Consider the following 144,179-nt stretch of genomic DNA (forward strand, 5'->3'; position numbering starts at 1 on the left):
AATCTAATGCATGCAAAAACTACATTGTCCAGTGATGACGAACACAAAATAGTGAAATCGTACTTTTTATGAAAATATTAGATACAATTCTATCCCCCATAAATCAGATGCCTTACCATGATTAGAATATCAAGAACCCTTGACTCCTTCATGGTATCTATTGCATTTCCAACAAGAGCCTGCAAAGTATTTTGCTTGACCTTTCAATAATGCAGGAAATAGAAATGAAAAGAAACAAACTGAATATATATATATATATATATATATATATATATATATTACTTTTTATTATGCCTTCACATTAAATGATTATTTGCTTAGATGCTTAAATTGATTCAAAAAATTGAAATTTCCAAATAAATGATAAATAATGGAATAACCATTCTAAAATTATCTACAGAGATGCACCCATCTCCGCTTGATTCCAACAGCCTGAACTGAGCTCTAAGATACAATAGCTTATCTTCTATTAAAGCTTTTGAGAGAGCCTGAGGTTACATTAACAAGACTTTTCCTAAGCTTTTGCAAAGGATTTCTTGATAGCAAAGATGAGACCAATTGCAACAAATTAAAAAAATTTCAAGATGAGCTTCTAATATGAGGTTATATTAACAACCAGGATCCACCTTTCATAACTTAATAGTGGTAAATATTAAGCAACTCTGTAAAGAAGAAGTCAAAGAGATCATTATGATTCGAGGGTTTAGATTATTAATGCATTATTGACTGATGCTCTTTAAAAAATGAAAGGTCATAGTTAGGCTAAAGAAATCAGTTCAATGTCCCCAAAAAACACGGTTGACTTGCTACCATCTCAAGCAAAATTCTCTAGCAAGCCTTAGTAAGTTGCTGCAGAAGTAGCTGTAACAACGTTAGAAGAAATTCTTCATTGTCCAATAATCTTGGCCTATAATATTGACAATTTATAACCAATGTACATGTCAACGAATATTGAATTGAAAAAAAATATATATAAATAAAAAATACAAAACAAAACAAAACAAAACAAGGCAAAGAACAGTGATTGCCATGAACATACAATTCTGAACTCCCTAGCTCTTTCAGAATTCCTAATCCAGACTCTGAGGACTGAATGAGCTGAAGGGTGGACTTTCAGTTCCTGGATAATAGAAAGTGGAATTGAGATGGTCACACAAACACAGGCAGATGCATAAGCCAGAGAAACAAAAATAAAAATAAAATGGAAATGAAAAAGAAAAAGAAAAAGAAATAAAAAAAATATCAAGAATATAGATGTAATACCCCTGCCAATTCCTCGACTAAGGTCACTCAGTTACCCTCTTGCTCAAAATGCTCAAAACCATGGATTGATCGAGAGTTGTTCCTCAAAATAGAACAACATTGAAGTAAATAATCAATATTCAAGCTTGATGAAGGCGATGAAATAAGTACTACTGGACAGGGGAGACAGAGAGCTAGTGAGGATGTTCTTAATTCCTAATGCAGAAGGACAAAGCCTCGTTACTGGTGGAGGTGGTGCGTCAGGTAAAGGACCTAAAGAAGCAGGCATCAGACGCGGTGCCGGTTGCAGTGGAGCACGATTGCGACGTCGATGGCGGCGACGGCGGCGAGGGATCTGAGACCTCTTGGTGCTTCCTGGTGATGTAGATGATGTTATGTTGAGTTACTGCAGCGAAGGCGGGGAGATGATAAAGGCGACAGTGTGCTGTGAGGACCGACCCAGTCTGAACGGGGACTTAGCACACGTGATCCAGTCGGTGGGGGGGAGGGTGGTGAGGATGGAGATGGCGAGGCTGGCGAGAAGGACGAAAAGCATGGTTGTGATGCAACGTGGCCGCAATAGAGATTGGGGAAAGAAGGGAAAGGAGGAGGATGAGAAGGAAAGGAGCGAGGGAGATTGGGGTAACACGCGGGTTTTAATTTCCATGTATGACTAGTAGTGACGGTTCTCCAAACCATCACTAATAAGGGATTAATAGTGACGAAAATTCAAATTCGTCACTAATACTCTAAAGTAATTTTTTTTTTTTAAATAAAAGAAGTATTAGTGATGGTTTCCAAATCCGTCACTAATAAGAGGTTAATAGTGATGAATTTCAAGATTCGTCACTAATACTCTAAAATAAATTTTTTAAATTTTTTTAAATAAAAGAAGTATTAGTGACGTTTCTCAAATCTATCACTAATAAGAGACTAATAGTGACGAATTTGAAATTCGTCACTAATACTCTAAAATAATTTATTTTTATTTTTTAAAATAAAAGAAGTATTAGTGACGGTTCCAAATCCGTCACTAATAAGGAGCTAATAGTGACGAATCTTAAAATTTGTCACTAATACTCTGAAATAAATTTTTTTATTTTTTTTAAATAAAAGAAGTATTAGTGACGGTTCCCAAATCCGTTACTAATAAGGGGATAGTAGTGACGAATCTTGAAATTCGCCACTACTACTCTAAAATAAATTTTTTTATTTTTTAAAATAAAATAAGTATTAGTGACGGCTCCCAAATTCGTCACTAATAAGGGGCTAATAGTGACGACTTTTAAAATTCGTCACTAATACTTTGAAATAATTTTTTTTTATTTTTTATTTAAATAAAAAGAGTATTAGTGACGGTTCCCAAATCCGTCACTAATAAGGGGATAATAGTGATGAATCTTGAAATTCGTCACTAATACTCTTAAATAATTTTTTTTCATTTTTTTTGAAAATAAAAGTCGTATTAGTGACGGTTACCAAATCCGTCACTAATAATGTACTAATAGTGACGAATCCTAAAATTCGTCACTAATACTCTAAAGTAATTTTTTTTTTTATTTTTAAAAGAAATATTAGTAACGATTCTCAAATCCGTCGCTAATAAAGGGCTACTAGTGACGAATCTTCAAATTCCTTACTAATACTTTGAAATAATTTTTTTTTATTTTTTTTTAAATTAAAAGAAGTACTAGTGACGGTTCCCAAATCCGTCACTAATAAGGGGATAATAGTGACAAATCTTGAAATTCGTCACTAATACTCTGAAATAAATTTTTTTCATTTTTTTTTAAATAAAAGACGTATTAGTGATGTTTCCAAATTCGTCACTAATAACAGGCTAATAGTCACGAATCCTGAAATTCTTCACTAATACTCTGAAGTAATTTTTGTTTTATTTTTTGTTTTAAAAGAAATATTAGTAACGGTTCTCAAATCCGTCACTTATAAGGGGCTAATAGTGACGAATCTTCAAATTCGTCACTAATACTCTGAAATAATTTTATTTTTATTTTTTTTAAATAATAGTAGTGACAGTTATTTAATCGTCACTAATAAGTGTCTTTTAGTAACGGATTAAATTCGTCACTAATACTACAAAAAGCGTCGCTAATATTTTCCCGGGATAATTTATGCACGAAAAATGTTTTCCTGCGATATTTTTCGGGTTTTAGTGACGAAACTATTAGTAACAGTTTCAAATCCATCACTAACAGTCTCATATTAGTGACGGTTTCAAATCCGTCACTAATAGTTTCGTCACTAAAAACTAATTTTTTTTTGTAGTGCCAGTAATATACCTTTCATAACTTCCTGATACTTGTTTCTACTCACTATCCCATTCATGCGCTTGGGCTTCAAGTTCTCACAAAACCTAAGACTTCCTTTCATTCTTAAATTTAATAGCCTATAACAATTCTTTATTACGTTCAGCATCGATTTGGAGTATTTTCCCTCTTTTCCTCAAAGCTATTATCTCCTTCTCAGCCTACAGGCACTTGTCTCCTTTTTGCTTTAGGTTTCTCAAACATTGGAGAATTATTCCATGTTCCCTCTACTTTGCCAAAATAGCAGTCACTTTAGCTTCCATGGCTCTCTCTTCAGCGGAATGAAGTTTATTTAGCCATTTTACACTTTTAACTTCTCTAGCTTCTTCTTTCATCAAGGATTGGGCAATCAATGAGGCTTCTGTTGGAGAGATAGGAACTCTTTGAGATCTTAATTTTTTAAATTCTACGAAATTAGGGTTAATCCTACTAGTGCACTATTTATCATAGTCTCCCTGGATTCTTATAACACAGCAGCCAAAATTTATCAAATGGATGACCTACCATATTGCCACAAGCTTCCCAACTTGCTTATGAACTCCTTCCTGCCCATAAGTGAATTATGAATCCGTCAATCCATGTTTTATAGGTATGAGCTAGCAAGACCCTACCTATCTCCTGAACATCAGAGGAGCATAGGTTTTTCCTCCCTATGGGCCTAGTAATGGAGGAAATTCTCCATATTTGTATATCATATCAGAGTGTCCCATCCATGGAGCCTGCCACACAAATCCATTTGTTACCCCATTCCGCATTCTTTCGCCCCATTCACGCTAGTTGGGTTGCTCTTCCCACTTGGCCTTATTAAAATTAGTTAGAGGAATTCGAAGAATTGAAAATATGGGATGAAAGTAACTCTCCTTGCATGGTAGATGACTCATGAACTAAACATAAAGCTTCAAGACACAACATCTCAATTTGCCTTTTCCTTTAATTCTACAATAGCTTAGAGTCAAAAATGTTGTTGCTAGGACACCAGGTATCGGGTTGATCCCATTCTTAACTTGAGCCACAAAAGATATCAACTCTTGCTCAATCACCCCCAATTCGTTAGGAGAGATCACCAACTCGTAGATAGTAAGGGCAAGTGTATTCATGTGGGTTTCTTATTTTTCTTCCCCTTTCATCAGAGTCTTCAAACTTTCCCAAGTGATTTTATTAGCCCCTTTTTCAATCTATCGATTTATTTTTTAACCTTTGACTCCTATCACCCTATATAATTCCCTCCTATGAGACACTTCAAGATTATGTCTATACATTCCATAGGGTGAACTAGACTTCATCAAGTGTAGTAGCGATGTGTACTCCTCGATAGTTGCAGCCATATCTACTCCTTCAAGACTAAATTAGTGGTAGGAGGGATTCCAGAATTCCACCAAAACACTCACCACTACTAGATTCACTACCACATGCAGCAAGAATCCAACATGATTGTATAACTGGGAAAATTTCAAGCGCGTTTTAGCTGTCTAACCAATCCAAATGTTCTTGAACTCTTTCAAAGAATTTGATCGAGTATCAACCCTAACCCAAGCTAGAAGTACCGTATTAGCCTCTTTTCTCAAACTATCCCCTTTGATGGCTCTGCTGTGTTTCAGAATACAACCAAACTGCGACTTTTTTCTCTTTATACACCACCACTAAGCTATCCATATGGTAATTTTGGGCTACTTTGGAATTGTGGCAAGGTAGTATGTATGCCTAATATTAATGCAGAAAGATGTTAGACAACATATAAAGGATTTAAATCATACACAATAAAGAGTAAACCCAGTCACGTGGAGAACGATGAAGGCCCTGTCCTAACCTAAAGGGGATTTATCACTTATGAGTTTTCACCAAGGCATTATCCTAAGGGGGAAAATTAGGGCTAAACATGTGTGGTTCAAGCTCTATTCCTTATCAGCAAAAGGTTCCCCGCATTTCCCTTATCCTTACCCAATGGGGTTGGACAAAAAATAAACTGAGTGTAGTGGTTCACGTGCACCCAAAGACCTTGTCTAATGAGAGCTAACGGTATTACACCCCTATCTAATCCTAAAAGGTAACACCCATATAGGAGACTCGTGAAAGTGTGTACTCACATATTTCGTCTACTCCCATAATCCCCACATATCATCAAGCTCCGCATATATTCATCAATCATATACAACATGCATATAAAAATTATATATATAGGAAAAATATTATAAGTATGCAACAATCATCCATATTTATAAACAAAGTATCATAGAGTAATAAAAAAAAAAAACATTAAACTCATATTTGGGATAATCCATAACTAATTTGAGATTAAAGGTGTACTTTCCAAGAGGGGGGTGAATTGGGTTTTCAAAATTTCTTTACAAACTCTTTAGTTAATTATAACCCTTTTCATTTTAGTATGACTATAATCACACAATTCCTTTTCAATTTAACTTGATTATTACCACAATACCAATAATATCACAGCCCAACTTCTAATATCAATTCTTCTACAAATAAACGATATGTAAGATCAGCTGCATATTTCAAAGAAAAATATAAAGATAGAATTTTAGAAGTTTGATCTTAAATACTCTATATTTTATCTTCAATTAGATAATTAAATACACAAAGTTTATCCGAGCTGTGTTCTAAAATTTCGAAATTCAGAATTTGTCCAATCAAACATCCAATAGAGGTTCTTGATTTCAAATATGAACAAAATTAGTATTTCAACAATACTTTCATTATGAAGAAAATTCTCAACAACTAAATAATCATACACGCAGATTATATGTTTGCAATAAAGTAAAGAGATTAACGGAAGAAGAGCTAAAGACCATATTTTTTACAAGGCTTCGCTAGCGGCCTACGTCCTTGCCCTAAGCAACATGCTGTGAAGATTTTCTTTTCCTAAATTTGTTACTAGGCGAAGTTACAACCTCTCTCCCTCAAAGGTGGAGTTCACCTTTCTAATGAGAATCCCCTCTCACTAGGAAATTATCCAACAATCTTAAATCCTCACACAAAATAGGAACCAAGAAACAACTTTGTTCGTACAAGAAGTACTTTTGTTAGTGCATATTTGTATAATTGAAATTCAGTATACTTCAATCAATAAACAATATGGAAGATGAAGCTCTGAAGAATATCACCAGGGTTCTAATTTAGATTTGAAAATCTCAGCAAAACAGATCAGAAATTTGTGGATTGTATCAACAATATCACAATAGTATTTCAGAAAGTATTTCAGCAGGATAACTTTGAGGTTTTTGATTTGTATGTGCGTTGATATTGTATATAATTTGAAAAAATATTAAGTATTTATAGATTAATAAAGTACCTTATCGTTTTCCCCAAGTTTGCTTTAAGTTTGGAGCCCAAGAAATCAATTTTGGAAACTTTCCAAATGCTGTTTAAAAGTTAAAACATGTACCTCAGTCGACTATGCCCCAAGGTCAGTCGCCCAAGTTTTTTAAGTTCAATGTATTTTGAAAACACAATGAAGTTTCAGTTGAGTGGGCTTTACAAGTCAATTGCTTGTCTCAGCTCTGTTTGCTCATAATTAATCAAAACAATATGTTAGTCGCTTGATGATAATTCATTAATCGCCTGTCCTGATTGCAACTTATATGATTTTCAAAAATTTGATTTCAAAACTTTAAATAGATCTTGGAAAGAGAAAGTGAGACTTTATGAAAACATTTTCCATGATTTAAAAAGCAGGTCTCCAAGTTAATAATACATCCTAAGAGCTTCTTGTATCAATATTGAATTTGTGAAGTACTTACATGAGACTTATATATGATAACTTTATTTTAAGAAATAAGTATTCATGCTTTGGCTTGTTCTTTATATCAAGCTTGAAATGCCATCTTCAATATGTTTCAACTTCATCATTCCTTGTGGCTTTTAACTCAAGCTTTATTCAAGTTCTTCCAATACTCAATCTTGATCACATGAAAGCATTTGAGCCTTGTATTATACTTAAAAAAAAATTTTAGGTATCCTTGATTTGTTATCATCAAAACAAGATTTAATTCTTGTAAGGCCAACAATCTCCCCCTTTTTTGATGATTACAAATAAGAAACAAAAATGAGTTAGCCTTAACAAGGCTCCCCTTTACAATAAGCGTAATCTTAACAAGATTTGTAAAGTAAATTATAATTCATACTTATATATCATGATATCATCATAAATGTAACTCTAAATTCCACTAAATGAAACATAGGTCATTTGCAATAAAATTTGAATTTCATTCATGAAGTAGAATTTAAGCCATGTATAGAATAAAGCTAATATCACTATATCATTTCATCAGTATAAGATTCAATGTGCATTTTCATAACCTTCATGTTCAGTTTTCATGCTCAGTGTGGAACAAACTTAAACTCAGTTTACTTAAAAAGATATCAAGAAAAGCATACAAAATGTAATGCAGTTAGCCATCATAAGCACAAAATAGATAGTTAGCATTCATCATGCATAAGAGGATAATCAATAAGTGATAAAATAGCATGTGAAAAATCATTAAAGCAAAAAAGAAAATATCATATTCAAATATTACAACCAAAGTTTGTTCAAGCTAAGAAAATAACTAGGCATCATCTACACCATTAGTATCATCTTCATCTTCACCTTCAGTATCACCAGAGCTAGTCTCCACGGGAGCCGCATCGCATAAAGAAGATGAACAGGCCATTTTTTGTTCAATCCGTTCAAGCCTTTGATTAAGAGAAGAGTAATGTGCTTGAAGTGATCTAAAACCTGTACGAACATCATCATGAAGAGTAGTGAATTGCTGTTGATAAGCAATGAACTAGGAAGGCATGTCATCTTCTGAAGGAGTAGGTTGTGGAGCTGGTTGTTGAATAGGTTGCTATGGTTCGAGAGCCTATTGTCTTCGTTGACCATATTTGGGAAAGCACCCTTGATTGTGTCGCTCATATCCCATTTGCTTAAGTGTAGTAGAAGAAAAAAGGTCATAATGGGTTCGGCTAATGAACAATGTGGATGGAGTGGCTACACCGAGATGTGCAATAACAAGGTTCATAACTCCTCCATACAAAAGAATTACTCTACAAGCTTCTTCTATATAAATCATCCATTTCAAAATTAAGCTTGGCAACTCAAGATTTTTTCCTTTAAGCATGCACCACATTACAAAAAAATCTAGGGAGGAAACATGGTCGTGTGATACTATCCTAGTTAAGATATTGTAAATGATAAGCTTTTGTAGGATTTGAGCCTGCATGTTAAGTTGATTGTAGAAAAAAGGATGGCTAAACAAAAAGGAGGTTCAATCATAACCAAAGGGAGAAACTCCTCAGGGGAGAAATCTTGAGGCATAATCCATGATTGACCAAGAAATGGACACTCAAACTCTCCTTGTTTGATGTTCAGAATGGTTGCTAAGGATTATGGAGTAATGACAAATAGTTTGTCCATGACTTGGGTAGACATCACAATGTTCCGTTTGATTATATTGGCATAAAAAAGCTTAAGCAAATTTGGAAACACTCCCTGTTGACCTGATTGGTCACACCCAGTGTTGATAATGACAAATACTCTTGCTACTGATGGTTGTACTAAGGTTTGCATACAAGTTCACCTTGCGCGCGTAGTTGGACTAAAAGACATACCATGATGGTGTGCGGTGTTCATGCCGACGAATGAAGAAGTTTTGTGTTGTATTGGCATTTTCTATTCATCTTCTTCATTCTGGTATGTTGTTAGAATTGGTGTATTCCCAAGAGGGGGGGGGTGATTTGGAATTTTAAAATATATCTCCTGGGTTAAATGAAATACCCATATAATCAACCTAGGGTCTTTCTAGGCAACTTCAAATGCGCCAATAATATAATGCATAGAAATTTAAATTAAGTGCATCATTCACAACATACATGTGCGGTGAATACAAAGTGCAAAAATATAAATGAGTCACACGATATGTTATCGGGGTTCGGCCAACTATGCCGACATCCCCACCTCTAGCTTGCAAGCTCGAGGATTCCATTAAAAGGCTCACTTAACGGGTGGAGCGGCACCGATTACAACCACGTCAATTAGCATAGGGCTGACCTCAACCTTTACAACTAGGTCAATTAGCGGGGCTGACCTCAACCTACACCTTAACAGGATGATGCACCTAGCTTTCCTATCCGAGTCTAAGCCAATCCGGGACTATTTCACAGGACTAGTCTCCCTCTTGAGGCTCATGCCTAGAAATACAATAGTATGAACACAATCAATGAAATGGTACAGTGATTATGCTTTCATGTAAAGCAGATGTGTACCAATTATGTGCAATCACATACACCACCAAATGATATAATATGTAAGCTCAATGTGGTGTAATATATCAACTCTCAAATATATATTTGTTGTCGATGTAATCAATGTGTGAGAGTGCAAACCAGTATGATCTTTGTATCACAATATGTATTCAATTTAAATGCTCAAACAAAGATGTCAATTTACTCTCAAATATTTCAATCAGCACAATATCTCAATCATATAAAGCTTAAGCAACATATAAATTTGGTTTGCAAAAAGAGATTCAATCTTTGTGTTCAACAGAAGATATAACTCAAAAAATATTGCAACAAAGATTTTCACCTCATAAACAAATATCTCTTCAAATATTTTTCAAGATAAAACACAATGGATATTTGAAAATGATTTAGAAAAGATTTTTCAACCAAAATGAAATACGAGCTTCTCAAGATGTTGCAACGAATATGCAATCACAGAAGATCAAATGAAAGTCTTCTTAGGAGAGACTTATTGGCAAAGTCCCCTAAGAACACTTAGGTTTGGCTCTCTAGAAAAATTATATCGAACAATCACCAACCAAGTGAGAGCAAATCCTTTTAGAGCAAACAATCACTCAAAGCAAACTTACGAAGGATTCAGACAATAGTAGGAGGTAAGTATGAGTGAATGGAGCTTAGATATGAGTATTATGGATTTTTGGAATTTCAGAGAATTTCCCCTAATCAAAATTTCTAGTCCCCTACTAATTATTCCAAATGAGGGGGTATTTATAGACTTCCCTCGAAATGTGATCGTTAAGGACATGGTTGGAATAATTAGAAAAGTTTTAACATTATTTAATTATTTTAAACCTATTTTACCGAGTTAACCACGCTAAAAAAATAAGTCCAACCCGAGAGCATAGGTTGACCAGGACAAGTTCAGTCAACCCAAGTTCTTGGAGTTCGGTCGACCGGGCTAAAAGTGAATTTCCCATTTGGTTGACCGAACATGTATGTCTGAGGCGATTTTTCAATATTTCCGAGGTTCAGTCGACCAAGGTCAATTTGAACTAGACTGGTTAGTCAACCAGACCGTTGGTTTCCAACATGTGGGAATTCGATCGACCAGGTTGGTGCAATACAAAAACCACTCGGTCGACTAGGAGGTCAATAAAGTTGACTTCATGGAGGTTTGGTCGACCAGGGTCAATTGAACTATAGAACTTCGATTGACCAGGCTGTGGTCAACTAGTTGACCCGGACCAGGTTCGGTCGACCGGGGTGAAAATATACTTGAAAGGTCGGTCGACCGAAGGTGCACGTTTTGTGCATTTCAGTCCTGTTTTATTCAACAAGCACCCTATTCAAAAGCCTTATACATACATGTGCAATAGTGAGTTTCCTATGGTCTTTTCTAGGTCCAGTTTCATTTATGTTTTAGTTTGAGCTTACCTATTAGACCATGCATGTGATGTATGTGATTATTGCAAACCAAAAGCCCTAATTACAATTACAAACCCTTTACATAAATGAAATATATTACAACATAAAAAATTGGGTCTTCAATCTTTACTTTCTCTATGTGCATTATGATATGTCAATTTAAGTTCTTGCATATAACCTCAAACACCCATTAGATATAATGAGTATTTGTCATTATCAAAACTAGACGTGACCTATAATGTCAACAAATGTAATATTATTATCGTTTGTATACTCATATGGCTTGTAATAATTTGCATCATCCATGATAGCTAGGTATGCTCAGAAATGTTGTAGATTGAACTTAGGGACTGAATGACCTTAGGGAAGGTCGACCGACGCTAGGTTTTTTGGGTGACTTGAAAAGACCTTAGGTCCCAAGACATATGCACTAATCAGTTCCCATATCAGTTACATAATCAGAGGAATAAATTCAAGCAAAAATAGACTAAAATTGAAAATCTTGACAGGGTTCGGGCGACCGAACCCAAGCCATGTTAAATGGATCGGGCGACCGAACAAGTCAATATGTTTAGTTGGTGTTCAGGCACCCGAACCTGATTTGAGCGTATCTTCCCCAAGCACCCAAACCTGTGTCAGAGCACTTTTCAACTACTCGGGCAACTGAATGATCTCGTTCAAATTGGGCTCGGGCGACTGAATTAGATGGTTCGGTTAACCATACTTGGAACCGGGCACCCGAATTTACGAACAAAATGCTACAGACTTTTGTTTAGCTGACCGACCGTTTCTTCGGGCACCTGAACCTCGTGAGTTAAAATATCTTTTACCAATTTTTTAAAGGGGTAAACTGGGTTAATTTTCTTAATGGCTTTTAAAAAAAATTAATTATTCCCATTGAGTCCCCAAAGGTCAAAAATTTCTCCTTGCCTATATATACATGTTCATTTGCCATAATTAACAAGGATTAGAATTTTGATTAAGGCTAAAATTCTCTCAACTTCCAAAACCCTATTTTAGCCTATACTACTCCAAAACACTCATACACTCCATATTTCTTTATCTTTCAAGTGTTGTGAGTATTTTTAAACAGACAGTGCTTAGTCTTACTAGCTAATACTCTCATTTGGTATATTATTTGATTGATTTTATTTAAGAGTATAACCTTAAGTTCTTCCACCGATTTTACTTGATAAATCTTGTGTGGGAAGACTTAGAAGGTTGTGGTTCTTGCATTGTCATTGCAAGACACCTAAGCGTATATTTTTTTGTGTGAAAAAAATCCTTTTCAAAATTTAGTTTTTCAAACCACTCCATTGTGCTTTGTATATTGAAATATCTCATTGAGTTTGTTTGATTCAACTTGCTTAGCATATTTAAAACCCTGATATGATTTTTTGTTATTCACATATTGTGTTTCCAATCTTACTTGGATATACACTCTAGATCTGTACTGATAATCTATACTTGATTGAGTGTTTAGCATACATTAGAGCATTGAGCATATTTACATATCATTCGTGCTTGCAATATTGATTGAGTTGTACTGGTGCACACATCTACTTGTGTAGAAGCATATTTCCATGCATAAATTTTATACACATTGGTTGTATTCTAGGCACGGGCCTAAAGTGGGAGACTAGCCCTATTGAATAGTCCTGGACTGGCTTAGTCCCAATTAGGAAAGCTAGGCGCGACATCCTGTTAAGGCGTAATGGTTGAGGTCAGCCCCTTGAATTGACCTGGTTGTAACTAGTGTCGCTCCACCCGTTAAGTGAGCTTTAGTGGAATCCTTTTGCTGGTATAGCCAAGGTGGGGATGTAGGCAATTTGGCCGAACCTCGATAACATATTGCATGTATTGTTTACTTTTCCGCACTTTACTTTTATTGCATATGTATTTTTATTTATTGATCGCATAGACTAACCCTAGGTTGTGTAATACTACTGTTAAACCGATTAGCCTAGGCGATAAATTTTTAAATTCCCAACTCACCCCCCCCCCTCTTGGGGTTGCACCAAAACTAACACTCCCTTTTCCTGATAAGTGATAAACCTTTCCCACCCTAAAGCTTTGAATATAGGTAAAATGGTGGTAAAATCGTCTTGAAAGAATGTAGTATCCAAGACCTTATCAAAAATAGGTTCAGTAGATCGAAGTTGGTTTCGGTATAGTTTCTTGACGTGGGGAGTCATGAGCCATTGCTCTATGTTATTGTTGTCATCTTTCCTAGAAGAAGAACCACGATTCACCGTTTGTTTCATTCTTGGCATGCTGATTTTGATAATAAAAAAAAACAAACGATGAAAACCTTGAAAATCAGTTAGGAATGCAACAGGGGGGAATATTTCAAAGTTTAATAGGGAGAATTTTCATGTGGTAGCACTAGTAGATGAAGAATAGAGAGTTTTGGAGAGGAAAGCAACAGAGTCAGTAGACTAAGGGTGATAAAGTTAGGGCTTTTATGCACTGTTCTTATATAAACCTCCATCAGTCAATCGACTATATTCGATGAGTTAGTTGCCTAATGAGTGTATTTATTCAAAAATTTCTCCAAATAGTAATGAGTCGGTCTACTGTGCCTCAGAGACTCAGTCACTTGACCTTCACTACTAGGGGCTTACATACTAACTTAAACACTCATCCAATTTTCCTCGTCAAACTACTTCTCTTCTATGCAATAAACCTAGTTCACGTCTTATAGAGATGAATTTGTCCTCTAAAAGTGGTTTTGTAAAGATGTTAGCCCATTGATCATCTATATTCACAAATTCAAGTATGATATCCTCTTTTTTGAACATGATCTCTTAAAAAGTGATGTCTAATATCGATATTCTTGGTTCAAGAGTGAGAGATGGGATTTATGGAAATATTTATGGCACTGGCATTATCACATTTTATGGGTACAACTGAATATTCTAAATTGAAATCCTTTAAATGATGTTTCATGTAAATAATTTGTGCATAATAGCTATCTATTGCCATGTACTCTACTTCCACAGTAGACAGTGCCATGAAATTTTGTTTGTTGGAGAACCAAGACTCAAGAGATCTTCCTAGAATGTTACAACTGCCACAAGTACCTTTTTTGATCAATTTTGCATCCTGCATAATCCGCATCTGAATAACTGATCATCTCGAAGCCTGTATCTTTAGGATACCATAGACCTAATCAATAGTACCTATCAAATATCTTAATATTCTCTTAACAGCTATTTGGTGAGATTCTTTAAGGGCTACTTGAAAAACCTCCGGCAGCCCCCCACTAGCCCTAGCTCTTCGGTCACCTTCTCCAGCAGTGGCCACTCCCCCGGTAAGCCCCCCTGTATGCACTGCACACACACACACACATACTGTACACAGACAGAGCACACACGCACTCACACTGTCACACATATGCATTTTATTTTATTTTTATTTATTTATTTATTTTATTTTACATCTTTGTTTATTTTGGTATATTTTGAGACAATGAAATAGTTGTTAATGTCTAGTCTACCAATTGTCAAATAAAGCAGAACCTATCATGCCTCGGTAATATTTAATATCTACTAGTTTTCCTAGCTAATATTTGTCAAGGCTTATAGAAATGCTCATTGAAGTCCCCAACGGCTTTCCACCTTCTATATTAAACTTCTTAAGCAAGTCTTTTATATATTTTGATTGATTTATGAAAGTCCCAATTTTGGCTTGCTTGATTTGAAGACCAAGGAAGTATGTTAGCTCGCCCATCATACTCATCTCAAACTTGTCTTACATGCATTTTGTAAAGTCTTTGCATAAATCTTTATTTGTAGCACCGAAGATGATATCATCCACATATATTTGGATGATGAGCATATCTTTGTCTTTAGACTGAATAAAAATTGTGCTGTCCATTTTTCCTCTAGAAAAGCCTTTTTTTCCAACAAAAAGCCGCTCAACCACTTATACCAAGCTCTAGGAGCTTGTTTTAGACCGCATATGTAATGACCTAAAAATTTCATACCATTTTTAAAAAATATATATATATATATATATACATATATATATATATATATATATATATAGACTATAAATTTCCTTACTCTGATGTCGTTGTACTTACTACTCCTATGCAACAGGAAACATAAAACTGTACAACCATATACACAATATCAGAATTTAGTATCTCTCCAGAATATACATACATAATTACACATCATCGTATCTTCTACCCAAAAACTCCCACATGCTACTAAAAAAATACCACCCCCTAATAACATTTACCCCACAGACAGGGTAGTGTAGATGACCTCTCTACCTGCGAGCCTGCTCTGCTCATCTAGCTGGATCACCTGAAAAATGTTAATTTATTGGGATGATACAATGCTCTATAATAAGAAAATTTGTATTACCAGTGTGTGGCAACTGAGTTTACAAAAATAATTTACTGATAAATAACTGAACTGAAATACCATGTAAAATATAATAATGTGTAACTCACACCTATGTGGCTTAAAATGCATATGTAATATCTAAGTTTTCTATTTAATCATACTGCTAGTATTATAATATATCTGTTGTTATTTTGTAAATCTGTATATGTGTATATATATATATATATATATATGTATATATATATATCTGTGAAAACTACCCTGGAAAATCGGTATGCCATGATTTAAACCCTCATGATAGGGTTGTGCGGCCCGTAGGTGGGATTTAACTTTGGTTGGCCTACTAGGTAAGTCAACTTAAAACTCTATCATCATCAAACCGGCCTCCTCAACCCATAATACTGGGGAGCCTACAATCCCTCCAGGCACGGGTAATTGATCTCTACCTCACCAAACCGGACACCTCAACCTAGGAACTGGAGAGCTTGCAATCCCTATAAAGGCGCAGTTGACGAAAAATCTACATACTTTCTAAGATATGTGGTTGCACTTTGATCTAAAATAGCAACATGGTACCGTGCTCTACTTTCTGAATCTAACTGAAATAATTCATCAGGGTCTGATATTATATCATACTAATATATATAATTATTTTATTGTTTCATCATGATTCCAAAATAACCATAACACTATAAACTGATTTGAAATACTATAATATCTGACTAAAATAACTGTAATATCTTATTTGTAATATCTAAATTGAATAATCTGAAATATTTGTTTTGTAATATCTGAGCTGAATAATTTGTTATATTTGAGTGTTATGATTTTAGAAATTTGGAAATCAGGGTATTTTGTAAATACTGTAAGATATTTGTCTGTAAAATATTTGGCTGTAAAATATCTATCTGTAAAATATCTCTGTGTATAATATATGTCTGTAAAATATCTGTTTGTATAATGTCTGTTTGTATGTACATTGAAATTTGTAATTTTGTAAAATCTAGTAAAACATATCTCTGTGCAAAAATACTGTAAATCATGGTATTCTGAAAAACTATATAAACTTAGTAGTAAACAAATATCTACTCATACAATACAATTAATAAAACTCATGTTCTGAAATCTGTAAAACTGTATAATTGATACCCTGTATCTTAATAAACAAATACTATAATTTACTGATAAAATTTCTGCATTTACTAACATAGCATATTTCCCTTACCTGACAAAATAGGCTTGCCTACTAATTCTAAGTCACACCCATAGCGTTCATAATTCCATAATCGTGAAAATATCATATACATTTTCTTGTCAAATAACCGAATTCCCCATAATAAATTTTTATACTCATATTTCCTGAATTATAAACTATTCGTTATCTTACCTAGGTTCCTAGGAACACCCACTAGGTTCCCTAACCTGCCTGCAGTAAAAATCCCAAAATCCTAAATTCACAACACCCACATAAATCATCCCAAACACTAGTATAACAACATCTAGTACTAAATTTGGGTTCAAAAAAACCTACAAACCAAATAACCCTTAAATAATCTACTTGGGATAGTTCCCAAACCTCTCAAATCAAACTTTTGCTCCAGCTAAGTTGTAGAAAATCTACGTAAGATCATCGTGGTAACTTCTAATCATCAAACCAGGGAGAAATGGGGTCGGATTTGAAGAGAGAAGTTAGAGCAGCCGAAATTCTAGAGGGAGAAACATAATGGAAATGAAACTTCTTGTTGGAAATGTGATTTTTGCATATTTATAGCTAACTTAACACATGGTTTCATCAATGAGACACGTGGCTTCGTCGACGAAGTGAAGAAAGGAGTTCATCAATGAAGGTAAGGATTTCATCGATGAACTAATGGGTCTAAAACACCCCCTCTTAGTATCTCTTCATTGACAGACACTGAACTTTGTCCATGAATACTTCAAGGAGTTCGATGACGAAACTAGGGCATTCGTCGACAAACCCTATTTTGCCCCTTTAAATTTCTCCTTTTCCTCTATTATTTAATTATTATAATTTGGCTTTCGTTAGTCTAAACATGTGATCAACCAATGAAAATCCTCAAATCTTGGAGGTTGTGCTGCATATACTTCTTCATTTATAAATCCATTTAGGAACGTACTTTCCACATCCATTTAATAAAGTTTAAAGTCTTTGTAAGACGCATAGGCTAGTAGCATTTTAATTGCTTCCATTCTTGCTACGGAAGTGAAGGTCTCATCATAATCTATTTCTTCTTCTTGATTGTAACCTTGAGCTACTAGTTTAGCTTTGTTGCGCACTACTATGTCGTTCTTGTCCTTCTTATTCCTAAACACCCATTTGGTACCGATTACTGAGTGATCAGTGGGTCTAGGCACTAGCTTCCAAACTCTATTTCTTTCAAATTGATTTAACTTTTCTTGCATAACTACTATCCATGAGTCATCATTTAATGCTTCAGTTATGTTCTTAGGTTCCTCCTAAGATTGGAACGCACAATGATTACATATGTTCTTCAATAAAGACCTAATGGATACTCCTCGTGAAGGTTCACCGATGATTTGATCCTTCGGGTGATTCCTTACGAATTTCTATTCTTTAGGTAATTCGGATTCATCCAGTGGGCAATCATCTAAAGATGAGCTTGATTCTTTACTCTCATCTTTTGCTTCTTGAATTTTTAAGTCTTCTAGTCCATGTTTAATTTCAACTTCTTCAATATCAGATGTTTTAGAGAATGGATTTGCCTCATCAAAAGCTATATGGACTGATTGTATGATAGAAAGGGTCCTCTTGTTGCAGACTCTAAAGGCTTTACTATTCAACGCATATCCTAGGAAAATTCCTTTGTATGATTTTGCGTCAAATTTTCCTCAGTCCTTTTTATCATTCAATACCAAGAATTTACACCCAAATACGTGAAAGCAAGATATATTCGATCTTCTCCCTTTCCAAAGTTCATAGAGGGTTTTCTCTAGGCTAGTTCTAATGGATACTCTATTCATCATATAACATGCGATGTTTATCACTTCAGCCAAAAAATACTTAGGTAAGTTATGCTCATTTAGCATGGTTCTAGTCATTTCTTGAAGTGACCCATCTTTCTTTTCAACAACTCGATTTTTTTTAGGAGTGCGAGGTGCCAAAAAGTTGTGAGTTATTCCATATTCATTATAAAATTTTTCAATGTCTTTATTTTTGAATTATCTTCCTTGATCACTTCTAATATTTGGAACTTCGTATCCTTTTTTATTTTGAAGCTTCTTGCATAAGTTGATTAACATCTTACACACCTCATCTTTAGAGGATAAGAAAATTACCCAAGTAAACCTGAAGAAGTCATCAACAATGACGAATGAGTATTGCTTTCCTCCTTGACTCTTTGTTCTAGTGGGACCAAATAATTCTAAGTGGATAAGTTCCAAAGGCCTACCAGTGGAGATGTGTTTCTTCTTTTTAAAACTTGTCTTAGTTTGCTTCCCAAGTTGACAAGCATCACAAACCTTGTTGTTTACAAACTTAGTGCTGGGTAGTCCCTTGACTAAATTCTTTTTAGCTAATTTGGAATATAGATCCATAGTAGAGTGTCCTAATCTCCTATTCCATGGCCAGCCGGCTTCATTCACAGTTGTGAAGCATGTGACTTTCTGAGATGTCAGACCTTCAAAATTTATGCAATATACGTTGTCAACCCTATTTGCAATGAATAAGGTGTCATATTTTTCTCTATGTACAACTATGCATTTATCTAGTTTGAAGGTTACATCAAAACTTTTGTCACTCAATTGACTAATGCTAAGCAGATTATGTTTCAATCCATCTACTAGTAAAATATCATAAATTACTAAAGGGGGTTCTTTACAACTTTTTCGATGCCGATTATTTAGCTTTTAGCATTGTATCCGAAGGTGACATGTCCACCATATTTTAGTTTTATTGAGGAAAATTGGATTTGTCTCCAGTCATATGCCTTGAGCATCCACTATCCAAGTACCATCTTTATTTTGAAGGAGTGGACCTAAAACATACCTACAAGAAGGATCAAGGTGTTACTTTTGGTACCCAAACCTTCTTAGGTCTTTTTGATTCAATTTTAGTTTTAGTTTTGACTCTCCATTCTTTCTTGACTTTAACATTTTTTCTCTTGTAAGGACATTTAAGCTTTATGTGCCCCTTTTTCTTGCACAAGAAACACGTAGTGTGTTCATATACATTTCTGGAAGATGTGCTTGCAAAGTTTTTTTAGGCTTTTATGAAGTATCCCATGTAGAGGTTCTTTTTCTTTTTGTTTTCAACTCCATTGAACCCAATTCCTTCTTTATCCAAGAACATTCTTTGCGATCCAACCAGTTTACTAAAGTTTTACTTTCCTCTAGTGAAATTGTAAATGTGTTTGGCTTAATCCCCAACTTTACTCTTAAGATCACATATTTCTGAGTCTTTTATATTTTTTCTATTTACTTGAAACTTTACTAGTTCTTGAGACATCATGTCAATTTTACTCATGAGTTCATCAATAAGTGAGTCCTTTTCTTTTTCAGCTGATGTTGATGCCTCTAGTTGGTTCATTAGTTTTTCATTTAGTTCTTTCAATGCTATGTTTCTTTTGGTTACTTTTATGAACCAAGTATGCAAGGAAAATAGTTTAGCCTGAATTTCTCTATATGAAGGCATGCTTTCATATGAGTCAATACACGATTCATCACTAGAATCTTCCGATGAGCTAGAGTAGGAATTTACCTCGTCATGTTTTTCCATGAAGCAAAGGTTTGCAGGTTTGCCATGTCTTGATAACTTGATTTTTTTTCTGATTCACTCGAGCTTGAGTCATCCCACGTAGTTGCTTTCATCGCCTTCTTTTTCTTCTTCTTGGAATCTTTCTTTTGTTGCAAACAATCAGGATTTATATGTCTAGCTTTCTTGCAATTATAGCACGTAGGAGGTTCATTCTTTGTCTATTCATACTAGTTTCTCTTTTATCATATTTTGAACCTCTGAATTGTTGAGTAAATTTCTTATTCTTTTTGAAGATTTTTCCTAGTCTTCTAGTGAATAAGATAATATCATCATCATCTAATTCGTTGTCTTCATCTTCACTACAACTTTCTTTTACTGATTTTAGAGCTATTGACTTCTTTTGTTTGATACCTTTAGTGTTTCTTTCATTTATCGTCATCTTATATGTGAGGAGCAATCCTATCAATTCATCTAAGGAGGTATTCTTCAGATTTCTGCCTTCCATTATTGTAGTGGCCTTAGGTTCCCAAATTTATGGAAGTCCTTTAAGAATTTTTCAAATCATCTCATAAGTGGAGTAGTTTTTCTCTAATGCTCTAAGTGAATTTTTTTTGTGGGTGAACCTAGTAAACATACTAGCAATGGTCTCATCAGGGTTCATCCTAAACGCCTCATACTCGCTGGTGAGCATGTCAATTCTACTATCTCCTATGTCAACCATTCCTTCATAAGTGACTTCAAGTTTATCTCAGATTTATTTAGATGATTTACATCCCATGATCCTATTGAATTCATTGACATCTAAGGCACAATATAGTGCATTCATTGCACTAGAGTTTATCTGCATCATCTTCAAATCATTGTCAGTCATCTCTTTTTCTTCCTTAGGTATTTCTTTGTTGACTACATTTTTAGTGGGGATGAGGTCACTATGTGTGACTACTTTCCAGGCCTTCCAATCCATGGTTTACAAAAATATTCTCGTTCACTGTTTCCAGAAGGTGTAATTTACACCACAGAAGATGGGTGGTCTAGATGAGGATTGTCCTTTGCTGAAAGGGGAGACACCTACGTGTGCCATAGGGAACTTTATGTAGCTTCTAGTTTAAGATTTACTATAACCTGGGGCTCTAATACCAATTGAGATTAAATGTCTACTTCCCAAGAGGGTGGGTGAATTGGGTTTTAGAAATTTCTTTATAAACTCTTTAATTAAGTATAACCCTTTTCTGTTTAACTTCATTACAACTACAATACCAATAATACCACCAACCCAACTTGTAATATCAATTCTTCTATAGATAAACGATATGTAAAATCAGCTATATATTTCAATGAAAAATATAAAGATAGACTTTAAGAAGTTTGATCTTGAATACTCTATATTTTATCTTCAATGAGATAAATAAATAAACAATGTTTGTCACAATTGTTTTCTTGAATTTCAATATTCTGAATTTATCCAATCAAACATCCAATATTGTTTCTTAATTTCAAATATGAACAAAATCAGTATTTCGGAAATACTTCCAATATGCAAAAAATTCTCAACAACAAAATAATCATACACGCAAATTTTATGTTTGCAATAAAGTAAAGAGATTAAGGGAAGAAAATATGAAGACCAGATTTTTTACAAGGTTCGGCCAGCAGCCTACGTCCTTATCCTAAGCAACACACTGTGAGGATTTTGCGTTTCCCAACTTTGTTACCAGAAGAAGTTACAACCTCTCTCCCTAAAAGGTAGAGTTCACCTTTCTAACGAGAATCCCCTCTTGCTAGGCAATGATCCAACAACCGTGAATCGTCAAACAAAATAGAAACCAAGAAACAACTTTGTTCGTACAAGATGTACTCTTAGTTAAAGCAGATTTGTACAATTGAAATTCAGTATACATCAATCAATAAACAATATAGAAGATGAAGCTCAGAAGAATGTCACCAGGGTTTTGATTTAGATTTGAAAATCTCATCAAAATAAATCGAAAATTTATGGATTGTATCAACAATATCACAGTAGTATTTTAGAAAGTATTTCATCAAGATAACTTTGAAATTTTTTATTTGTATGTGCATTGATATTGTATATAATTTGCAAAAATATCAAGTATTTATAGAGTAATAAAGTATCTTATCGTTTTCCCCAAGTTTGCTCTATGTTTGGAGCCCACGAAATCAATTTTGGAAACTTTCCAAACATTGTTTAAAAGTTAAAATATGTACCTTAGTTGACTGTGCCCTAAGGTCAGATGCTTGAGCTTTTTAAGTTCAATGCATTTTGAAAACACAGTGAAAAGTCTGTTGAATGGGATTTAAAAGCCAGTCTCCTGTCTTGGCTCTATTTGCTCATAATTAATCAAAAAAATATGTCAGTCGCCTGATGATAATTCATCAGTCACATGTCTTGATTGAAACTTATATGTTTTTCAAAAATTTGATTTCAAAACTTTAACTTTGATCTTGGAAAAGGTAAGTGAGACTTTATGAAAACATTTTCCATGATTTAAAAAGTAGGTCTCTAAGTCAATATTATGTCCTAAGAGCTTCATGCATCAATATTGAATTTGTGAAGTACTTACATGAGACTTATATACGATAACTCAACTTAAGCACTACATCTTCATGCATTGTCGTGCTTTTTATATTCGGCTTGAAACATCATCTTCAATATGCTTCAACTTCATCATTCTTTGTGACTTTTAACTCAAGAATTATTCAAGTTCTTCCAATACTCGATCTTGATCACATGAAAGCATTTGAGCCCTGAATTATAGTTAAACAATCATATTAAGTATCCTTGATTTTTTATCATAAAAACAAGATTTAAGCCATATAAGGCCAACATAATTAATGGCTTGACTCTTTATCATCCCCCGCGGAGTCATCAAACTATTGCAATGTCCTGATGAAAGGGCCCGAGAATGACGAGGGGTAATAACATTGAAAATTTGATGGAGTCGCCACTAACCTATTATTTCACCTACGTGATGTTAGAGCAGCTAATTACTACTTATTGATTAGTCTTCTAGGCTAATCCTAGGCCAAGGAACCGGTAGCCTTGGTCTATTTGTACCAGATTTGGGATCAAGAGTTCACTTAAGCGAGGGGAAGGTATCATCACCCCCTACACACATGTTCTATGAATGGCACCTAGTTAATCATGAATTATCCGTAAATTAGTTTTAATGGTCTTTAATTAACTTCCTTAGAACCAAAAAAAAAAAACTAATATAAATAAATAAATAAATAAATTTAAAATGGAAAATAAAGATTACATTGCGATTTAGGAATGTCTAATAAGACCTCCAAATTAACAAAGGGGTTGTTGGCCTAAAAAGGCTTAAATCTTGTTTTGATGATAACAAATCAAGGATACTTAACATGTTTGTTTAAGTATAATTCATGGCTTAAATGCTTTCATGTGATCAAGATCGAGTATTGGAAGAACTTGAATAGAGCTTGAGCTTAAAGCTGCAAGGAATAATGAAGTTGAAACATATTGAAGATGACATTTCAGGCTGGATATAAATAGCAAGTTAAAGCATGAAGACTTAGTTCTTAAGATAGAGTTATCATATATAAGTCTCATGTAAGTACTTCAGAAATTCAATACTGATGCATGAAGCTCTTAGGACATATTATTGACTTAGAGACTTGGTTTTAAATCATGGAAAAGGTTTTCATAAAGTCTTACTTACCTATACAAAGATCGAAGTTAAACTTTTGAAATCAATTTATTTAAAAAAAAAACATATAAGTTGCAATCAGGATAGGTGACTGATGAATTATCATTAGGCGACTGACATATTATTTTGATGAATTGTGAGAAAACAGAGCTGACACAAGCGACTGACCTGTAAAGCCAAATCGACTGACTCTTCAATGTGTTTTCAAAATACGCTGGACTTAAAAATCTCAAGAGACTGGCCTTGGGGCATAGTCGACTGTGATACATGTTTTAACTTTTAAACAGCGTTGGGAAAGTTTTCAAAATTGATTTCTTGGGCTCCAAACTTAGAGAAAATTTAGGGAAAACTGTAAGATACTTTATTACTCTATAAATAGTTGATATTTTCACAAATTATATACAATGTCAACGTACATAAAAATCAAAACTTCGGAGTTATCCTACTGAAATACTTTCTAAAATACTACTGTGACATTGATGATACAATCCACGAACTTCTGATCTAATTTGCTAAGATTTTCAAATCTAATTCAGAACCCTGTTGATATTCTTTTGAGCTTCATCTTCAATATTTTTATTGATTAAAGTATATTGAATTTAAATTATACAAATCTGCTTTAACCAAGAGTACTTCTTGTATGAAAAAAGTTGTTTCTTGGTTTATATTTTGTTTTACGATTCAGGATTGTTGGATCGTTGCTTAGCGAGAGGGGATTCTCGTTAAAGAAATGAACCCCACCTTTGAAGTAGAGAGGATTTAACTTCACCTAGTAACAAAGTTGGGAAAAAAAATCCTCACAGCGTGTTGCATGGGGCAAGGACGTAGACCGCACCTTATAAAAAATCTGGTCATCAACTCCTCTTCCCTTAATCTCTTGACTTTATTGCAAACATATAGTCTATGTGTATGATTATTTAGTTGTTGAGAATTTGCTGCATATTGGAAGTATTGCTGAAATACTGATTTTGTTCATATTTTAAATCAAGAAACTATATTCGATGTTTGATTGGACAAATTCTGAATTTTGAAATTTGAGAACACGGCATGAATAAACGCTGTGTATTTAATTATCTCATTGAAGATAAAATACAGAGTATTTAAGATCATACTTACGAAAGTATATCTTTATATTTTTCATTGAAATATACAGCTGATCTCATATATCTTTTATCTATAGAAGAATTGATCTTGGAAGTTGGGTTGTGATATTATTGGTATTGTGGTTGTAATCAAGTTAAATTGAAAAATAGATTGTGTGATTATAGTCATACTAAAATGAAAAGGGTTATACTTAACTAAAGAGTTTATAATGAAATTTTGAAAACCCAATTCACCCCCCCTCTTAGGAAGTTCACCTTTAATCTCAATTGGTATCAGAGCCCTAGGTTGTAGTAAATCTTAATCTAGAAGCTACATAAAGATCCCTATGATACACGCAGGTGTATCACCTTTTGGCGAAGGCCAATCCTCATCTAAACCACCTATCTTCTGCAATGTTAACTACACCTTATAGAAACAGCGAATGAGAATATTTTTGCAAACCATGGGTTAGAAGTTCTAGAAAGTAGTCACACATGGTGACCTTATCCCCACTAAAAATGTAAATAACAAGGAAATACCTAAAGAAGAAAAATAGATGACTTACAATTACTTATAGATGCTATAGATAAACTCTAGTGCAATGAATACACTATATTGTGCCTTAGATGTCAATGAATTCAATAGGATCACGGGATGTAAATCAATTAATGAAATCTTGGATAAGTTTGAAGTTACTTATGAAGGAATGGTTGATGTAAGAGATAGTAGAATTGATATACTCACCAGCGAATATGAGGCATTTAGGATGAACCCTGATGAGACCACTACTTGTATGTATACTAGGTTCACCCTTATAATAAATTACCTTAGTGCATTCGGGAAAAACTACTCTACTTATGAGATGATTTGAGAAATTCTTAGAGGTCTTCCAAAAATTTGGGAACCTAAGGCCATTGCCATAATGGAAGGCAGAAATATGAAGAAAACCTCCTTAGATGAATTGATAGGATCCCTCCTTACGTAGGAGATGGTGATAAATGAAAGAAACACTAAAGGTATCAAACAAAAGAAGTCAATAGCTCTAAAAGCTGCAAAAGAAAGCTCTAGTGAAGATGAAGACAACGAATTAGATGATGATGATGATATAGTCTTATTCACTAGAAGACTAGGAAAATTCTTCAAAATAACAAGAAATTTACTTGAAAATTCATAGGCTCAAAATATAATAAATGAGAAACTAGTAAGAAAGAAATAAAGAATGAACATCCTACATGCTATAATTGCAAGAAAGTTTGACATATAAAACCTGATTGTCCACAACAAAAGAAAGATGCCAAGAAGAAGAAAAAGAAGGCGATGAAAGCAACTACATGGGATGACTCAAGCTTGAGTGAATCATAAAATGAATCAAGTTATCAAGATGTGGCAAACTTGCAAACCTTTGCTTCATGGCAAAAGATGACGAGGTAAATTCCTACTCTAGCTCATCTGAAGATTCTAGTGATAAATCATGTAGTGACTCATGTGAAAGCATGCCTTCATATAGAGAAATTTAGGCTGAACTATTTTCCTTGCATACTTGGTTTATAAAAGTAACCAAAAAATGTAGCATTGAAAGAACAAAATGAAAAACTAATGAACCAACTAGAGACATTAACATCAAATGAAAAAGAAAAAAGACTCACTTATTGATGAACTCATGAGTAAAATCAACATGATGTCTCAAGAACTTGTAAAGTTTCAAGTAAATGGAAAAAATATAAAAAAAAAAAAAAAAAAAACTTGGAAAAATGTGATCTAAAGAGTGAAGTTGAGGATCAAGCCAAAATCATTTACAATTTCACTAGGGGAAAGGAAAACTTTGATAAACTAGTTGGATGTCAAAGAATGCCCTTAGATAAAGAAGGAATTGGTTTCAATGGAGTTGAAAACAAAAGGAAAAAGAACTTCTACATGGGGTACTTCGTAAAAGCCTCAAAACACTTTGGAAGCACATCTTCCACAAATGCATATGAGCACACTACATGTTTCTTGTGTAAGAAAAAAGGGCACATAAAGTTTGAATGTCCTTACAAAAGAAAAAATATTAAAATCAAGAAAGAATGGAGAGTTAAAACTGAAAATAAAAATGAATCAAAAATACCTAAGAAGGTTTGGGTACCAAATCTAACACCTTGAAACCCTTTTTGTAGCTATGTTTTAGGTCTACTCCATCAAAAGAAAGATGGGAATTAGATAGTGGATGTTCAACACATATGACTGGAGACAAATCCAAGTTTAACTCATTAAAACTAAAAGATGGTGGACATGTCACCTTCAGAGACAATGCTAAAGGAAGAATAATCGGTATCGGAAAAGTTAGTAAAGAACCCTCTTTAATAATTGATGATGTTTTATTGGTATATGGGTTGAAACATAATCTACTTAGCATTAGTCAATTGAGTGAAAAAGGCTTTGATGTAACATTAAAACAAGAAAAATGCATAGTTGAACATAGAGAAAAGAATAACACCTTGTTCATTGAAAATAGGGTTGACAATGTATATTGCACAAATTTTGAAAACTTAATATCTCAGGAAGTCACATGCTTCACAAATGTGAATGAAGCCAGCTGGCTATGGCCTAGGAGATTAAGACACGCTAGTATGGATCTATTGTCCAAATTAGCTAAAAAGAATTTAGTCAAAGGACAACCCAACACTAAGTTTGTAAAAGAAAAGGTATGTGATGCTTGTCAACTTGGGAAGCAAACTAAGACAAGTTTTAAAAAGAAGAAACACATCTCCACTGGTAGGCCTTTAGAACTTATCCACTTAGACTTATTTGGTCTCATTAGAACACAGAGTCTAGGAGAAAAGCAATACACATTCGTCATTGTTGATGACTACTCCAGGTTTACCTGGGTACTTTTCTTATCATCCAAAGACAAAGTGTGTAAGATGTTAAGCAACTTATGCAAAAATATTTAAAACAAAAAAGGGTATGGAGTTTTAATTATAAGGATTTATTGAGAAAAGAATTCAAAAATAAATACATTAAGAAATTTTGTGATGAATATGGAATAACTCACAACTTTTTGGCACCTTGCACTCCTCAAAAAAATGGAGTTGTTGAAAGGAAAAATAGGCCACTTCAGGAAATGGCTAGAACCATGCTAAACGAGCATAACTTACCTTAGTATTTTTAGGCAGAGGCCGTAAACACTGCATGTTATGTGATGAATATAGTCTCCATTAAAGCTAGCCTAAATAAAACACCCTATGAACTTTTGAAAGAAAGAAGTTCGAACATATCTTACTTTCACATATTTGGGTGTAAATGCTTTGTATTGAATGATAAAGAGGACTTAGGAAAATTTGACGCAAAATCAGACGAAGGAATTTTCTTAGGATATGCATTGAATAGTAAAGCCTTTAAAATCTACAACGAAAGGACCCTTTCTATCATAGAATCAGTCCATGTAGCTTTTGATGACGCAAATCTATTTTCTAAAACATCTGATATTGAAGAAGTTGAAATTAAACAAGGACTAGAAGAATTAAAAATTCAAGAAGTAAAAGATGAGATTAAAGAATCATGCTCGTCTTTAGATGATTTCCCACTAGATCAATCCGAAGTACCTAAAGAATGGAAATTCGTAAGGAAGTGCCCAAAAGATCAAAACATCGGTGAACCTTCATAAGGAGTATCCACTAGGTGTTCATTGAAGAACATGTGTAATCATTGAGCATTCCTATCTCAAGAGGAACCTAAGAACATAACTAAAGCATTAAATGATGACTCATGGATAGTAGCTATGCAAGAAGATTAAAATCAATCTGAAAGAAATAAAGTTTGGAAGCTAGTTCCAAGACCCACTAATCACTCAGTAATCGATACAAAATGGGTGTTTAGGAATAAGAAGGACAAGAATGGCATAATAGTGTGGAACAAATCTAGATTAGTAGCTCAAGGTTGAAAACAAGAAGAAGGAATAGATTACAACGAGACGTTTCCTCCCGTAGCAAGAATGGAAGCAATTGGAATGCTACTGACCTATGTATCTTACAAAGACTTTAAACTTTATTAAATGGATGTGAAAAGTGCATTTTTAAATGGATTTATAAATGCAGAAGAATATGTAGCACAACCTCCAGGATTTGAGGATTTTCATTGCCTTAATCATGTGTTCAGATTAACAAAAGCCTTATACATACTAAAACAAGCTCATAGACCTTGGTATGAGCGGTTAAGTTGTTTTTTGTTGAAAATTGGTTTTTCTAGAGGAAAAATGGACACTACACTGTTTATTAAGCCTAAAGACAAAGATATGCTCATCATCCATATAAATGTGGTTGACATCATCTTTGATGCTACAAATGAAGATTTATGTAAAGAATTTGCAAAATGCATGCAAGACGAGTTTGAGATGACTTTGATAGGAAAGCTGACATACTTTCTTAGTCTTTAAATCAAGGAAGCCAAAACTGGGACTTTCATAAATCAATCAAAATATATAAGAGACTTGCTTAAGAAGTTTAATATAGAAGGTGGAAAGTCATTGGGGACTCCAATGAACACTTCTACAAGCCTTGACAAAGATAAGGAAGGAAAACCGATAGATATGAAATACAACTAAGGCATGATAGGACGTATGCTTTATTTGATAGCCAGTAGACCAAAAATTATGTTGAGTATATGCATGTGCACCCATTTTCAAGAAACCCCTAAAGAATCTCACCAAATACTCGTCAGAGAATATTAAGATACTTGATAGGTATTACTAACTTAGGTCTATGGTATCCTAAAGATACAGGCTTTGAGATGATAATCTATTCAGATGTGGATTATGCAAGATGTAAAATTGATTGAAAATGTACTAGTGGTACTTGCCACTTTCTAAAAAGATCTATTGTGCCTTGGTTCTCCAAAAAATAAAATTTCGTGGCACTATCTACTTCAAAAGCAGAGTATGTGGCAGCAAGTAGCTGTTGTGTGCAAACTCTATACATGAAACAACAATTAAAGGATTCCAATTTGGGATATTCAGTTGTACCCATAAAATGTGATAATACCAACACCATAAATATTTCCAAAAATTCCATCTCTCACTCTAGAACCAAGAATATCGATATTAGACATCACTTTTTGAGAGATCATGTGCAAAAAAAGGATATCATACTTAAGTTTGTGAATACAGATGATCAATGGGCTGACATATTTATAAAACCTCTTTCAGAGGATATATTCATCTCGATAAGACGTGAACTAGGTTTATTGCATAGTAGAGAAGTAGTTTGACGAGGAATATTGGATGAGTGTTTGAGTTAGTATGTAAGTCCATAGTATTGAAGGTCAGGCGACTAACTCTCTGATGCACAGTCGATTGACACGCTACTGTTTGGAGATATTTTGAAGCAATACACTTGTCAGGCAATTGACTCATCGAGCATAGGCTACTGACTGATGGAGGTTTAAATAAGAACAGTGCGTAAAAAACCTAACTTTCTCACCTTCAGTCTATTGACTTTGTTCCTCACCTCTCCAAAACTCTCTCTTCTTCATCTACCAGTGCTCCCACATGAAAATTCTTCTTATTATCTTCTAGGAAAGATGACAGCGATAACATAAATCAATGGCTTATGACTCCCCATGCCCGTGCCAAGCAACTATACTAGATCGATCCGCTGAACCTATTTTTGGTAAGGTCTTAGATGCTACATTCTTTCAAGTACCTATGTTCAAAGCTTTAGGATGGGAAAGGTTTATCATTTATCAGGAAAAGGGAGTGTATCCAAATTTGGTTAAGCTTTTTTATGCCAATATAATCAAAGGGAACCTTGTGACCTCTACCCAAGTCATGGACAAACTATTTGCCATTACTCCATAATCCTTAGCAACCATTATGAACATCAAACAAGGAAAGTGTCCACCTCTTGGTCAATTAAGGATTATGGCCCAAGATTTCTCCCCTGAGGAGTTTCTCCCTTTGGTTATGACTGAACCACCTATTTTGTTTAGTCATCATCCTTTCTATAATCAACTTAACCTGGAAGCTCAAATCATTCAAAAGCTTATCACTTACAATATCTTACCTAGGATAGGATCACACGACCACGTTTCCTATTTGGATTGCTTTGTAATGTGGGGCCTTCTTAAAGGAAAAAATCTTGACTTTCCAAGCTTAATTTTGAAATGGATGATTTCTAAAGAAGATTCTCATAGAGTAATTCTTCCGTATGGTGGAGTTCGAAACCTTGTCTTTGCACATCTCGACGTAGCCACTCCATCCACATTATTCATTAAGAGAACCCACTATGACCTTTTTTCTTATACTATACTTAAGCAAATTAGTTATGAGCGACACGATCAAGGGTGGTTTCCCAAATATGGTCGGCGATGACGAGAGACTCTCGAACCACAATAACTTGTTTAGCAACCAGCTCTGCAACCTGCTCCTTCAACAGATGACACCCTTTCTTGGTTCATTTCTTATCAACAACAAATCAATGCTTTTCATGATAACGTTCATACAAGTTTTAGCTCACTTAAAGAACATTACTTGTCTCTTGATCAAGGGCTTGAACAGATTGAACAATATATGGTCGGTTCATCTTCTTCACGTGGTAAGGCTCCCATGGAGACTAACTTTGGTGATACTAAAGGTGAAGATGAAGATGAAGATGATACTGATGGTGCAGATGATGCTTAGTTATTTTCTTAGCTTAAACTAACTTTGGTTGTAATATTTGAATCAGATACTATTTTTTGCTTTTATGATTTTTCACATGCTATTTTGGGACTTATTGCTTATCTTCTTATGCATGATGAATACTAACTATATGTTTGTTGCTTATGATGGCTCACTGCATTACACATTAAATGCTTTTCCAGATATCTTTCTCTTTTTGATTGATGTCAAAAGGGGGAGAAGTTTGTGTAGCAAAACTGGGTTTAAGTAAACCAAGCTTAAGTTTTGTTCCACACTTACCAAGCATGAAAACTAAACATGAAGGTTATGCTAATGCAAAATGAATCTAATAATGATATAATGATATTAGCTTTATTCTATACGTGGCCGAAGGTTATGCAATTGCTGAATGAATCTGATAATGATATAATGATATATAATAATATTAGCTTTATTCCATACATGGTTTAAACTTTACTTCATGAATGAAATTCCAATTTTATTGCAAATGACTTATGTTTCATTTAAAGGAAGCTAGAGTTACATTTATGATGATATCATGATGTATGAGTATGAATTATAATTTACTTTACAAATCTTGTTAAGATTATGCTTATTGTAAAGGGAGGCCTTATTAAGGCATACTCATTTTTGCTCCTTATTTGTCATCATAAAAAATGGGGAGATTGTTGGCCTAACAAGGCTTAAATCTTGTTTTGATAATAACAAATCAAGGATACTTAACATGTTTGTTTAAGTAAAATTCAGGGCTCAAATGTTTTCATGTGATCGAGATGAAGTATTTGAAGAACTTGAATAAAGCTTGAGCTAAAAGCCACAAGGAATGATGAAGTTGAAACATGTTGAAGATGACATTTCAAGCCGGATATAAAGGGCAAGCCAAAGCATGAAGACTTAGTTCTTAAAATAGAGTTATCGTATATAAGTCTTATGTAAGTACTTCACAAATTCAATATTGATGCATGATGCTCTTAGGACATATTATTGACTTAGACATTTGTTTTTGAATCATGGAAAATGTTTTTATAAAGTCTCGCTTATCTTTTCAAAGATTGAAGTTAAAGTTTTGAAATCAATTTTTTTGAAAAACATATAAGTTACAATCAGGACAGGCGACTGATGAATTATCATTAGGCGACTGACATTTTATTTTGATGAATTTTGAGCAAATAAAGTCGAGACAGGCGACTGATCTGTAAAGCCCAGTCGAATGACTCTTCGCTGTGTTTTCAAAATATGCTAAAATTGAAAAGCTCAAGCGACTGACCATAGGGCACAGTCAATTGAGGTACATGTTTTAACTTTTAAACAGCGTTAGGAAAGTTTCCAAAATTGATTTCTTGAGCTCCAAACTTAGAGCAAACTTGGGGAAAATGGTAAGATACTTTATTAATTACTCTATAAATACATGATATTTTCATAAATTATATACAATATCAATGCATATACAAATCAAAACTTTTAAGTTATCCTTCTGAAATACTATTGTGATATTGCCGATACAATCCACGAATTTCAGATCTATTTTGCTGAGATTTTCAAATCTATGTCAGAACCCTAGTGATATTCTTTTGAGCTTCATCTTCTATGTTGTTTATTGATTGAAGTATACTGAATTTCAACTGTACAAATATGCTCTAACTGAGAGTACTTCTTGTATGAACAATGTTGTTTTTTGGTTTCTATTTTATTTTATGATTCAGGATTCTTGGATCATTGCCTTGCGAGAGGGGATTCTCGTTAGAGAGGTGAGCTCCACCTCGGAGGGAGAGAGGTTGTAACTTCACCTGGTAACAATGTTGGGAAAAGAAAAATCCTCACAGCGTGCTGCTTGGGGCAAGGACGTAGGCTACTAGCCGAACCTTGTAAAAAATCTGGTCTTCCACTCTTCTTCCCTTAATCTCTTTACTTTATTGCAAACATATAATTTGCATCTATGATTATTTGGTTGTTGAGAATTTGCTGCATTTTTGAAGTTTTTCTAAAATACTATTTTTGTTCATATTTGAAATCAAGAAACTCTATTCGTTGTTTGATTGGATAAATTATGAATATTGAAGATTGAGAACACGGCTAGGATAAACATTGTGTATTTAATTATCTCATCAAAGGTAAAATATAGAGTATTTAAGATCAAACTTCTGAAAGTCTATCTTGACATTTTTCATTTAAATATACAGCTGATCATATATAATGTTTATCTATAGAAGAATTGATATTAGACATTGGGTTGTGATATTATTGGTATTGTGATTGTAATCAAGTTAAAATGAAAAGGGATTGTGTGATTATAGTCATACTAAATTAAAAAGGGTTATATTTAACTAAAGAGTTTTTAAAGAAATTTTGAAAACACAATTAACCCCGCCCCCCCCCCCCCCTCTTGGGAAGTACACCTTTAATCTCAGAGGCATTGTTAGATAGTCGCCCCTCAGAGCTAATATAGGTGAGGTTTGAAATACATTTTTACCCTTTCTTAAATCATTGGGGTGCACCCAAGCAAAAATTGGGAAAAATCGTTAAATTTTAAGCAAAAGAGTGTTTTAAAATATCCTCGAATTTCTCCAAAAATGTATAGAAACTTTTCTAAAACATTCCAACATTTTTTTAAACATTTTTTGGATTTTAAAAGAATTTTTCTCATTTATTTTGACTCAAAAAAAATCAAAAAAATTTTTTTTTTTTACTTTGTTTTTATTTTTTAATATATTTTCATGAATTTTTTTATTTGTCTTTCATTTTTCCCCATTTTCGTTTAATTTTTTTAAAAAAAATAAAAAATAAATAAAATAATTGAATAAATAAATAAAAGCCAGTTCAAGAAATTAGACTGGTTCAATCGGTCTAAATCGGACTAAACCCAGTTGGGTTTGGTCAGCCGTGTGTCCACCCATAGTGGTGACACGTGGCTTTTTTTTTTTACTGTAGCAGGGTGACGTCATGTTGACGTCACCCACCACGTGTCACACCCTCGATTTTTTTTTAATATTATGTAGTAGGGTGTCGTCAGCATGATGCCAACTGCCACATGATAATTCCTAAGTGGCTCAAAGTATTTGATGCAGATTGTTAACATGGCAGAAAGTTGACCATTGAGAGAAACATAAAATAGACGACCTAGATCATGCCATGTCACCCAAAAAAAAAACAGTTCTAACTACGCCATGTGTCACCATATGAATGGTGACACATGTCCCACTATCCCCATATAAATTTTTATTTTCTTTCTCTCTCCATTTTCCCATTTTTGTTTCTCTTTCCTCTCTACTTTCTTCTTGCTCTTCTTCCTCTCTCTGCAGCTCTCTCTCCCTCTCTCTCTCTTTCTCTCTCTCTCTCTCTCCTCTGCTTCTTTATATTCTTCTTCTCTTATAGATTCTCTCTCTCACCATTCTTTTTCTCTCTATTCTTCTTCTCTCAAATCTTGTATTTTCTCTCTATTGTTCTGCTCTCATATCTCGCATTGTCTCTCTTACCATTGTCTTTCTTTTCTCTACACTATCTCAATCTCTTTCTTCTCTTCTCTCTCTTTTCTTTGCATTCCCTCAATCTATCTCTCTCTCTCTCTCTATTCCACTCTTCCTCTCACCCTTTCTTTTCTATTTCTTATTCTCACCTCTTTCTTTTTTTCTTGTTTGTATATGTTTGAACCAGAGGATGGAACACAAATAAAAGTGCTCAATCTTCCGGTTAAAGATAAATGCACCCCCCCCCCTCTTTTCTCCTTTTTATTTCTTTTTTTTTTTTTTGATGTTCTTTTCTTTGGATTTTCTACGACTTTCCTGAGACACAAACAAGCCCCTCGACTTGACTTGAGTTGTGTTAATGTTGGACTCTGAGTTAGAGTTAGGGTTGAGGCTTGGGGTAGGTTAAGTTGTGGTTTGGTTAAGGGGTTGAATTAGGTTAGGTTTGGTTAAGGGGTTGAGTTAGGTTAGGCCTAATTAGGCCTAATATGTGAGTCGATTGGTCTGAGTGTTTTGGCCCAGCCCGTGATTGAGCCGAAGGCAACTCTAGGATCTAGGCTTTGGGTTTTTTAACTAAAGATTAGGCTTTGGGCTTTTTAACTATAGTTTGGGCCTTGGGCTTTTACTGGGATTTTGGGCTTTGGGCTTTTTAACTAGAGTTTGGGCCTTGGGCTTTTGAACTGGCATTTTGGGCTTTGGGCTTTTAACTAAAGTTTGGGCTTTGGACTTTTAACTAGAGTTTGGGTTTTGGGCTTTTTAACTGAGAATTTGGGCTTTGAGCTTTTTAACAAGGATTTTGGGCTTTGGGCTTTTTAACTAGGATTTGGGTAATGGACCCAAGTCTAAATTGGACATGGGTCTTGGTCTTTCAAGTCAACTCAAGGTAGTTAAGGGGTTGGGTCTTACTGGCTCAAATCAAAGGGTTAGACCTAATTTGCCAGGTCGGGTCAATGAGTCAATCTTAGAACGAATCATATATGATTGAGCATGAAAACAAAGTAAAACACGAAAATGAAATCAAACCAACCTCTAGCCTTCAACTCATTCGGTCTTCTTATCTAGTGTCAGTCCCTTTCTGCCCTAAAACTCTTTTAGGCCTTCTTGAGCTCCATATGAAGGTTTTCCATTCCTCAGCTCTTCAGCAACCGAACTCTCGGTTTGCTCTGGATTGGGTTAATTTGCTTCCCTCTTAATCAGAGTTCTCTGATTTCTACTGCGATGACCTATACTCTCTCTAAATGTATGTCTGAATGTGTGCGTGTATCCCTCGGATAGCCTCTCAATATATATATACTTCTTAGATGGCCTCTCAATGTGTGTTCTTGCTTCTTCATGGAAGCCTCTATTTATAGCCTTGGAGCCTTAACCATAATTAAAATCAAATCAATTAAATTAGGAAGTAGATTATTCGAATTTTATTACTTATTTTCCTAATTCGCTGTCCTACCATATGTGTCCTTTCCTTCTTAGAGAACATTGTAAAATCATAAGGATTTCGACTTGTTGTTCTTGTTTGTTTCAGATTTTCCGATTTTCAGATTTTCAGAAATTTAAAATAAATCAATTATATTTTTAAATAGATTATCCATTTATGAAACGGACGGATTTGAGTTTATATATGAGTCACCAGTTTATAAAGGGATTAATCCGAACTCGAACCACTTAGCCTTACCAATTTATGACCCATCCAAACCCACTCCATTAGCCTGTTTTATCACCCCTATTACGTGTGCATGCATGCATCCATGGGCTATTGGTTAACACCTTGCTATTTTATTTCCAACACAAATATTATTTACTGAATGGCGCCGCCGGGAGTGTATATTCGACAAGAAAATATAACTACAGTTGGAACATTAATCCCATTTTAGTAGTATGAGATCAGACACATCCATTCATGAATTGAAGCTCCACTTTCCGTCTCCAAAAAAATTCAAAGACTATATATGTATATATAAGTAGTCCTATGTTGTAGCTATATATTGGATTTTATTTATTTTTAATATATAATTAATTAACATTTCAAAATTAGAAAGGAGTTGCTGGTCTATGGAAGATCGGCTGCCGAGCACTGATTGGAAAACTTCTTTAGTGTGGAAATTAAATGATCGATGGGCTATATAGGTATATAGGTACATATGATTGGCAATTGTAGTTCCCCATGAATTTGAAGCTAGCTCTTCCACGAACCATCTTTTTTATTTTGGTATAGCCTGCATTACTTTTGGAACCTTTTTGTGGTCCAAATGAATATATATAGCTGGATGAAAAGACAGATTCCCATGCATATTTATGACGCTAAAACTCAGAGACAGATTTTAGGATATATATATATATTTACTCCAAGTTTCAATAGTGTGTTAAGAGTATGGAAAGTAGAGATGTCATCAAGTGTAAATGAAACAAGCAATGTTCCTGCCCAACATTAGAACATGAAAATGCTTATCCTCGCAAAAAATCCACAAGGTTAAACAAATATCACATAATATGGTATGCACATGCATGCATAATATTTTGAGTCATTATATTGAACATTATACAGTTGTACAAGAATTATAGTTTGATGTTTTCACACGAATATACAATTTATAGACTAGAAATAAAATGTGCAAAGTTCCTATCAATAATATAATAAAAAAATATATTGGCAAGGATAAAGAGGTGGTTAACTTGAGGTTCTTAGGGTTCGAGTACCGGAGGATTTGACATTCAATTTGAGATAAAACATTGGCATTTAACAGAGAATGGTAGAGAGACTTATTATTTCTGTGGATTAATCAAATGTTCAAAAGGTGTTAAAAATCATAGTCTTTTTTTTTTTTTTTTTTTTACCTGGAGACTCCAGCCACCATCGCGCTACTTTGAACACTATGGTGCGGCACCACCAAACCCTAGGGGTTGAAAGTCGTTCTCCCATTGACGAACCGTTGGTAATTCACTGGGGTAAACTTGTTGAGAAAAATGAATGATTCCCATAGGTAAACCAATGGTGTAATGCAAAAAAATTTAAATAAAGTCACAGACGAGAAATTTAACATCGTTCCCTCAAATATTAAGGTACGTCCATGGGACACGACGATCCAAATCCATTATCACTAAAGTTCAAACAAAGTGGGTACAAAAGGCAAAGCCTTGCAAATACACAAAAGTGTATAACAAATGTAATAAGATGAAAGACCTCACCAAATATTGAGAACAAAGCTCCAAGAGACAAACAAATTAGAGCACAAATGAAAGCACAACCAAAAACTCTATATGCTAATAATAATTCTTTTGCTTGCTAGAACAAGTCTAAGACCAGGGGTTACCAAGAGTACTTCCAAAATACTTCCACCGAGGAACAACCGCTTGCCAGAGAAGCAGGCGCATGAGCAGTGGCACCATGAAACAACCAGAGTCACAGGAGGGGCAGCAGCTCGTTAGAGAAGTGTCGTGAAACCACCAAATTACAAAATGAGAGATGATTGCCAAAAAGTCTCCAGCCAAGCTTCCTAGAGAAGCCAACAAAAACGATAAAAAATTGGAGCACTTTTGCAAGACATAGGCTCCACAAGGAGGGACAAGCAACAAATCTTCCCCTCCTAACTTATGGGGACAACTTCACCAATCCAACCAAAACATGACACTTCACATGCTTGTCTTAAACAATGCTTTTGTCATCATGTCAGAACTATTATTATCGGTGTGAGTTTTGTTAAGTTGCAATAATTTTTTATCTAACACATTCTAAAACCAGTGATATCTAACATCAATATTGAGGGGAATGGTGTGATCCCAAGAAGGGGTGAATTGGGTTTTAAAACACTTTTTCGGATAAAATGAACCAATTCACTAAATCAATATCCCAACAAAAATATAAATCATGTATGCAAAAAAATTATAATAATAAACACAAACATACACATGCAAAATTTAAGGTGTGGAAATTAAATGAGAGAGAGAGAGAATAACACAATATTTTTAATGAGGTTCGGCCAATCCGGCCAGCGTCCTTGCCTTGGGTAAACTATAATGACCCAAAAATAATGATATTTAAATATTAAGAGAGAGAGAAATGGAAACAGAAACAGAAGAAGATAGCAGGATTTTGGGACAGTCTGAAATTTTTCGACGAGGGAGGAAGTTCGTCGATGAAATTATTGAAGGACTCGTCGACAAGGTGACATGTCTCGTCAACGAATCTGACCCTATAAGTAGTAAAAAACCCGGATTTTAGACAAATTTTCAATGCATAATTCTTCTCTCTCTCTCTCTCTCTCTCTCTTACGACTCCCACCCCTTCTCTCTTCGATTCCGGGCTCATTTCGCATCGGATCGAAGATCTAAGGCCACCACGACGCTCCTGGCGAAGTTCTATGCAAGTCTACTGGAGCTAATCATTGGAAAAGTTAATTTGGATTTTGTCCCAATCTCAAGTTAAGACATTTTATTCAGTATTTGTCTTTCCCTCAGTTATAGGAAATGCAATACATGAAGAAATACTAATGTTTCGTTCTAGGGGATGTGGTTTTCAGGGTATTGAGTGGAGAGCCCTACGGGTATCGGGCTAAAGTACAGTAAGGGCTTTTTAGAGATAAGGTAAGAGAAATATGCTATGCTAGGAAATTTATTTATGTTATCAGAAATTTATATATATGAATATGCATGAATACCAAATATTATACAAAATGTGAATTTTCAAAGTATGTGTGGCCTAAGTACATGTTATTGATACGCAGTTTTACAGTATTTCAAGTTATACAGCTATAGATATATAATTGCAGATTTAATACAGACAGAATATGTATACATATACAGTTTTATTCAAATGATTACACGGACAGACATATATATATATATATATTAGTATACATATATTTATTCAAAACAATATATACACTGTATATATAAAGTTATGTTTTCCTAAGTGCCATAACACTTAGATTATACAGAAAGAAAGTGCAGACTGATTATATAGAAAGAAAGTACAAACAGATTACACACTTATAGTATTAAGATGCTACAGATATTACAGTATTTACAGTACAACAATATAGTGTTATGGTTATTTTGGAAATATAATGAAAACAGTATAAAGAGTATAGTACATATATATATAGTATCAGATCCCTGTGGAAAGATTACAGATAGATACAGTACAGACAGAATATAGAGCACAGTACCGTTGCTAGATATAGATAGAGTGCAACCACATATCTCAGATAATGTGTGGGTACCATCAGCTATGCTCGGAGAGTATGCAGCTCCACAGTTCACTAGGTTGAGGGGGGCAGTTTGACGAGGTAGCAGCCAATCTCAAGCTTAGGAGTGTATGCAGTTTGGCTGGGCTGGAGTAGTATAGAGTATATTTACTTATCTAGAGGCCCGACTAGATTAAGTCCCGCCTACGGGCCGCACAACCCTATCATGAGGGGTCAAATCATGACATATAGAGTCTCTGGGAAAGAACACAGTTATGTATATGTATACAACTTTACAGCTCTTATTGTATATAGTATGATGTAGCACTATGAATGATAGAAAGTTCAAATGATACAAATGTTTTAAGTTATTATACATGTGTTGTATAGAATTTCCAGATTATACAGTTTTTAAATATTATTATTCTAATAGCATATTTTTACTTACTGAGCGTCGACTCACCCCATTACATTACCATTTTTCTAGTGAGATAATTGGACGAGCAGATCAGGCTCGCGGGTAGAGAATATATTGATTACCCTGCTTCAGAGGGTAAGTTTTGTGTAGGGTTTTGTATTTTTGGGTAGTTGACACTAGAGAGAGATATATATTATGTAGCTATGGTTGAAAATACTGAATTCTGTTATTGTTAATACATGTACATGTGGTTATGTGATTTATGTTTTTCCGCTACCTAAGGATGCCAATTACATGCAAGTATTGGAATAATTTATTATTATAAAAAAATAATAATAAAATGGTGAAAATTTTGAGGATGTTACAATTTGGTATTAGAGCCTAAGTTGCTAGGTTCTGTAGACTCTAGAGTGCAGCGGAAAACAATACCAGAATATAGGGAAAAGATTTAAGGTTTTGTTCTATGATCTGGATACAGGATTTCGTGATAGTTTCTGTGTTTTTCCTAGGGTGACGATTCCAAGAAAACCATAGTAAACTGTCAACAAGTCATGTGTTTAGGTTGCAGGATTGGATTGTGGGATAGGATCTAGAGGAAAAGTTGATGTGTGGGAGATAAGATTCTGAAAATGGTGTTCTATATGTTTGCAGGATGGACCTAGGAGGTAGTAGCACTCATGCCAACGATGATGATGGTGCTGGTCCTTTTGGCGCAGTAGGTGGGGATTCAAATTTTGTACTACGTAGTGTGGCTTTGCAAGTTATGGCTGAGATAGCATAGAGTTCTAAAGAGCAGGGAGGTCTATCTCCAGTTCAGGGATGCACCATAGAGAAATTCATGAAGATGAATCCGCCAGCTTTTTCTAGAGTGACCGATCCTGCAGTTGCTGAGAATTGGATGCAAGAAATAGAGAAAATTCTGACAGTACTCCACTGCACCAATGAGCAGAGAGTCTTATATGCTACACATAGGCTGGCAGGGGAGGCCGAGAGATGGTGGTCAGTCACTAGACTGTTAGAGGAGTAGAGGGTGATACCAGTGCAGATGACCTCGGCCCGATTCAGAGACATATTCTTTGATAGTCATTATCCTGCTTCAGTTAGAGATGCTTGAGTACAGGAGTTTCTGAGTCTATCCCAGGGGTCGTTGATTGTCCAGCAGTATGCTGCAAGATTTATTAAGCTATCATGTTTCTGCCCCTATATAGTCCCAGATGAAGCAAAGAAGGCTAGAATGTTCGAGAGAAACTTGAGGCGTGATATTTACAGGCAGGTGGCAGTACTAAGGATCCAGGACTTCTCAGAGTTGGTTGTCAGGGCTATTATAGTATAGGAAAGTTTGCCCAGGGAGACTGAGACGTAGAGTCAGAGGAAGAGGACTGCGCCCTCGAGTTTTCAGGTGGGTCCTAGCCGAGGCCCTTGGAGAGGGGGTAGATTTGGCGGAGGCTAGAGACAGATGGTAAAGCATGGTGGATTTCAGGGTGGAAAGCTTCCTGCCATTTGTCCTAGATGCGTACGGAGACATCCTAGTGAGTGCCAATTGGGAGAAAATGTTTGTTATGGATGCGGGAAGCCTGGTTATATAGCTCGATCGTGTCAGATGCCGTCGAATTATGCACAGGCTCCTAGAACATTTCAGGGTGGATATCAGGCACCCCATGGTGGTCAGCAAAGGAAACTGCGCCAACGAGGATCTACACGTTGACACCGAGAGACGCTGAGATGACTAAAGACGTGGTCACAGGTACTCTTACTGCTTTACCATATAAAATTGTTGTCTTGATTGATACAGGTGCCACCCACTCTTTTATATCGGCGGGGTATGTTAGAATAACTGGGGTAGAGACTTAGCTACTATATATAGAATTGTCTGTGGGTACGCCGATGGGATCTGTGGGTTAGATGTGGGAGGGTACTCCAAAATTTTCTAGTAAGTATTCAGGAGAGAGTGCTTTTAGCCGATCTTGTGGTCCTGGATATGCAGCGATTTGATGTGATACTGGGTATTGATTGGTTAGCTATTTATCACGCTAGTATTGATTGCCATAAAAAAGAAGTAACCTTAAGACCCCCAGATGAACCAAAGTTTAGATTTATGGGTTCACATGTGTGTGCCTCTCCACAACTGGTGTCGGCTATTCAGGTAAGGAGACTGCTACAGGGTGGTTGCCAGGGGTATGTCGCATATATAAATGAATTACCAAAGGAAGAATTGGGACAAACTAACATACCAGTAGTGAAGGAATTCCCAGATGTATTTCCAGAAGAATTGCCTGGTTTGCCACCAGATCATGAGATTGAGTTCATTATAGACTTGTTACCGGCCTCTGCACCAGTATTTAAAGCACTGTACTGTATGGCTCTAGTCGAGTTGAAAGAACTAAAAGATTAACTACAGAAATTACTGGATAAAGGTTTTATCAAGCCTAGTGTGTCGCCCTGGGGAGCGCCAGTTCTGTTCGTGAAAATGAAAATAGAATCATGAGATTGTGCATCGATTATAGGGAGATAAATAAATTGAAAGTCAAGAATAAATATCCTCTCCCTAGGATCGATGATTTATTTGATCAGCTCCAAGGGACCCAGGTTTACTATTGATCTCCGGTCAGGCTACCATCAGGTGAAAGTTAAAGCATAAGATATTTCGAAAGACCGCATTTCGTACTAGGTATGGGCATTTCGAGTTTTTAGTAATGTCATTTGGGTTAACTAATGTACCAGCTATATTCATTGATTTGATGAATTGGGTGTTCCACTAGTATTTGGACCAGTTTGTGGTTGTGTTATTGATGATATACTGGTTTATTCGAGGAGTTTTGAGGAGCACGAGTATCATATGAGGCTGGTGTTGCAGATATTAAGGGAAAGAAAATTGTATGTGAAATTCAAGAAATGTGAGTTCTAGTTAAGGCAGGTTATTTTTTTCGGCTATGTGATCTCAAAAGCAGGAGTATTAGTTGATCCGAGTAAAATAGAGACAGTGCTAAATTGGGAAAGGCCGGGAAATGTTCAGGAAGTTAGGAGTTTTCTGGGATTAGAAGGTTATTACTAGCGCTTTGTGGATGGTTGCTCCAGGCTATCAAGTCCATTAACACGAATTACGAGGAAAAATGTAAAATTTGAATGGACTGATGACTGTTAGCAGAGTTTCCGAGAGTTAAAACAGCAGTTAGTTTCAGCTCCAATACTGGCTATCCCTTCAGGGGAGGATGGGTTCATAATATACAGTGACACCTCTTTGAAGGGTCTTGGATGCATGTTGATGTAGTACAGCTGATTCATTGCATATGCGTCCAGACAGCTTAAAGAATATGAGAAGAATTATCATGTCCATGATTTAAAGCTTGCTGTAGTGGTGTATGCCCTCAAGATCTGGAGGCATTTTTTATATGCTGGAAAGTGCGAGATTTTCATGGATCATAAGAGTTTGAAATATTTATTTACTGAGAAAGAGTTGAATATAAGGCAAAGAAGGTGGCTAGAGCTTATTAAAGACTATGATTGCATGATTAGTTACCACCCGGGAAAAGCAAATGTAGTAACAGATGCTCTGAGCAGGAAATCAGGGGGACCCGTACTGGTAGTTATGGGGATTCCACATTCAATTTTAGTGGATTTTGAGAAGCTTAGTTTAGAATTAATAGAGGAGAGTTCGCAAGCAGTCATTGCCAGTTTAGTGGTTCAGCCTACGCTTTACGAGAGGATTAAAGCAGCTCAGGGTAATGATGCAAAGTTGGCAGTAGTGATGGCTATAGTTCATTATGGTCAGGGTGAGAAGTTCAGCATATCAGATAATGGAGCTTTACGATTCCGTGCTAGGCTATGTGTTCCTACGAATACCGAGATTAGAAGAACTATACTGGAGGAGGCTCACAAATCCCTATACACAGTTCATCCTGGTAGTACTAAAATGTACAGGGATCTGCGAGGGTATTTTTTGTGGAGTGGAATGAAGAGGGAGATAGCCAAATTTGTTTAGAAATGCTTGACAGATTAGCATGTTAAGGCTGAGCACTAGAGACCAGTAGGATAGTTGCAGCTACTGTTCATTCCAGAATGGAAATGGGACCACATTTCCATGGATTTTGTTATGGGGTTACCACCAGTGCGACAGGGGTTGAATGCGATTTGGGTGGTTATGGATCATTTGACGAAGACCACTCACTCCATCCCTATTAAAATCGGTTATTCCAAGGACAGATTGGCGGAGATATATGTTCAGGAGATAGTTCGTGTTCATGGAGTACCAGTATCCATAGTCTTAGACCGAGATCCTTGGTTTACTTCATGATTTTGGAAACGTTTTTAGGAGGCTATGGGTACGCAGTTAGCTTTTAGCACTGCTTTTCATCCCCAAACAGATGGTCAAACTGAGAGAACAATTTAGACACTAGAGGATATGCTTCATGCTTGTGTACTTGATTTTGGAGGCAGTTGGATTCAGTTTATGCCGCTAGTTGAATTTGCTTATAATAACAGCTACCAAGCTAGTATTAGCATGGCTCTATATGAGGCATTGTATGGTAGGAGAAGTCGTTTTCCTATCTTCTGGGATAAGGTAGGCGAAAGATGAGTTTTGGGTCCAGAGATTGTACAGCAGGCTTGTGAGAAGGTCTGACTAATTAAAGAAAGAATTAGTATAACACAGAGTCAGCAAAAAAGCTATGCAGACACTTGCCGCTGAGAGTTAGAATTTGATGTGGGAGATCGAGTATTTTTGAAGATAGCTTCTCTGAAAGGAGTTATAAGATTTGGAAAGAATGGCAAGTTGAGCCCTAGGTATATTGGCCCTTTTGAAATATTTGAGAGAATATGGTCAATTGCCTACAGGCTAGCTTTACCACCAGCTTTGGATCGAATTCATGACGTGTTTCATGTTGCCATGTTAAGGAAATACATCTCAGACCCATCCCACATCATTAGCTATGCAGAGATAGAGCTTAAATCGGACAGCGGATGTTCAAGGCATATGACGGGCGATAAATCTAAGTTTACCTCTCTCACTCCAAAGGATGGAGGATTTGTAACCTTTGGTGACAATGCAAAAGGCAAGATCATCGGAAGAGGTAAAATAGGTAAAGACTCATCATTTTCAATAGATGATGTCTTGTTAGTAGATGGTCTAAAGCATAATTTACTAAGTATTAGTCAACTTAGTGACAAAGGATGTGAAATAATGTTTAAGAGAGAAAAATGCATAATACGAGATTCTAAGAATCAAAAAACGTTATTCACTGCACTTAGAATGAACAATGTTTATTGCATAAATTTTGATAGTTTAATCTCTCAAGACATAACTTGCCTAGCAGCCATGAGTGAAAATAGTTGGCTTTGGCATAGGAGGTTAGGACATGCTAGCATGGATCTTATATCCAAACTCTCCAAAAAGAATTTAGTTAAAGGCTTGCCTAAAACAAAATTTGTCAAGGATAAAGTGTGTGATGCTTGTCAATTAGGAAAACAAACCAAGAAAAGTTTCAAAAAGAAGAAACATATATCAACTAGTAGACCCCTAGAACTCATACACTTAGATTTGTTTGGTCCTACTAGAACCTAAAGTTTAGGAGGAAAACAATACGCCTTTGTAATTGTTGATGATTACTCAAGATACACATGGGTGTTCTTCCTAGCTATAAAAGAAGAAGCTTGCAATTCATTAATCACTTTATATAAGAAGCTTCAAAATGAGAAAGGGTATTATGTCTCAAATATTAGAAGTGACCAAGGAAGAGAATTTAAGAATCAAAATGTTGAAAATTTTTGTAATGAATATGGCATAAATCACAACTTTTCGGCACCTAGAACCCCACAACAAAAAGGAGTTATGGAAAGAAAAAATAGAACCCTCCAAGAAATGGCAAGGACTATGCTTAATGAAAATGACCTACCAAAATATTTTTGGGTCGAAGCTGTAAATACAGCTAGCTATATAATTAATAGGGTTTCCATTAGATCAAACCTAAACAAAACACCCTATGAATTGTGGAAAGGAAGAAGGCCTAACATAAAGTACTTTCATGCTTTTAGATGTAAGTGTTTCATCCTAAATAACAAAGACAACTTAGGAAAATTTGATGCTAAATCAGATGAAGGCATTTTCCTAGGATACTCCTCAAATAGTAAAGCCTATAGAGTCTACAACAAAAGAACTCTAACCATAGTTGAATCAATTCACGTAGACTTTGATGAATCTAGCCCTCTTTCAAGAGAGGTTAAAAATGAAGAAAAAGACGATGTATTCAAAAAGGAGGATGAGATAGAAATCAAGGAGGAAAATGAAATAATCGAAGAAAAGTCAAAAGATGAACTCATGGAAAATATGGAATTTCCAAAAGAATGGAAATATAAGAAAGATCACCCTCAAGAACAAATTATAGGTGAACCATCTAGAGGTGTGGCTACTAGATCTTCACTAAAGAACCTTTGCAATCATTATGCATTCCTATCCCAAAATGAACCTAAAAATATTGAAGAAGCCCTTAAGGATGAATCTTGAATAGTTGCAATGCAAGAAGAATTAAACCAATTTGAAAGAAGTCAAGTATGGAAATTAGTACCCAAACCGGAAAATCATTCGATTATAGGAACTAAATGGGTATTTAGAAATAAAAAGGATGAAAATGGTATAATCACTAGAAACAAAGCTAGACTTGTAGCAAAGGGGTACAATCAAGAAGAAGGAATAGACTATGATGAAACCTTTGCCCCTGTAGCTAGAATGGACGCTATTAGAATGTTGTTAGCCTATGCTTCCTGCAAAGAGTTTAAGTTATACCAAATGGATGTCAAAAGTGCATTCCTGAATGGATATATCAACGAATAGGTACATGTTGAACAACCCCCTGGTTTTGAGAATATTGAAAATCCTAACCATGTATTTAGACTAACTAAGGCTTTGTATGGACTTAAACAGGCCCCTAGGGCTTGGTATGAAAGACTCGGTGGATTTCTAATTGAGAAGGGATTTTTAAGAGGAAAAATTGATAGCACCTTGTTCATTAAAAATAAGGAAAATAATATAATTTTAGTTCAAATCTACGTAGATGATATAATATTTGGTGCTACAAATGAACATCTATGTAAAGAATTTGCAAAATGTATGCAAGAAGAATTTGAAAATGAGCTTGATGGGGGAATTAAACTATTTTCTTGGACTGCAAATTAAACAAACAAAAAATGGGACTTTTACAAGTCAAACAAAATATATAAAAGATATGATACAAAAATTTGGTATGGAAAATAGTAAACCCATAGGCACGCCTATAAGTACCTCCATCAGCCTAGACAAAGATGAAAAGGGAAAATCCATAGACACAAAGCACTATAGAGGCATGATTGGAAGTCTATTATATTTAACAGCCAGTAGACCCGATATAATGTTTAGTGTGTGTATGTGTGCACGTTTTCAATCAGCACCTAAGGAATCATACCAAATTGTTGTTAAAAGAATCCTAAGATACTTAATAGGCACAATGGACTTAGGACTATGGTATCCTAAAGACACTAGCTTTGAAATGATCAGTTATTCAAATGCGGACTATGCCAGTTGTAAGATAGATAGAAAAAGTACAAGTGGCACATGCCACTTCTTAAGAAGATCTTTAGTTTCTTGGTTTTCTAAAAAATAAAATTCCGTGGCTTTGTCAACTACTGAGGCCGAATATGTAGCGGCTGGTAGTTGTTGTGCACAAACTCTTTACATGAAACAACAATTAAGAGATTTCAATTTAAACTACACAACTGTACCAATTAAGTGTGATAACACGAGTGCGATTAACATATCTAAAAATCCTATTTCACACTCAAGAAAAAAATACATTGACATAAGACACCACTTCCTAAGAGATCATATTCAAAAAGAAGACATAAATCTTGAATTCATCAATACAAATGACCAACGGGCTGATATCTTTACTAAACCACTCTTAGAAGATAGATTTATAACCATAAGAAGAGAACTTGGTCTACTACATAGAAGAGAAGTAAACTAAAAGGAACCAGACTTAAAGAAATATCTACAATCTCTAAGATCACTTAGGGTTTGTCTCTTTTAAGTGATCAAAATTTGCTTTGGCATGTACTTTGATGTGTTGTATAATTCAACACTAAGTTTGAATTGCTTTCCTTGTCTCTTTGGCTCATGATATGTGATATGCAGCATGCTACATGTGGATGTTTAAAAAAAAAAAAAAAAATTTGGTATCTTTAAATTTATATTTTGGAAAATCTAAGCATCAAAATTACTAAGTTGAGCACCATATGCATGATTGAAAATTAAAAAATGTCACAACACATATGAAATAAGAATGCCCAATTTGAAATATGATGTTGAATCTTGGCATGATTAAGGAGTGTGTGGTCATATGTACATTTTAATGTTGACCCTTTTTGATTGATATCAAAAGGAGGACTAGTATTTTAGAAAAATCTTGGCATGATTGTGATCTTGATGGGCATGATAAAGATTAAATTGATTAAAAGCATGATATTGAAAGTCTGATATTGAAACTTGAGCATGTTGAGTATGATTAGAATGAAAAATAAAAGCGATAAGAAAATTGAGCAATGAGCATGATTGGACTTGAATCTACAAATTGTTAAAGAAATGCTTATCGTAAGGGGGAGTAGAATAAAGCAAGTTATAAGGGGGAGATTTTTTATGCTCATTCATATTTTTGGCTCCTCATTTATCATCATCAAAAAGGGGGAGATTGTTGACTTAATTGGACTTTTCAATCCTGTTTTGATGATAATAAAATGAAGGATGCTTTAACATATGATGTTAAGTGATGTGTTTTAGGTAAAAGAACTCTCAAGGTTGATAAGTTGAAGCTCAATATTAATCTAGTGAAAGCTCCTCAGAATATTGAAGGCAATGAATGACAAATGAAGAAGCTTAAGGGCAAGCAAACCCAAAGTCAAAAGTGAACCTCAAAAGGCTGAAGGATTTAGGAAGACCATAGTTAGAAGAATTGTTGTAAGTATTTCAAAACCAAATGTCATTTAAATATGTGAAGCTCTTATAAAAACAAAAGAAACTAAGAAACATTTTGTTTTAAAGAGCTTAAAACATGTTTTTGAAATTAAAGTAACAAAGGTCTTAAAGGAAGGAAAGTTTTTAAAATAAAAAGAGAGTTTCTGATAAGCAGTGCACCTGACAGATGACTGTCTATCTATGGACAGACGACTGGCAAGTTAAAGGGTTTAATAAAAAGTATTATGGGCTTAAATTTTAATTATGATAGATGACTGCCACGTGGAGCAAATTTTAGATCTCAACGGGAAGCTTCTTTTAAAATTTTGAATTTCAAAATTTAATCAACAATTTAATGTTTTTTTCAAAGTTTACTTAATTTGATATGGACAACATTTTTCAAAATTTAGTCAACAATTTTAATGTTTTTTCAAAGTTTACCTAATTTGATATGGACAACATCTTTCAAAGTTTTGAAATTTAAAATTTAATCACCAATTTAATGTTTTTTCAAAGTTTACCTAATTTGATATGGACAACATCTTTCAAAGTTTTGAATTTCAAAATTTAATCAACAATTTAATGTTTTTTCAAAGTTTACCTAATTTGATGTGAATGTTGATCTTTCAAAATTTAGTCGACAAATTAATGTTTTTTCAAAGTTTACCTAATTTGATGTGGAAGTTGATTTTTAAATTGCCTATAAATACCTCTTTGGGTAATGAAAAAACATGATAGAGAAAACATAAGAAAAGAGAGAAATCAGACAAAATTTGAAATTCATCTTGTGCTGAAATTCTTCTGAAGTTCTTCTTTACTCACATCTTTTGCTGGAGAGGAATTCTACAACTTTGGTAGATTAAAAATATCAAAGTTCGGTTTCGGGTTGCAATTCCATTTCTCTTTTAAACGAACCATTGGTGACTTCTAAAAACTTTAGAGCTTCATATATTCTATTTTACTTTGGTTTTTTGAAGTACAATTTACATCTCAATTTGTACAACCTGCTCTAAATTTTGAGAGTATTTTTTTGTACGCAGAATTTATATTATATTCTTGTAGATTGTGATGATTCCAGGTTTGCTGGATCGTTGGCTAGGCGAGTGATTATCGCTTAGAGAGGTGCTGCTTTAACCTTCTGAATGAGTGTGTAAAGGTATTGTTCCGCCCGATAAAGGAATAGGTTTAGTAAATCCTTTGGTGGTTTTGCCAAAGGAGAGGACGTAGGCCGTGTTGAAGCCAAACCTCGTAAAATCCTTGTCTCACTCTCTCTTTCCCTTACTCTTTATTTTCAGCATATTTATATTGCATGGATGGTTTAAATTTGAAATCATATACATTACACATATTTGGAAATCAAACTTAAAGTTTAATTTTGATTTGGGTTGCGAAAACCAAAAGGGAGTACGTTGGCTAAACCATACTTTGCGGAAACCATACGGGAGTACATTACTTGGTTAAAAAGAAAAAAGAAAATTAACTAAGAGTTTACTTGAATTCTGAATTTTGGGAAGAGTGTGGATGTGTGGTTGTAAATCATATAAAAGAAGCAAATTTATTTTAACAAGCATTTCATTCAACTACAGGGCTTGATTCATATTTATAAGGCATACATAAACAAACAACCATCCTAATTTCTTACTATTGTATATCTTAATTTTGGTTTGGTTGTTTGCTTTCAAATTGTGTTTGATTAGTTTGGATAGTGTGGTTGATTGAAAGGTTGATCAGTGATTTAGTTGTTTAAGTGCTTGTGTTGTTGATTGTATAAAAGAAACCAAGTTATTGTGTGTTTGACAAATTAAACAAACAAGTAAAAGAATTGGTTAAACAATAAAAGAAGTTAAGTATTCTTAAAAGGAATTGAAAAGAAAATTTTTAAATTCCCAATTCACCCCCCTCATGGGAAGCTATCCTAATTTCACTAGGAGATTTATTTATGTTATCAGAAATTTATATATATGAATATGCATGAATACCAGATATTATACAGAATGTGAATTTTCAAACTATATGTGGCCTAAGTACATGTTATTGACATGTAGTTTTACAATATTTCAAGTTATACATCTATAGATAGATAATTCTAGATTTTTTACAGACAGAATATGTACACATATACAGTTTTATTCAGATGATTACACAGACAGATATATATATATATATATATATATATATTAGTATACATATATTTATTTAGAATAGTATATACAGTGTATATAGAAAGTTATGTTTTTCTAAACGTCATAACACTTAGATTATTCAGAAATAAAGTACAAACTGATTATATAGAAAGAAAGTACATATAGATTACACAATTATAACATCAAGATGCTACAGATATTACAGTATTTACAATATAACAATATAGTGTTATGGTTATTTTGGAAATATAATGAAAACAGTATAAAGAGTATAGTACGTATATATATAGTATTAGATCCCTATGGAAAGATTACAGATAGATACAGTACAGACACAGAATATAGAGCACGGCACCGTTGCTAGATATAGATAGAATGCAACCACATATCTCAGATCGTGTGTGGGTACCGTTAGCTGTGCTCGGGAAGTATGCAGCTTCCCAGTTCACTGGGTTGAGGGGGCTTGTTTGACGAGGTAGCAGCCAGTCCAGAGCTTAGGAGTGTATACAGTTTGGCTGGGCTGGAGTAGTGTAGAATATATTGACTTATCTAGAGGCCCGACCAGATTAAGTCCTGTCTACGGGCCGCACAACCCTATCATGAGGGGTCAAATCATGACATACAGAGTCATAGGGAAAGAACACAGTTATGTATATGTATACAACTTTACAACTTTTATTGTATATAGTATGATGTAGCACTATGAATGATAGAAAGTTCAGATGATACAAATGTTTTAAGTTATTATACATGTGTTGTAAAGAATTGCCATATTATATAGTTTTTAAAATGTTATTATTATAATTTTATGACTTGGTCGCCACACACTAGTAATAGCATATTTTCACTTACTGAGAGTCAACTCACCCCATTACATTACCATTTTTTAGGTGAGACAGCTAGGTGGGCAGATCAGGCTCGCGAGTAGAGAATATATTGATTACCCTGGTTCAAAGGGTAAGTTTTGTGTAGGGTTTTGTATTTTTGGGTAGTTGACACTTGAGAGAGAGATATATATATTATGTAGCTATGGTTGAAAATATTGAATTCTGGTATTGTATATACATGTACACGTGGTTATGTGATTTATGTTTTTCCGCTGCATAGGGATGCCCATTACATGCAAGTATTGGAGTAATTTATTATTATAAAAATAATAATAATAAAATGGTGGAAATTTTGAGGATGTTATATAAACCCTCCAAGGAATTTACTTAACCTGCACACTTAACTAGGTGGAGCAGAAATATAGGGTGGAGCCCCATAGCTCCCTTAACTAGGTGAAGCCAAACTGTTAGACACTCCGTACCAGGTGGAATCCCCCTAGCTCCCTTAACCAGGTAGAACCAAACTGTTACACACTCCTTCTAGGTGGAGCCACTTCCCTAAGTGAGTACCCTCACTTGACCCACGATTCACAACCTGAACTGAGAAGGGCTGTTTCAAAAAAAAAACAATTTCCGTATGATAAAAATGCTTCTTAAAAAGCTTATTCGTACATATTGAAAATCTAAATGCACTCTTATATGATTTGTAAAATGAAACTCAGCAAAGTATTAGTTTTCTCTTAAAAATCATTTTCCATGTAAAATTGAGAGCATGGAAAATGATTTTTTTCTTTGTGTTAGAAAAGGTGTATTCCCAAGAGGGGGGGGGTGAATTGGAAATTTTAACTTTTCTTCTAGGTTAAGTCAGAAGTCAATATGTTTTGGTAACCTAGGGTCTTTCTGCACAGTTCCAAATGTGCCGATAAATAAAATACGTGGAATTTAAATCATGCACATCATTCATACAATAACATATACGTGCAGTAAATATAAAGTGCTGAAATGTAAATAGACACACGATATGTTATCGGGGTTCGGCTAACTGCGCCTATGTCCTCGCCTCTAGCTCGCAAGCCAAAGAATTCCACTAATAGCTCACTTAAGGGTGGAGCGGCACTGTTTACAACCAGATCAAATTAACACAGGTCTGACTTCAACCTTAACCAAGTCAATTAACGGGGCTGACCTCAACCTACACGCCTTAACAGGACGACGCACCTAGCTTTCCTAACCGGGTCTAAGCCAATCCGGGACTATTCTAGGGTTAGTCTCCCTCTTCAGGCCCGTGCCTAGAAATACAACAGTATTTAAAATACAATAATGTTACAATGAGTATGCTTTCAAGTAAAGCAAATGTGTACCCAGATACGCGCAATCACAAACACCACAGTATGATTCAATATGTAACCTCAATGTGGTCTAAGATGTCAACTCTCAAATAGATTTACTATCGTTGTAATGAGTGCGTGAGAGTGCAAACCTAGATGATCTTTGTATCACAGGATATTCAATCTAAGTGCTCAAACAAAATATTATCCAAACTTCATATATTTCAATCAACAAGTTTTATCAATGCATATATGTATATGAAGCTCTGGCAATATATAAGTTTGGTTTGCAAAAAGAGTTTAATCTTTGTATTCAACTATAGATATAAATCAATGAATATTGCAACAAAGATTTTTCTCACACAAACAAATATCTCTTTAAAGATTTATCAAGACAAAGCACACTAGATATTTGAAAGTATTTTGAAATGGTTTTTGCAATCCACACCAAATACAAAACTTCACAAGGTATTGCAATGAATGTGCAATACTTGGAAGTTTAATATAAGTCTTCTTAGGAGAGACTTATTAACAAAGTCCCATACTTGGGTTAGCTCTCAATCAAAATCGTTAAAAACAATTACCGCACTTGGGAGAGCAACCCTAGAAAACAACAACACTTAAATCACACTTACGAAAATGTTTAAGTGGAAGATCTGGTAAGAATAAGTGTTCGAGGATCAGTAAATGAGTATTATAAGATTTTGGATTTTCAGAGAATTCTCCCTTAATCAAGGTAACTAATCCATACTAATTATCCCAAATGAGGGGATATATATAGATACTCCACAAAACATGACCGTTGGGGACACACTTGGAATAATTAGAAAAGATAAATGACTTTTTAAATATTTTAATCCTGTTTAAAAAATATTTAACTGGGGTAAAAATCAGGGCAACCCGAGAGGTCCGGTCGACCAGAATAGGTTCAGTTGACCAAGTCTCATATGGTTCAGTTGACTAGGGGACTTTTGAGCTGAGGTCTCGGTCGACCAGGAGAAGGAGATTTTTCAAATCTCCGAGGTTCGGTTGACCAGGTCATTTTGAACTGGCTGGTTCGGTAGACCAGATCGCTAGGAATTCTCCCGAGGACCCTCCGGTTGACCAAGTAGTTGGAGTACAAAAGGGTCAGTCGACTAGATGGTCAAAGTTTTGACCCGAGGGAGGTTCATTCGACCAGGGCCTTCATGGTCAAATTGCTAACCCGGTCAGGGTTTGGTCAACCGGAAAAAAATGAACTGTGAAGTTCGGTCGACCGGGCCTTGGTCAAAATGTTGACCCAGGGCCGGTTCGGTCGACCGGCAAGAAATGAACTGTGAAGTTCGGTCGATCAGGCCTTGGTCAAAATGTTGACCCAGGGCCGGTTCGGTCGACTAGGCCAAAGTGAACTGTGTTGGCCGGTCGACCGAAAGTGCACCAAGTGTGCATTTCGGTCCCGTATTGAAGCAAACAAATCCTATTCAAGTACCTAACTAGTATATGTGAAAATGTGTGTGTCCTAAGGTCACTTGGGGAATACCCTAAGGTCTTTCTATGGTCATTTTTGGTTTGTATCTGGTTTGAGCTTACGAAATAAATCATGCATGTGATGTGTGTGAGCTTATTACAAACCAGAGCCCTAGTTACTATTACAGACCTTTCCTACTTAAATATTACAAACCCGAATATAAATTTTATCTAGCGTCTTCAGGGTCTTCGTTTTCCTCCGAGTCTCCGAGTGCCATCATAGGATACTACCAAGATAAACCTACACATCAACTTGGCAGTCATTAAATACCTGAGTATTTGTCATAATCAAAACAGGGTATGACCTATAGGGTCAACACTTTGAAAATAACCTTTTAAAATTCAAATTCAATAAGGCTTCCAAACAAAGTATATGAGTCTAAATCAATGCTCTAACCTTTATCAAAGAGCTTTTCAACCCAATATATATTTATGAATATATGCTCAAAGCTACCTTGTAAAACAAATTTTTTTTTTCTCCAAAAGATTTTTCAAAATGAAGAATGGGAGAAAAATATTTCTTCAAGATTGACCTTTGATAAATCAAATAACAGGAAGACTTCCAAGCAATATATATGAAATAAAATATATGCTCGAGCCATTCTTGTAACTCACAAGATTTTCTCCAAAAGAATTTTCAAAATGAAAATAGGAGAAACTTGATTTTTGAAAAATATCACAATAAAAATAAGTCATTCAAGTAATATATATGTATTTGATATATGCTCAAGACTCTTCAAGAATAACCCAAAAGATTTTCTCCCAAAAATATATTTAAAATGAGAAGAGTAGAAACTAGGTTTTTCTTTCAAAAATGATTGACCTTTGAAAAAAAAAAAAATTACAAGAAGGTTTCCAAGAAATATATATGAAATGAATATATGCTCAAACCTTTTCTTGAATGAAATCAAAAATATTTTCTCAACGAAGATATTCAAAAAGATGTAAGAGAAATTTAAACTTTGATCTTCAAAACAATAAGGAGACTTTTAAGAAATATATATGAAATTGAATATATGCTCAAGCCTTCCACTAAACCCTTTAAAAAATATTGATAGGAATGGTGTATTCCCAAGAGAGGAGTGAATTGGGTATTAAAAATATTCTCCTAGGTCAAGTGTGATCAATTTAGGCCATAACCAGCAATACACAACCTAGGGTCTTTCTATGTAATCCCAAAACCCAAGAATTATTAAACTAAGCCGATATTTAAACAATTAAAGCAATCTCAGTATTTCACATTCATTCACAGCAATTAAAATATAGCATATAAGTGTGAAAATTAAATAGTGCAAGGGAAAAGAAAGCGCAACACAATATTTGTTATCAGGGTTCGTCCAATACTGCATACGTCCTCGCGTCAAGCTAACAAGTAAGAGGATTCCACTACCTTTGTTCACTTATGCATGGAGCATCACCGATTACAATCTCCTCTCCTTATTGGGTGAGGAATACCCCAGGCCATATTATAGGGCTGAGCCCAACCCTTACATACCTTATAGGACGGTGCTCCTAGTTCTCCTAACCAGGTCTAAAACAATCCGGTGCATGTTACAAGCCAGTGCAATCCTCTTTCAACCACACGTTGGTATTTGTACAACTATGAATGCTTCTGCAAAAGCAGATGTGTACAAGTTTAAGCACAACACGCTCTAGTATGATATTAACTTAAGCTCGCTAGAGCAAAGATGTTTTTTCTCAAAACAGTATGCACTATTTGAATATGATATTATGATAAGAACTTCTAAGATTTAAACCCAAGTAGATATATCTCCAAAAATGTATTTCAATAAAATGTAGGAGAACCTAGGGTTTTGCTTTCGATCATATTTTTGCCAAGATAAGTATATATGATCTTTGATAAAAATGAGTACACCAGAAAAGCTTCAAAGATATTAACCCCAAAGAAATATTCCCAACAAAGATTTCTAAAGATATAGTTTAAGGAAATCAAGGGTTTTAGCTCAAAATGATTTTTGCAATGAAGAACAATATGAGCTTTTGAATCTTGCAATGAATGTGCAAGATTCACAAGCAAGAAATAAGTTTTCTCCAAAGATATTTATCAATGAATATATATGGAGAAACTTTAGATCTACTCTATAAAAAATGATTTGAAAGATGAATAACAATGAGAGTAAATAATTTTTTATATGAAATATATGCCCAAAATAAATGCTCTCCAAAACAAAATTTTCAAATAAAAAGTGTAGGAGAGTGTAAAAATGAATAAGAATCAAAAATATTTTGGGAAGATTTTCTCTCTAAACTCGTTATTAAAAAAAGTGTTATGAGGGGGTATATATAGATTTCTCAAAAAATCTAGCCATTAGGGACATATTAGGCATTTTTAAAATTGTTTTATTAAGATTAAACATGTTTTAAGTGCTAAAAAATAGCCTAACCCGAGAGGTTCGGTTGGTTGACGACTACATCAGTCGGCTAAACTAAGATAAAAATTCAAAATTTTGTATAGCTCGGTCAACTGAGCAAATACTAAACTTCAAATTTTTGTATGTTCGGTTGGCTGAGCTAGTGGTCGTCAGCTAAGCAAAAGGCAATTTCCAAACCTTCGATACTCGATTGGCTGAGTGAATAGTGCCGGTTGGCTAAGTGGATAATGCCAGTCCGCTGGGCCATTCTAAGGCTAAAAGGTCAATCGGTTGAGCCTGTGTCTTTGGTCAATTTCTTACGTCGGTCAGCTAAGGCAATTTTAGTTCAAATTGGTCGGTCGATTGAGCACCTTGAATATTTTCGTTTTAGCCCAATTTTAATTTCAAAACCATTCTAAAACCTTTGTATGGCTTTGGATCTTGATGGAGAAGGTTTTCATTAAACCTATTGGTCCCCTAAGGTCTATCTATGGTCGGTTTGAACTTACATCCACATCATGCATGAAATGCATTATTACATACCAAAAATATAAAACTAGATGCATTACAACAACAAAATATATATCTTCTTCTTTGCTCATCTGATTCTTTATTAAATGTGCCAAGTTGTATTTGCATTGAGACCCATCTTGGCATCCATCTTCTATCCCTTATGTGTGTGTTGAATTGTAGGCCTATTTACATACTAGATACACACATAAGATGCTTGTGCTCTATCAGCATCAAAATAGAGATTGGACTTAAAAAGTCAACAGTATCCCCTTTTTTTGATGATGACAAACACACACAAGCTATTGACCTTATAGGTCACACCCTGGTTTTGATAATGACAAATACAATTGTATTTAATAAATATCTAGTTCATGTGCAGGTTTATATTAGCATATCTTCAGTGGCGCATGAAAGCTCAAAGCTTGAAGACAATTTCATTCTCTTAATTGTAATCATTTTCAGTGAAATTTGTCTGTAATAGTAATTAGGGTTCTTCGGTTTGTAATAAGCTCACACATACATCACATGCATGATTTAATTTCTAAGCTCAAACCGAACCATAGAAAGACCTTAGGGTGAACCTTCGGTCGACCGACACCGAACTTTTCCGGTGTTTCCATATTGGACCCCAAGTGACCCTAGGACACACACATATTCACATATATTTTTTAGGCACTTGAATAGGAATTATTTTGGTCAATACGGGACCGAAATGCACACTTGGTGCACTTTCGGTCGACCAGCCAATTCAGTTCAATTTGGCTCGGTCGACCGAAACCGGTCCGGGTCAACTATTTGACCTAGGCCCGGTTGACCGAACCACCTGGGAGTCAACAGTTTGACCTCCCGGTCGACCGACCAGATTTGTACTCCAACTACCTGGTCGACCGAAGGGTCTTGGGAGAATTCCCAACGGTCTGGTCGATCGAGCCCTTCAGTTCAAAATTGCCCCGGTTGACCGAACCTCGGAAATTTGGCAAATCGCCCTCTCCGGTCGACCGAGCCACTTAGTTCAAAATCCCCCTGGTCGATCGAGCTACTTGAGTCCTGGTCGACCGAACCATTTCTGGTCGATCGGACCTCTCGGGTTGCTCCTATTTTTATCGCGGTTAATAATTTTTTAAACAGGGTTAAAATGTCTTAAACGTCATTTAACTTTTCTAATAATACCCAATAGGTCCCCAAAGGTCATATTTTCTCCCTTGCCTATATATATGAGTTCATTTGGGATAATTAGTAATGGGATTAAAAATATTGATTAAGAGAAATTCTCTAAAAATCCCAAATCCTATAATACTCATATCCAATCTCCATTCACTCATGCTTACCTTCTTCGATCTCTTAAATCCTCTGTAAGTCGATTGAGTGTTTATATTTAATAGGTTTGCTCTCACATTCATATTTGATTGATTTATTTTCATTGAGAGCTAAACCTAAGTATTCTTAGGAGACTTTGTTATTAAGTCTTTCCTAAGAAGACTTTGATAGATCTTCTAAGATTTGCACCTTCATTGCAACATCTTAAGAAGATTGTATTTGTTTTTGGTTGCAAAAAATTTTCAAAATACATTCAAATATCTAGTGTGCTTTGTCTTGATAAATCTTTAAAGGGATATTTGTTTGTGTGAGAAAAATCTTTGTTGCAATATTCATTGATTTATATCCATAGTTGAATACAAAGATTAAACTCTTTTTGCAAACCAAACTTATACATTGCTAGAGCTTCATATACAAATATATATTGAGAAAACTTGTTGATTGAAATATATGAAGTTTGGATAATATATTTGTTTGAGCACTTAGATTGAATAGCCTGTGATACAAAGATCATTTAGGTTTGCACTCTCACGCACTCATTACAACGATAGTAAATCTATTTGAGAGTTGACATCTTAAACCACATTGAGCTTACATATTGAATCATATTTGTGGTGTATATTATTGCGTGAACTTGGGTACATATCTGCTTTACTTGAAAGCACAATCACTGTACCATTTCATTGTAATACACTTTGGTTGTATTTCTAGGCACGGGCCTGAAGAGGGAGACTAGCCCTGGAATAGTCCCAGATTGGCTTAGACCCGGTTAGGAAAGCTAGGTGCGTCGTCCTGTTAAGGCGTGTAGGTTGAAGTCAGCCCCGCTAATTGACCTGGTGTAGGTTGAGGTCAGCCCTGTGTTAATTTGACCTGGTTGTAAACGGTGTCGCTCCACCCTTAAGTGAGCCTTTAGTGGAATCCTCCGGCTTGCGAGCTTGAGGCGGGGATGTAGGCACGGTTGGCCGAACCCCGATAACATATCATGTGTTCATTTATATTTCCGCACTTTATATTTACCGCACATGTATGTTATGGGTGAAGGATGCGTATGACTTAAATTTCACATTATATTTATCTATGCATTTGGAAATTGAATAGACAGACCCTAGGTTGTGTATATACTGTTGTAGGATAGATTAACCTAGGAGAAAAAGTTTTAAATTCCAATTCACCCCCCCTCTTGGGAATACACCAATTCTAACACAAGCAAAATGGGATAAGCTTGAAAAGGCTCCCCACAAGAATATGCAAATCTTAATAAATAAGCAACATAGATCAAACATATTGAGAAAGAAGACATTTCACACAAATTATGTGTTAGAACTGGTGTATTCCCAAGAGGGGGGGTGAAATGGAATTTTTAAAGTTTTCTCCTAGGTAAAACTAAAAGGTAGCAGGAGATTACAACTTAGGGTCTTTCTAAGCAATCTCTAATGCGTCGATAAATATAATATACGAAAATTTAAATTATGCGCATCATTTACACAAAAACATATACGTGCGGTAAATATAAAGTGTGGAAATATAACTAAACACATGATATGTTATCGGGGTTTGGCCAACTGTGCCTACATCCCCGCCTTTAGCTTGCAAGTTCGAGGATTCACTAAAGGCTCACTTAAGGGTGGAGCGGCACCGATCACAACTAGGTCAATTACCACAAGGTTGACCTCAACCTTCACAACTAGGTCAATTAGCGTGGCTGACCTCAACCTACACGCCTTAATAGGATGGCGCACCTAACTTTCCTAACAGGGTGTAAGCCAATCTGGGACTGTTTCAAAGGGCCAGTCTCCCTCTTCAGGCCCGTGCCTGGAATATAGCAATTTTGCTCAATAAATAAAAAGGTACAGTGATTATGCTTTCAAGTAATGCAGATATGTACCTAGTTACGCGCAATCATATACACCACCAACAAGATATAATATGTAAGCTCAGTGTGGTCTAATATTTCAACTCTCAAATATATTTGCTATCTATGTAATGAGTGCGTGAGAGTGTCAACAAGTAATCTTTGTATTTCAGGATATTCTCAATCAAAGTGCCCAAGCAAAGATATCACGCAAGTTTCAAATATTCCAAAGAGCAGAATATATCAATCATGCAAATAGAGTATATGCTTGGTTTGCAAAAGAGATGTAATCTTTGTATTCAGCAAATGATGTGTAAGTGAATAAAAATTGCAACAAATATCACTATCACAAACAAAAATATCTTTTCACAAATATGTTGATATAAATCACACAAGATATTTGAGTATGTTTTGAAAACGTTTTTGCAACCCAAAAACAAATGCAAGCATCTTAAGATATTGCAATGCAAATGCAATACTCAGAAACTAGATGCAAGTCTTCTTAGGATGGGCTTATAGAAAAAACCCCCTAAGAATACTTAGGTTTAGCTCTCATTGAAAATCAATTCAAGCACACACAAATGTGAGAGCAAACCAATTAACACTATCACTCAAGACACTTACAGAAGATTTAGGAACTTGAAGAAGGTAAGTTTGAGTGATTTGAGTAAGAGTATGAGCAGTAAAGAGTATTTGGATTGAGAGAGAATATATTAATCAAATTGGCTAATCTCTACTAATTGTCCCAAATGAAGGGGTATATATAGACACCCCATGAATTATGACCGTTGGGGACAAGGCTGGTATTACTAGAAAAGATTAATGATGTTCTTATTATTTTTACCTTGTTTTTAAAATTAACCATGGTAAAAAAATTCACAGCAACCCGAGAGACCCGGTCGACCATAAACCTTTTAGTCGACCAAAGTTCATCTAGCTCGGTTGACCGAGCCAACTTTGAACTTCAGGGTTAGTCGACCAGGAGAGGTGATTTTCCCAACTTGCACGGTTCGGTCGACCAGGGATATTTGAATTAGGTGATTCGGTCGACCAAACCGTTGGGACTTCTCCTAAAGACTCTCGGTCGACCAGAGAGTTCGAGTTCATTTTGTGCTCAATCGACTAGGTAGTCAAAATGTTAACTCTTGAGAAGTTCGGTCGACCGAGGTCAAATGAACTGTAAGGGTTTGGTCGACCGGGGTCAAATGAACTGTAAGGGTTCGGTCAACCGAGCTGTGGTAATGGATTTGTGTAATGGACCCGGGTCTAAATTGGATATGGGTCTTGGTCTTTCAAGTCAACTCTGGGTAGTTAAAGGGTTGGGTCTTACTGGCTCAAATCAAAGGGTCGAACCTAATTTGCCAGGTCGGGTCAATGATTCAATCTTAGAACAAATCATATATGATTGAGCATGAAAACAAAGTAAAACACAAAAATGAAATCAAACCAACCTTTAGCATTCAACTCATCCAGTATTCTTATCTAGTGTCAGTTCCTTTCTACCCTAAAACTCTTTTAGGCCTTCTCGAGCTCCGTATGTAGGTTTCCCATTCCTCGGCTCTTCAGCAATCGAACTCTCGGTTTGCTCTGGATTGGGTCAATTTGCTTCCCTCTTAATTAGAGTTCTCTGATTTCTCTCGCGATGACCTATACTCTCTTTAAATGTATGTCTAAATGTGTGTGTCTATCCCTTGGATAGCCTCTCGATATATATATACCTCTTAGATGGCCTCTCAATGTGTGTTCTTGCTTCTTCATGGAAGCCTCTATTTATAGGCTTGGAGCCTTAACCATAATTAAAATCAAATCAATTAAATTAGGAAATAGATTATTCGAATTTTATTGCTTATTTTCCTAGTTCTCTATCCTACCATATGTGTCCTTTCCTTCTTAGAGAACATTGTAAGCATTGGAGCATTGAAATTGAATCTTCATGGTTGATTTCCTTCCATGTGTGTCTCACACTGATTTGTCAAATTAGGGAACAAATCACTCAATTTTTATTGCAAATCAATCTATTTGAGAAACACATCATTCAATTTTTATTGCAGATCAATTAACTTAAGAAAGAAGTCGCCCCCTCTTTATTGCTCATTTTCCCTAATCCTTTTCTTTGTGCATGTGTGCAGGTGCCAACAGGGACATTGGAGGATCTAAATATCCCATTTTCTTTTTTATGTATTCCACATTTTGTTTTTTGTATTTTTCAGAAATTTTGATATATTTTTCTTATATGCTAATTTTTTATATTTTCTTGATGAAATAAAATGTACAATTTGTTATATTTGGCTTTTGGACAAAATGAAGTGTCTACACTTGTCACAGACTCTGTTGCAGGCTTAATCTCATCTTAAAATCATAGGGATTTTGACTTGTTGCTCTTGTTTGTTTCAGATTTGCCGATTTTGACCATTTGTGCTCTCTATATATGAAATATTTTAAAAAATTTTAAAATAAATTAATTATATTTTTAAATAGATTATCCGTTTATGAAACAGACGGATTTGATTTTATATATCAGTCACTAGTTTATAAAGGGATCAATCTGAACTCGAACCACTTAGCCTTACCCACTTATGACCCATCCAAACCCACTCCATTAAGCCTGTTTTACCACCCCTATTACGTGTGCATGCATGCATCGATGGGCTATTATTGATTAACACCTTGCCATTTTATTTCTAACACCAATATCATTTACTGAATGGCGCCGTCGAGAGTGTATATTCGACAAGAAAATATAACTACAGTTGGAATATTAATCCCAGTTTAGTAGTATGAGATCAGACACATCCATTCATGAATTGAAGCTCCACTTTCTATCTCCAATAAAATTCAAAGGCTATGCTGCTGGTCTATGGAAGGACCGGCTGCCGAGCACTGATTGGAAAACTTCTTTAGTGTGGAAATCAAATGATCGATGGGCTATATAGGTATATAGGTATATATGATTGGCAATTGTAGTTCCCCATGAATTTGAAGCTAGCTCTTCCACGGACCATCTTTTTTTATTTTGGCATAGCCTGGATTCCTTTTGCAACCTTTTTGTGGTCCAGATGAATATATATAGCTGGATGAAAAGACTGAGATTCGCATGCATATATATGAGGCTAAAACTCAGAGAGAGAGATATCTATAGCATTTGATCTGAATACTGGGAAACTCGTTTAATTTATGGAAATAACAATTTATTTTTTTCATTTAAATACTAAACTTTTGATATCAATTACGGTGTTGAAGCCTCAAATCCTAACATTGAATGAGGAAAATTTTATGTTTATTAAGTGTATATATATACAAACACGCACATTAAAATTATGTCTAATTTGTGAAATAGTTAATTTTTTAAAATAAGATAGAATGTACAAAATATTTTAGGGTTAGGATGATAGTTATTTCTTGTATATATATTGTTTTACTTCATCCAATATATTTGTAATCATAAAGGAATAGATCGATAATCCTATAATAAAGTTGAGGAATAGTCACTTCTTTTATATTTCTTATTATGAATTTATAAAATATTTACATTATTATTTATTTTATAATAATAAATTTTTAAAAAAATTAAATTTTACAAATTAAACATTAATTTTAAAAGATGTTCAATCCACTCCTCCTTACCCTTCACAAGAAATACCTTATTGGAAAAAAATTTCAATAGTGTGTTAAGAGTGTGAGAAGTACAACAAAAGGAAGGACATCCTCATCAAGTGTAAATGAAACAAGCAATGTTAGTGCCCAACATGAGAACATGAAAATGCTTATCCTCGCAGAAAATTCAGAAGGTCAAACAAACAACACATAATATGGTATGGCCATGCATGCATAATATTTTGAGTCAGTGTATTGAATCATTATATAGTTGTACAAGAATTTTAGTTTGATGTTTTCACATGAATATACAAATTAAAGATTAGAACTAATATGCAAAGTTCTTATCAATAATATAATAAAAAATTATATTGACGAGGATAAAGAGGTGGTTAACTTAAGATTCTCAGGGTTTGAGTATTGGAGGATTTGACATGCCATTTGAGATAATACATTGGTATTTAAAAGAGAATGACAGAGGGACTAATTATTTCTATGGATTAATCAAATGTTCAAAAGGTCTTAAAAATCATAGTCTTTTTTTTTTTTTTTTACCTGGAGACTCCAGCCACCATTGTGCTACTTTGGACACTATGGTGCGACACTAGACCCAAGAGGTTGAAAGTCGTCCGCCCATTGACGCACTCTTGGTAATTCACCTGGGTAAACTTGTTGAGAAAAATGAATGATTTTCATAGGTAAATCAATGGTGTAATGCAAAAAATAAAAATTAAAAAAAATTAAGTGAGACATAAGAAATTTAACATGGTTCCATCAAATATTGAGATATATCCACGGGACACAAGTATCCAAATCCATTATCACCAAAGTTCATACAAAGTGGGTACGAAAGGCAAAACCTTACAAATACACAAAAGTGTATAACAAATGTAACAAGATGAAAGACCTCACCAAATATTGAGAACAAAACTCCAAGAACCAAACAAAATAGAGCACAAATGAAAGCACAACCAAAAACTCTATTTGCTGATAATAATTTTTTTGCTTACTGGAACAAGTCTAAGACCAGGGGCTGCCAAGAGCACCTCCATAATACTTCCACCGAGGAACAATAGCCTACTGGAGAAGTAGGCGCATTAGCAGTGGCACCATGAAACAATCGGAATCACAGGAGGGGCAGCAGCTCATTGGAGAGGTGCCGTGAAACCACCAAATTACAAAATGAGAGATGATTGCCAAAAAGTCTCCAGCCCAGCTTTTTAGAGAAGCCAACAAAAACAATAAAAAATTGCAGCACTTTTGCAAGACTTGGGCTCCACAAGGAGGGATACCCAACAAATCTCCCCCTCCTGACTTATGGGGACGACTCCACCAATCCGACCAAAACATGACACTTCACATGCTTGTCTTAGACAATGCTTTTGTCATCATATCTGAACCATTATCATTCGTGTGAATTTTATTAAGTTGTAATAATTTCTTATATAACACATACCGAAACCAATGATATCTAACATCAATATTGAGGGGAATGGTGTGATACCAAGAAGGGGTGAATTGAGTTTTAAAAAACTTTTGCAGATAAAATGTACCGATTCACCGAATCAATATCCCAACCAAAATATAAATCGTGTATGAAAAATAATTATAACAATAAACACAAACATACACGTGCAGAATTTAAGGTGTGGAAATTAAATGTGTGTGTGTGTGTGTGTGTGTGTGTGTGTGTGTGTGTGTGAGAGAGAGAGAGAGAGAGAGAGAGAGAGAGAGAGAGAGAGAATGACACAATATTTTTAATGAGGTTCGGCCAATCCTGCCTACATCCTCGCCTTGGTTAAACCTCCCAAGGAATTTACTAAACTTGCACACTTAACCAGGTGGAGCAGAAATCGTTTAGACTCCTTATAGGACGGAGCCCCCCGACTTCCCTTAACTAGGCGAAGCCAAACATTTAGACACTCCTTACAAGGTGGAGTCCCCCTAGCTCCCTTAATCGTGTAGATCCAAACTGTTACACACTCCTTCTAGGCGGAGCCACTTCTCTAAGTGATGTACCCTCCCTTAGCCCATGGTTCACAACCAAAACTAGGAAGGGCTGTTTCAAAAAATAATTTTCGTATTATAAAAATGCTTCTTAAAAAGCTTATTCGTACACATTGAAAATCTAAATACACTCTTATATGATTTGTAAAATGAAACTCAGTAGAGTATTAGTTTTCTCTCAAAAATATTTTCCAAGTAAAACTGAGAGTATGGAAAATGATTTTTCTCTTTGAAAATGACCTTTTAAAATTAAAATTCAATAAGGTTTCCAAGCAAAGTATATGAGTATAAATCAATGCCCTAACCTTTCTCAAAGAGCTTTTCAAGCCAACATATATTTATGAATATATGCTCAAAGCTACCTTGTAAAACACAAATTTTTTCTCCAAAATATTTTTCAAAATGATGAGCGGAAGAAAAATATTTCTTCAAGATTGACCTTTGATAAATCAAATAACAAGAAAAGACTGCCAAGCAATATATATGAAATAAAATATATACTCAAACCATTCTTGTAACTGACAAGATTTTCTCCAAAAGAATTTTCAAAATGAAAATAGGAGAAACTTGATCTTTGAAAAATATCACAATAAAAAGAAGTCATTCAGGCAATAGATATGTATTTGGTTTATGGTCAAGACTCTTCAATAATAACCTTAAAGATTTTCTCCCAAAAATATATTCAAAGATGAGAAGAGGAGAAACTAGGTTTTTCTTTCAAAAATGATTGACCTTTGAAAAAGCAAATACAAGAAGGTTTCCAAGAAATATATATATGAAATGAATATATGCTCAAACCTTTTCTTGAATGAAATCAAAAATATTTTCTCCAAGAAGATATTCAAAAAGAAGTAGGAGAAATTTAAACTTTGATTTTCGAAACAATAAGGAGGCTTTAAAGCAGTATATATGAAATTGAATATATGCTCAAACCTTCCACTAAACCCTTTAAAAAATATTGATAGGAATGGTGTATTCCCAAGAGGGGGGTGAATTGGGTATTAAAAATATTTTCCTAGGTCAAGTGTGATCAATTTAAGCCATAGCCAGTAATACACAACCTATAGTCCTTTTATGCAATCCCAAAACCCAACAATTATTAAACTAAGCCGATATTTAAACAATTAAAGCAATCTTAGTATTCCACATTCATTCACAGCAATTAAAATATCGCGTATAAGTGTGAAAATTAAATAGTGCAAGGGAAAAGAAAACTCAACACGATATTTGTTATCAGGGTTCGGCCAATACTGCATACATCCCCGCATCAAGCTAACAAGCAAGAGGATTCCACTACCTTTGCTCACTTACGGATTGAGTATCACCGATTACAATCTCCTCTCCTTACTGGGTGAGGAATACTCCAGGCCACATTATAGGGCTGAGCCTAACCTTTACACGCCTTGCAGGACGGTGCTCCTGGTTGTCCTAACCAGGTCTAAACCAATCCGGTGCATGTTACAAGCGAGTGCAATCCTCTTCCAACCACACATTGGAAATTACAACAGTGATATCTTTGTAAAATTATAAATGCTTCTACAAAAGTAGATGTGTAAGGGTTTTAGCACAACGCACTCTAATATGATATGAACTTAAACTCACTAGAGTAAAGATGTTTTTTCTCAAAACAGTATGCAATCTTTGAATATGATATTACGATAAGAACTTCTAAGATTTAAACCCAAGTAGATATATCTCCAAAAATGTATTTCAATAAAATGTAGGAGAAGGGTTTTGCTTTTGATGATATTTTTGCAAAGATAAGTATATATGATCTTTGTTAAAAATGAGTATACAAGAAAACCTTCAAAGATCTTAACCCCAAAGAAATATTCCCAACAAAGATTTCTAAAAATATAGTTTAAGGAAATCAAAGGTTTTAGCTCAAAATGATTTTCGCAATGAATAAAAATATGAGCTTTTGAATCTTACAATGAATGTGCAAGATTCACAAGCAAGAAATAAGTTTTCTCCAAAGATATTTATCCATGAATATATATGGAGAAACTTTAGATTTACTCTCTAAAAAATGATTTGAAAGATGAGTAACAATGAGAGTAAATAATTTTTTATATGAAATATATGCCCAAAATAAATGCTCTCCAAAACAAAATTTTCAAATAAAAAGTGTAGGAGAGTGTAAAAATGAATAAGAATCAAAAATATTTTGGGAGGATTTTCTCTCTAAACTAGTCATTAAAAAAAGAGTTATGAGGGGGTATATATAGACATCTCAGAAAATCTAACCATTAGGGACATATTAGGCATTTTTAAAAATGTTTGATTAAGATTAAACATGTTTTAAGCGCTAGAAAATAGCCTGACACGAGAGGTTCGGTTGGCTGACGACTATGTCGGTCGGCTGAACTAAGACAAAAATTCAAAATATTTTATAGCTCAGTGAGCTAAGCAAATACAAAACTTCAAATTTTTGTATGTTTAGTTAGTTGAGCAAGTGGCCGGTCAGCCGAGCAAAAGGCAATTTTCAAACCTTCGATACTCAGCTAGCTGAGTGAATAGTGTCGGCTGGCTAAGTGAATAATGCCAGCTGGCTAGGCCATTCTAAAGCTAAAATGTCAGTTGGTTGAGCCTGTATCTTTGGTCAATTTCTTACATCGGTTGGCTAAGGCAATTTTAGTTCAAATTGGTTGGTCGGTTGAGCACCTTGAATATTTGAGTTTTAGCCCAATTTTAATTTCAAAACCATTTTGAAACCTTTGTATGACTTTGGACTTTGATGGAAAAAGTTTTTTATCAAAACTATTTGTCCCCTAAGGTCTATCGATGGTTGGTTTGAGCTTACATCCACATCATGCATGATATGCATTATTACATACCAAAAATATAAAATTAGATGCATTACAACAACAAAATATAAGTCTTTGTCTTTGCTTATCTGATTCTTTATGAAATGTGCCAAATTTTATATGCTTTGAGACCCATCTTGGCATCCATCTTTTGTCTCTTATGTGTGTGCTGAATTGTAGACCTATTCACATACTAGATACACACATAAGATGCTTATGCTTTGTCAACATCAAAACAGAGATCGGACTTAAAAAGTCAACAATATCCCCCTTTTTTGATGTTGACAAACACACACGAGCAAAATGGGATAAGTTTGAAAAGGCTCCCTATAAGAATATGCAAATTTTAATAAATAAGCAATATAGATCAAGCATATTGAGAAAGAAGACATTTCACACAAATCATGCATTTAGTTTTAGCAATAAAGTATAAGTACATGCAATAGTAATGGTTTTAATTCCGTGACACAAATTTAAAACGAAATAGTACATGTCATGAAAGCATTTAAGTACACTAGCAAGAGATAAGATATGTTTTAATTTTGAGAATCTCTTGCCATTCAAATATATATATATATATATATATATATATATATATCCCCTTATGATTATCAATAAATATTGGGGATGAAGCTTGCTGAAAAAGAAATTTTAATGCAAGGCTCAAGCAAGCATCATTATTCCAGTTTAGCATTTAATCAGATTCCTAATATAACAAGAATAATGTAACCATATAGATCCTAAGAATATCAGACATATTTAAAACATGGATCATATGGCAACACAAATGACTGTGGCAAAACAACATATTTCAACTTAAGATTTTCAATACAAACAACACATTTAAGCACATGCCACAATAATTTCATTAGAGATCTAAGCATTAAAAATGAATGACCACAACAAAATAGTGATTTATTTTAGATGCTCATCCTATGAATTTGAACATGAGCTTAGATGAAATAAACTACTTATACTTATCAAGAATAATTTCACTAAGTATGTCCAGTAGTATAAGTAATCATTTTGAATTCCTTAGACCAGCCATACTAAATATTTATCAATTATATTTATCATTCGATCAGTATAGTTGCCCTAGGGAGCACAGATGCATCAAAAAATGTATATTAAGGCATACTATATTGTTCAGAAACCAAGAGAAATCCATATCAATTTATAGAGCTTTAAACGCTAGATATAATGTTTAAAGCAAAGTGATGCATATGGGTTCTTTGTGCTCGTACTTCTAGGAATGGAGCTCAGCTTCCTTGAATATGTGATGCTTATGTAAGGATGAAATTTAATATTCATTTAACTTTCACTCATCCTTTCAAAAACATGTACCTCAAACCTGGTTGTTTTTTTTTGTCTTACAAGGCTTAACATCCTATTTTGATGCTAACAAACAAATGGAACTTAACATATTTGGTTGAGTAATAATATTTCAAGATTCAAGTTTTTGAAGCTCAAGAATATGTATACAAGGATGATCAAAAGAAGCTTAAAAGTATGGATTTCAAGATGATATTTTAAAGCTTGAAGAATATGAGAGAAAACTTAAAAGTATATCAAAACTTGAAGAAAAGTAAGAGACCTCAAAGAAAAGACAAGCATGAAGACTCAAGCGCCAAGAATGTCCAAATGTCTTAGAAGTCTTTATGTAAGTACTTTAGTGTTTAAATATCATTTGAAATACTTTGAAACTCTTTAAGGAATCTTTAAGGGGTATTTATGGACTTAAAGACCTATTTTAAAATCCCATAAAATGTTTTATGAAAGATCAAAGAAAAAGAGCAAAATTAATTTTCAAAACTAAAAATGAAAAACTGGAAAAATGAACTCGTCAGCCAATTGACCAGTTTGCACACGGTTTCCTCAGTCGACTGACAAAACACCAAAATGAATAAACTACCCAGTTGACTGACTATTTTGACTTGTGATTAGTCAGCCGACTGACACCTAATTTGTCCAACCGACTGACATTTTTTAACTAAGTTCAGTAAGCCGAATGACAATTTATTGGAATTAATTTTTGGATGGACAGAATGCTATCAACTACCTCTCCAACCGACTAACCTATACAAAATTGATGCAATCGAGTGAGTCAGCCAACTGACTCCACGAAGATTTTGAAATTCGAACTTAATGGGAAGATTTTCAAATTTAATTCTAGGATTTCAAATCTTTTGCAAAGTTGACCAACTCCAAGTCAACTTGGTAAATAAGGAAACTCTTTCTCAAGAAAACTCTATAAATACCTCTTTAACCCAATGAATTAAAAAACCAGGGGATTATAATCAACATTTAAGCCTTCAAGTTAAAATCTCTTCAAGAGCTCTCTCTTGCTCATTTGTTTTGCTGAAGAATACTGAAGTTCTAATCCATCCTAATCTATTTTTACTACTGATCCTTATCCTAAGAAGGAATCTTGATGAATTCTATACTTGAGCTTCATCTTATTTCATCTTGATATTTAAAGGTTGAAGTATATAGTGCTGAAATTGTACAAATCTACTCTTTGAGAGAGTGTTTGTGTACACAACATTTTTTTTTTTTTTTTTGTATTCTTGCAGGGTTTTTCATGATTCTAGGTTGTTGGATCGTTGCCCAAGCATGGGGTATCGCTTGGAGAGACTTTGCTCTAACCTAATGAAGGAGTGTTTGAGCATGGAATTCTCTTGCAATAGTTTTTGTCCACCCGAAAATGAACAGGTATTGTCAAATCCTTAGGTGGTTTGCCTAAGGTGAGGACATAGGCTGGGGATAAGCTGAACCTCGTAAAAACATCGGTGTCACTCTCTTTCCCTTATTCTCTTTAAATTCCATCAAAAATATAAACTATGTGAATGTTGTAATTCTCTCAATCATAAAAACAACATATATTGGAAATTAAATAAACCAAATCTTAATTTGTTCTTGGGCTTGCAAAAATTGAAAGGGAGTACATTGGTTAATCAATACTTTGCGGAAACCATAAGGGAGTACGTTGATTAATTAACAACCCAAAACCTATTAACTAAAGGATTATTTGAATTCTAATTTTGGAAAGAGTGATTGGATTTTATTTTGATTATCAATTGAAAGACCAATTACTTTCTCTACAAGGCTTACATATTCAAATACACAGAGCTGCAAACAATAAAGCTGAATATTGCCAAAAGAATTGCAAAGCGTATATTGATTGGTTACTTATATTGTGGTTGAGTAGTTGATTGATTGTTTATTTGTGTAGTGGTTGTGGATTGAATAAAATACTTAAGCCTTTGTGTGATTGCTTAAAGAAGTCAAGAAATCTTTGAAAGAACTATAAAAGTTTAAGAATTCATAAAAGGATTTAAAAGAAATTTTAATAACCCAGTTCACCCCCCCCCCCCTCTCTTGGGCTACACCTTAGTTTTCAGTTTTTAACAAATTATTCATATTAAACATGCAACAACCTAGATCCACTACCAGTATGCAATTCACATCACTACATTCGCCATGCAAGAGGCATTCAATACAAGCATGCATATCAGTAGCTTAATCAATAATTCATAAAATATATACTATCCATAAAATAACCAAATTAGAAATTAAGAAAAAATGGACAGGGGATGTTCAGTGCTATATTCATGAAGGCATATAAAAATTTGATCATGAGAGAATTTGAATTAGATAGCCATGAAAGAGAGATGCCTCCCTTGAGTTATGTACTCAACTCATTTTCAAAATTCTTAGCCAAGTGCCTTAGATTTCCAATGATTTGAACTTGGCTTTGGATGCTTAGGCTTTAATGGACCAAAAAGTCTCAATCAATATTATTTCAATGAATAAGGCCTATTTAGCCTCTTGTCTTATGAATCTCACTTCGTGAGAGGCTCAAGTTCGAATGGCGTTTAATTTTTAACTGGTCGTGCATAGGTTTCTTAGATATTTGAACTTTTCTTTTAATTTAAACCTAGCGCAATCTTCTTAGCCTTTGAACACAATTTTGAGGATATGGAATTCTAAATGATTTGACTTAAGGTTTGAGATCTTATGAAGTGTGATATGATAAATACTCTAAACACTTAAATAATCATTACATACAGAAGAGTATTTGAGAAGAAGTAGGAAATTGTTCAAAATATTTTCGTGTAAGAAATCATGTCCAAATGTTAAGACAAAGAGCATTTTGGAGTATGCAATTTTTTACCATAGCTCTTTGGTGATTGGAATGTGTCCTTTATATGTGAGTATGATTTGGAGCAAGGATACGAGCCGATGAATAGATGAAATGTTAGGAAACATGATCGTGGTTTGGTACGAATTTCCTATGGAAGAGATGAACTAAAATTAAAGATTTGTTACAATATAAGCACAAGGGAAGTATTTAGATTTAAATATATGAGAAACTCAATTCCCTTAGTGGATGCCCCCTAATTTGATTATGAGAGGATGACTTTTATTACACACTTTAACAGATTAGGAAATTATTATACTCAGTGCTTATGGCTAGAGTGATGACTATTGTTTGGTCGGGCCTTTATGTTCAAGGATAAGCTTAGGGTTAAATTAAATATAGTGCAAGATGGATTCCCTAAATCATAAGCTTGTGCAATGGATGGAAATAAGCTTAACTTAAGATTTTCATATTTGAGCAGGGGTTAAGCATTAAGAATTATATACCAGGCATAGTTGCCTTGTCCATTTGGAAATGGATTTCATAGAGCATGCTTTAGCCAATATTTTCATATGTTACCCAATCATTATGATATATATGTATTAAGTTTAGATTAGATAAATTACTTGAATTCTCACATTGGATAGCTACTCTTAAGATTCTTTGTGTGGCAATAGTGTATAGTGAATACATATACTAAGATTTTCCATTTTAAGCACATACCACTTCTCAAGCCTTTTAGTCATCACTACCCCTTTTTATTTAAATAATTATTCCTAAGGTCTAAGAAAGAATTAAATAATTATGAACTTCATATTGGATCCCATTCCTCCTTTGTTTTTACAGGGTTTGCTTTCTTGACAATCCATTCCATTTTCTTATCTAAGTCTATGGCACTTTTAGATGGGGGAGTAAATCGAATGTGCCTTTTTCTTTTAAGATATAGGCCAATTTTGTGTACAAGAGAAGGATTTTTCTTTTATCTTCTTATTTTTCTTGGCGATACATAAAAATGACTATGAGTTTTAAAAGATGAACCCTTTTTGAAAGATTTATTACCTTTAACTCCTAAGGGTTTCTTGGAATTGTTCTTCCCACTTTTAGCCTTGGATATTATTTTAGAATCTTTCTCCAAGCATATAATTTTCAAGATTTTTTCAATCTTTTTATTCTCTAGGATGGCATGATACTCTTTTAATCTTTCTAATTGCTTTGCCATCTTATTATTCTCAGTTTTTAGGAAAATTATATTATTAGACATCCTGACTAGAAACTTATATATTTTACATGAAGCTTTTTCTAGTTTTCTATACAATGGCATGCTTTCATCATAAAATTTAATACAAGAACTATAACATGAATCATTGCATGCATTATCATAGGATTTATTACAAGATTCAACAGATGATTCAACACATGATATATCACAGAGTTCAACACAAGAATCATCACATGAGGTAGATTGAGAATCATATACATCATCATCTATTACCGCTATTTGCCCATGGGTTGCAACTACCTGATCATTTGAACTTGGAGATTCTTGAGTGACAGTCTCTTTCTCTTGGGTCTTTCCATATTTCTTGTCTAACTACTCCCAAATTTCCTTTGCACTAGCGCAAGCCATTATCTCATGAGAAACACTAGACTTTAAAGCACAATACAACATATCCATAGAATTATGATTAATTAGATTAAAATTATTTTCATCAATTTGCACACAACTTCCTTTAGCAATCACTTACTAGGCTCTCTAGTCCATTAATTTTATAAAAATGCTCATTCTAATTTTCCAATAGGTGTAATTGACCCCACAAAATACAGGAGGCCTAGTGAGTGATTGTTGCTCACCGAATGGGGATACACCTATTTGAGCCATTGCGATCTTAAACACAAACAATTAAGCTTTTTGCAATGAGACTTTGATACCAATTGATAGGATGGTGTATTCCCAAGAGGGAGGTTAATTACGTATTAAAAATATTCTCCTAGGTCAAGTGTGATCAATTTAAGCCACAGCCAGTAATACACAACTTAAGATCTTTATATACAATCCCAAAGCCCAACAATAATTAAACTGAGCAGATATCTAAATAATTAAAGCAATCTCAGTATTTCACATTCACTCAACCATTAAAATATAGTGTATAAGTGCAAAAATTAAATAGTGCAAGGGAAGAGAAAACGCAACACGATATTTGTTATCGAGGTTCGGCCAATACTACCTACGTCCCCACCTCAATCTAACAAGTAAGAGGATTCCACTACCTTTGCTCACTTATGGGTGGAGTGTCACCGATTACAATCTCCTCTCCTTATTGGGCGAGGAATACCCTAGGTCACATTACAAGGCTGATCTTTGATAGGGATTTATACTAAAAGACATATTTTATGTAATCAATTTTAGTATTTATTAATAACTTCAGTTCTTCCATTTTAATGAGAATCTTTGTGGGCAATGTTTGCCTGAAATTATTTATTTAATGATTATGCATGTGTGTCTTCTTTCTATATAGTAGATGATCTAGTGTGTAGAGTACGATTTATACACATAAGATTAGATCATCGATTCTTATAGAATATAAGTTCATTGTTCATAGTCTTAAATGAAATTGGACACACTATTGGTAGGACTGTAGCACAAGGTTTTTAATAAGTTTGTCTTGACTATTGGGAATCATAAAGTTCCAACTCCTTATGCTAGTACACTTTGTGCATATTGAACAGGACCATCTTGGTGTAATTATTTTTATACTGACTATATAAAACAATTAATACCCCATGGTTATTATGAGTTCTTGTTCTCTTAATCTTGATATGATTATTGGATACATAAATATAGTGTTTATTACTTTGATTCATAGAAGAGTGAGATTCTTTATGGGTCCATAAACTCAGTGTGTTGGGTGATGACGTTATGTTATGGTGAACATTAATTATTGATGGAATCCACGTCTCAGTATCAGGATTGATGATACCCTTTAAGGAAGCTTATAAGTTTTGATTGTGTCAAACCCTGAAGGTGGATTTTGAATCCGGCACATCAAATAAGTTAAGTGGAAGGTCTCAGGGAATTAATATGTTAATTAATTAAACTATTAGTAATTTAATTTAATAAACGGGAATCTGTAATCTTTACATGGGGAGATAAATAAGCATTTAGTAATAAGAGTTCAAAATTTAATTTCAAATATGACAGGGAGTGCAGTTGTAATTCTTTAATGGTATGAATTATAATGATGAATCCGAGTCAGATTAGGAATTCTTAATTACGTGGAAGCCCGAGTCATATTTTCCCAAAGGTCCCTACTATAGCCTATATACACGTTCTCCACTCAGTAGCTAGGGTTAGACGAGTGAACTCTCACAGAGGTAGATGTTTTTGTGAGAGAAGAAAACCCTAATAGCTACTTGCAAACCCACTCTCTCAAAAGTAAGGCATGTTCAAGGAATACAGTAGAAGATTCTTAGTCGTCTTCAAGAGCTCGTTTTCATACTTGCAAATTTGGGATCAAACCAGACAGATCTCGCAAGTATAATCCTAGTCACGTAATTAGGGTTTGCACTATAGCAAGATCTTAGGGCTATTCCGCAAGTCCCTTCAATTGGTATCAGAGCCTTGATTGACACTGTATATGAATAATAATACCATGTTCTTTGAAAATCAAACCAATGCATGCTTAGGATAGAACGTGTGTATGGACTAACCTCTATCTCGTAGCGTTATATCTGGCAATTATGGTCACATAAATGTATGTTTTAGGACTGCAATTGTTTATTACAAGATTTGTAGCATTTGAACTCCAGCTATGGAGGCATAGGATTATGTAATCTGATGCAACTTCATCCGAGAAGGAGGCACAGTTGTGGCGCATGAATAGTGGTTGAAAACTTGGTAAAACCCTAGTTGCGGAATAATGATGAGATGGTCGATAGCGGCACATAGCAGTCGCAAAAAAATAGGAAAACCCATAGAACAGTGTTGCGATTTTTTGTTTAGGCTCCGGTGGCGCTACCCCTTGGACCCCTATGACCCGACCGGGCAGGTCGAACCCTGCCGGGGGCACTGCCACTGGGCTTCCGCCGAACCCCGACACTGTGTAATGGCAAACAAGGATTCACGGTGTTATGAAACAAACTACTTGACCATAATAGCCAAGAAATTTATTATATATATTTCTTGTTTATATATGCTTGCTTAGCCTATTTGTTGTTCTTGTGTTATATCATTATCTTGCAAAATTTAAAATTTCAATGTTGGTTTATACTTTGCAACTAGAGAATAAAATTGGTTCCCAAGTTATTATACAAATTTAAAAAATTAAGGAAATTTGAAATTTTATTTTTTGTGTGTATTTTAGTTACCAATATTGGAATATTAAACACGTGTTTGTATTCCTCATGAATTAAATAACTAAGTAGGTGAGAGAATTTATTATGTGTAAATCTCATGGTCTCCGTCACTAGTTTATAGGTGAATTAATTAATTTTATGTGATGATATTAGTATCTTCTTCCCCATCGGATGGAATTAATTACCGACTCACCACGTATAAACTTTAGTAATTATTAGTATTGGGTCACCTCTTCATCTGGGGATTCACTACGAGACAATAGGTCTAGTATTATGTGATGATATACACTAAGCTATGAATAATAGTATCCTCACCATATGATTCACTGCTATTATTTATAGAACCAAAGTTAAGTCATCAGTTTAATTTTGCTTTGCATAGTTACTTGCCTAGATAGTAAAGCTTATAGGTCCTCACCTGTCTACACAAATGTTGAATAGTAGACAACCTCCCATTGAGGTATACTACTCACGGTGTGCTAGGTTGTTGATAGATTCTTTAAAAGAAAATATTGGTAGAGGGAATCATATTCTTTTAATTAAATTAAAAGTTTATTATTGCTCATCATATTTTGTTATAATATGTGATTCTCAAGATTAAAATCATTTTCAATCCCCTAGCAGTTATTCTCAAAGAAAACAAATTGGTTGGACCTAATTATATTGACTAGAAAAGGAACTTGGATATTGCAATGGGTGCAGAGGAGTACAAGTATGTGCTCATAGAGGTATGTCCATAGAAACTCAGTGAAGGGGCAACCAACGAGGAAACCTAGCCTTGCCGGAAGTGGATTAAGGCTGATGAGAACGTGCAGTGTTACATTTTGGCATCTATGTCGAATGTTTTGTAACATTAGCATCAGTCTATGGCTTTTGCCTATGATATAATGCAGAACCTCAAAGAAATATTTGGGGATCAAAATCGTGCTGTTAGGCAGACTGCTATGAAGGAATTTATGAATACTACTATGGTAGAAGGGACCCCAGTAAGGGATCATGTTTTGAAGATGATGGGGAAACCCAAGCAGATCCTTGGAGCTAAAATTGATGGGGAAACCCAAGCAGATATCATTCTCCAGCCACTGCCCAACTCTTTTAAGTAGTTTTGCCTAAACTACAACATGAATAAGCTCTCTTACACGTTGGCGGAACTACTTAAAGAGCTCTAAGCAGTTGAGGGCCTCATTAGGAAGCCAACTATTGCTCTTGTGACTAAGAAAAGTTCTTCTTCTAGGCCAAAAGGCCAAAATAAGCATAAAAAAGCTCAAAAACCATAGGGAGCTCCTCTAGTAGTACTTGGACTGCAGGATGAAGTGAAAAAGCCTGAGTGCAAATGTTTTCACTACAAGCAGCTAGGGCACTAGAAATCACAATGCCCAGTTTTTCTCACCAAATAGAACAACAAAGGTATATCTTGTTAGAATTGGTGTATTCCCAAGAGGGGGGGGCGTGAATTGGAATTTAAAACTTTTTCTCCTAGGTTAATCTATCCAACAACAGTATATACTGAACCTAGGGTCAATCTATGCAATTTCCAAATGCGTAGATAAATATAATGTGGAAATTAAGTCATACGCATCATTCACCCATAGCATACATGTGTGGTAAATATAAAGTGCGGAAAAGTAAATGAACACACGATATGTTATCAGGGTTCGGCCAACTGTGCCTACGTCCCTGCCTCTAGCTCGCAAGCCGAAGGATTCCACTAATAGCTCACTTAAGGGTAGAGTGGCAATGTTCACAATCAGGTCAAATTAACACAGGGCTGACCTCAACCTTAACCAGGTCAATTAGCAGGGCTGACCTCAACCTACAAGCCTTAACAGGACGACGCACCTAGCTTTCCTAATCGGGTCTAAGCCAATCCTGGACTATTCCAGGGCTAGTTTCCCTCTTCAGGCCCGTGCCTGGAAATACAACTGTATTTAAAATATAATCAAATGGTACAGTGATTGTGCTTTCGTGTAAAGCAGATATGTACCCAAATGCGCACAATATTACAAACACCACAATATGATTTAATATGTAAGCTCAGTGTGGTCTATATATTCTACTCTCAAAAATATTTTCTATTAGTGAAATGCATACGTGAGAGTTTCAATCAAGCGATCTTTGTATCACAAAATATTCAAGAAAAATGTTCACACAAAGATGCTAGCCAAACAGTGTATATGTATATTTCAATGAGCGGATTTTCTCAATCGTATGATGCTCTAGCAATGTATATGTTTGGTTTGCAAAAAGATATTCAATCTTTGTATTCAACAAAGGATATATGAGTTAATGAATATTGCAACAAAGATTTTATCACATAAACAAATATCTCTTCAAATATTTTTCAAGATAAAAGCACAATAGATATTTGAAAATGTTTTTGCAACCAAATACTATACGATCTTCTCAAGATATTGCAATGAATATACAACCTCAGAAGATCAACTAAAAGTCTTCTTAGGAAGGACTTATTTACAAAGTCCCCTAAGAATACTTAGGTTTAACTCTCGTAAAAATAAGATCAATCTTACACAGAATGAGAGAGCAAACCTTTCTTAATCATGCACTCAATCAACTTACAAATGATGTAGGCAATGATAGAATGCAAGCTTGAGTGAATGAGGCCCAAAAATGAGTAGAATAGGGTTTTTATCTTTCAGAGAATTCTTCCCTAATCAAAGTGGCTAATCTATCTTAATTTTCTCAAATGAACTCATATATATAGACATGGGAGAAAATATGACCATTGGGGACCTATTGGGTATTATTAAGAAAGTTTAATGATGTTTAAAGCATTTTAACCCTGTTTAAAAAATATTAATTGCGGTAAAAAATCAGGGCAACCCGAGAGGTCCGGTCGACTAGAAAAGTCTCAATCGACCAGGACTCAAGTGGTACGGTTGACCAGGGGTATTTTGAACTGAGTGGTTAGTCGACTAGGGCAAGGTGATTTTCCAAATTTTCAAGGTTCAGTCAACCAGGCCATTTTGAACTGGCTGGTACGGTCAACCAGACTGCTGGAAGTTCTCCCGAGGACCCTCCGGTCGACCAGGTAGTTGGAGTACAAAGTTGGTCGGTCGACCGAGAGGTCAAATTGTTGACTCTCAGGTGGTTCTGTCGACCGAGGTCAAGTGAACTGTAAGGGCTCGGTCGACCAGGGCCTTGGTCAATAGTTGACCCGGACCGGTTTCGGTCAACCAGGCCAAAATGTACTGGCTTGGCTGGTCGACCAAAAGTGCATCATGTGTGCATTTCGGTCCTATTTTGAAACAAACAAGCCTTATTCAAGTGTTTAACAATCATATGTGTACATGTGTGTGTCTTAGGGTCACTTGGGTCCAAAATAGAGACACCGAAAAGGTCCAGTGTCGGTCAACCGAAAGGTTTTCCTATGGTCATTTTCTCATTCATGGTTTGTTTGAGCTTACGTAGTAAATCATACATGTGATGTGTGTGAGCTGATTACAAACCAAGTACCTACTTACTATTACACACCAATTAAATATATTACATTATGAAATAAAAATTTGGTCTTCAGGCTTTACTTGACTTTGTGCACATCTTTATTTTAACACCCTTAGTTCCTGCACAAAACCTCAAACACTTATTAGATACAATGAGTATTTGTCATAATCAAAACCGAGCGTGACCAATAAGGTCAATATATCTCACTCACTAGTAGTTGAAACATGTTTAGCGGTGATATTTACTAGTACCTAGTGTGTAGATACGAAAGCCACTAATCATATTTTCAATTCTTTGTAGGGGTTCCAGCAAACCCACTAGCTAAGTGATGGGGAGATAGGGAGATGGCACGAGAGTGTCAGTACTTACAGCAGGAGATATTCACATTTCTTTTGGTAGAGATGGGATTTTAATATTGAAACACTATCTTTACGTACCTTCCATCATTAAAAGGAATTTGATCTCAGTTTCCAAGTTGGTTAATCATGGATATTCTATTTATTTTCATAACTCAATTGTTATTAAGTTAAATAACCATTTTATTTGTTCTGGTACATTGGTGGACGTTCTTTATATTATTAATTATGTTTCTCCTATAGTGCAGCTAAATGAATTGAATAACACTAGTAAACTACCATGTAAGAGAAAGAAACCTTCTGAATGGAACCAAACTTATCTTTGGCACTTACGCCTAGGTCATATTAATTTGAGACGGATTTCAAGGCTGGTTCAGGATGGGCCATTAGGTTCATTAGAAGTGGAGGCACTACTAGTCAATGATTCTTGCTTAGAAGGTAAGATGACTAAGTGACCCTTTTTGGCCAAAGGCTATAGAGCAAAAGAGGCATTAGAGTTGGTTCACTCTGATTTGTGTGGCCCCATGAATGTCCATGCTAGAGGTGGCTTTGAGTATTTCATTACTTTCATTGATGATTACTCAAGGAAGGGGTATATTTATTTGATGCGTCTTAAGTTTGAATGTTTTGAGAAATTCAAGATATTTAAGGTAGAAATGGAGAAGCGTCAGGGTAAATGTATCAAGACACTATGGTATGGTCATGGTGGCTAGTACCTCTTAGAAGATTTTGTGAATTACTTATCAGAGGAGGGAATTGAATCCCAGTTGTCTGCACCTGGTATGCCACAATGGAATGGTGTAGCAGAAAGAAGGAATAGAACTCTTATAGATGTGGTCAGATCTATGATGAGTTATTCATATTTCCCTAATTCATTTTGGGGGCACTGACTACAAACAATGGTCTATATTATAAACTTGGTCCCATCTAAGTCAGTACCTACTACATCCACAGAATTGTGGACAAGGCTCAAACCTAGTCTGCGACATGTTCGGATATGGGGTAGCACACGTGCTAAAAGGGAAAACAGATAAGTTGGAATTAGGTACAAATGTCTTTTTATTTGTTGGCTACCCTAAGGGAACGAAATATGGTTTTTTTTTTTTTTTTTGTCCGAAGGATCAAAATGTCATTGTTAGCACCAATGCTAGATTCTTAGAAGAGGACTATGTAATGAACCACAAACCAAGAAGTAGGATTGTTCTAGAAGAGTTGAGAGGAGATATACCAGCTATTCCTATAGTGTAAGAAGAACCACCACAAGACAAATTTATTGACATCCTATTGCCTCATCGCAGTGGGAGGAACGTTGTAACTCGAGATGAGTTAGAACCATCACGTGCAGCTACCATCAACACATCGGTTGTACAACTAGGGTCGAATTATGGTGCAAAAGGATCAGGATCAACACAGCAAAACGTGCCTCATCATAGTGGGAGGGTTGTACACTAGCTTGATCGATATATGTTCTTAGGATATTCTTATGATAGAATCCCTAATGAACTGGCTATCGAACCCAGCAACTACAGTGAAGCACTTCAAGATGAAGATGTAGAACTCTGGCAAAAGGCTATGAAATTAGAGGTAGAGTCCATATACTCTAATCAAGTCTGGCATCTTGTACAACCACCCAAAGGGATAAAACCCATCGAATGCAAATGGATCTATAAGAAGAAGGGAGGAGCATACGGGATGGTGGAAACCTTAAAGGTTAGGCTTGTTGCGAAAGGGTTTATTCAAAAACTAGGAATTGACTATGCAGAAAATTTCTCACCGGTTGCCATGCTAAAGTCTATCCGGATTTTCTTATCCATTGCAACTCATTTCGATTATGAAATTTGGGAAATGGATGTCAAGATAGCTCTCCTTAATGGAAGTCTTGATAAAAGCATCTATATGGTGCAACCAGGTGGTTTTACAACAGTAGGCCAACAACACATGTTGTGCAAGCTTAAGAACACCATTTATGGACTTAAGCAGGCATCTAGGTCTTGGAACATCCTTTCTAATCAAGCCATTAAATCTTATGGTTTTGATCAATGCTCTGATGAGTCATGTGTATACAAAAAGCATGATGGAAACGTGGTGGTATTCTTGGTGCTATATATGGCTGATATCTTACTCTTCGGAAACGATGTGGGGGTATTATCTTCAGTTATGGTATAGTTATCCGAATAGTTCGACATGACAGAGTTGGGAGAAGCTGGTCACATCCTTGGGATCAAGCTTTTGTGAGATCGCAAGAACAAAATGTTGGGCTTATCACAAGCTACTTATGTCAATATGATTCTTGCCCGTTTTAGCATGCAAGATTTGAAGAAAGGGTTACTCTATTTTAGACATGGAATCTCTCTATCCAAGAAAGGGTAGAGAACATGAAGGTAGTTCCTTATGCATCAGTAGTAGGAAGCCTTATCTATGCTATGCTTTACACTAGACCTAACATCTATTTTACCGTAGGCATGGTTAGTAGATATCAGTCTAACCCAGGGTGGGAACACTGGACTGTGGTAAAACATATAATCAAGTACCTGAAAATGATTAGGGATTATATGTTGGTTTATTAGGCAGATAGTCTAGTACCCATTGGGTACACAGATTCAGATTTTCAGTAAAATAATGATTCCGAAAAATCAACCTCGAGAAATGTGTCTACCTTAAGAAGTGGAGTCATTAGTTAAAGGAGTATCAAGTAATCATGTGTTGCTGATTCCACTATGGAGGTTGAATAAGTGGCAGCCTCTAGGGCAGCCAGGGAGGCCATTTGGCTCAAGAACTTTCTATTAGATGTAGGAGTGGTGCCTTTGGTACAATCGCCTATTACACTTTACTGTGATAATAGCGGGGCAGTTGCTAACTCAAAGGAACCCAAGACCCATAATAGGGCAAAACACGTCAAGCGTAAGTATCACCTAATACGAGATATCGTGCAAAGAGGTGATGTAATGGTGATCAAACTTGCATAGGCAAGCAACCTGGCAGACCCATTTACAAAGAGCTTACCAGCTAGTACTTTTGATAGTCATATAGAGGGAATGGGAGTGAGATGTATGGAAGCATGGCTTTGAGTCCATTTGGGATATTCTTACGAATTTATACTAAATGACATGCTTTATGTAATTGGTTTTAGTATTTATTAATAACTTTAGTTATTCAATTTTAATCAGATCTTTGTGAGCAATGTTTGCTTGACATTATTTATTTAATGATTATGCATGTGTGTCTTTTATTCTATATAGTAGGTGATCTAGTGTGTAGAGTACGATGTTAGAATTGGTGTATTCCCAAGAGGGGGGGGGTGAATTGGAATTTTCAAATTTATCACCTAGGTTAAATAAAATGCTCGTGTAAAACAACCTAGGGTTGGTCTATATAATTCCAAATGTGCAGATATAAAAGATATGTGGAAATTTAAGTTAAGTGCATCATTCACATAATAACATACGCGTGCGGTAAATGTAAAGTGCAGAAATGTAAATAAACATACGATATGTTATCGAGGTTCGGCCAACAGTGCCTACGTCCCCGCCTCAAGCTCGCAAGCTAGAGGATTCCACTAATAGCTCACTTAAGGGTGGAGCGGCACCGTTTACAACCAGGTCAAATTATCACAGGGCTGACCTCAACCTTAACTAGGTCAATTAGCGGGGCTGACCTCAACCTACACGCCTTAACAGGACGACGCACCTAGCTTTCCTAACCGGGTCTAAGCCAATCCGGGACTATTCCAGGGCTAGTCTCCCTCTTCAGGCCCATGCCTGGAAATACAACCAAAGTGTATTACAATGAAATGGTACAGTGATTGTGCTTTCAAGTAAAGCAGATATGTACCCAAATTCGCGCAATGATATACACCACAAATATGAAATAATTTGTAAGCTCAATGTGGTCTAAGATGTCAACTCTCAAATAGATTTACTATCATTGTAATGAGTGCGTGAGAGTGCAAACCTAAATGATCTTTGTATCACTGGATATTTAGTCTAAGTGCTCAAACAAAGATATTATCCAAACTTCATATATTTCAATCAATAAGTTTTCTCAATACATACATGTATATGAAGCTCTAGCAATATATGAGTTTGGTTTGCAAAAAGGATATTCAATCTTTGTATTCAGCAAGGGATATATGAGTTAACGAACATTGCAACAAAGATTTTATCACACTAGCAAATATCTCATCAAATATTTTCAAGATAAAAACACAGTAGATATTTGAAAATGTTTTTGCAACCAAAATGCAAATACTAACTTCTTAAGAAATTGCAATGACTATGCAATACTCAGAATTTTTATATAAGTCTTCTTAGGAGAGACTTACTAACAAAGTCCCCTAAGAATACTTAAGGTTTGGCTCTCAAAAATAAATCCGACAATCCAGAGATGGGAGAACAAACCAATTACAACAAGCACTCAAAATCAACTTACAAATGATGTAGGCAATATGAGAAGGTAAGATTGAGTGTGTGGAGCTTGGAAATGAGTATTATAGGGTTTTGGATTTTCAAAGAATTTTCCCTAATCAAAGTGGCTAATCCCCTCTAATTTTCTCAAATGAACTTGTATATATAGGCAAGGGAGAAAATATGACCGTTGGGGACCTATAAGGTATTTTTAGAAAAGTTTAATGATGTTTAAGGCATTTTAACCCTGTTTAGAAAAATATTAACCACGGTAAAAATGGGAACAACCCGAGAAGTCCGGTCGACCAAAAGTGGTCGGTCGACCAGGACTCAAGTGGCTCGGTCGACCAGGGGGATTTTGAACTGAGTGGTCGGTCGACCGGGCAAGGGTGATTTTCAAAAACTCCGAGGTTCGGTCGAACGGGGCCTTTTTGAACTGTATGGCTCGGTCGACCATACCGCTGGGAATTCTCCCAAGACCCCTCGGTCGACCAGGTAGTTGGAGTACAAATCTGGTCGGTCGACCGGGAGGTCAAACTATTGACTCCCAGGTGGTTCGGTCGACCGAGGTCAAATGACCTATAAGGGCTCGGTCGATAGGGCCTGGCTCAAATAGTTGACCCGAACCGGTTTCGGTCGACTGAGCCAATTTGAACTGAATTGGCCGATAGACCGAAAGTGCACCAAGTGTGCATTTCGGTCCCGTATCTACCCAAACAATTCATATTCAAGTGCCTAACAAATATATGTGAATATGTGTGTGTCCTAAGGTCACTTTGGGGTCCAATTTGAGATCACCGAAAAAGTCCGTTGTCGGTCAACCGAAGGTCGACCGAAGGTTCACCCTAAGGTCTTTCTACGGTTCGATTTGAGCTTGCAAATTAAATCATGTTTGTGATGTGTGTGCTTATTACAAACCGAAGAACCCTAATTACTATTACAGACAATTTTACTGAACATTATTACAATTAAGAGTTATGAAATTGTCTTCAAGCCTTTCTTGCTTTTGTGCACATCTTAATCTTATCATTCTTGATTCCTGCACAAAAACTCAAACGCTCATTAGATACAATGAGTATTTGTCAAAATCAAAACCGGGCGTGACCAATAAGGTCAACATACGACTTATACAAAGAATATTAGATCATTAGTTCTTATAGAATATAAGTTTATTGTTTACAGTCTTAAATGAAAGTGGACACATTATTGGTAAGACTGTAGCACAAGGTTTTAATAAGTCTGTCTTGACTATTGGGAATAGTACAATTCCAACTCCTTATGCTACTACACTTTATATGTATTGAACAGGACCGTGTTGGGGTAATTGTTTTCATACTGACTATATAAAACAATTAATACCCCACGGTTATTATGCGTTCTTATGCTCTTAATCCTGATATGATTATTGGACACGTGCATATAGTGTTTATTACTTTGATTCATAGAAGAGTGAGATTCTTTATGGGTGAATAAACTTGTGAGACAGGTCATGACGTTATGTGTATGGTGAACATTAACTATTTACGGAATACACATCCCGGTATCAGGATTGATGATAACCCTTGAGGAAGCTTATAAATTTTGATTGTGTCAAACCGTGCAATTGGATTTTGAATCCAACACATCAAATAAGTTAAGTGGAAGGTCTCAAAGAATTAATATGTCAATTAATTAAATTATCGGTTATTTAATTTAAAATACGGGTATCTATAATCTTTACTTGGGGAGATAAATAATTATTTAATAATAGGAGCTCGAAATTTAATTTTGAATATGACAGGGAATGCGGTTATAATTCTTTAGTGGTACAAATTATAATTAATGTAATTAAGGATGAATTCAGGTCGAATTAGGAATTCTTAATTATAAGGAAAGCCCTAGTCATATTTTATTAGAGGTCCCTACTGTAGCCTATATACACGCACTCCACTCAGCAGTTAGGGTTACACGAGCGAACTCTCACAAAGGTAGACATTTTCATGAGATAAGAAAACCCTAGCAGCCGCCTATGAGCCCACTCTCTCAGGAGCAAGGTGTGTTCAAGAAATATAGTAGAAGATTCCTGGTCGTCTTCAAGAGCTCGTTTTCATACTTGCATATTTGGGATCAAACCAAAAAAATCTCGCAGGTATAATCCTAATCACATAAGTAGGGTTTGCATGAACAGATTAATTTTTTTGTTAACCGTATGCATCACAGCCAAATCTTATAGCTATCCTACAAGTTCCTTCAACCTCAACCTTTACACGCCTTATAGGATAGAGTTCTTAGTTCTCCTAACCAGGTCTGAACCAATCCGGCGCACGTTACAAGCTAGTGCAATCCTCTTTCGACCACACGTCGGGAATTACAACAATGATATATTTGTAAAACTATGAATGCTTCTACAAAAGTAGATGTATACAATTTTAAGCACAACACACTTTAGTATGATGTGAACTTAAGCTCAGTAGAGTAATGATGTTTTTATCAAAACAATATGCAATCTTTGAATAAGATATTATGAAAAGAATTTCTATGATTTAAACCCCCAAGTAGATATATCTCCAAAAATGAATTTCAATAAAAGGTAGGAGAACCTAGGGTTTTTCTTTCGATGATATTTTTTGCAAAGATATGTATATATGATCTTTGATAAAAATGAGTATACAAGAAAAACTTCAAAGATCTTAGCCCCAAAGAAATATTTCAACCAAAGATTTCTAAAAGTATAGTTTAAGAAAATCAAGGGTTTTAGCTCAAAAGGATTTTTGCAATTAAGAATAATATGAGCTTTTGAATCTTGCAATGAATGTGTAAGATTCACAAGCAAAAAATAAGTTTTCTACAAAGATATTAGTCAATGAAGATATATGGAGAAACTTTAGATTTACTCTCTAAAAAATGATCTCAAAGATGAATAACAATGAGAGTAAATAATTTTTGATATGAAATATATGCCCAAAATAAATTCTCTCCAAAATAAAATTTTCAAATAAAAAGTTTAGGAGAGTGTAAAAATGAATAAGAATCAAAAATATTTTGGGAGGATTTTCTCTCTAAACTCATCATTAAGAAAAGAGTTATGGTGGGGTATATATAGACTTCTCAGAAAATCTAACTGTTAAGAACATATTAGGCATTTTAAAAAAAGTTTGATTAAGATTAAACACATTTTAAGTGCTAAAAATTGCCTAACCCGAGAGGTTTGGTTGGCTTATGACTTCGTCAATTGGTTGATTTAAGACAAAAATTCAAATTTTTGTATGTCTCAGTCGGCTGAGCAAAAGGCAATTTCCAAACCTTTGATACTCGGTTGGCTGAGTCAATAGTGCCGGTTGGCTAAGTGAATAGTGTTGATTGGTTAAGCAATTCTAGGGCTAAATGGTCGGTTGGTTGAGTCAATGTCTTTGGTAAATTTCTTAGGTTGGTCGGCTGAGCCAATTTTAGTTCAAGTTGGTTGGTCAGTTGAGCACCTTGAAAATTTGAGTTTTAGCCCAATTTTAATTTCAAAACCATTTTAAAACCTTTTCATGATTTTGGACTTTGATGGAAAAGGTTTTTCATGAATACTATTGGTCCCCTAAGGTACAGCTATGGTTGGTTTGAGCTTACATTCACATCATGCATGATATGCATTATTACAAACCAAAAATATAAAACTAAATGCATTACAACATTAAAATATATGTCTTCTTCTTTGCTCATATTATTCTTTATGAAATGTGCCAAGTTTTATATGCATTGAGAGTCGTATTGGCACCCATCTTGTGCTTGTCACATATTAGATACACACATAAGATGCTTGTGCTTTGTCAGCATCAAAACATAGATCAGACTCAAAAAGTCATCAAATATTCCCCTCGAAAGAATTTTCAAAATAAGAGAAGAGAAGAAATATAGCTTTGATCTTCAAAGGGAGTATAAAAGTGAGAGAGAAATAAAATATACTTTCAAAATAAATCTTTCAACCTTCTCCAAGTGTTTAGGGCATGTATTTATAGAAAAAAACAAAATATAGCTGTTATTTGACTGTTGGGCATTAAAATAATATTTAATTTTAAATTTTCTGACCATTATATGTCCTGAAATTCAAAATCCCGAGAGGTTTAGTCGACTGGCCTGAGGACGATTTCCCTTCTTGCGAGAAACGGTCTACCAGGCCTAATGATCCGATCGACCAAAAGGTAAACCCTAAGGTCAAACCAAGGTCATTTTAGGCTGTATTTGGTTTGAGCTTACATAATAAATCGAGCAAGTGATGTGTGTGAGCTTATTACAAACCAAATGTCATAATTACTATTAAAGACCAATTTTCTCAAATGAAATATATTACGATTAAGATCGATAATCGGTCTTCAAACTTTACTTGCTTTGTGCCCATCTTGATCTTAAAAATCTTAGTTCCTGCATTCAACCTCAAACACCCATTAAATACAATGAGTATTTGTCATAATCAATACTGGGCGTGACCGATAAGGTCAACACATAGAACATTATAACAGGTCATATGAACTTGAAATGACATATTAAGCATGGTTAGACTAGAAATATCCATAAACCATTGTAGTTTGAATATTGCATAAGACGTGTAAACGATAGGAGTTTAAAGCATACGTCTTATGATGACAAGAGTAGGTTTGAGCATGATTTCAGTATAACTAGGTTAGCATGTATTTCTATATTTAGTCATGCAATGCCCCTTTAAAAAAAATGAACTTCATGACAATGATATAAATATCAAAATATTTCAAGTTCCACATGTCATGCAAGTTATTAAGCAAGAGATAAGAAGTTTATATTAAGAACATTTCTTGCCATAAAAATTTTAAAAATATTTCCCCCATTGATTATCAAAAAGTATTGGGGACTATGCTTGCTGAAAAAGAAAATTTAACATGAAAGTTCAAGCAAGCTTCATCTTTTTGGGTAAGCATTTAAGAACAATTTATAATATACCAGAAACATCAACCACTTATATCCCAAATATATTAGAAAAATTTAAAATAGGGATCATATGGCTTTGAGCAAAATATTTTCATTCACAATTTATTGTGAGCAAACAGGATATTATACTTTGAAAAATATATGCCACAGTAAACTATAAGTCTAAGCTAAAAATAGGGTGAGCATAAAAAATAGGATTTTATAAACTCTCCCCCTCTAGATTTGAATAACAGCTTACATGAAATAAATTGCTTTACTAATCAAAGATTAATTTCATTAAGCATGCAAATTAGTATCGGCAATCATTTTAGAATCTTTAGAGTAACTATACTGGATATTGACTAATTTATTTCTAACATGCAACTAGTATAATCATCCCTATAGGTCAAAAATGCATCATAAACTAGATATTAAAGCATGATATAGTGCACATAACCGAGAATAATCCACATCTACTCATAAAGTGATGAAAAATGGATATGATGTTCAGGGGTTTTCAAAAGAGCCTCAATATTCAAAAAGCTAAACATGTAAGATGCATATGAGTCCTTTAAACTAATGCTTTTTCTAAGGATGGAGCTTAGCTCCCTTGAACGCAAATGAACAAGCATTTTAAGCTAAGGATGAAGATAATTTTTTTTAAACTTTTATTATTCAATCATCCTTCAAGAGAAATTTAGCATGCAGTATAATACAAACATCTAGCACCAAGATTTCGGCATATTGCATTCTATTCAGCACTCGATAGCCAATAAGGCTATACTCAAATGATCATGCAATAATTATGTAGTTCACACATGAAGCATCGAATCATAATCATTTTTGCATGAGATTTATGAACTTTGATCATTTTAGGAAGAATCAAATCTAACAAAATCTCGGTAGCATGCCATCTGTAAATAAAACATTTTTCCTTCATGCAAATCAAAGAGAATGCACCATATAGCATATCATTTTTTACAGCATTCAATTCACAGATCACTACATCAACCAGGCAGGTGGCATATTCAAAAACTAGCATACCTACTGATAAAGTCATAAAAATTGGATGTTATGTTCAAGGGTTTTTGAAAGAGCCTCAATATTCAAAAAGCTGAACACGTAAGATGCATAAGAGTACTTTAAACTAATGCTTTTTCTAAGGATGGAGCTCAACTCCCTTGAAGGCACATAAACAAGCATTTTAAACTAAGGATGAAGATAATTTTTTAAAAACTTTTATTATTCACTCATCCTTCAAAAGAAATTTGGCATGCAGTATGTTACAAACATCTAACACCAATATTTCTGCATATTGCATTCTATTTAGCACTCGTTAGCCAACAAAGCTATACTCAAATGATCGTGCAATAATTATGCATTTCACACACATATGCATCAAATTATAATCATTTTAGTGCGAGATTTATGAACTTTGATCATTTTAGGAAGAATCAATTCTAACAAAATTTCAACAGCATGCCTTTTGTAAATAGAACATTTTTCCTTCCTACAAATCAAAGAGAATGCACCATATAGCATAGCAGTTTTTATAGCATGCAATTCACAAATCACTGCATCAGCCATGCAGGTGGCATTTAGTTTAGTTAGCATGCAATAACTAGATCCACTACCAGCATGCAATACACAAGTTACTACATTAGCCATGCAGTTGGTGCTCCATTTCAAACATATAATCCAATATATTCAAACAATTCAGGATATTCAGTGTAGCGCAATGACCATTCATACGGATAATAGTATTAATTATCCATCGACTATATTTAAATATTTAGCAAGAAATGGATAGAGGTATGCAATTCTCAAAAAGCATGTACCAAAGGCTTGGTTTAGAACTTTGATCCTTATCACCCACGTGCAAGTCATGGTCTCTGGCAAACTCTGGCCTACCATCTTCTAGATATGGGTCATTCATCTTTACTGACCAGTTCTTCCTGGTGTTGCTGCTTCTCAGGACAACTTTCTTACAATGTTCACTATGAGTTTCATCCAATAAATACTTGATCATGAAAGAAGATGGAATTGACAGTTCTATATGGCACCAAGGTAGTTCATGATCAAGAGATAATTTCCATCTATCAAAGAGATTTAATCTTTTAATAAATTATGGATAAACTGCAGTGTTGTTCTCATAAAGCCATATGGATATAAGCATCATGAGATCAAAAGAGCATTTATCTTATATATAGCCATGAAAAAGAAATGCCCTTCCCCCCTCAGTTATGCACTTTATACATTACCACCATGTGCCTTTATCTTCTTTTCATTCTTCAAGTTCTTAGCCAAATGCACTAACATTTTCAATGATTTAAACTTGGTTTTGAATTCATAAGCTTAGAGGACCAACAAGTCACAATGCATACCTCTTTAGATGTACTAAGCCTATTTTGCCCATTTTCTTATTAATCGCAACACGTGAGAGGCTCAAGTTCGAGTTGCTTTGAATTTTAACAGCATGTGCATAGGTTTCCTTGAATTTTTATTCCTTCATCTAGATTGACTCCTAATGCAACCACTTTCGCCATTCCACACCTTTGTAAGGATATAAAGTTCTAAATGATTTGACTTAAAGTTTGAGAGATTGTGAAGGGAATTTGAATAAATACTCTTAAAGATTAAATTTCTATTAAGTTCACAAGAGTATTCAAGAGAAGCAAGACTTTATTCAAAATGTTTTCATGCTAGCTAATATGTCCTAACATTTAGGCTCATAGCATTTTTGAGTATATGATCTTTCTTGAGCAATGCTTTTTCGCCTTTTCTGATTTGCCACAGATGGAAGGTATCCTTTAAATATGATCACAATTTTTGGCAAGGATACGAATCAATGAAAGGATGAATCTTTACCAGATATGATCATGGTTTGGTAGACATTTCTTATGGAGGAGGCAACATTTTGCATGAATCAAAATTAGAGGATTTTTATATTTTAAGTGTAAAGGGAATAATTTGATTTAACTCGATGAAAAACTTGAATTCTTTAGTGTATACCCCCTAATTTGATTATAAATGAATTACTATAAATAAGCACCAGTAGATTACAAATTTATGATACTTAGTGCTTATGACCAGAGTGATGACTAGATTTTGATCACGGCTTTTATGCTCAAAAATGAGTTTAGGGTAAAATGATATATAGTATGAGACTGATCCCTAAAGCTCCATTATGTGCAAGGGATAAATGATCCTTAACTTAAAATATTAATATTTAGGCATGAATTAAGCATTATAAATTAATGACTTTGTCCATTTGGAAGTGGATTTTACATGAGCATGCTTCTAAAATATAGTACAAGAAATGATGATTCGTGTTATTTATCTCAAAATTACAAGGTTCTTAATATTATAACTAATTATGCCCTTAACCTTTACTTTGAACATTTCAAATGAATTATATGAAAAATGTAGAGACTAATGTCCCATTCAAATAGAGATTAGCTCATTCCTTTTCAATTCAAAGTTAGCATGATATGGCTAGTATTTTTATATTTTAACCAATCATTATGATGTATATGCATTAGGTTCAAATTGGATAAATTACTTGAATTTTCTTATTGGTTTGATTTTCTGATCTTCTTAGTATACAAAAAAGTGTATAGTGAATACATATAATTTTAACATTTTAGGCACAAACCACTCCCTAAGCCTTTTAGTCATCACTACCCCTAAACCTAATCATAAGATCTAAGGAAGAATTAAACAATTATGTAATTCCTATTGGAATCCATTCTTCCTTTGGTTCTGAGGGGTTTCCTTTCTTGACTACCCCTATCATTTTCTTATCTTTGCCTCAGGCACCTGTAAATGGAAAATTATATTAGGCACGCCCTTTCATTTTACAAAATAAATAAGTTTTGTAAATTTGTGAAGGATCATGCTTATTTATTCTATTTTTTCTCGATGAGGCATAAAAATGACTATGAGATTTATAAGCCAAGCTTGAACCCTTTTTTAAAAGATTTTTCTTTTTAACTCCTAAGGGTTTATTATCCTTCTCATTTTTAGCTTTCGATGTCATTCTAGAATAATCGACTGTTTTTTCCCTCGAGGCAGATAACTTTCAATATCTTCTCAATCTTTTTTCTTTTCTAAGGTGCCATGATATTCTTTTAATTCTTCTAATTGCTTTGCCATCCTTTTATTCTCATTTTTCAAGAATGTTTTCTTCTTAGACATTCTAATTAGAAACTTATGAGCATTAATGAATTTATTTCACGGTTTCTCATAAGATGTCATGCTTTCAATATTAGACGCACATGATTCACTACAAGGTTTATCACAATGTTTATCACCAGAATTTTTGCATGCATTATTAACAATATTATTACTGGATTTTACAGAATTATCACAAAAGGCATTAGATGATTCAGTACATGATATATTACAAAGTTCAACACATGAATCAATAACTGAGGTAGATTTAGAAACATGTACCCCCACCTCAACTAGGGCAGTTGAGCCATAATTTTTCACTTTTTCATTATTTGAACTTGATGTATCCAGAGTGGCATCTTCCTTCTCCTTGGTTCCTTTGTACCTCCTTTCAAGCCCTTCCCAAATATCTCTCACACATGTGCATGCCATAATTTCATGAAAAATATTAGAATCCAAAGCATGATATAGCATATCCATGGCATTTGAATATGCATGCATTAAACTAGTATAATTTTCATTCATTTGCATTCAAATTCCTATAACAATAACTTGCTAGGCCTTTCAATCCATTGATTTTATAAATACACTCATCCTTTCTTTCCAAGTGGTGTAATCAACACCACAAAATAATGGAGGCCTAGTAAATGATTATCCCTCATCGAATCAGGATACACCAATTTGAGCCATTGCGATCTTTAACAAAACACATTTAAGCTTTTTGCAACGAGACTCTGATACCAATTGTGAGGAATGGTGTATTCCCAAAAGGGGGGTAAATTGGGTATTTAAAAAATCTATGTCGCTTAATCTCTGATTTAATGCATAACCAGTATTACACAACCTAGAGTCTTGCTAAGCTATCAAAAATACCACAAATATTTAAGCATGTATGTAAAACAATCTAGACAACAAATAATCAAACATACATGTGCAGAAATTAAAGTGCAGAGATTATAGAGTATGGAGGAGAAAGCACATGCACAATATTTTTACAAGGCTCAGTAAATCCTGCCTACATTCTCGCCTCAAGCCAACCTGCTTGATAATTCCACTACCCCACTCACTTGACTCGGTGGAGCATAAACCGTTTATAGCTCCTTACACTGTTGAGTCCTCCTAGCTTCCTTAACCGAGCAGAACTGTTACACACCTTATAGGATGGTGCCCTCCTAGCTCCCTTAACTAGGCGAAGACAAATCGTTACACACCTTATAGGATGGTGCCCTCCTCTTCAGGTGATACCCCACACCTGGAACATGGTTCACTGCCCAATCCGTAGGGATACAAAGATATGAAATTTTGTGTACAAATAAAGTGCTTCTTCAATAAGCAAATGTCTACAATTTAAAATAAATGCACTCTTATATGATGGGAGTTTATGCTCAATAGAGTTTATAGTATTTCTCTCTCAAAGGTATGCATATGAAATAATATGAGAGAAGATGATGAAAATGATCTTTGATGTTTCAGATGATATATGCAATAAAAACTTTCAAAGATCTTAAAATCCCCAAATGATATCTCAAAAAATGTTTTTCAAAATAAAGTATAGGAGATGATAGAGTTTAGCTCAAAATAAATTTTTGCAATAAAAAACAAGATTAGCTTTTGAATCTTGCAATGGAATGCTTAAAGATTCTCAAGCAACAAAAAAAAAAAAAAATTCCCCCAAAAATATTTGTCTACAAAATAATATGAGAGAAACTTTAAGCTTACTCACAAAAAAGATTTTCAAAAATAAAGATTGAGTGAGAGTAAATACTTTATGGTGATATGATAAATGCCCACAAAAATGAATCTTCAACAATCGACAAGAGCAATAATATTTGGAAACAAAGAAAGTGAATCAAAGCTCTCTTTCACAATGATTTTTCAAAAGAATAATAGAAAGAGAGTAAAGCTGGATTGTATATAGAAATAAAGCACAAATATTTGACAGGGCTTTCAATATAATAAAAAAAATTTTTTAAAATGAGCTTTGAGTGGGCTATATATAGACTTTCCCAAAATTTGACCGTTAAGGGACATGATTGGCATTATTAGAATTGTTCAATTAAAAATTAATGATGTTTTTGCGCTAAAAAATTACCCAACCCGAGAGGTCCAGTTAACTGGGGAATGTGCCGATCGGCTGGCCTAAAGTGCTTTTTCAAAAACCTGAGGGGTCCAATTGACTGTGGACAACACCGTTCGACTAGCATTAGGCGATTTTTCAAAACTCCGAGGTTCGGTCGACTAGGCACAGCACCAATCGACTGACCTTAAGCAAATTTTCAAAAACTCTGAGGTTCGATTAGCTGGGCTCAAAATCCGGTCTACCGGTTCATAGGGCCGGTCGATTAGGGACAACATGTTTGTTTTAGATCAGTCGACTAGGGCTTTTAGAAATTAAGCCAATTGAATGGCCGATCGACTGGGACTTATAATGAATGAAAGGTATGGTTGACTGGAGCTTTAAAATATGGCCTTATAAACTGGCTGTCAACTGGGCTTTCAAGAGTATAAGGGGGTTGATTGACTGGACACCTTAAAAACTTGAGTTTTAAGCCCTCATTTGACCTCAAAGTTTTTCAAACCTATGTGTATAAGTTTTGAATTTTGAGTAGAAGGTTTTCCATGAAAATTGTGGTTCCCTACGGCCAATCTATGGTCCTATGTTAAGCATTCAATCCCATCATGCAAGACATACACATTACACTTAAATATAAACTAAATGCATTACAAGTAAAAACATGTTTCTTCTTTTTCTTTTACTCTTCACTTATTCATGGAATACGTCAAGTGTATATGCTCTTCAATACCCTCATGGCTTCCATTTTTCCTCTTCCATGTGTGCGATCTGAATTATGAACTTGTACAAGTACTAGACACACACATGAGATACTTGTGCTTTGTCATTATCAAAATAGGAATTGGACTCAAAAAGTCAACAAAACATGTTTATACGCTAAGTACACAAGTGAGATGTTGTGGTTTGTCATAATCAAAATAGGAATCAAATTCAAAAATTCAACAATCTCCCCCTTTTTGATAATGAGAAATACAGGAGAAAATTTTGGTTAGCCTGAAAAGGCTCCCCCTCATAATATGCATAATTTAAAAAGATATTCAATATAGTTCAAGCATATGCAAAATGAAGACTTCAAAATGTCACGCCCCGAACCCGTAGGTGGGTCTTAGGTGTGAATAAAGTAACCTAACCTGTCTCTGTATCAATTTATAACATACATGTTACGATACAAAAAAGGGTTCGACCTCGTGGGGTGAACGGATGCCCACATACATACACATAACCATCCATACTCATCCAAATATTTGCAGCGAAATATAGTCTTTTACACATATACAGTATCATACCAGAGTCTATACAAGCTAGGACATACATTCCCATAATACAAAACATACCCCAGGTCTCTACAAAACTATCCCGACAACCTAGGTACAAAACCCGTACCTTGTAGGTACTAGCAGTAGCTAACGACACCCCTGCTCCCAAATGCTAGGATGCTAATTATGGCTACCTAAAGGACCTAAAAAACATTGTACGTACATTCAGGGTGAGACACCTCTCAATAAGGAAGAAAACAGGTTATATCAGTGTGTGGCATACTAGTGTTATTTTACATACTTCATAACACTATAAAATACTATATAGTTTGAAACATTTACATATAGTTTCATATAGATACATACAATTCCATACAATTCCGGTATTTTCACAAAAACCATTCCAGTACATACGATACCCAAAACATACGGTTAGTGTCATCACACTAGTTCGCAACTACACAAGGTCACCTAGTCTCACATCAATTACATTGCTACATAAGCAACTACAATGTGATGACTCAAGCTCAATAGTGATTACATTGCTACATACACAACTACACAAGGTCTCCTAGTCTCACAGCGATTACATTGTTACACATGCAACTACGAAGCGACGACTCAGGCCCACAGTGATTACATTGCCACATACGCAACTACATAAGGTCACCCAGTCTCACCACGATTACATTGCCACATGCACAACTATGTTACGACGACCTAGGCCCACAGTGATTACATTACTACATACGGTGTAGAACACACCCTTCGATGACCATCCGGAACATACTGGTGATATTTCACACCCCGAATATAGAGTCGGCCACTCTTGCCCATGGTAGTTAACCGATACATAGCTGTTTTACAAATCCCTGGAATCATTTTGAAACTCACGTTCCTACACATTTCAGCGTACGGTAATTAGCCGCCCCATAGTTGTTTTACAAATACCTGGAACAAATACATACAACCATACATACCACACTTATTTGGTTTATGGAAAATCATATCGTTTGCAAATTCAAGTATACAGTTTATGCAAATATGGATTATGGTCACCTCAAGAATACAGTTTTAGCATAACCAACAGTTTTCCAACAAAGTAGAGATGATACCTGAAATCCCCAATTTTCCCGAAAACTGTAACCAAAAAATCCCGCATTTTTACCCGATAGATTTCCCCCAAACAAGTAGCCAAAACATACATATGATCGTAGCCTACAAGCTTACTGATCTTGATTTTGAAAATGAACTGATATAAATAGAATCCCCTTACTTTAACCCGAATTCCAACTACGAACTCTACGGTCCTCAAAACTACGAACTCTACGGTCCTCAAAACTATGAACTGAGACTCCAAAACCTACAAATCACAGTACAATACATGTACAATCCGTACTACTACATATATACTAAATCAGAAACGAAAACCGAGCCTTACCTCGATTTGAGCCCGAAACCCAATATCCTCCAAAACGAGATTTCGATCCGGTAGAAACGTAGAGAATCCTCCATTGATCCTTGCACTAACTTTGGATTTGCGATTCAAAAGACAAACGGTGAGGCAATCGAGGAGAGAGAGAGAGAGAGAGCTTTGAGTTCTATAGAGAGAGAGAGAGAGAGAGAGAGAGAGAGAGAAAGAGTTTGGGGAAAACTTAGCCCCAAAGCAACCCAAAAATAACTTTTGTAGGCCTTTGACCCAAGGGGATTCGTCGAAGAATTGGGGTCCTTGTCAAGGAATTCTATGCAAATTCCATTTTTACCCCTCTTTTACATAATTAACCCCTATATCGTGGTTTGGGTTCTTACATAGAATTTTTCAAGTTGAACATTTAAATACAGTTTTGTTTAATGGGGCTTTAAATGTTGAAGCTTATTTTGAAAAAAGATATTCAATTAAAAACAAAATCACATGATACACATAGATAATTCCAATTTTGCACGCAGTATCATGTCTATCATTTTCCATTTGTGAAAAACAAAAGGGTAGGAGGATACCAATTGAGAAGGAAAATAATTTAGAATTTTGCTCAGAAACATCTCTCCCTTTTGTCATTAGCAAAAGAGCTGAAAATATCTCTTTTGATAAGAAGACCATTTAAAAACAAAGCCCTTAAAAATTTTAAATTTTTTATGACAGAAATAGATTTTAGATACTAAATAGTACATGTCATGAATGTATTTAAGCTTACAATTTTAAACCAAGAGAACAAATATGTCTTATATAAGTTCAGTTCTTTCCAAAAATATTCATTTTGTAAGAAAAAGTTCCCTTTTGATATTATGAATGAGAACTGAGGGTTATGCTTGCTGAAAAATAAACTTTAACATAATGGTTCAAGCAAGCTCAATTTTTCTAGGGGTCATTTAAGCACAAGACAATTCATATGTTAACTAGAAAAATGCAGCCATATAGATCCAAAAACAAAAAAAAAATTATATATATATATATATCAAACAATTTGATCCTAGATCATATGGCTAAATTTGAAAAATAAAAAAATGTGGCTAAGCAATATATATTCACTTAAGATTTTCAAGAAAAACATCATACTTAAGTACACAAGCCACAAAAAACTTCTAATTTAGGCTAAAATATTGGTGAGCATAACAAGATATGGAAATTTAATTTCAAGAGCTCCCCCTATTGATTTGAATACGTGCTTAGATACATTCAATTGCTTGCACTGATATCAATTTTTTGAAAATTTCATTATAACAGTATAAGCAACAAATTTAGCTTCTTTTAAAGTGTTTATATTGGATATTAATTAGCCTATTTTCATAAAACCAGCAGAATCATTCATATAGAACACATATGCATCAGAAAACAATATCAAATCATTTTATGTTCATAAACCCCAAGAACAATCCATATCATCTCATAGATCCATAAAAACAAGATATGATATTCATGGTTTTTCACAAGAGCCTTATGACTAAAAAACAAAAAACAATGATGATCTAATGCATATCATATCTACAAGAATGTCAAATTAAAGCTCTTTTTCTAAAATGATGAGGCTCAGTGCCCCTGCATATTTGCATGCACACATACTTGCATTTTTAGACAAGGATGATGTTCATTTAAAAAAAAACTATCAAATAATCATCCATCAAAGAGTTTCAGCATGGAGCAAATATAAACATTCAGCACACATGACATATTGCATTTTAATTAACATTTGATAGCCATTAGGACTATACTCAAAGAGTCATGCAATAGCTATGCAGTTTGGGGTTCAAAAAGATAACACAACTCAAAAATTCAATGAGCGTGTGACAAATGTCATGCTAATTTTTACAGTTACATGGACTTTAATCATGGCAAGTGATATTGAATTCAAAACAGCATAAAAAACCATTTGGGTCCTTCATGAAGTTCATAACCCAAATATTTGGATCAAATGGTGTCCATGAACTAGATTTTACTAGGAACAGAGAATTTGCCTAATTTCGAGCGTTCTAGGAAAATTCAGGAAATTTTAATATGATAGTGGTTGTACATGTTTTCAATTTAGCATACAGCGTATAAGACTCAACATATACCAACATATTCAATTAATTTGCATGTATGATAAAGATATTCATGAATCAATCAGCGTGCAATAGATCTTTATTAACATGCATCAACTATAAGTATTCAACAGTTACCATGTGCATGCGACTGTCTAAGTGACCACCTAAGATTAAATCACTAAATTGAACATGGTCACTACTTTAATACAACATAAAACTTACAAAAATATTTTGAATTCAAAAAAGATTTATGGAGTTATAATCTCAGTCAACTAGCTAGCATGTGAGACTATATATAATCATTGAAAATCAACATGCAAAGCCCTAGTCAAATACAAGCAAGCAATTTGCAAAGATATGCATCAACCATGCAAATGGCGTTCCAATTCAAGCAAGCAATCTAGTATAGCTCAATATAAAAGTTTATGCAATAGATTGTCCATCCATCAGATAATATAACATTAGAGCATAAATGGATATTTAGAGTTTAGTGCAGTGATAAAAATTAACCTTCCATCTAATGAATTTAAACAAACAGCAAGGAATGGATAGTAGCATTCAACTCAAGCATGTAGAACAATTTAACTCAATATAAACTATCCATCAGATGAATTCAAACTTTTATAACATAATGGATAGTTAGAGTTCAGCTCAGATAATTCAAATGCATAAAATATAACCATAATATGGTGTTTCAAAAATTAGCATAATGCCATTAAGGGTTTATCAGAAGAATTTTAAATTTTCTGCTCCCCCTTAGTTACACAGCCAAAGCATTACTTTTTGATGCTTTCAAATTTCAACTTTTTATGATTCAAATTCTTAGCCAAGGCTTTAAGTTTTCAATAAATTTACTTTGGCTTTGAAATTTCGGGCTTATCAGACAATTTTCAACTAGCCGGTCAACTGGGGACATAGGTTCGGTTGACTGGGGAGCAACCAGATAGGCTATTAAGGGCACACAGAGAGTACCAGTTGACTAGGACTGACATCCCAGTCGACTAGGCATGCAAAATTTTATAATCTTAGCCTATATTTCACCCCATTTTGCATCTAACTCTTTTACCAAAACATCATATTTTCAATTTAGCAGTATTTGGCATTTTATTTCTTATACTAAATTGATCAAAAATAAATTTTAAGCAATATCTTTCCAACTATGTTCAATAGACAATGTATGCTATACTTTTAGATATTTACATTTAACCGTAAGTGAAGCATATAGAATTATTCAATTAATAACACCAACTTTGTCCATTTGAAGGGGATTCACAAATTTAAGTATGCTAGAGCCAATATATTCAAATATTAACCAATCATAATAATATATATACCTTAAGCGAAATAGATTGGATTTTTCACTAAAAATTCTCATATTGGCTTGATTTTCCAATGTTCTTAGTATAACAATAGTGTATACAAAGATGTTTCATTTTAAGCACTATCCATTATCTAAACAATTAAACATTACTACCCCTTTCATATTAAATCCCAAAAAAATAATCTTATGAGTATTAAAAAATCTTTTCAGGTTCATCATAAGATAATATTTAATCATCAACATATTCAATTTATGATTCAATAAAAGATTTAACACAAAATATATCACATGAATTATTGCATGAATCATTCTATGAAACAACCAATAAAGTAAAAGGAGGAAAATATACCTTTACATTTTACTCCTTCTTAATCTTTTAAGCTCAGTTGCTTGGAGTGGCGTTCTCCACTCTCTTGGTTTCTCCATATTTCTTATTGTTCCTAAAATTTCTTAGCACTACTATAGGTCATGATATTTTCAAAATATCAGTAGCTAAGGCACAATATAAACATATGCATGACACTAGAAGTAATATGCATTAAATTTATGTCATGCTTATTCCCATCATTTTTAGGTATGGGAAACTATGCATTTTAAAACCATTTTCACTAGGATAAAATTTCCTTTGACAAATACTTTCCAAAACCTCCAATCAATTGATTTTACAAAAATAGTCATTTTCAATTTTCAAACGGTAAAATTTACACAATAAAAGCAGTGGAGGATTTGTAAAGAATTGATCCTCAAAATAGGGATACACCGAAAATGAGTCATTGCAATATTTATACAAAAAGTGATTAAACTTATTGCAACCAGGTTCTGATACCAATTGAGGGGAATGGTGTGATCCTAGGAGGGGGTGAATTGGGTTTTAAAAAACTTTTGTGGATAAAATGAACTGGTTCACTGAATCAATATCCCAATCAAAATATAAATCATGTATGCAAAATAATTATAACAATAAGCACAAACATAAACATGCATAATTTAAAGTGCGGAAAATAAATAACATAGAGATAAAGAAAGAGAATGACACAATATTGTTAATGAGATTCGGCCAATCCTACCTAAGACCTCGCCTTGGGTAAAGCTCGTAAGGAATTTACTAAACCTGCTCACTTAACTAGGTGGAGCAGAAACCATTTACACTCCTTACAAGGTGGAGCCCCCTAGCTCCCTTAACCGGACGGAGCCAAACCATTAGACACGCCTTACAAGATGGAGTCCCCTTAACTATCTTAACCGGGTAGAGCCAAATCGTTACACATTCCTTCTAGGAAAATCCACCTCTCCAAGTTATGTACCCTCACTTGGCCTATGGTTCACAACCTGAACCGGGAAGGGCTGTTTTGAAAAATAATTTTTGTACAAAAAAAAATGCTTCTTAAAAAGCTAATTTGTATACATTGAAAATCTAAATGTACTCTCATATGATTTGTTAAATGAAGCTCAGTAGAGTATTAGTTTTATCTCAAAAATATTTTCCAAGTAAAACTGAGAGTATTGAAAATGATTTTTCTCTCTTAAAATGACCTTTTAAAATTAAAATTCAATAAGGCTTCCAAGCAAGGTATGTGAGTGTAAATCAATGCTCTAGCCTTTATCAAGGAGCTTTTCAAGCCAATATATATTTATGAATATGTACTCAAAGCTACCTTGTAAAACTCAAAATATTTTCTGGAAAAGATTTTTCAAAATGAAGAGTGGGAGAAAAATATTTCTTCAAGATTGACGTTTGATAAATCAAATAACAAGAAAACTTCCAAGTAATATATATGAAATAAAATATATGCTCAACCCATTCTTGTAGCTCACAAGATTTCCTCCAAAAGAAATTTCAAAACGAAAATAAGAGATGATGTGAATGGTGTATTCCCAAGAGGGGGGGGGGGGGATGGGATATTTAAAAATTTTCCTCCCTAGGTTAAGGGTGTTTAGTTTTAACCCACGACCAGTATTGCACAACCCATGGTCTTTCTATGCAAACACCAATACCCTCAAATATTTAAAGCATGTATGTGAAAAAAATCAAGGTAATAAATAATTAAACATACATGTGTAGAAATTAAAGTGGGGGAATTTAAACAAGAGTACAGGAAAAGAGAATGACATAGTTATTTTTATCGAGGTACGGCTAATCCTGCCTACATCCCCACCTTTGGTCAATAACTCGAGGATTCCACTAAGTGCTCACTTAACTGGGCGAAGCGACGCCATTTACAATTCTCCTTACGAGGCAAAGTCTCCTAAGATCAATTCACCAAGCTGAGCCAAACTGATTCTCCTTATGAGGCGAAGGCTCCTCAGTTCACTTACCAGGAGGAACCAAACCTCTTCTCACAAGGTGGAGTTTCCCCACCTCACCTAACCGAGTTAGAGCCAAACCGATACACCTTATAGGACAGTGTATTCCTCTTTAGGCCATGCCTGGAATACAAAGTGCTTCTCAAATAAGTAGATATGTACAAATTTAAAGCTCTAAAATGCACTCTCATATGATATGATTTATGCTCAGTAGAGTAAGGGTATTTTTCTCAATAATATATTGCAATCTTTGAGTAAGATACATATGATAAGAAAAAATTTCCATTTTAGTCATAAACATTTTGCCCAAAAAATTCTCCCCCTTTTGGCATAAAAAAAGGTCTAAACTAAGTAGAAAATAATTTTTTCATTTAAAACTGACTTAGCAAAGAGAGCTCCCCCTTTTTAAAATAGTTTTTATTTTTCTTAGAAAAACTCTCCCTCCTTTTGGCATAAGATCTGGGCATAAAGAAATTTTAAAGCTGTTTAAAAACATTTAGTAATATCACACACATAACAGTTTAACTAGTCCTTTAAGATCAATGAACCACTTAAGAAACACTATTTTTTAAAAGAATAAATAAATTTCATGACGTAAAGATTTCTATACAATACTAGCTGTAATGCCCCAACTTGGGTCTGCCAGGGAGCACTGCGTCTCTCCTACTCCCCTTGGACCAGACAACAGGGGGGCGGGCCTTATCGGACTAATGACTGGCCCCACAAACCAACACATGTTCTTTTTAGTGTGTTTTGTCCTCACTCACACACTTCCTGAGAAAACATCCTAGGTGGTCACCCATCCCAAGATTGCTCCAAGCCAAGCACGCTTAACTATAAAGTTCTTATAGGAAAGCTCCCGAAAAGAAAGGTGCACCTTGTTGATATGGGTAGTAACATCTGATCTTTTAAGTCTTTCATCCATGGAGTATCACATTCTCCCCCACTTATAAAACACAACGTCCTCGTTGCGAACCTACATTTCCAAACCTAGGTGATGTGAATCTCATCACACTTCCGACTGGGTGTTGGCTTTGATACTATTTATAACGCCCCAACCTGGGTCTGCCAAGGAGTACTGCGTCTCTCCTCCTCCACTTGGATCAGACAACAAGGGGGACCATATCGAACTAATGACGGGCCCCACAAACCAACACATGTTCTTTTCAGTGTGTTTTGTCCTCACTCACACACTTCTTGAGAAAACTTCTCAGGTGGTCACCCATCCCATGATTGCTCCAAGCCAAGCACGCTTAACTATGAAGTTCTTATGGGAAGGCTCCCGAAAAAAAAAAGTGCACCTTGTTGATATGGGTAGTAACATCTAATATTTTAAGTCTTTCATCCATGAGGTATCACACTAGCATAGTCATGAAAGCATTCACACACATAAGCAAGAATAAGGTATATTCTATACAAGTTCAATTCTTGCTTTTAAAAATGTGTGTGTGTGTGTGTGTGTGTATCCCCCTATGATTTTCAATAAATACTAGGGGCAATGCTTGCTAAAAAAGAAACTTTAACATGAAAGTTTGAGCAAGCAATGTTTTCTAGTTTGGCGTTTAAGAGCATTCCCAAGCATAACTAGAAAAACAACCATATGGATCCCAAAGATACTAGAAAATTTAAGGATAGAGATTATATGGCAAAACCTAAGATAATGTGGCAAACAAAATGAATCAATCTTAGATTTTCAATAAAATCATCATACTTTAAAGTACATAAGCCACAGAAAATTTCAAAGCAGATCTAAGCCAAAACTGTTGGTGAGCATAACAAGATAGAAAATAATTTTCAAATGCTCCCTTTATCAATTTGAATACGTGCTTAGATCTTGTCAATTACTTATACTAATAGTGATTGTAAAAATTCATTAGGAGTTTAAAATAGCATAAGTACTATACTCATTTTTAAACAAATTTTACTGGATATATGTTAAATAATTTTGTATTTTAGCAGTAAAAATGTTCTTACAACACACTTGCACCATAAATTTAACATTCAATCATGTGCAATGTTCCTATTCCCCAAGAAACAATCCATATCAAATATTGATTCAATAGGTGTAGGATATGATGTTCATGGTGCCTAAAAAGGCTTCGGACTCAAAAAAGTAGAGACAATAATAATAATGTGAGTTCATGGGGCAGGTGATTTTAAATTCTTTTCTCAAGAATAGGGCTTAAACTCCCATGTATATTTGCATGCATACCTACTTGCATTAAGTTTGAGAATGATACTAATTTAAGACCAATCATCGTAAATTCCTTCAAAGGATTTCAGCATGCAGCAAATATAGACATTTAGCACATACTAGCATGACCTATTGCATTTCCTTTTAATGCACGATAACCAATCAAAGCTATACTTAAGATGATGCAATAAGGGTTCAATATACGAACGACACAACTCAAAATACAATGAGTGTGTGCAATATGAAAACTCCCCCTAAGTCATGCAAATGCCTTAGTCCACGGACCATCATCAAGATGTATAACATTTAACTACAAGGATGATGCTTTACCATTTAGGTCCAACATGAAATTACTTACCCCAAGGATTTGGACCAAATGGTGTCCAAAAACTAGATTTTCCTAGATTTAAAGAATTTGCCTAATTTAAATCATTCTAGGAAAACTCAAGAGTTATTAAAATTGTATATGTTTTTTCTTTTTAATTTTGTGCAAAGCATGTGGGATGTAACACGTACTGATTTAATAGATTACTTTGCATGCATTTTAACTAAGGATGAAAAATTAATTTTCTTTTATGATTCACTCATCCTTTCAAAAATATTTTAGCAGACATTAGATTATTATCTTTATACATGGTTTCATTTTTAGGAAAAGTTCTACCGAAATTTCGGTAGCATTTCGTCTATAAATTGAACATTTTCTCATTTTACCATGTACCGGAAACCTGATAGATTCACGCAATCAATTTATAATTCAACTCAAACATGCGAGAACCAATATACACTATCAACATGCAATTCACATCACTACATCAATCATGCAGAAGGCATTCAATACAAGCATGCATATCAGTAGAGCAAGCAAAGATATTTGTGCATTAAATGAAACTATCATTTAAGTGAAGAATGGACAATAGGCATTTAGCTCAAAGCAGTTTACATCAAGAATATAATCCATTAGTCAAATGTAATTAATCTTTGAGCGAAGGATGGATTGTGAGCATTTAGTGCAGTAATTACAATTAACTATCCATAAAAAGATGTGATCATTTGTGAGTAATGGATGGTGGCATTCAGCTTAAAGCAAATCAAATTTAAAAAAAAAAAATATATGTTAGCCTTACCATGATCCCAAGAGGAGGGGTGAATTGGTATTTTTAAAATTTAATCCCTTGGTATTCCTCCTAACAACAGTATGTTCACAACCCTATGGTCAATCTAGTGCGAGTAATATAAATATATCAAAAATTAAATGAAGCAATTTAATTAACAACACATGCACCAGAAGAACAATAAAGTAAGTGTGACATATAGAAATGTTATCAAGGTTCGGCAAATTGCCTACATCCCCGCCTTGGCTAACAAGCACAAGGATTACCACTATCACTTGCTCACTTAACCGGGTGGAGCGGCACCTATACAAACCAGGCCACTTAACACAGGGCTGACCTCAACCTTTACAACAATCCTTACCAGGCTAGATTATACTCAATACAAGATGATCAGTATGATGCTCAAGAGTATTTCAACACAAGCAACAACTTGGAATTCTAAATAAGATATCTTAATAGCACATCAATATTCCAAGTAAGTTAAGCATATAATCAAACTAGCTTCAAATAGATTTTCCTCAATGAAAGATGCACAGTACTAGTTTGAAGAAATACTTGTTTGTTTCAAAAGTCTTTGCACACCGAAAATCCAGCTATCAGACACTTGCAATGAAATGCAAATACCCTAAGCTTCCTTGGTTTAATCCCACGCTAGATTTATGATGAAGAAATCCGTGGGATTAAACCAAGGAAGCTTAGGGTATATAACAGTTATAATAACACACGAAGTGCTCTCACAATCTCAGATTTTATCAAAGGAGGCAAGTTTGAGAGTTTTTTGGACAAGGAAGGGATTTTCAAGATAGAGAGAGGTTTTGCTAATCACTTTTCTTAATCACCTTTTAATTGAGCAAACGGACTCATATTAATAGCAAGGTAAAAAATTATTACCGTTCGGGACATAATGGACATTATTAAAAAGTCTTAAAAAATTAAAATTCAATTAGCCCGAAATAACCCTATTTTCCCATGGTTAATTTATTTTAACCGGTTAGAGTTCGAGTGGCTGAAATGAGGTTCGGTCGCCCGAACAGACACAGTAATAAAAATGTTCAAAGCTAATTTGGTTGCCCGTGTCTTGGCTCGGCAACCCGAACAAAAGTCAGAAACATTTCTTCGTAGGTTCAGGTGCCCGATCCTGAGTTTAGTTAACCGAACTCTTATTTTTGGTCGCCCGGGGCTGATTTTCAACTATAATCCTCAGTTGCCCAAGTTGGTGAATAGTCTCTTTCAAAGTGTTCGGGCGCCCGAAGAAGATACATGCATTTATGGTTTGGACACCCAAGGATTGGTCAACTATTTGACTTTGTCTAAGTTCGGGCACCCGAGGAGTTTTATACTCCAAAGGTTCGGTCGCCCGACCCCTCTTAGCTTGCTTAAATATTGTCAATTTCAACACAATTATTTCACAATCATATTTTATGCAATGTGTGTGTGAGTGTTGGAGCCTAGGGTCTTACTATGGTCAAGTTGAGCTCACACTATATCTTGTGTGCATAATGTGCAGGTGATAGGCATACAAGCCATACCCTAGATTACTATTACAGACCTTATTACAAATATAACTAATATACTACAATGTAAAATTACAAAGCTTCACGGTCTTCTTGTTTCTTCAAGTGTCTTTCCTTGGAAGATTAATTTGAGTCTGCACAAACACTTGACAAACATCAAATATCAAGATTTGTCATTATCAAAACCGGGTGTGACCTATAAGGTCAACATCCACCCCCCCCCCCCCGGCCTTTTTGATGATTACAAATACAACTAACAAAAATATGTGTTAAGGCTAAAGAAGGCTCCCCCTTTCAATATGCATCCTAACGAGATTATTTTTCCCATTATTTTTTCCCCCTTTTTTCATCACCCCCTTTTGGCAATAGCAAAAAGAGCCAATTAAAGTGAACCAAGCAATGGGTAAATGTTACGAATATACAAGAAAAGTATGAAAGATTTATAAAAATTTTGGTAGAGTGCTGTTTGTAAATCGGACTTTCCAAAATAAAACCTGTATAAACAGTAACTTCTTTGAGGTTATATATCCTAGTAGTCTACCCACAACTACTTAAACAGTCAAGTAATGTCCAATCAAGCATATAAAATTTCAATACGATCATGAAATGGACAAGTTGTGCATTACAAATGATAATCATTATTCATTTCATTCAATACGATTATGCAATAGATAAATATTTGACATGTGCACACAATCAATAATAAACTTTTACAAAGTCTAAAGCAGGAAGATAAGTCAAAAATATTATTAGTTGCTAAGACTTGGAAAGTTCCCATTATTGAGCTCCCCCTAAATTTATGCAAGTTATGAATATATAAGCCTAAGAGGCTTCTCTACTATATATGAAGCCTAACTCACGTCTAATTTGTATGAACCTATCCTCAGGTAGTGGTTTAGTCAATATATCTGCCCATTGTTCATTAGTGCATAAAAACTCAAGAGCCACATCTCCTTTTTGCACATGATCACAAAGAAAGTGGTGTCTAATTTCAATGTTCTTAGTTCGTGAATGTGAGATAGGATTTTTAGAGATGTTGATTGCACTAGTATTATCATATTTAATCGGTATAGTTTCATAGTGCAATCCAAAGTTCACAAGTTGTTGTTTCATATAAATAGTTTGGGCACAACAACTTCCAGCCGCAATATATTCAACTTCAGCTGTAGATAAGGCAACTAAGTTTTGTTTCTTGGAGAACCAAGACACAAAAGATTGTCCTAAGTAATGACAAGAGTCGCTAGTGCTTTTTCTATCAACCTTACTACCAGAAAAGTCAGCATCAGTCTAACTAACAATCTCAAAGGTAGTATGCTTAGGATACCACAAGCCTAATTCTATAGTCCCAACTAGATACCTAAGGATTCGTTTGACAGCTTTTAAGTGAGATTCCTTAGGAGCAGCCTGAAACCTAACACACATACATACACTAAACATAATATCAGGTGTACTAGCAATGAGATATAGGAGACTCCCAATTATGCCACGATACAATTTTACGTTAACGGAGATTCCTTGCTTATCGTTATAGAGTTTAATGGAAGGGTCCATAGGTGTACCAAGAATTTTGCAGTCTTCCATATTAAATTTCTTTAGCAAATCCCTGATATATTTAGATTAGCATATGAAAGTTCCATAATTGGCTTACTTAATTTGTAGCCCTAAGAAGAAACTAAGTTCACCCATCATGCTCATTTCAAATTCACTTTGCATGCATTTGGCAAACCCATTACACAACTCATCATTAGTTGCTCCAAAAATGATATCGTCCACATAAATTTGAACAAGGAGCATATCGTCATTTTTGGATTTGACGAAAAGTGTAGTGTCAATCTTGCCACGGTAAACCCATTTTCTAGTAGAAAACCACTAAGCCTCTCATATCAAGCTCTAGGAGTTGTTTCAATCCATATAAGGCTTTAGACAACCGATAGACATTATCGGGATATTTATGATTTTAAAAATAGGGTGGTTGTTCTACGTATACTTCTTCATTAATGTAGCCATTTAGAAAAGCGCTTTTAACATCCATTTGAAACAATTTAAAATTTTTAAAAGCGGAAAAGGCAAGTAGCATACGAATGGCTTCTAACCTAGCAACAGGAGCATATGTTTCATCAAAGTCAATCCCTTCCTATTGGTTATACCCTTGGGCAACTAGTCTAGCTTTATTCCTAGTTACTATCCCATTCTCATCTTTCTTATTTCTATATACCCATTTTGTTCCAATGATAGTGTGCTCATTAGGCCAAGGAACTAGTGTCCACACTTTGCTTCTTTCAAATTGGTTAAGTTCTTCTTGCATGGACATTACCTACGACTCATCTTCTATTGCTTCTTTAATATTTTTAGGTTCTTCTTGAGATAAGAAGGTGGAATGATTCACTATATTTCTCAAGGAGGATCTTGTGGCTACTCCATGGGATGGTTCGCCTATGATTTGATCTATAGGATGACTTCTAATGAATTTCCAATCTCTAGGCACCTCCTGATTTTTCATTTGCTTCTTGATTTTCACTTGCATTGTTTTCAATAGACATTTTCTCTAAGCATTTTCTAATATCAATATCATCTTCATCATCTTTATTAGAAAATGGATTAGACTCATCAAACACTACAAAATAGATTCAATGATAGTTAAAGTTCTTTTATTGAAAACCCTATATGCTTTGCTATTTAATGCATATCCTAGGAAAATACCTTCATCGGATTTTGAGTCGAATTTTCCTAGATGTTCATTATCTCTAAGCACAAAGTATTAACAACCAAACACATGAAAATAGGAAATATTAGGCTTATGGTTGTTCCACAATTCATAAGGGGTTTTATTAATTGATGGTCTAATCAACACTCTATTCATAACATAGCATGCAGTATTAATGGCATCAACCCAAAAATATTTAGGTAAGTTATGCTCATTTAACATAGTTCTACCCATTTCTTGCAGTGACCTATTCTTTCTTTTTACTACACCATTTTGTTGAGGTGTCTTAGGTGCAAAGAAGTTATGTGATATGCCCTCTAAGTCACAATATTCTTCTATTCGTGCCTCTATCACTCCTTATGTGAGTGATTTTATATCCTTTTTCATTCTGGATTCTCCTACAAAGTTTGGTGAACTATTCACATGATTCATTTTTATGTGCAAGAAACAACACCCATGTGAATCTACAAAAGTCATCCACAATTACAAAAGCATAAGATTTACCACCAAGACTTTGCATAGAATTAGGTCCAAATAGATCTAGGTGAAGCATCTCCAAAGGTCTAGTAGTAGATATGAATTTCTTTTTCTTAAAACTAGATTTTGTTTCCTTACCCATTTGGCATACATCACATATTTTATCCTTTACAAAAGACATCTTAGGAAAGCCTTTAACTAATTCTTTTCTAACAAGTTTAGACAGTAAATCCACGCTAGCATGTCCTAAACGCCTATGCCATAACCAACTAGCTTCATTTATAGCAGAAAAGCATGTTACTTTTTGTGAAGCTAGATCATCAAGAGAGGTAGTATAAACATTTTCATGTCTATCAGCAGTAAAAAACACTTTGTGATCTGTTTTATTTTCTACTATGCATTTGTCATTTTTAAAAGATACTTTATATCCTATGTCACACAACTGACTTATGCTAAGTAGATTATGTTTTAGTCCATCAACCAGCAAAACATTATCAATAGTAAGAGAAGAATCCTTACCAACCTTACCTACCCTGATGATGCGTCCTTTGGCATTGTCCCCAAATGTTACATAGCCTTCATCCTTGGGAACAACTGATGTGAATTTGCCCTTGTCGCCAATCATGTACCGTGAGAACCAACTATCCAAGTACCATCTGTCCTTGGAGGATGACGATCTTAGGCATACCTGCAAAATAAGCTAAGTGACTGATGCTGGTCCCCAAATTTTGTTGGGTCCACGAGGGTTAGTAGCAGGATCTCCCTTAACTACCCATACCTTTCTAATTCAAGCATGCTTATTCCTAAGTGGACAATCAAATTGAATGTGACCAATTTGTTTACATTTAAAACATCTTAATCTACACTTAGGTTCTTTAAGAGGAATATGAGATTTTGACTCATGTGTAAAGTGTCCTAAGTAAAGATTAGGTCGTCTAACATTTTCAATACCATTGAAACCAAGACCCTCTTTACTTAAGGAGTTTCTATGGGCACCAAGTAATTTTTCAAAATTTTCTTTACCCTTAGTGAATTTAAAAATGATTTTGGAGCTATCCTCCAATTTCCTCTCAATCTTAACTATGGTAGTGTCCTTTTCTTTTAAAATGGAGGCATGAGAGGTTTTCACAATATTAAATAGTTTTGACCAACTCTCACATTTCTTTTTCAAATCATCGTTTTCTTTGGTCATTTTGCCTAATAATTTAGATACATGAATATAGTCAAGTTGTAACTCTCTAAAAGTAGGCATGCAATCAGAATCAGAATTAGATGAATAAAATGAAGATAATGATCTAGAGGACAATACCTCATCTTCGTGTGCCATTAAGCACAGATTAGCGACCTCCGTGTCACTATGATCTGTATCTGAGTCGCTGCTGCTGTATTTCTCCCCCTTTTGACATCAACAAAAAGGCGAAAACAAATAAAGCATGAGTAGATGCAACCTTATGTTCTTCTCCCCTTAGAGATCTTAAGGTTTTGAATGTATCCAAATGTTGATACCAAATATTAATAATATGCACTTTCAAGTGATTAAGTCATAAGAGATGTTGCTCCCCCTGAATTATATCATTTAACATGATTCTAAGCAACCTCTCGACTATGTATAAGACCTAATTCATGTCTAATTTATATAAATCTATCCTCCGCAAGTGGTTTTGTGAATATATCAGCCCATTGTTCATCCGTGCATACAAAATCAAGTCTTACATCCCCTTTTTGTACATGGTCACGAAGAAAGTGATGTCGTATTTCTATGTGCTTAGTTCGTGAATGTAATATGGGATTCTTTGAGATATTTATTGCACTCGTATTATCGCATCTTATGGGAATTGTTTCATAACTTAATCCAAAATCCTTCATTTGTTGCTTCATGTAAAGCATTTGAGCACAACAACTACCTGCCGCTATGTATTCAGCTTCAGCTGTGGAAAGAGCGACTGAATTTTGTTTCTTGGAAAACCAAGAGACCAAGGAGTATCCTAAGAAGTGACAAGTACCACAAGTGCTCTTCCTATCTGTTAGGAATATACGAACAAATTCCCGAAACCTGTAAGAAACAAATAGAGAAAGAATAACGCCAAAGAAAAATTCAATCACACGCACAAGACAATATTTACGTGGTTCAGCAATTTTGCCTACGTCCACAGAGTTGCAGGGATTTCAATATTATCAGGAAGAAAGCATAGAGAGTGCGGTGATACAATTCTCTCGCTCTCGCTCTCTCTCGCTCTCTCTCGCGGATACAACCACACAAACCCTAATCACCCGAAAGCACCCTTTTTATATGTTGCGCCTAGGGTTCCGTTCCGAATGGGCTCCATGGACTAAGCCTTAGGATAGAAATCTCTAATTAAACAGAGGTCGGGTCGTCATCCAAATTAAGACACAACTAGGCTCCACAAAAGCCCAACACTATCCACTTTACTACCCGCATAATCAGCATTTGAATAACTAAGAATCTCAAACGATGTGTGCTTACGATACCATAACCCAATGTCCATGGTTCCTATCAAATATCTAAGTATATGTTTAACAGCTAGCAAATGAGACTCTTTTGGAGCAGACTGAAATCTTGCGCACCAACATACGCTAAATATTATATCTGGTCTACTGGCAGTCAAGTATAACAAGCTACCTCTCATTCCACGATATAGTTTTACATCTACTGGTATACCTTGTTAATCTTTATCTAATTTCAATGAAGTGCTCATAGGTGTACCTAGTATTTTTCCGTCTTCCATGTTAAATTTTTTTGAGTAGGTCTCTAATATACTTTGATTGATTGATGAATATTCCATGATTTTCTTGTTTAATCTGAAGTCCTAGGAAGAAATTTAGTTCACCCATCATGCTCATCTCAAATTCATTTTGCATTGTATTGGCAAATTCATTACACAATTCTTTATCAGTAGCGCCAAAGATGATGTCATCTACATATACTTGTATTAGGAGAATATCATCTTTCTTAGCCTTTATGAATAGGGTTGTATCTATCTTTCCTCTTATAAATTAATTTTCCAATAGAAATCCGCTTAGCCTTTCATACCAAGCTCTAGGAGCTTGCTTTAAACCGTACAAGGCCTTTTTTAGTTTATAAACATGATTTGAATTCTTATGGTTTTCAAACCCTGGGGGTTATTCTACATACACTTCCTCATTTATGTAGCCATTTAAAAATGCACTTTTCACACCCATTTGATATAGCTTGAAATCCTTAAAAACTGCGTATGCTAATAACATTCGTATGGCTTCCATCCTAACTATAGGGGAAAATGTTTCTTCAAAATATATACCTTCTTCTTGGTTATATCCCTGAGCTACTAATCTAGCCTTATTTCTCACAACTATTCCATTTTCATCTTTCTTATTCTTATATATCCATTTGGTCCCTATGATTGACTTATCCTCTAGTCTGGGAACTAAAGTCCATACTCTATTTCTTTCAAATTGATTTAATTCCTCTTGCATGGATAGCACCCAAGATTCATCCTCTATAGCTTCACTCACATTCCTAGGTTCCTCTTGTGATAAAAATGCAAAATGACTAACCATGTTCCTAAGAGAGGAGCGAGTGGCTACTCCACGTAATGGTTCTCCTATTATTTGATCTATGGGAAGATTCTTTATGTATTTCCATTCTCTAGGTGGTGCATTTACCTCAGTTGTAGTTTCTTCAATTTTAATGGATGGTTCTCTAAGTTTATTTTTATTTTCTGAATCATTCTAAATTGATAGTTCTTTTAGTTCCTTGTTTAATTCAGGTTCATCTTCATCAATTCTTTTGGAGAAGGGATTTGTCTCATCAAACACTACATGAATGCATTCTATGACTATCAATGTTCGTTTATTATATACTCTATAGGCTTTACTATCTAAGGCATACCCTAGGAAGATCCCTTCATCAGATTTTACATCGAATTTTCCTAAATGCTCATTGTCTCTAAGCACAAAACACTTACAACCGAAAACATGAAAATATGATATGTTTGGTCTATGACCATTCCATAACTCGTAAGGAGTCTTATTAAGTGATGGTCTAATTAGAACTCTATTTAGTACATAGCAGGCGGTATTCACTGCCTCGGCCCAGAAGTATTTGGGTAATTTATGTTCGTTAAGCATAGTTCTGGCCATTTCTTGTATAGATCTATTCTTTCTTTCAACTACGCCATTTTGTTTTGGTGTTCTAGGAGCTGAAAAATTATGGGCAATTCCAAATGAGTTACAATAGTCTTCCATGCCTTGATTTTTAAACTCTTTACCCCTATCACTTCAAATTTTGGTAATTGTGTATCCCTTTTCATTTTGTACTCTCTTGCATAGATTTATAAAAATTTTCATATGCTTCATCTTTATGACCTAAGAATAGTACCCATGTGTATCTTGAGAAGTCATCAACTATGAAAAAAACGTATGATTTTCCTCCTAAACTCTGAATTTGGTTTGGTCCAAATAAGTCTAAGTGCAGCATTTGAAGTGGCCTAGTAGTGGAGATCTCTTTCTTCTTCTTAAAGTTTGTTCTTACTTGTTTTCCTAGTTGGCATGCATCACAGATTTTATCTTTCACAAATTTTGTCTTGGGCAGTCCCTTAACTAATTCTTTCTTAACTAATTTTGAAATTAAATCCATGTTTTCGTGTCCTAGTCTCCTATGTCAAATCCAACTTATTTCATTCATAGCAGATAAGCATGTTACACTTTGTGAAGTTAGGTTATCAAAACTTGTGGTATATACGTTTTCATGTCGCTTAACAATGAACAGTATCTTATTATCAGTTTTGAGTTCAACTATGCACTTGTCATGTTCAAATGATACTTTGTAGCCTTTATTACATAGTTGACCTATGCTCAATAAATTGTGCCTTGGACCTTCAACTAATAAAACATCATCAATAATGAGTGAGGAATCATTATCGACTTTACCAACACCTGTGATCCTTCCCTTAGCATTATCTTCAAAAGTAACAAACCCTTCATCCTTGAGTGTGAAGGATGTAAATTTTGATTTGTCTCCGGTCATGTGGCGTGAGCATCCACTATCCATATACCATCTATCTTTTGAAGATGTGGATCTTAAGCAAATCTGCAAGACACTATTAAACAACTAGCTTTGGTACCCAGATTGTCTTGGGTCCAGGAGGGTTAGTGCTAGTTTGACCTTTCACCTTCCATACTCTCTTAATTTTTACATCTTTATTTTTCAAAGGGCAATCAAATTGTATGTGACCCAACCTTCTACATTTAAAGCATGTAGTATATTTATAATGATTCTTAGTTGGAACAAATGACTTTGATTCTTTTGTGAAATACCCCATGTAAAGTTGTCTTTTCCTTATATTTTCTTTACCATTGAAACCGAGCCCTTCTTTTTCTAGAGAATTTCTTTGAGATCCTAAGAGCTTTTCAAAATTGTTTTGTCCTTCAGTAAATTTACTGATAATTTCAACTTTGTCTTTTAAGTCCTTTTCTAACTCTTCAATTTTCAACTCTTTATCCTTTATGAAAGATGCATAAGATTCATTTTGGTGTTCAACAAGATTTGAAAGTTCTTTGACTTTGCTTCTTAACTCAAAAATTTTCTTTGTTTTCTTCTCAAGTATTTTAATAGTCTATAGGTATTCTTATTTCAGTTCATCATATTACATCATATCGTTTTCATTTTCAGATTCACTAGAGTAGTATGAAGATGATGAACGAGATGATTGTACCTCAAGGTCATCATGTGCCATTAGACAGAGATTGGCAACCTTGTCGTCGCTGGATTCATATTCTGAACAGCTAGTGCTGTGTGTATCCCAGGCGTCTTTCAACACCTTCTTCTTTTTCTTTGAAGCTTTTATGAGTTTAGGGCAAGCCCGACTCGGGCCTGATGTGTCCAACTTCTCGGCAATTGTAGCATGTTGGTGAATCCTCCTTCTTTTTCTTCATGCTTTACTCTCCTCTTTCTGATTTAGAGTTCCGAAATTTTCTATTGAAGTTTTTGTTCTTCTTTAAGAACTTTCCAAACTTCTTTGTTAGTAAGGTCATGTCATCATCCATTTCAGAATCGCTTCCTTCACTTGAGTAGCTTAATGATGCTTTAAGTGCAGTGACCTTCTTAGCTTTGCTTTGTTCATTTTTCCTCTCGTTTATCACCAGCTCATAGGTGATAAGTGATCCAATGAGTTCGTCCACCGACATCTCCTTGAGATTTCTCCCTTCTGCTATTGCAGTAGCTTTAGCTTCCCACACTAGAGGTAATCCCCTGAGTATTTTCCTGATCAACTTATAAGAAGGGTAAGTTTTTCTAAGAGCATTTAAAGAGTTAATGATGTGTGTGAATCTAGTGTACATGGATTGTATGGATTCATCAATTGTCATTTTAAATGCTTCATATTCACTAGTGAGCATGTCTATCCTGCTATCCTTTACTTCCTTAGTGCCTTCATATGTAACTTTTAACTTTTCCCAAATTTCTTTAGCTGAGTTACATGCCATTACCCTATTAAATTCATTGACGTCTAGTGCACAGAAGAGTATATTCATGGCAGTGGCATTACTTTGAACTGACTTCCAATCCTCTTCAGTATATTCATCTTCAGTTTTAGGTACATTAATCTTATCAATTACTTTCATGGGAACATGATTTCTCTTAGTCACAATTTTCCAAACCTTCCAATCTACGTTCAGTAGATATATGCTCATCCTACGTTTCCAATAGGTGTAATTTACACCACAGAAAATGGGTGGTCTAGTGGATGAGTGTCCCTCAGCAAATGGAGTTACATCAATGTGTGCCATGTGATCGTTTTACAAATTAACTATCAAGTCTAAGTAAGCCCGCTCTGATACCAAATGTTGATTAAGGTGTAATCCCAAGAGGGGGGTTGAATTGGATATAAAAAAAAAAAAAATTTAATCCACTTAATTTCCTTTTACACACTTCTTATAAATTTACCAACTACTTCTTGTTGCTCAATTAAGTATGTGTGTGGCAATCCTATCTATGCATGCAATATACTCAATTTAAATATAACGCGGAAAATAAAGAGTAAAAGGAAGAGAGAGACAAACGCGATTTTACGAGATTTAGCCGACTTAGCCTACGTCCTCGCCTTGAGCAACCACTCAAGGATTCACTAAAAACCCTACTCCTTAAAGTGGGATGGAGCTTCCCTTACAAACCGCTTCTTACAAGAGGTACAGCTCCCTCCTTATCCGCTGCTCACAAGAGGTACAGCTTCCTCCTTACACCCAGTTCACAACCCGAACCGTGTTTACAATGAAATCTGAAAATAATACTCAAAACAATGCTTCTAACAAAAGCTTGTGAGTACAATTCAATTTCCTAGCACATTAACATATGATATAACTTGAAGCTCAAAAATGTATGAAAAACGATACAATCGTTTGATGTATGATATGTGTCAACACACAAATTCGTATTTAATCAAAAGTCCCAAGTAAAAATATATTTGAAATGCCTTGGAGTTAACTAGGGTTCTTGGTTTGCTTTGTAAAAATGCACAAGTATATTTGAAGTGAACTAGATAAAAAAATCTTTGTCTTGAATACAAACTCAATCAAAATCACAAAGCTTCTTTCAAGTTCCAGTATTTTAATCAAAGTAGGTGTTTCAATAAGAAGCCCTATAAACAATATATCTGTGTGTGTGTGTGTGTTTATATACTTCTTGAATCACAAATCAATCAACCAAACTAACAAGTTTTTCTCAAGACATGATCTTTTCAAAAATCAGTTTTTATATGTGAATACACACTCAAGATCAAAACCTCTTTCTAATGATAAACACATAAAGAGATGAGAGGTTCTTGAAAAGTAATAACTTGAAAGATCAAACCTTAATACTGGAATAAAATTTAGTTGGATAAATGAATGCCCTTTTGATTTCAGTAGAGATTTTCCCAAAGAAGATGGAAGAAGATTGAAGTGCAGAAAATCAGCTCTAGGGTTCAAGTCTTGCAATGAGATGTATATTTTTCTTGTTGTGTGTCTTAGCTTGTATTCTAGGGTTTAGATATTCATAATATATAGTATATTACCCTTAGAATTAATCTCAGCCGTTGGATCAATAAGATACTTCACGTGTCTTTTTAATAAAGAACTGATTTTTAGGCTTTCCCGTGAGTTCAGGCAACCGAACTCGACTTCAGGCTCCTGAAGTGTCAACTTCAGGTTCCTGAGGTTCCAAGGTCAGGCGACCAAAGAGCCTTGGCCAAGTTCTATCTTCTCCATTTAATTCTTCAGGCAACTGAACTTAATTTTCAGGCAACCGAAGAAATTCTTCAAGCTACTGAGGTTTGAGTTTAGGCGACTGAAGTCCCCATTTTCTCAAATTTTCATATCTAACTAAAAATCTGTTTGGCTCCTTTTCTTGGGTCTTTCATAAAACATATTTTTCATGATTTTGAAAACATTTCAAGATCCATGAGAGTTTTCTAATGATATACATGAAATGCTTGAATCCTAAAACCATTCTAAGTTATAATGAGCCTCAAATTAAATCATATGAAAATGTAGGTACATGAGTTCTAAATACCCTTTCCTAAGATATTCTTGAACTTTGCCGCTTGCATCTTGATTCTTGTACTCTTTGAGTTCCATGGATCTTGCCAAGATTTGTTGACTTTTCGTGCAGGCTTAGTGTAAGTCCTATTCACAAACTCAATGCACAGATCAAATATCAAGTGATTTGTCATTATCAAAACAAGATTGGACTCGTAGAGTCAACACTTTCTGGTTAGCATAGCCATATCCTCATCAGTTTCAGATCCACTGCACTTACTAGATATGTTCGTGCAGGTTTTTAATGCAATAACTTTCTTAGTCCTGTTGTGCTCATTAAGCCTCTCATTTATGGACAATTCATAAGTAATCGAGGAACCTATCAATTCATCTAAGGTCATGGCCTTAAGGTCTCTACCCTCAGCAATGGTCGTAGCCTTGGCTTCCCAAATAGGAGGTAAACCTCTAAGGATCTTCCTAATCATCTTATATATGGGATAGGTCTTTCCTAATGCATGTAGTGAGTTTATGATGTGTGTGAATGTAGTGTACATGTTCTGAATGGACTCACCTACATTCATCCTAAAGGCCTCATACTCACAAGTCAACATATCTATCCTATTGTCTTTCACATCTCTAGTACCCTCATATGTGACCTCTAACTTATCTCATATTTCTTTTGCAGTAGAACATGCCATAATCCTGTTAAATTCATTTACATCAAGACTACAGTATAAAATATTCATAGCAGTTGCATTAAGACTAACAGCTTTCATATCATCAACATCATATTCATCCTCAGTCTTAGGAACCCTAGTTGCACCCTCAGTTTTCATAGGGACATAGTTTCCCTTAGAGACAATCCTCCGCACCTTCCAATCAGTATTCTGAAGGTAGATGCGCATCCTCTGTTTCATGAAGGTGTAATTTACACCACTGAAAATAGGAGGTCGTGTGGAAGATGGTCCCTCAGGGAAAGGGGTCATGGAGCTACGAGCCATATGTGATATTTTTGCAAAATAACAACTAGTCTATGTTATGTCGCTCTGATACCAATTGTTAGTTTTACCGTGATCCCAAGAGGGGTGGTGAATTGGAATTTTTAAAATTTAACCCCTAGGTATTCCTCCTAACGGTAGTATGTTCACAACCCTATGGTCAATCTAGTGCAAGTAATATAAATATATCAGAAATTAAATGAAGCAATTTAATTAACAACACATGCACCAGAAGAAAAATAAAGTAAGAGTGACACACAGAAATGTTATTGAGGTTCAGCAAATTGCCTACGTCCCCGCCTTGGCTAACAAGCACAAGGATTACCACTATCACTTGCTCACTTAACCGAGTGCAGCGCCACCTATACAAACTAGGCCAATTAGCACAGGACTAACCTCAACCTTTAAAACAATCCTTACCGGGCTAGATTACCGCCCCCTTAGGCCACGCCTGGAAACACTTAGATATTACAAGCAAATGGAACAATGAAATAGTGCTTTCACGTAAAGCAAATTTGTACCCAAGAAGTGCGCTCAATCACAAACACATCAATAGCATGAATATAGTGTAAGCTCAGTGATGTATGTTTTGCTCAATCAGTACTCAATACAAGATGATCAGTATGATGCTCAAGAGTATTTCAACACAAGCAACAACTTGGAATTCTAAATAGGATATCTCAATAGCACATCAATATTCCAAGTAAGTTAAGCATATAATCAAAGTTGCTTCAAATAGATTTTCCTGAATGAAAGATGCACAACACTAGTTTGAAGAAATGCTTGTTTGTTTGAAAAATTTTTGCACACCGAAAACCCAGCTATCGGACACTTGCAATGAAATACAAATATCCTAAGCTTCCTTAGTTTAATACCACGCTAGATTTACGATGAAGAAATCTGTGGGTTAAACCTAGGCTAAAACTCCCCAAGAGAAATATATATAATAACCATACAAATGGGAGATTTTAGCACAATATAACAATCACAATAGCACACGAAGAGCTCTCACAATCTCAGATTTTATCAAAGGAGGCAAGTTTGAGAGTTTTTTTGGACAAAGAAAGGATTTTCAAGATAGAGAGATTTTTTACTAATAACTTTTCTTAATCACCTTTTAATTGAGCAAATGGACTCATATTTACAGCCAGGTAAAAAATTATTACCATTCGGGACATAATGGGCATTATTAAAAAATCTCAAAAGATTAAAATTCACTTAGCCCGAAAGAACCCTGTTTTACCGTGGTTAATTTATTTTAACCGGTTGGAGTTCGGGTGGTTGAACCGAGGTTTGGTTGCCCAAATAGATACAATAATAAAAGTGTTCTAAGCTAATTCGGTCGCCCGTGTCTTGGCTTGGCAGCCCGAACAAAAGTCAGAAACATTTGTTCATAGGTTCGGGTGCCCGATCCTGAGTTTGGTTAACCGAACTCTTGTGTTCGGTTATCCGGGGCTGATTTTGAGCTATAATCCTTGGTTGCCCGAGTTGGTGAATAGTCTCTTTCAATGTGTTCGGGCACCCGAAGAAGATACATGCATTTATGGCTCGGTCGCCCAAGGGTTGGTCAACTATTTGACTTTGTCTAAGTTCGAGCGCCCGAGGAGTTTTATACTCCAAAGGTTCGGTCACCTGACCCCTCTTAGCTTGCTTAGATATTGTCAATTTCGGCACAATTATTTCACAATCATATTTTATGCAATGTGTGTGTTAGTGTTGGAGCCTAGGGTCTTGCAATAGTCAAGTTGAGCTCACACTATATCTTTTGTGCATGATGTGCAGGTGATAGGCATACAAGTCATACCCTAGATTACTATTACAGACCTTATTACAAATATAACTAATATACTACAATGTAAACTTACAAAGCTTCACGATCTTCTTGTTTGTTCAAGTGTCCTTGCTTGGAAGATTAATTTGAGCCTGCATAAACACTTAACAAACATCAAATATCAAGATTTGTCATTATCAAAATTGGGTGTGACTTATAAGGTCAACAATATCCATCCATTAGAAAATTTATTAATTTAGCACAAATGGATATTTGCATTCAGCTCAACAGCAAATCGTCCAAAAAGTATAAGTACAAATTTAAAATGTTTATTGGATGAATTTGAGGTAAGCCTGCTCCACCTCGCCCCCCCCCCCCCCCCCCAAAGTTATGTAGCCAAATCATTAAGTTTCTTGGCCAAGAGCTTTAGATTTTCAACATGCAGTCATTTGGCATCTATTGATTAAGTTAAACAAATGATTTCTAATGAGGAATGAGCTTCAAATGCATTTTTGCTTCATTATGAGTTTAAGGTTATGATATAGTATGATGCTATGATAAATTCCCTAAACCTCGCTCTTAGCATAATGGACAAAATATACTATATTTAAAATTATTTATGCTAAAGCACATAGTATTATTATTTCACCAATTAAAATACATTGTCAATCAAAAGGGGATTTTCAAATTTCAGCATGCAATAGCCAATATGTTAGTTTTGATGCAACCCCAAGAAAAGGGTGAATTGGAATTTAAAAATTATCGCCTAAGTCAATAGGTTTAACAGCAATATCACACATGTAATAACTCGAAGAATAATGGTATTTAAATAATAAAAAAGGGGGGGGGGAATGGCAACCGAAAATAGAAGGAATTATGTGGGGCTGAAACACAATCATTAGATGTTGAATTGTTGGTATCTACACCAACTGGCCAGCAGTGAGGTGTAGTAGGGTGCTCTGAGGTTGTACAATTGATATTCAAGAAAAGACTTTGTCTGCTGATCTGATAGTGCTAGACATGTACGGGTTTGATGTTATATTTGGCATGAATTTGGTTAGTAGCTAATTTTGCCAGCATAGATTACCAAGCACCAGAATTGATATTCAGACCTCTGGGGAAAGCAGAATTCAACTTCATAGGGTCATGAGTGCAATCCCCACCTCAGCTAGTTTTAGCTATTCAGGCCAAAAGACTACTGCTGAGTGGTTGTCAGGGATATGTGGCAGTTGTGAAGGAGATGTCAGAGAATAAATTGAAACTTGCTAGCACGCCTGTAGTAAAGGAATTTACAGATGTCTTCCCAGACGAGTTACCAGGTTTGCCACCTGATCATAAGGTAGATTTCCCTATTGATCTACTTCTAGGTACAGTGCCAATTTCTAAAGTACCTTATCTGATGGCGCTAGCAGAATTGGCAAAATTGAAGAATCAGTTGCAAGATTTTCTTGATAAGGGCTTTATACGAGCCAGTGTATCTCCGTGGGGAGCTCCAGTTTTATTTGTGAAGAAGAAAGACAATACTATGAGGATGTGTATAGACTATAGGGAGATTAATAAAGTGACAATCAAAAACAAGTATCCTCTACCCTGCATCGATGATTTGTTTGATCAGCTCCAGGGTACATGGGTGTATTCAAAGATTGACCTCAGATTCGGCTATCATCATGTAAAAGTGAAAGCAGAAGAAGTCTCGAAGACGGCCTTCAGAACCAAGTACGGGTATTACGAGTTTCTTGTTATGCCATTTGGTTTGAAGAATGCTCTTGCGGTATTTATGGACTTGATGAACAGAGTCTTCCATGAATACCTAGACCAGTTTGTTGTAGTTTTTATTGATAATGTACTGGTCTATTCAAGGAGCTATAAGGAGCATGAGATGCAATTGAGGCAGGTTTTGTAGACACTTCGAGAAAAGAAGTTGTACGCCAAGTTCAATAAATGTGAATTCTGGCTTGAGAAGGTTGTGTTCTTGGGGCATGTTGTATCTGGAGACGGTGTTTCTGTGGATCTTAGCCAGATTGAGATGGTAGTGAATTCGGCTAAACCGAGAAATGTCTAGGAGATCAGGAGTTTCTTGGGGCTACTTAGCTATTATCGCCATTTCTTTGAGGGATTCTCAGCTTTGTTAGAACCTTTGAGACGATTGACGAGGAAGAATGTCATATTTAAGTGGGACGACAGTTATGAGCAGAGTTTTCAAGAACTGAAGCAAAGATTAGTTACAGCACCAGTATTGGTTATCCCATCAGGGGGTGAGGGGTATGTCATTTACAGTGATGCGTCCTCGAAGAGAGTTGGATGTGTATTGATACAACATGGCAAAGCAGTGGTGTATGCGTCCAGGCAGTTGAAAGAATATGAAAAGAACTACCCTACACATGATCTTGAATTGGCTACAGTGGTACACGCATTGAAAATTTGGAGGCATTATATGTATGGTGAGCAGTGTGAGATTTTCTCTGATCATAAGAGCTTAAAGTATTTCTTCATGTAGAAGGAACTGAATATGAGGCAGAGAAGGTGGTTGGAGCTAATTAAGGATTTTGATTGTCCCATCAATTATCACATAGGGGAAGTAAACATGTCAGCTAATGAGTTGAGTAGGAAATCTAGGGAACCAGTGTTGGCGGCTATGGAGATCCAGTATCCGATCATGATGGATTTGGAGAGACTCGACATAGAGTTGGTAGAGAGTGATCCTCCAGTGTGTATTGCCAACCTAGTAGTACAGCTTACTCTGCAAGAAAGAATTAAAGCCACTCAAAAAGAAGACCCAGAATTAGTAGAGGTGATGGATAGAGTGCAAAATGGTCAGGGGGAGGAATTCAGTATTGCAGATGACAGAGCTTTGCGGTTCCGTTCCAGATTATGCATTCCTACTGACACTGAGATCAGGAAGACTATTTTAGAGGAGGCTCATAGATCTTTGTGTATAGTTTATCCCGGTAGTATGAAGATGTACAGAGATCTGCGAGAGTCATGCTGGTGGAGTGGTATGAAGAGAGAGATCACTGAGTATGTAGCCCAGTGTTTGACGTACCAACAGGTAAAAGTAGAGCACCAGAGGTTAGCAGGGCAGTTGCGGCCGTTATTTATCCTAGAGTGGAACTGGGATCATATATTTATGGATTTCGTGTCAGGACTGTCGACGGCATTACATGGCTAGAATGCCATCTGGGTGATTGCTACCATTTGACTAAGACTGCCCACTTAATACCTATCAAGATCAGATACTCCCTTAACCGTTTAGCGGAGATCTATATTCAGGAGATAGTTCGTTCTCGTGGGGTGCCAGTATCAATTGTGTCAAATCGAGACCCACATTTTACGTCACATTTTTGGAAGAGTCTGCAAGAAGCATTAGGGTCTCAATTATCGTTTAGCACGGCATTCTATCCCTAGTCAGATAGGCAGACTAAGAGGATGATACAGACATTAGAGGATATGCTCCGTGCGTGCGTATTGGATTTTGAGGGTAGTTGGACTCAATTCATGCCACTAGTAGAGTTTGCGTATAATAACAGTTATCATACCAACATTGGCATGGCACCGTTTGAGGCTTTATATGGTAGGAGATGTTGTTCTCCTTTATTTTGGGATGAAGTAGGTGAGCAGCGAGTAGTGGGGCCAAAGCTTGTGCAGCAAGAGCGTGATAAGGTTCGGCTTATTAGAGACAAGATCAGTGCAGCTCAGAGCCAACAGAAAAGTTATGCTGATAATCGCCGCAGGAATTCGGAATTTGATGTGGGTAATCATATGTTTTTGAAGATAGCTTCGTTGAAAGGGGTTATGCGATTTGGGAAGAAGGGTAAACTTAATCCTAGATTTATCGGTCCATTTAAGATTCTAGATAAAGTGGGGCCGGTAGTCTACAGGCTATCTTTACCATCTCTGTTGTCTAGGATCCACGACATATTCCATATTACTATGTTGAGTAAATATGTCCCAGATCTTTCTCATATCATCAGTTATGATGAATTAGAGCTTAATGATTCACTAGTGTATGAGGAAGTACCAGTACAAATTCTGGATAGGAAAGTACAGGAGTTATGTAACAAGAAGATTCCTCAGGTGAAATTTTTGTGGAGGAATCATGCAATTGAAGAGGCTTCTTGAGAATCTGAGGAGCAGATGAGGCAGAGGTATCCACATTTATTCCAAGAAGTTTGATTGGGTAAAATGTAAGTAGTTAGGTAGTATTTCTTTTCCGAGTACATGTAATAGTTTAATTAGTGTAGCATTTTAGTTTTGGGAGAATTTTCCTTTTTCTATATGTAATCTCCCAGGACTCGGAATGTAACCATGGTATTCCTCCGCCATAAGTGAGGGTAAGTAATAAGATAAGTAGACCCTTTTCTTGTTAAGGGATGACGAGTTACGTGAATAAGTATATTTCGAGGACGAAATTTTATAAGGAGGGGAGAATGTAACGACCCGAAGAGTAAAGGTATTTAAATAATAAAAGAAAGGGAAAATGAAAATCGGAAATAGAAGGAGGCAGTTGACTTCGTCGGCGAATGCAAAGCATTTGTCGACGACATTGCATTTTGGAAAGGATAATCCCAAGAATTTTTTAGCTCCTTGTCGATGAGGCTACAACAGGAGCTCGTCGACGAGGCTAGGATTTGTCGACGAGAAGATACCAAGAGAGGTTTTGGGGTTTCTGAATTTTGTCAACGAAGGGGAGAGTTCATCGACGAATTTTGTATTGACCTCACCGACAAGGTGACGTGGCTTGTCGATGAAAGCCACAGTTTAAATAGGCTTAAAGTTCATTTTCAACTGAAATTTTCTGCGCTGATCATTTCTCTCTCCTACCCTTCGGTCCCTCTTCTTTCTTTTATTGATTTTGAGCCGAAATTCCACTGGTTCAACGATCTAAAGTCACCACGACGCTCCTGGGAAAGTTCTCTGCAAGTTTGCCGGAGCGGATCGTCGGTGGGGCTGAAGTGGAAACCATCCCAAATTCAGGGTAAGGCTTTATACTCAATGGATTTTTGGTAGTTGTAGAAAGTGTTATACGCATAGAAATACTGAACTTTAGTTCTAGGGAATGATGTTTTCAGGGTGTTGAGTTGGGAACCCTGCGGGTGCGGGACAAATTTTCTTAGGGGCTTTTCAGGAATCAGGTAAGGGGATAAACTAAACTAGTTCTTTTTTACAAAATGTACGTTTATATATAGCATTTGATTTCAAGAAAGTAAATATGTTCATATATATGATTTATGTTTGAGAAAATATTATTGAAAATGATGGTATGTTGAATATATGAAAAACCTATTTAGTGTGGCATGAGTAAAAATAGTTATGAAATATTGTTTTTTGGGAATGTGTGAATGATACAGATTTTGTAATGGAAAACCGACATACGGGCGAATTTTTATATGTTTTGCCGACGTACGGGCCGTGTTATGTGTATGATTTTCCAGCGTACAGGCTGAGCTATGGATATATTTTGACGGCATACGGGTCGTGCTATGGATGTGATTTTCCAGCGTACGGGTTGTTCTATGATATGATTTTCTAGCGTACAAGCCGAACTATAGATGTGATTTGTCAGCGTACAAGTTGTGCTATAATTGGCCGACGTAGGGGTCGAGCTATGATAAAATGTGTAATACCGGCGTACGAGCCGATGATTTTTCATGATATATGTAAATATGCAAAATGATATGATTGACCTGGTTATTAATGATATGAGATATCCATGTATAACAGTTTTAGTATATGTTATATGATATCAGAACCTGGTTGGCTTGGTCTAGGTTAGCACTTGCATGGTACCATTGCTATGTGTCCATGGTCTTAGTGATCATAATATATGTATAAACGTCATTGTACGGAATGGTGTGAAATTGGATGGTCGATATGGTTTTTAAGAAGTGTGTGAGCGCCCTTGGTGTACAGACGAGGTCTAGCAGACCCATCAAACTTATAGACTTTACTTTTAACTTGGCAGTGGTCGGCCAACCATTGTCAGGTCCGGCCTTTGGGCCACACAATCCAATCATGTGGGAGTAATACATGACAACAGCCAGCTAACCTACCAGGAATGTTTTTGTATTATGATTATATGAGATGAGATATGTTTAAAATGCAATATGTTCTGTCATGTTTTGATGATATATATGTTTTCCCAGATTTGAAAAAACAGTTACTGAATATGTTATGTATGGTATATGTATAACACGGAATAGTCATGTTGCTACACACTAGTATTAGTTTATTTTCCTTACTGAGAGGTGTCTCACCCCGAATTTCATAAATATTTCAGGAGCCCCTGATAGGAGAGCGGGTAAAGCCCTGCTGATCTAGTACAGTAGATCTGTCCTTCCAGAAGGGTAAGTATTTTGATAAGGTCAGATGTATTTTGTGGTAATGGCCCTAAGACATCTTTTGGGTTGAGTGTTGGGTATATATATACAGTGATTATAGTAACTCCGGTATTGTGATGTATGGTATAATGAGATGTATATGATTGCATGTTTCCTACTGCTTAGGCTTCTGCTATATATTCTGATATATCCCTCGTACCCATGGGTTCAAGTGGATTATGATTTGCTGAGTTGGGATTTGTGATATTGATTTTATTATAAAAAAAAAAGGTGTAAATTAAGTAGGTCATCACAACACAAGCTTAGGATCAATTTATGTGATTAACAAATAAACATACATGTGCAATAAAAGTAAAGTACGGAAAACTAAACAGTACATGCAATATGCTATCAAGGTTAAGCCAAATTGCCTACGTCCCCGCATTGGCCACACCAGCACAATGATTACCACTATAATGCTCACTTAAACGGGTGGAGCGGCACCTAAACAAATCAAGTCAATTCAATGGGCTAACCCCAACCAACATGTCTTAACAGGATAGCGCACCTAGATTTCCTAACCAAGTCTAAGCCAGTCCGGGACTATTCAATAGGGCTAGTCTCCCTCTTCAAGCGCGCCTAGAATACAACCAATGTGTATAAAATTTGTACACGGAAATAAACTTCTACACAAGCAGATGTGTGCACCAGTACAGCTCAATCAATATTACAGGAACGAATGATATATAAATATGCTTAGTGCTCTAATAGCACTAATGTGTGCTAAACTCTCGATCAAGTATAGATTTTTAGTCCAGATCTAGAGTGTATATTCAAGTAAGATTTGAAACACAATATGTGAATAACACAAAATCATATCAGGGTTTCAAATATGCTAAGCAAGTTGAATCAAACAAACTAATAAGATATTTCAATATACAAAGCACAATGGAGTTTTTTGAAAAACTAACTTTTTGAAAAAGATTTTTGCACACCAAAATATAGGTTTAGGTATCTTGTAATGACAATGCAAGAACCACAACCTTCAAAGTCTTCCCACACAAGATTTATCAAATGAAATCGGTGAAAGAACTTTAATGCTAAACTCTCAAACAAAATCAATCAAGCAATAATGCAAATGAGAGTTCTAGCTAGTAAGATTAAGTACAATAGGTTTAAAAATACTCACAACACTTGAAAGATCAAGAAATATGGAGTGTATAAGTGTTTTGGAGTAGTATAGGCTAAACTAGGGTTTTGGAAATTGAGAGAACTTTTGCCTTAATCAAAGTGTTAACCCTTACTAATTATGACAAATGAATTAGTATTCAGGGTCGGCCCTTCATTAAGGTCACTGAGGTGCTTGCCTCCAATTTTATTTTTTTTAATATAATAATTTTAACATTATTTATGGAATTTATGTGTTTAGTGGGTGGAGTGCATACGTAGTGCAGCTAAAATTATTTGATGTATCTAGAAAATTTAATTTTAAAGAAAATAAAAATTAAATAAAATATTAAGAGCCCCTAATTAAATCATTTGCTTAGGACCCCATATTGTGAAGAGCCGCTCCTATTGGTATTTATAGGTAAGTAGGATTTTTTGACCGTTGGGGACACAATGCGTATAATTAAAATTTTTTCAAAAGTCATTAAGAAAATTAACCTAATTTACCCCATTTAAAAATCAATAAAAAATATTTTAACCCGCAAGGTTCGGGTACCTAGCTAGAGGTTCAGGTACTCGGCCAGAGATTCGGTGCCCGAACAGACACGGTTAAACAAACAAACATTTTGAGTCGGTCAGCCAAACAAAAGTCAACAGCATTTGTTCGTTAGTTCGGGTGCCCAGTTCCAAGTTCGATACACCGAACTATCCAATTCGATCGCCCGAGGCCATTTAAACGTGATCATTCGGGCGCCCGAGTTGTTGAAAAGGAACCTGACACAAGTTCGGGTGGCCGAGGGAGATATGCTCAAAAGTGGTTTGAGTGCCCGAACACCAAGTCAACATATTGACTTGTTCAGTCGCCCGACCCGTTTTACACAGCATAGGTTCAGTCGCCCAAAGCTTCTCAATGATTTCCATTAAGTTCATTTTTAACCTAAATTGATTCCCCTGATATAATAAGTGATGTTGGGGACTTGTGTACATAAATGTAGGTACCTAAAGTCCAACTAGGGTCTGTTATGAGCGTACCTACCTACCATGCATGATGCAAAATATTACAAACCGCAGGGTGTACAATCCATAATAATTACATACCAGAATGAAGAAATGAAATAATAAAAACAAATACAAGACACAATTCTTCATTCTTTGGCACGAACACTGCACACCATCATGTTATGTATTTTAGTCCGAATACACGTGCATAGTGAACTTGCATGCAAGTCTTAGTACAATCATCAGTACCACGAATATTTGTCATAATCAAAACTGAGTGTGACCTATCAGGTCAACACAATATATTCATTTTGTAACCCATCACCATAATGATATATATAAGTTACGTGAATAGATTGGACATTGTCAATTAAAATTTTTCATATTGGCTTGCTATTCTAATAATTTTAGTATAATAATAGTGTAATCTAAAATTTAAACCTTTAAGCATAAAACACGATTTAAGCATTTAATCATCATTACCCCTTTTTTATTTTATCCTAAAATCTTATGAATATCAACAAAATTTTCTTCTTAAGTGCACCTCATAACATAGCATGTTATAACCACAAAATTATCATATAATTCACAACAAAAATCTAACACAAAATATATCATGTGAATTATAACATGAATCATTCAATAAATTAGAAGGAGGATAGATATACCTTTATGTTTTACTCCTTCTTAATCATTTAAGTTCAAGGTGGTGTTTTCCTCTCTCTCAAATTTTTCCAAAAATTTTATGGTTCCCAAATATTCCTTAGTACTACTACAAGACATGAACTTTTCAAGAACATTTGTAGCTAAGGCAAAGTATATATGCATGGCACTCGAATGATGTGCATTAAACCTATGTCATGTGTTTTCAAATCATGGAAAACTTCGCATTTTAAAAATATTTTTCTATAGTATATGATTTCCTGTACCAAAGCATTTCCAAAACCTCCGATCAACTGATTTTACAAAAACATTTTCAATATCCAAGCAGTAAAATCTATACAATAAAAATAGTGGAAGATTTGCAAAAAGTTGACCCTTAAAACTGGGATACACCGAAAAATAAGTCATTGCAATCTTTATGCAAATAGCAATTAAACTTATTGCAACCAGGCTTTAAGATACCAATTGTTGGAATTGGTGTTATCTCAAGAGAGGGGTGAATTGTGTTTTAAAACATTTTGACTAATTTAAAATTTTACCGATTCACCACATGTCATATCCCATTCAAAAGGTACAAGTGTATATAAAATAATTTAAGCAGTGAAAAGTGAAAAAAAGCACACACATTTACAGTATCTTATTTAAATTAAATGGATGTATGCAAATAGATATGAACGGGCATACACATGCAAAAATTAAAGTCTAGGAATTTAAATTAGATAGAGAGAGAGTCACACGATATTTGTTATTCAGGTTCGACCAAACTAGCCTACGTCCTCGCCTTAGGCATATCCCCCAAGGATTACCCTATCCTTACTCGCTTAAATAGGCGGAGATGAAGCCGTTACAACCTCTCCTTATGGGGTGAGGTAAACCCCAGCTTAATTACCAGGTTAAGCCCAATTGGTCTCCCTTACGGGGCGGAGACAGTCCAGTTCAATTTTTGGGTTGAACTGAACCGGTCTCTCTTAGGAGGCAGAGACTTCCCAATTCAATTTATGGGCTGAATCCAACTGGTATAATAAAAACATTTGTATATATGATAAAATACTTTTAAATACAAGCAGAGATGTATAACCTTTAAGCTCTAAATACATGCATCCTAATTTGATAAGAATTAAGTTCAGTAAAGTAAATGTGCTCATCTAAATAATTAATGCACAAATAAAACATATGAAAATATCAAAATGATATTTATGTTCTCCAACAAATATTTTTGCTAATAAAAATGTTTGGAGAATTTGGTGTTTAAGTTCAAGAAAAATATTTGTGTAATAAAGGATTTCTTCCAAAAATGTTTATAAAGAAAAATAACGAGAATAAATCTTGAGGCTACTCTCAAAAAGGATTTTCAAGATAAAACCTAAGTGAGAGTAAGTGCATATAAGATACAAGAATAAATGCCCAAAAATAAATATACTCTTTTCAAGAATAATTTTGAAATGAAAGAGTGAAAGAGAGTTGGAGAGTTTTGTTTAAAAAATTTGCCCTAAAAGAATGATTTTAGCAACAAAAATTGATTTAGGGGAACTTTAATTGAGAAAATTTTAGAAAGAATTTTAGAGTCAACCAAAGTTACTAATTTGAGGTTATGAGGGGGGTATTTATAGATCTCTTGAAAATTATGACCGTTGGGGACACGCTCGGTATTTTTTAAATTATTTAATTAAAAAATTAAACCTATTTAGCACTTAAAATTACCGCAACCTGAGAGGTTCGGTCAACCGGTGCTTGGCGTCGGTCAATTGAGCCAAAAGCAAAAAACCAACCTTCGTAGGTTCAGGCCCTCGAGCTTAAGGTCAATTTGCTAAGAGGGTATGTTCGGTCGACCAATGTATTTTTGAACTATAAGTTCGGTCGGGCGAGGCAGGTAGAAAAAGTCAGCTTTTAAGGTCAGTCGACCGTGGAAGTTTAGTAGAAAAGTCGTTTGGTCGCCCAAGACAACGTCAACAATTTGACTTCTGGCCAACAGACTGGTTGGTCGACCGAGTGAGATGATTATAACTGAAATGGGTCGGTTGACCAAAGCTTTTTAACTAAGGCAAAAATCCAACGTTGGTTGACCTTGTAAGCCCTAATTTGATTCTAAAGTTATTTCAAAAACTTTGTATGATTTTAGTTTTTTTAGAAAAATATTTTTGGTAAATTATTAGGTGTCTTATGGTCAACCTATGGTCATCTGAGCATTCAATCATATCATGCAAATGCATGCATTATTACAGACCAAAGATAAAAACTTAAATGCAATACAAAAAAAATTAAATGTTTTCTTTATCCTCTTTGATCCTCTTCATGGAAAACGCCATATGTATGAGCTTTATGCATCTTTATGACTTCCATTTTTGTTCCCTTATGTGTGTGTTAAATTAATGAACATGTTCACATGCTAAATACACATATAAGTAACTTGTGCTTTGTTAGTATTAAAATAGGGAACAGACTCAAAAAGTCAACAAATTCCATCAGGAGCTGAATTACTAATTGTCACAACCAAAATCTCCCAACTTTCTAACAAAGTGCTAAGAAACATTAAGGCCTACAACTAATCATACAAAAAACTATTTTCATAGTAGTGGGTCAATTGATAGTATTTTTCATCTCATTCCAATGCACGGTAATTAGACGATCATTTTTATATTTCAAGTTTATCAACTTTTGGAAAAGAAAAGTTTTATTTGCAGCCGACTTTCTATAATAAAGATCTTCTAATTTTTTCCACAATTCATTTACCGAAATTTCAGTAGAAATATGATGAAAAATACTATCATCAATTTATTAACGGATGACACCAAAGGCTTTTCCATTAAGCCCATTCCACACATCATCACTCATGTTTTGAGACTTTTCGCTATCACCCTCAATAAGTCCATCCAAATATTTTCAAAATAAAAAATCTCACATTTTTTGTTTTTCAAGTTACCCAATTACTTGTATTGAAATTAATCATACGACCAACATTACCATTCATGATTTACACAATCCTAATGAGTTCAAATAACATGGCTCAAGGGACAATCGAACTCATGACCTTGGGGTCACTAAAGTCACAAGTCGCCCTTACCACTTGAACCAACAGATTGGGCCTTAAAAATCATAGTTTTAAGGAATATATATATACATATGATAAAAAGTTTTATAAGAATTTCGTGTACATACTTTCTACCAAAGCACAAAAAGTATGTGTTAATATATTATTTTTATTCTATTTTTCTTTTTAATAATAGATCTATTTGAGCACAATTAGTCGTGAGCTAGTACATATTTTATGTATATATTAATTTTCATCGGATTCAGAATAATTGAGAGAGTAACTTTACGGCAAAGATGCAATTAACCTAAGCTAAGTCGCCGGTGGAAATTAAAGTTCATTTCTCAAATTCCGACAATGGTAATGAATTGCCCATCACCAATTCCATCCATCCTACTCAAAGCACGAGGCACGAGGGTCCCAGAAATCAGAATCAAACTTTTCATTTTCTCAAATAATATTTTGTTAATTTATTCTGGAAAACGAAATAAATAATTAATTAACATATTCTCTTCGTCCGGGCCTGGGAAAGTCGATCATGGATGCGTAAATGAAACTACGCAGTACGTACCGACATGGGAAAATCAGACGCACAGCTTCCCCCACATGATATTTGTATTTGTGTGTGTGGAAGTTTATGATTTTGGTGGGCGATGGATATGGCCGCAATCAGACCAGACAAAAACACTGAAAAAGTAAGTAGTTTCATTCAATTACGACTCTTTCCCAACTTTATTTTTGTTTGGGACCCAATTTGAAGCTCCGATCACATTAGAGATTTTGTTTTACAGAGAACAAAAAAATAAAAATATTATATTATGTTTTCGTTTATATCAAGAATTTGGAGAAAAAATAAATAAAAATAAAATATTTATTTTGCATTATATTTTTCAAATTAAATATGTTTAAATAAATTTTTATTTTAATCATATCTTAGGAGTGCATAAATTTAAAATTTTGTTCGTTGATTTGCTATATACAAAAATGACTTTTAGCCGTGACTCCATGTCATTTCTAAATAACCAAAAAGTCGTTGCTATAGGCTATAATGACAAAATAAGCATTGTAATTTAGTCAACGTCTTCGGTGCTGATGGTAAAGAAATTAGGAATGACCTAAAAAAAAGTCTCCATTATAGCTAATACCTATACGAACAATAGTATCGTCATTGCTATTCGTACTTTTAATGACAACATAGGGTTGTAGCTAAATGTCATCCAAAGGCTATAACTATCTGCTCTTTAGCAACAACTGTAACTGTGTTGTCAATAAAACTTTCAATGTCATACATGCTGCAATCCTTTTGCAGCAATAGAAATGTACTTTGAGCAACGACTTCTTGTTGTTGCTAAAACTTAGTACGTTTTAATGTTGTCTACTGTCTCCATTACATTTGTTTCTTACACATGCTTCTTATTGTCAACATTTTACTTACTACTATGGTTGTCATATTTAATCTTTGTTTTCTTATAAATTAGGGAAAAAAAATCTAATTTGCAACAAAAGTAAATAAGAAATGTATTAAACATATGAAAGTAAATGTTTTAATACAATCAAGTGTGGCATGTTTAGATAGAGATTTTAATACAAGAACAATCATCAAACCAAGTTCAAGATATTGTTTACAAAGAAAAAAATGAAGGTCAAAGACTTTTATAGTGTCAAGAGCCAAAGTCCAAAAACTATTCGTTGAACTAAAGTCCAAGATGTCAAAAGTTCATCGACAATATGAAACTCCAAGCACAACCTCAAATTTCTCCCATTTCCACTCATCCAATCACTACAAAACATACATAAAAACATATCATTCAATTCGAAAAAATAAATCATGTTTCAAACATTAAACAATATAACAAGTTGCCTTTAATGACAGTACATGTCATACTATTTAAAAGTGAAATGATTCTAAATTCAAATGTTGTATTGTTGTTCATGAATGCGTAGCGGAAGCCTCACATAAACTCATGAAATAATCACGGAACAAGCAATGCAAGCACTCAATGATGAACAATATGAAATAATAAATCACTTAACAATGAGAATAAATGAAAGCAACAATCAAAGACACAAGAATTTGTGTGGTTCGACAATTTGCCTACTTCCACGGGAGTAGCAACTGTTTTTCACTATCACAATGGATCTCACATAAAATTTATCAAACTAAGGTTGCAAAATATGATTAAATACTAACCCTATGCGTTCAAAATACTTCTACTATATCTAAAACACTTTTGTAGCGATCCCTCAGAGGAAAATCTTCCAAAACCTTCCAATCTACTGATCTCTGATTCAAAATTCCGTGATGTTGTGAGCATAAATGTTGACGGTTCTAGCCAAAGCATCTACGGTTTTTACCCGAGAGAAATTCCTTGTAAAATGTCCTGAAATCATCAACGGTTAGGCCAAACCATCAACGGTTTTCCTCCTGCAACCATCTCTCTTTGTTCTTCGCTTCACGACGCTTTCCCTCAATGCATACTCAAAATATTAGTCACATCCCCAATAATCTCCACCTTTGCGAATATTCACCACCTAGGAGAAATCCAAAAGCATAACCCCATTACTCCACCCGGGCCAATAGATTGGGACCGCCCCCCATCTAACACCTGGACACGTAAACCAAGTCCAAGCAATGCTTGAACTTGTCTGTGGTAATAGTAACTCCACCTAAGTAAATACCTAGCTCCTTAAACGATATTCTATACCACATTGCTACCTTGATAGCCTCAACCATTGTTGGCTTTTTGAGTCTGATCCCTATTTTAATGCTGACAAAGCACATGTTTCTTATGTGTGTACTTAGCATATGAACATGTCCATTAATTTAACACACACATAAGGCAACAGTGATGGAAGCTTGTAGGATTTAAAGACTATACGATCAAGCGCATTCCACGAAGTTGGAAGAGCAAAAAGACGAAGACATTTGTTTTTAATTTGTATATGCATTTATTTTTTATCTTTTGTCTGTAATATTGCATGCATCAGCATGATGTGCTTGAATGCTTAGAACGACTGTAGATAGACCCTAGGGACTAGCACATCTCACTAAAAACCTTTTTCTAAAAAGACTAAAATCATACAAAGTTTTTGGAATAGCTTTAGGGTCAAAATCGGGGCTAAAATGAAGTTTACAAAAATTTCGATCGACCGACACCGGATTTTTTCAATGTCTTCCAAAATGACCTAGAAATGACCTTAGGACACTCACTCATACATACCCATACTTTGTCATTTGAAATAGGATGATCGCTGGCTTAAACAGGACCAAAAAGCACAAAATGTGCACACTCGGTCGACCGAACTATCATGTACAAAATGGCCAAATCAACCAAACCAAGACCAGGTCAATTAGTTGACCATAGTCCAGTCGACTGAACTATGTAGTTCATTTGTCCCCGGTCGACCGAACCTTTTAAGAGTCAACATATTGACCACTTGGTCGACGGAGCCCAAAATGTACTCCAACGCTCTAGTAGACCGAGGTTCCTCGAAAAATGCCCCAACTACCTGGTTAATCAAATTTCTCATTTCAAAATGTCCTGGTCGACCGAACCTCGCTGTTTTTAAAAATCGCCTCTTCCAGTCGACCAACCAGTTAGTTCATTTTCACCCTGGTCGACCAAACTACTCTAATTTGGAAAAATCGCCCTTCTTGGTTGATCGACCCTGAAGTTCAGAATTGGCCCGGTCGACAGAGTCATATGAACTTCGATCGATCGAAAGTATTTTGGTCAACCAGTGCTCTCGGGCTGGTCCAAATATTTACCATGGTTAACTTTTTAAAATGAGGTTAATTTTAATTAAACTTCATTAATCTTTTTTTAAAAATAACCTCCATGTCCCCAATGGTTATATTTCTCACAAACTCTATAAATACCCTTTCATTACTCCAAATTAGCAACTTTGATTAACAAGTAAATTTCTTTCTAATCCTTGGTTAATCAAAGTTCTCCCAAAATGCTTTTTATTGTTTAAAATCATTCTTTTGGGGCAAAATATTTTTAAACAAACCTTTCATACTCTCTTCCACTCTTTTATTTCAAAATCACTCTTGAAGAGAGCATGTTTATTCTTGGGGCATTTATTTTCACATGCATACTCTCACTTATGCTTTATTTTTGAAAATCTTTTTGAGAGCATAGTTTTGGTTTCTCCTGATTATTTTCATGATAAATATTTTGGGAGAATTTATTTAGTGCACAAATATTTATCTTGGGCTTAACTCCTAGATTCTCCAAGTAGTTTTTCATTTGCATAAATCTTTGTTGGAGAACATAGTACACATTTTTCATACACATTTTGTTTGTGCAAAAATCATTGAAAGAGCAAAATCCTAGGTTCTACTATATTTTCATCGAAATACCTTTTTGGAGAAAATCTTTTATCGAGGTTCAAATTTAGTTAAACACCCTTACTCCCCTGAGCATTATTTCATATCATTGGAGTGTATGTTTTTATGAGCTTAGCGTGTACATCTCTACTTGTATTTTAGAAGCATATTTTATGTACAAAATGGTTTTCATGTAACGGTTTGGTTCAACCCATTAATTGAACTGAGGAGTCTCAGCCCCGCAAGTGAGACCGGTTCAGTTCAGCCTGGAATTGAACTGGGGAGTCTCAGCCCCGCAAGTGAGACTAGTTTGGCTTAGCCTAATAATTGAACTAGGGTTTTCCTCACCCTGTAAGGAGAGGATATAAAAGGCTTTTGCTCCGCTCGGTTAAGTGAGTAGGTATAGTGGAATCCTTGGGGGTATGCCCAAGGCGGGGACATAGGCTGGTTTTGGCCGAACCTTGATAACAAATATTGTGTCTCTCTCTCCCTATCTCATTTAAATTATTACACTTTAAATTCAGTATGTGTATGACTATTTGTTTACTGTTATATTCAGTTGCAAGCACACATTTACATTGAATGAGATACACGTGTATGCATAAACTAATAACTTAATTATTTTACATACACGCATTTAATATGGACTTTTGTAAAGAAAGTTACGGTATATTTAGTGAAGGTGTACAACTGTCCATGTGTGTGGAAACCCGAACTCAAAAAAAAAATAAAGGAAAAAAATAAGAAAATAAGTAAGGAAATTTTTTAAAGGGAAAACAACAAGATTCTTTGACGAACTCCTTGTATTCATCAACAAAGTCCCTTCTACAATTCGTCGACGAAGTTCAAGCTTTGTCGACGAGGAAATGCCGAAATAAATTTCAAGATTTGCGTTCGTTGACGAACCTATTCCTTCGTCAATGAACATCATCCTATAGCTCGTCGACGAAGGCACCAATTCATCGACGAAGGCACCAATTCATTGACGAAGTTGGCCGAGTCAAAGCCTATAAATATATTTTTAAGTTACTTCTTCATTAAGAAATCATATTTCTCTCTCTCTCTCTCTCTCTCTCTCTCTCTCTCTCTCTCTAAACCGGTACCCCTCACTCTCTCTCTACGATTCTTTTCCGTTCGTCACGAGATTTGATGACCGAAAGTAAAAACGAGGATCTAGGGAAAGTTCTCTACAAGTCTAACGGATTAGATTTTTGAACAGGGTCTTTCTAGGCACCACTCCAAAACCAGGGTAAGTGGGTATTTTGGAGTTTTATTATTGATTTGAAGTATAGGGAGCCTAGGGAATGTTTAATGATAAGTATTATATAAGTTCGGATGATTAATTTAGGGAAAATACATTTCAGGGTTTTGAGCTTTGAACGTCGTAGGGTGTGGATTTAGGGTTCCAGAAGGCTTTCCAGTAAGTCAGGTAAGGGGATTAAGTTAAGTCAAGAGTTTATTAAAGTTGAACCTATTGAAATGTTATATATGTATATTTATGGTTGCAGTTGTTATTTCAAAAACCAACCATTCAAAACAAAATTTTCAAACTTAGGATATATGATATGGTATTTTGAGTAAAAACGAAGGGTGGAAAGTTTGGTTTAAGGTTACAAATGGAATATACGGTATACTGAAATCGTGTGGTAGATGGATAATGTTTCCGGGTTATTGTATAACCGAGTTTCTGGAAATGTTTGACAAATATTGGAAATGTTTGTGAAATACTAGAACTGCTTGCGAAATACTGGAACTGTTTATGAAACACAAGGACTTTTTATATGATGGCTACGAGGACCGAGATTTGATATAGCGGCTATGAGCCGAGTTTTATATGATGACCGCGAGGGCTGGATTTTATAATATGATATATTTTATATGAAATGAGTGGAAATGTGGTTTTATTACTTAAATTGCATGATATGCTTTAGGAACCCTAGGGGCCAGTTATGTTTTGAGCACAGTACTGTTACTAGAGATTCAGTATTTGGCCATGTGCGCCCACACTATTCTACATGAAAGTGTAGGGAGGTCTTAGCCAATTAGCCTCAGTAGAGGGTGTACCTTCCCTGGAAG

The sequence above is a fragment of the Malania oleifera genome, chromosome 8 (genome assembly GCF_029873635.1).
Source record: "Malania oleifera isolate guangnan ecotype guangnan chromosome 8, ASM2987363v1, whole genome shotgun sequence".
Lineage (NCBI taxonomy): Eukaryota > Viridiplantae > Streptophyta > Magnoliopsida > Santalales > Ximeniaceae > Malania > Malania oleifera.